Here is a 144,179-nt window from a genome sequence, read left to right as displayed (position 1 = left end):
TTTGAAATTAAGGAATCATAGAATGTTAAAGCCAGAGGCTTGTCAGACACACTCAGTTCACAGTTGTGTTGACCTATTGTGCACATTCTTTAGTAATGTGAAGGTTGGAATTAATTATAAAAACAAGCCAAATGTGATCTCTGTATTTTCTCAGTGGAGACCCTGGAGGAGTAGACACTCACTCCAAAATTGATAGAAACCAATCCAAATTAATGCTCTTTTAGAGTTCACATTTCAGTAGGGGAACGTGCAACAGAGACATAAAAATTTTCTAGACAATACAACAGTCATTTGGCATATATCAAATATGCCAAATATCACTTCAAATCTCACGTTCAAATATCACTTGGGACACCTTTATGATCTATATGTGCCTTGACTCATATGCCAGCTCTGCTCATGATTCAAGCTTCCTGCTAATGCACACCTTTGGAGAGTGCAGGTAATGGCTCCAGTGCCTGCCTACATTTGGGGTACCTTATTAAATTCCTCATTTCTGGATTCAGCCTGGCTCAACCTCAGCTGTTGTGATACTTGGGGAGAGAGAGAATTGATAGGAAAGCTCTGTGTCTCTTTAGATTTCATGTAAATAATATAAATTTAAAAAATTATTCTGAATGAAAATTTTCGATTAGATGACAGAAAGATGGAACATCAGACAGCAAGCTGAAGGTACACTGTGACTAGTGGCCAAATTGCTTTGGGGAAGTTTGTGTACCTATCATTAGGGCCTTTGATTTGATAAATAACTTCGGTAGTTAAAACAATTCATCAAATAGTATCTGAATTTTACAGTGAATGTAGCAATGGTAAATTGAATGATGTTACTTGTGATTGATTACATCCATGCATCCCTGTTCAGTTACCATCTGAAAGGTAAAACAAAGTGAAGTTACATTATGTGACACGCCTTTTATTTCTAAGTAAGTGTGAGGAATCCTATTAGAATACATTGCTCTCCATGTTTGTCAGAGCCTTACTAAGGAAGCTATCATTGCTGGGTCAGAACATTATTTTTACCTGAGAGCTAGTAAGAAATTCAGGATTCTTTATGTAAGCACAGACCTCCTGGATCATAATGCATGTTTTAACAAGATTTCTTATGAGTTCTTTGTGTATTAAAGTCCCTTGAAGCTTTGCCATTGAATCCTCTCTGACTTGAAATTTTTAGATCCACTTGTTATTTTATTTTTACACATAAATTGATAGTAAATACCTTAAATTTATCTCATTAAAAACAATTTGTGATTATTATCTCAAATGGTCTTCCCTCCTGTCTTTCCATTTTTCCTTCCTTCCTTTTCTTCTCCTTCCTCCCTCCCCTCCTCCCTCTATCCCATCAAAAAGGGATGTATTTATCTTTATTGGAAAGGCAGATTTACAGAGAGAAGGAGAAACTGAGACACAGAGAGACAGAGAGATATCTTTCATTTTGTGATTCACTCCCCAAATGGCCACAACTGCCAGAGCTAAGCCCATCTGAAGCCAGAAACTAGGAACCTTGACCATGTCTCTAACATGGGTGCAGAACCAAGGACTTGAGCCATCCACTGCCACCCTCCCTGGCAATACGCAGGGAGCTAGATTGGAAATGGAGCAGTTGGCACATGAACAGGTATGGGCTTCCAGTGCTAGCAGGTAGAGGATTAGCCAGTTGAACCACTTTATCAGCTCCATCAAATGACTTTCTATATTTTGATTTCAGTGTATGATACTATTCACTACTTATTGTAAAACTCTAAATACTGGAGGCATGCTTTTATTGTACCCTCTGTGCCCAGCAGAAACAGAGTTGAACCTATTCAGAAATGCCATACTTGTCCAGAACTTCAGCCTTGCCTCTGTTCTTTTGGATCAAGGAAGTCTTGCAGGAACAAAGTCTGTCTTTTCAATGTTTTTACTGTTTTGTTGTCTCACCCTTCCAACCTATCAGGTTCTCTTTGAAAATATTTCCATTTATTCCCAATTGTGATTCAATGGACTAAACTGCTAATGATATTTTGGGGAAGAAAAAGAGCAATCAATATCTGTTTTTTCTAGCATGATAGACATATACTCTCCACAACCTCCGAACCATTTCCATATACATGCATACACCTTTTCAGCAATTTAAAGTTCAGATTATAGCAGGAAAATAATTGCCTAATCAATCATCCTGGAAATGGAAAATTTTCCCTTTAATCTGAAGTAATCATTCTGTTTTGTTAATAATACAACCATCATATCAATGGGAATAAGCTATGTTTACATACGAATTAAGAAACTTGCATTAAACAAAATTTTATTTTCTCTCTGAAAGAGAAATGCAAACTCCAAACAATTACTTTTATGTGTATACCTTTTGGGGAGAAAGATTATTTAAAATGATTCTGGTGTAAAAAACTTTTTAAAAAGTTATTCATTTAATGAATTTCAATACTATCACGAGGGGGTTATTCCTAAGGATCATGCATTTAGAACTTTTTGAAAAAATTTTGTACTACATGCGGGCCCGGCGCGGTGGTACAAGTGGTTAAAGGTCCTCACCTTGCACGCCCGGGATCCCATATGGGCGCCGGTTCTAATCCCGGCAGCCCCGCTTCCCTTCCAGCTCCCTGCCTGTGGCCTGGGAAAGCAGTGGAGGATGGCCCAAAGCTTTGGGAACCTGCACCCGCGTGGGAGACCCGGAAGAGGCTCCTGGCTTTGGATCGGCATAGCATCGGGCCGTTGCACTCACTTGGGGAGTGAATCATCGGACGGAAGATCTTCCTCTTTGTCTCTCCTCTCTGTATATCCGCCTTTCCAATGGAAAAAAAAATAATAAAAAAATAAATCTTTAAAAAAAAAATAAAAAAAATTTTTGTACTACATGCTGCATTTTTATCTTTAGCCTTAATTTGAATGTATCTTTTCAAACGCTGTAATTGACACAATACATTGTTTAGTGGAATATCATGTTGGACCTTGTAAAGGTTTCTAGTTCGGATTCACTAATGAATTTCAGGTAACTTTCCTTTTTTGTGTGAAATATGTACTGGGAGGATTATTTTTATTACATTTTAGATGAGGGAAAAAAAACAGAAATGGTTTCCTTTATTTTGGGTGTCAAAATTTTTGTTTCTTCAGTCTGACCTTTGTACCTTTACCTCTCCATTATGTTCGCAGATTTTAATGTTATGAAAATATTGCTTTATTTTTCTTGCTATATGATACTTGATTTAAAATAGTTCTTTCTATGCTTGAGATTGGCACCTATTTATTTGTCTAATGGAAAACTGCACCTTTCATTTTGGCATTCACATATTAATGTTTAATGTAGTGAACATGAAAAATATATCAAAGGCATCGCTTGTGATAAAATCTGAATCTGAGCTTCATCTGCCCCATATGGACACTAATGACTGCCTGGTGGTTTTTCGAGGCCAGAGTGCTTGCTCCACAAGATTTTTAGCCCCAAGCTGAAAACCTTGGCTAAATGAGTTTTGCACATCCCTCAGGATTTATTGTATTAGGCAGGCTGACAACAAGTAAGAAACAGATTGGTTCAGACCAAAAGAGGCACACTGCCGTTAAAGGAAGCCAAAACACTCCCACACTTCACATCTCCATTTCCATTTGGAAATGCCAGGGTGTTTTCTGCTGTAAGCCTAAGTGAAATTCCAAGATAGGTTGTACATTATTTTCTAACTGAGAAAATGTTTTTACATTCTTTTCCTACAGTAATATTCTTTGTCTAACAATTTGTGATCTGCATGGTTTTTACTTCTGTTACCCCTTTTGCCCTCATAATAGCATCTGTAGTTACCATCTTATTGTTCTCATTTTTATAGTTAATGGAATGGAGGCTCTGAGGCTCTGAGAGCGTAAGTGATTGGCCAGGGTCACACAGGTGGTAAATGAAGTTGGAACTCAAACCCAGGTCTTTTGACTCCAAGTATAGCCAAGGGCTCTATAGGCCATGGACCATTTCTCCAAAGTGTGGGAAGTCAAAACCTTACAAATTGTAAAAGGTTTGCAGAATTTCCATAGAAAACGGATAGAAACACAAGAACATTTGTAATGAGCATGCTGACAACAGAACCAATTGTGAATTATTTCCCTGGTTTCTCTCGAGGATTCTCATTTTTCATTCTATTCACAAAATGTGGTGTTCATTAGATTTGACACTACTTTGGGAAAATTTCTTTTTAATATTAAATATTTCACTGGTGAATAATTAGACGCTTTATGCCTAGCTCTGTTGTTAGCCTGCTGTGTGACCTTGATCAGATTACTTAACCTTTTTTATGTCTGCAAATTTAGGGTAAAATCTTTCTCTGAGTTGGCAATAGCAATGCATAATTAATTATGAAATCATGAAGGCTTTGCCAATAAAAACAAGGAGGATGCAGGGCACATGATTTCCCAAGATAATCACTGAGGCTCACTGCTCTGGGCCTGTGCCTGACAATCCAGAACAGATACCTGCTGTTACTCAAGAGAGCACAGCACTCAGTGCTAGGGCTGTTTTGTCCAAAGCTGGCCCTGTAGATGTACCCCTGCCTTAGCACATGAAAGCATACCAGACATTCCTTTATGCTTGGGCTATTGATCAGCCTTCTCTGTATGTTCCCAATATATATGGGTACATTAAAAAATTATCTCTTCAGTAAAAAAATAGTAGTTTTTGCATCTTCCTTTTCTCTTTTCCTTTTCTATCCTTCCTTCCTTCTTTCCTTCCTTTCTTCCTTCCTTCCTTCCTTTCTTCCTTCCTTTTTTCCTTCCTTCCTCACTCCCTCCCTCTCTCCTTCCTTATTTCTGTCAATCTGTCATTCATTCAGTCAGTGGTATATCAGTTATTGAAATGCCTGAATAATGTGTCCTATCGTGAAAGTTATTTCAGTGAGATGACATGTTTGATTCTGTTTTTGGATTGTAAGAAATCAGGAAAAGGTTAAAGATAAGAACAGGGCTGAGATAGCATAAGTATCTCTCTGTGTCTCTTTGTCTCCCTCTCTTTCTTTTAAAACATATATATATATTTTTGTTTGTTTGTTTGTTTTAGTTTGAAAGACTGAGTGTTAGGGAGAGACACACAGGTATTCCATTTGCTGTTTTACTACTCAAATGGTCACAATGGGCAGGACTGGTCTAGGCCATAACCAGGAGTCTGGAAATCCATCCATATGAGTCTACCATATGGTGGCAGGAGTCTAGGGACTATCTTCTGATGCTTTTCCAGCGATGTGAGCATGGAGCTGGGGCAGTCAGGATAGAGCCAATGATTGAATATGTGATTATGTGATGCCAGCTTAACTTACAAAGCAGCTTAACCTACTTCAGCACAGTGCTGGCCCCAGGTTGTGTGTATGTGTGTGTGTGAGTGTGTGTATGTGTGTGAGAGAGAGAGACAGAGAGAGAGAGAGAGAGAGAGAAAGAGGCAGATACAGAGAGAAAGATCTTCTATCTGCTGGGTTCATGCCCCAAGTGGCCACGATGGCCAGAGCTGAGCTGATCTGAGGTCAGGAACCGTGAGTTTTTTCTGGGTCTCCCACTTGGGTGCACGTTCCCAAGACTTTGGGCCATCTTTCATTGCTTTGCCAGGCCACAAGTAGGGAGCTGGAAGGGAAGTAGAGCAGCCAGGACATGAATCAGGATCCTGGTGGTTGTAGGGTTAGAATTTAATCATTGGGCTATCATGTTGGGCCCAATACTATTTTTTTAAAAAACTCAGAAATGTGGAGATAGAGTGGTAAGCAGCCTTTTCTGGCTTTATAAGGATCGGTGAGAGTATGGAGAACCTAATATCCAAAACCCCCATACTAATCTATACCTATGTGCTTCTTTCTTACTTTTACTGCTTTAAGCCACTAGATAATTTTATGACATATGTATTTGTGAGGATAAAGTACATTTGGTTATGTAATATTTTAAAATATCTTGGAAAGTGGAATTAAATGTGTTTTTTTGGTGAAAGTTTTGAAATCCACACATGTAAATGTTCTTCAAACAGTGAAAAATGAGTTATGAGAAAACTGGGCACAGATTTCAAACAATGTTTGCATCAACATTAATGTAATGTTTAATGATGTGTTATCCAGAAACTTTTTTATGAATCTTGTTATATGTAGGAATATAACTGAATTGCTAGGTCCTAAGATCACAGCATGTGGAGATTTGGTAGATAACTTCTAACAGTGTTCATAGACTGCACACTGATTTACACTGCATCAGCAGCATGTTGTAATGTTGGGTGTTTCATATTGCCGTCAACCCTTGTCATCTTTTTTTGATCATTCAAGTTAGTGTGTGGTAGTATCACATTGCTATTTTAATATTCTGTTATTGGGATAAATCATCAAGTGCTATCTATTTTCCTCTTTAATGAAACACTTCTTTTGAGAGATATTTATTATCTTTTGAAGATATGTTATACTCTCAGTTACTTGTGTAATTTTAGTGTGATTATTGGAATTATTCATTTTCAGACAGATCAATGTAACTTACTTTAACAGTGATTTTTATGTCTGTTTAAGAAAATATTAGCTACTCACAGGTCATGTAGATATATGCTTTTAGAAAACTTATAAACATTAACATTTGTATGTACAATCCAGTTGGAAATAACTATAATATTGTAGGTTGGAAGTCAAGACAATGTTTTGTTTTGGATGTATATTATATATGTAAATATAAACTTAATTCCAACACTATCTATGTAAAAGACTGTGTTTCTGTACTCAATTGCACCACCAACTTTTAAACAAAATGAGTAACTGTATCTGCAAGATTATGTGTCTGGACTTTTTGTTTTGTGATTTAGTGTATCATTTTGCTCAACCATACACTAGCTTAACACTGTAACTTAATACATATCGTTAATATGTAGTTTTGTCCTTCTTTCTCAACAAAATGAGCTATTCCTAAGAGTAATAATTTCTAAGAGTAGCATTTATTTGGGTGTAAGAGTTACAGAATGCATGTGTGATTTGAAATCATGGACTCAGAATATAACACCAAAGCAATAAATGTTGGTGGAAAATAAAAGAAGGGGCTGAAGTAGTGGCATAGCCAGCTAATCCTTGGCCTTCAGTGCTGACATCCCATGTGAGCACCAGTTTGTGTCACAACTGCTCCACTTCCATCCCAGTTCCCAACTTATGACCTGGAAAAACAGTGGAAAATGGGCAAAAGCCTTGAGACCCTGTGTTCGCAGGGATTCCTGGCTCCTTGCACCTGACTTTTGACTCCTGCTTTCAGATTGGCTCTGCTTGGATCTGTCATTGCTGTCATTTGCAGAGACAGTCAGCAGATGGGAGGTCTCTCTCTGTCTCTCCATCTTTCCAATAAAAATATACTTAATAAATTTTAAATTTTATTTTATTAAAATGAATAATTTGCATTAAGTTTTTAAACAATTTTGATAATATTAATTTCATTGTGGTGTTCTAGGAGCTAGAATCATTTTTATTTCAGTGAGATTTAGACTGAGCAAAATCTCTGAAATCCAGTAGAAACTGCATTTAGCTTCCTCAAAACATTTTTTACCTCTTATCCAGTTTCCTTTTTGGGTTGATATTAAAATCTAAATCTGTATTTGAGGAAAATAGTCATACCACTTAAATCAAAATAGGTAGCACATTGAATTCACTGTATTAATCCCAATAAGATTTCCAAAACAGCAGATTCCTCAGAGAAAATGTTATTTATTTTAGGAGGCTGTCAATTTTGTTTCTAAAATAACAAGATTCTTCAAAATAATTACCCTTTAGTTTTGAATATTGCAGAAGTCCTATGCTTTGGATATGTATTTGATGTTTCTACTCAATTAAAATCTCTTAGTTTATGATTTTTTCCCAAGCTTATGCTCAATAACTGTTTCTTGTATTTCCTTAATTTGAATTTCTCTTTGATCATCCCATTTCATTGTCCTTAATCTAGTAAATGCACATGAGAAATGTTAAATATGTTTTAGCAATTAAGATATTGATGTAGGCATATTGCAGTTAATATGAGTGAAAATGCTGCTTAAGCAAAATGTGTTTTATATCAATATTGCTAGGTTTGTTATCATTGTCATTGTTATGAATATGAAGCCTATTTGGTAATTCAGAAATACAAAAATAATACTGTGTTTTTTTAAAATCAATGCTAACATATTTCAGATCTCCAATTTACTCAGCTTACAGAAAATTCTCTTTTATAGAGCTGTTCACCCAGAAGTATGCAAAAATTTTCAGATCTTCTTCCTGCATCTGAGCATTGAGCTGTATCCTCTGGTCAATAGTAGCAGTCAAAAGACCTAACCTAACCTACTGTAACCTAACCCCTAACTAAACCAAACCAGACCAAAACAATTTGTCCTAGCTTTACTTTATTTTCTCCATGACATTCCTACGGGTGGATGCTGTGAGCAAAATAGGAGCGCATGAGCAGCAGTTCTAGCTTTTAAAACGTAAAAACAACAACAGCAGAACTTGGCTGGGCGCAGTGCTTAATTGGCTAATCCTCTCTCTGTAAGCATTGGGATACCATACTTACCGTATGGGTACTAGTTTGTGTCTTAGATTCTTTATTTCCTATCTAATTCCTGCTCGTGGCCTGGGAAAGCAGTGGAGGATGGCACAAAGCCTTGGGAACTTGTGCCTGTGTGGGAGACTTGAAAGAATCTCCTGGCTTCTGGATTTGGAGCATCTCAGCTCTGGCCACTGCGGCCACTTAGGGAGTGAACCATTTGGGGAGTGAACCAGCAGATGGAAGATTTTTGTCTCTCCTTGTATGTGAAAATCTGCCTTTCTGATAAAAATAAATATCTTAAAGAAAAGAAACATCATCACCACCAAGTTCCTGGTGTTTGAAACAGTTAAAATTCAGAGTTATTTCAACAGAATTGTCTCTCATCGATGTAAGCAAATAGGTAAATTAATTTGTAATAATTATAGAATTTTCAGATGAGGCAGGAAAGCAAGTTTGGAGGCTTTTCAAGCAAATAAATATCTAACCACCTCTTGGGATGATTGTAACTCAAAAGTGTGATAATATCAGGCTTTTTTTTTTTTTTTTTTGGATATTCTTTTTCATGGGCCCAGTAAGGGTTGGTAACATCAACACACCAAACTGATTTAACAGAGAGATTTTAGTTTACTTATTTTGCATCTGTCTGTATCAGTAAGCTTTGAGTAAAATTGAAGTTCTCTTCTTGCTGATTTTAAGTACATTCTCTGAAGAGGATTTGATCCAAACCGTCACGGGCACTTGCCTGTTTGAGAGAGAAATTGAGAAATCTCTTAGAAACATTGTCATAAAAGGTTTACTTAGCAATTTGCCTCAAGTCAAGCAGTTTGAAACCTTTAGTGTTGCCTCTAGTGATAGATACAGAATGATTGTTTTATGCAGATGCTGTTTATCACTTGCATGAACCATTCCAAATAACTCCATTTCATGGTTCAATTCATAGGATCATCTGAGGAACATTTTGCAGCTAGCATGATCTTGGTTGGTCAATCAGTGTGAAGTCTGCTCCAAAACAAATGTGCTTTGTTGTCACACTAAGGCCTTTTAAAGGTTGAGGCCACTGATTTGTAGGCAGCTTAAAAATGTCCTTAGGAATTTTTGTGCCAAAATGTTCTTCTCTGGAAAATGGAGACTTTAGCGATGTTCAGTTTAAATGACACTGAATACTGAATGATTCAGGTGTTTATCATTAACCACAAATGTGATTGTTTTGTTTGCTTGCTTTTCTCCCTATTCCTGGCATTAAAAAGTTTTTTTTTTTTTTTTTTGAATATGGCGCTGAAATATCAGCATTGGGTATATGTTACATAAAAATCTGGGCTTAGGTTTTCTTTTGGAAAATTGGAAGCTTTAGCAATAGCACTAAGGCCATATTGCCACTAGGTAACTGAGGAGATGAACAGGAGCTACAGAAAGCTGTGCTGCTTTGACCACGTGGGGTCCAGGTCACCTCTGTGTTGATGAGGACCTCTCCACGTATCCCTCCTGCCTGCTTTCTTTTCTGACCCGCCTTGCCTTGAGATAGTTGAGTTTATAACCTCTAGTTTTTATATACAATCATTGTTTTCTTCAAGTGGGAATTTTTGGAATTTCCTTAATGAGTCTGTCATTTTGATAAAACCTGAAATGTCAAAATATATGTATTGGTATTTTTCACCAGGCTTTATAGAAGTCCAATCAGTTTTTTTGCAATGAAAATTTTTTTTAACAAAAAACCAGACTTCATGTATTTCATATATGCAATTCTAAGAACATAATGATACTCCCTTTGCTGCTCCTTCCTTTCCTTTTTCTTAAACGTTTGTGATAATGTATATTTATCTGTGTTTTAACTCCCTTTGCCTTTTTAAAAAGATTTACCTATTTTATTTGAAAGGCAGATTTGCAGAGAAAAGGAGAGATAAAGAGGGGGAACTTCCACTAACTTGATCAAGTCCCAGTTTGCCACAAAGACCAGAGCTGAGCCTGTCTGAAAGACATGAGCCAGGAGCATCCTCTGGGTCTCCAATGTGGGTGCAGGGGTCCAAGGACTTGAGTCATCCTCCACTGCCCTCTCAGTCCATAAGTAGGGTGCTGGATGGGAAGTGGGGCAGCTGGAACTTAAACCAGCACCCACATGTGATGGTGACATCACAGGCAGAGGATTAACTTGCTAACCATGGCTATGGTCCCTCTATCTCAGTTTTTAAAGTTCTCTAATTAAGTAGGTTTCTCTGTGTACTTTGAAATAATCTTTTGATGTTAGATAAAATGCACATGTGGTAATACGAAATACAAATGTACAAATTCTAAATAATGAAACAAACAAACAAATAAAAAAGCCTGGAATTACCTTGTCCTGAAAACATGTACTTATTCCAAATCTATAGGTCATAGATTTTGGATTTGCTGTAGATATTGGTAAAGAATTTTTCAATCTGAAATTCAGCCAACAGTAGTTTTGCTTATACTAATTTGAAGATTTCCAATAATTCAACGCTTTTACACAAGGAAACATTACCATAACAAGTTGACAGAGACTAGATAACTGAAGGGAAGAACATGACACTCTTGGGAGGGGTCTGTCTGCAGCTGACTAGTCAAGCATAAATAAAGAGCTTACAAATAGAGAAGTGAGGTATATGGCAATGAATACATGTTTCATAGGACACTGGGCAGGAAAAAATACTGTAAGGAATTAAAATTTGGTGAAGAATGCCACCATCTCTGCTCTGACAGCAGTGTGATTATCTTCCTCAGGTCATCCATCACCATGCTCTCACTGTGGCCACAGGCTGTACCTCTCCAGAAGACTTTGGAGGGTGAAAAGCCATTTCTTTAGAATTCTTAATAGATATAGAAATCAGAGTTAATGCACTCCTTATATGAGATATATATCGGGCGCTTAAAGAAAAATACTTTGGTTGATCTATAATGGGAAAAAATCACTCGTGATTTTCACTTTCCATATCTCTTGCACATATTAGAAGCATTTTAAGAATTTATTTTTCCAAAAGATGAACGATTAAAATCCGTGGTAAATGATGATTTGGAATCTTGCCAAACTTCTGAAACAAATTAAGCCCCAGTATACCTTTATGGTAGCTTCTATTATTGTATTTATGGGTTGAAAATTGAGATATGTGTAAAGCAGGAGTGAACTAGTACCATGCTCATGATGTATTACTGAAGAAAGCATTTCAGGAAATTGCTTCCAAGAAAAGAGAAGGACAATGGAAAATATGATGCACTGTAATTTTTCCATAAATTAATATGAAAGCTGTATTGCTTATCTTTTCTTTGTTTCTTTTTCATATAACTTTTCTCTGTTAAGTGCTTTGTTCTTTTTAAGTGAAAGTCCAAAACAGTTTTATAAACATAAGGATGAATAGGGTAGTAATAGGTGCCATAAATGGTATTTCTTTGGTGATGATTCATATCTAAAGGCAACTCATTACACTTGAGTTTTTTTTTTCACCACATGATCAGATTTGCTCTGAGAGCAGAAAAGAATGATTAAGCATTCCATCTCAGCATGGTGAAGAGCAGTTGGGAATGTAATTAGACAAGTGCCCTTGGGGTAAACTGGACGTTTCTGTGAGCTGAGGTAGGGGCGTGGAGGCTTGCACACTGTCTGGCTGTGGTTTCATGTAGGACTGGGAAATTAATATGTGGATCCATTTCTGTTCCTCTTCTGTATCACCTCTTGGGCTCATGTGGGTAGAAGACATTTAAGTACAGAGCAATAGAATTGTGAGGTGTACCTTGTAATACGTGCGACCAGGAAAGGGACGATTGCAAAAACAAACCAGGAAATCATTGTTTCTCCTATGGACAAAAGAGTGAAGAAGGTCCATGATATTCCCTCTGTGATTTTACATTAATTAATAATAATCGTCATTAAAATTTTTATCTCAAATTTTATTTATGAAATAATTTGTGTGACAAACTATTAAAATTAGTCTTCTAAAATGCCTTCCAATAAATGCCCTTTTTAAATATATGTAGCTTGCCACAAAAGGCAATAGACACACAGGAGCCATAGATCACTGAGAGAATGCTTTTCTACTGTAACCTAAACTGTAATCTACTGTAATCTAAACTAATCTGAGTGAAGTTAATTAAAACACAAACATCTAAGAAAGAAAGATGTGAATTTCGAAAAGGTAGAATAGATAATAAATTATTTTGATCCAGCTAAATTCCATTATCGTAGAAAATTAGTGAAGAATTAATTTCTGATAAAAACTTTTTTCCTGTCTTCAATTCTGTAAAGTTATTACTTGTGGAAACAAGTGAACTGTAACACATGTAGATGATTGTTTCTCTAACTGAAGACCCTACACTATTTCTGATAAGAATGTGCCCCAAGTTTAGTTTTTTATGAACATTGAAGGGGAATAAAAAGAGAGAACTAAAGTGAGAATGCAAACTAATAGGCTTCTGGAGATGTTGGACACATTTTTCTATTTTCTGAAAATCCTTTTTAGTTATGGAGACGGAGAAACTATCAGGTAAAACTTCTAGGTTTATTTTTTTATAAAATCTTATTCTAGCTACCAGGTTGTAAAACTTTCATGCACAAAGCATTGTTACTGACAAATCTAAGCTTCAGATGACATAGTTTTTTTTGTTTTTTTTTTTTATAAAAAATTTATTTTTCTTGCAAGTCAGATATACAGAGAGGAGGAGAGACAGAGAGGAAGATCTTCCATCCAATGATTCACTCCTCAAGTGACCACAACGGCTGGTGCTGCACCGATCCAAAACCAGGAGCCAGGAACTTCTTCCAGATCTCCAACGTGGATGTAGGGTCCCAAGGTTTTGGGCCGTCCTCAACTGCTTTCCCAGGTCACAAGCAGGGAGCTTGATGGGAAGCGGGGCTGCTGGGATTAGAACCGGTGGCTCTATGGGATCCTGGTGCATTCCAGGCAAGGATGTTAGGTGCTAGGCCACCACGCTGGGCCCAGATGACATAGTTTTGACTTTTCTTTCTAGTATGCATCTGCTGGGAAAGAGAAAAATGAATATGCTCATAAAATTATCACCTAGCCAAACATAGTCACATCTCATTCTTATGAAAAATATAATTAATGGAAGAAATGAAATATGTCAAAGACAGCAAGGTGATCAATTAATTAAAACTCTTCCCCTTGTGAAATTCACCAAGATTATAGGCTTATGTTAATTGAGTTTCCATTAGTGCATGAGGTATACAATTACAGTGTGACAATGTCATTGAAAGACTGAAATATACATTCATTTATATAGACATGGGCATTTTTCACAAGTAATATTGGAAAAGTACATTTCCTGTTTAAGTTTGTATAGAACTGTTCTCTTACATTCAAGGTATTAAACCATATGACTGCCTTTATCAACAGTTACATTTTTATTCATACAATAAATACTGCATTCAATAATTTCAGAGATTCTGTTTTTTTCTGATTAATGTCATGAAGTGAAAAGAACCTGAGGCAAGCTTAATTCCTTCATTAATGACTTTTTACTCTGGACTGTTACATGGTTCTGTGCAGGAACCATAAATCTTTGTGTGAAACTAGAAATTACTGCTTTTTATTACTTTAAAGTCATGGAAGCATGTGATTATTATATGAAGGCTTGTAGGCTCAGTGGAAAGGATTCCACCAGTGATGAACAAATTATTTGAAATATTCAGAATACAATTAATTAGTAAATAACCAGTGCATTTCATATTTACTAGTAAATATCTAGTACATTTGATATTCTCTTCAAAATGTGACTACTCTGTTTCCAATAACCCACCTTCTCAGAGTGATACTGGAATGATTAAAATAATGTTTTCCAACATGGTGCCCAATATTTCTGGCTCAATATGTAATCTGGCACTGAAAAAATAGAAAGCATGATAAGTGCTTCGGAGCATCAACAATGGTAAAACGAATGAAAAGATCCTTTTAAGCAAATGTGAAGAAATCTATTAGGTTCTTTTCATCAAGTGGTCAAAAAGAAAGTTACATCTGGCTTATTCTGCATGTTAAGAGAAGGCGTTGTCACTGTGCTTTTGTCTCTCTCTTTTTTTAAGATTCACTTCATTTTTATTTGGAAGGCAGATTTACAAAGAGGAGAATTAGACAGATCTTTCTTCCACTGGTTCATTCTCTAAGTGGCGACAGTGGCCAGAGCTGAGCTGATCTGAAGGTAGAAGCCAGGGACATCTTCCGAGTCTCCTGCAAGTGTGTAAAATCCCAAGGTCTCAAACCATTCTCCACTGCTTTCCCAGGCCATAAGCAGGGAGCTGGATGAGACCCGAAGCAGCCAGGGTGCAAACTGATGCCATTGCGGGTTACCAATCCCATATGGGGTGCAGGAGCTAGTTGGAGGAAGATTAGCCTGTTGAGTGTCAGCCTTGCCTTGGTCTCTTTTCTTGAAGTGATATTAAACAATACACATGAGATTCAATGCCACTGCTTTCGTGAATACATTGTCTGAGACATTTTGCTTGTTCTGGTATTTGTTTATAGAATGCCAGTCTCAGAAATTTTTAACTAAATTAAAAAAATATTAATAATAAGTAGTACTTGACCTTGGAAATGGCATGTCAACACTTTGAGTTTCATTTACCACATTTATAAAATGCTGTGTGTGTAAAAGGTAAGGTAAAAAGTAAGCAGAAATTATTTAGATTTGTTAAAGGAAGCAGAGAAAAAAATAATTTAATATGATACTTAAAGAGTTTTTAAAATTTATTTAAAACCGGAGTACAGTTTTTATTTAGGGCAAGATGTTCATCCATGACTCAAGTGTCTAGATTAGATATTTCTTCCCGCCACTGAAAATATCATGAAAAGGGTGTATGATTCAGAGAAGTTGGGCTGGAATAGCCAGGCTGTTGGAGTCTGGCATCTTGGAATGTAAATGGAAGGTTACCAAGAGAAGAGCAGACAGGCTGTGGATATCAATGGCATCCAGGTGTTGGCAAGATGCTCCATAAAATAACTAGAATAGCTTTTTAAACTGTGAATTAGCTCATCTTCTAAAGTGTAGGTGGATGTCATATGGTCAGTCTCACAATGCTTGCTCAGTAGGTAGTAGAGATGTGATGGAGTAATATTGGAGGTGCTAGGACCAAAAATAATGTAGAGCTCCTGACTTGAAATGGATCAATTCCAGGAAAAGTATAAAGTTGAAAAATAAAGTGGGAACAAAATAAAATTTTTACCGAGAAGTTATCTCAGTTATCCCAGTTACTGACACATGTGTGATAAATAATTTTTCCATTTATTATTACTATTCTTATTTTATGATAAAGTTCCATAGGCTCTGGGAATTTCCCTTACCCCTCCCCTATCCTTCTTCTAATTTCCCCTACATTATTTTAATAGTGTAGTTCTTCATAAATATTCACAATTCCATCATTGTTGGTATGGGCAATGTCAGAGAGTCCAGCATCCTGTTGTCAAGATATATTTAACAGTTTCTTTGGGAGTCCATCTTTGTCTGGAAGTATTTGCATACTGTATTATATTCTCTGGGCATGATATTCTCCATTACATAGTTACTGTACATCCCCTTAAGTGAAAAGCCACAAAACAAAATCAACAATAAGAAGGAAAATGAAAATTTACAATGCCATGAAGTTAAATAATATGCTTCTGAATAACTAATATGTCACTGAAGGAATGGGAAAGAAAATCAAGAACCTTCTTGAAGAAAATGACGCTACTTTATGACCTATGAGTCATTGAAGGATTTATTATGAGAAAATGACTTGTTTTGAAGAAGTGAAAATAAAAACATAAATAGCAAAATCCATGAGGTACAGTTTCTGCTTATCTTTGTTGGTGAGATGTGTCTCGTGTAGGCAATGGACAGATGGATTTTTTTCTTTGATCCAGTCTACTACTCTTTGACATTTTTGATGGTTTAAGCCATTTACATTCAGAGTAAATATAAATAGGTAGTAATTTTGTCCTGTCATTTAGCAATGGGTTGTTCATTGTTTGATTTTGTCTTCTGTTGTTATTTTATTGGGATGCGCTTTACATTTGCTTTTGGTTTTGGTAGGTGCTATTCCTTTTCTGTCAAGAGAACATCCTAAGTATCATTTGTAGGGCAGAGTCTGAAGGGACGTATTCTTTGAGCTTTTCTTTACTGTGGAAGAATTTTATTTCCTTTTCAAAGACAAAGGAAAGTTTTGTTGGGTACAATATTCTGGGCCTACAATATTTTTTTTGTTTGTTTAGAATCTGGAAAATGTCACTCCATTCTTTTCTGGCTTATAGAGTTTCCTGTGAGAGGTCAGCAGTGAGTCTGATTTCCACTCCTCTATATGTCAGATATGTCAGTTGATTTTTTTCATGTGCATATTTTTAAAAGAAATGTAAAGTTATGGATTTGGATGAGTGATGCAAATTTGACCTGGATAGATTTGAGGCAAGTGAGTAGGCCATATTTAGGGTTCTGAGGCTACCAATTATTTTGCTTATAAAAACCATCATAAATACATATACATTTGAAAAATATAAATATTGCTTGTAGAATGAGAAAAATAAAGCTGTGAGTATTTTGGTGGTTACTTGTGTTGCTGCAAAAGTAACTATATGGCTAATCACAGTTTAGTTGTAGTTTCAATCTGATATAAATTAACTCCATGATACATATATGAAAAATAAATTAAAGCAATTTATAATATTGCTTTCAATGTTAACATAATCTGCAACCATGTGAAATAATTCTATTGATAGGATCATTGCAGAAAATATAGCACATATACTTGACAATATCTGAAGAAAATGCATAATCACAATGTTTAGTCATGAAGTAAATAAGATGATTTAAAAATTGTTTTGTTTAATCACCTTATTCAATAATTTATATGGCTTCTTTCATAGAATGGTGCAGATTTTATCGTGTCATTTTTGTTGATGGTACTCATCAATTATGGGAAAATACAGTAAAATTTTTAGAGATCGTTTTCCTGCAAATCTGTGTGTAAAACAAAATGATACTTGTTACATTATGTAAGAACAATATTCACTTAAAAATAAAAAATTATTTTTATATTGGAAACCAAGACTCTGAATGTAGTAATTCTTAGGAATAAAATAATGGTTTCTGGGTGCAGCTATAGGTCCTTGATCCATTTAGAGCTGATTTTTGTATAATGTGAAAGGTGAGATTTTTGCTTCTTACCTCTGCAGGCTGCTTGCCAGTGGACCCAATAGCATTTGTTGAGGAGACCAGTTTTTCCCCCTGGATTATTTTCAGTTCGTTTATTGAGGATTAGTTGGCTGAACATGTGTGGGCTCCCTTCAGGTGTTTCTATTCTCTTCCATCACTCTTCTCTGTTTCTGTACCAGTCCCAGACTGTTTTGATGATCACCGCCCTGTAGTATTTCTTGAGATCTGGAATTGTGATTCCTCCAGCTTGTTTTTATTCTTCAGGGTACCTTTGAGTATGCATGGTCTCCTGTGTTTTCAGATGAACTTTTGGATCATCATTTCTATTTCTGAGAAGAAATATGTTGGGATTTTGATTGGGATCATATTTATTTGTACATTCATTAGTTTCAGTGATTTGGACATTTTGATGATATTGATCCTGCCAATTCAGGAACATGCTATGTTTCTCCATCTTTTAGTGTCTTCTTCTATTTTTTAAAATATTTATAATTTTCCTCATGGAGATCTCCCACATTTTTGGTTAGGTTAAATCCAAGGTGTTTAAGAATCTTCTCTGTTTTAAAGGGGACTGTACTTACAATTGTTTTTTTCAACCATGGAGTTATTTGTGTATACTAGTGCCATCAATTTATGTTCATTAATTTTGTATCCTAACTACATGCCAAATTCTCTTATGAGTTCCAATAGTCTATTGATTGAGCCTTTTATTCCCTTCTATGTACTGAACCATGTAATTTCTAAACAGGGATAATTTTAATTCCTCATTTTTGTTTTAAATTCTTTTACTTGGTTCTTCTTGCCTATTATCTCCAGTGAGGACTTCCAATACAATATTGAATAGCTTATTTTTCCTTTTTTCAGTGTCTGTCTTAGCATAAGTGTCACTATTTTTTCTGAACATTTAATTTCAGTGTACCTTCATCTTCATATGTTTATATGTTTTTAGGTTGTAAGGGTATATCAGTCCATGACAAGCATAATTTAGGTAAAATTTCTCCTAACATCATTGTACTTAGAATACATGTTTTTTTTTTTTAACATTTAATTCATTGATGTTTCACCATTATATGTCCCCAAATCATGAATGTAACTACAAAATATTTATATTCCTTATTGAAACACTAGTATCAACCTTCAGAGCAATTAGTATAATTAATAGTCTTGTTTTATTGTGAATACATTTTAAATTTTAATGCTTTTATTCTTAATGCAATGTGTTTATTAAAGTTGAATTGAAGCAGAAATCACTAAGGATATGTTCATGAGAAAAATTTTATCTTAGTTATCAATATTCATATAATTATTTTTAACTCATCTGAATTAAAACATTTGTTTTATGACTCAGATATTAGTAAATTGGATTCAGAAGGTAAATAATCTATACATTCATTGATAGGAGAAAAAAATAACTTAGTTCAGAACATCAGTGAATTAAATTTAATGAGAATGGTTGTGGCAATAATGATGGAATATCATGGTTTCTAAGATGCCTGATGCTTGCTATTTTTCATTCCCTTTAATTTATACAAGAAGGCTTAAAGAGCTGTGGGCAAGCTGCTTCAAAGAAATGAACATCTCTCCTCAAACCAAATTATTGCAATATTATTTGAGAATGAAAGAGTCCTTTTAAAGTATAATTGAAAAGAGCCAAGCTCTTATTTAACAGTATATATGCAACTGTGTAAAAGATGCTTTTTCTTTTTTATTGTTCATGTCAAGTGAACTCAATTCATTTTTTATTCAGTGCATATTCCTGTATGGATGAATTACCCACATGGAGATTTGTTAAAAATAATGTATTAAAATGATTATATATTAACAAAACTGGTTGAATTTGGACTAACATTTCATTTTCTGTTTGTTTTGGCTAAAGACATACATCATTTTATGTATGTCTTTAGCCAAAACACATAAACATAAAATGCATACAGAAAAGAAAGTTTGTGCTTCTATAAACTAGTTAGAAATCTGATGCCTGAGACCATTAGTATGTGTAGGGAAGCACATTTAGAGCACAATTAGTCTGTCTTTTTGATTGTTTTTATAATCAATATTGAGTTTTGTGGTTTTGTTGATCTGGCCACAAGCCACATTGAGTGTTAACTTGAAAAACACAATACTTTATCTCAGTATTTCCCTAGTGGATTCCCTTTCATGAAAGAGATGCTCATTGAATCAATGTTTGTAAGAGAGTTGAAACAAAATCTTATTACTGATATCATCTCTGTATAGAAAGCAGGACCAAAAACCACTTTGTAGTCTAGTGCTATTTGAACTAACTATTCTCTTTGACTTATTCATTAAAGTTAATATTTTTGTTAGTAGTTTTTGAGATAAAAATTTAATATTATAGTCAAATTTTAATAGCTCCACTAACTAAACAAATGAAAAATTAGAAAACATGGTCCAACAAGAAAATAGACAAAGGATAGATACCATAATCAAATAATTGTTCAATTTCTCCTATATAAAATAAATTTTTAAATAGCTGCAAAAATCATTCCAACTACAATAGCATATAGTTGATATCAGTTAATAATAACCAATTGTCAAATTAATGGAAATTAAATCTTTCTGATGACTTTTAAGAACCATAATAAGGCACAAAACATAATGATTCCTGAGTTACACATTCAGTGGGTCTCAATAAATATCAAGCCAACAATGGAAATAATGTGCTAAGAAAAATTCAGTCTATTTAATATAAAATTTTCTGGGCATTAGAGCATGTGAGAAAGGAGATGCTTCAACAAGTCTAGGAAATCTTTGAATCTGCAAACATTGGAGTATATTTTTCTTTTACATTAGTTTGCAATGAATGAATAATTCCTGTTCATTTATAGGTGCTCTTTGAGTTTTTAGTTTGACCAACATGATAGCTAGAATTTAAGTATCCCCTCTATGTTTGTGTTGATATTTATGTAACATGCTTTGAGTATCACTGAATCAAGCCATTGTTAGAACTCAGAAGTCAGATTCCAAGTTCTGTACTCTTAATAAAAAAAATGCTGTGCTTTATTATTTCCTAGACAATAAGTCTTCTAATTTTACAAAAAGTTATTCTAGAGCAACTTGTAACCAAAGGACTATAAATATTTACTGGAATAGCAGATGCAATTAATTACAGAAAAGTACTTTTCATTAGATGTATTATATCTTAAAATGTATAAAGGGAATTCAGAGATGGAATGTGGTCACTGAAGCTGGAAATGCAATAGCCATATTTTAGATCCACTTAAAAGTGTACTAGTTTTTGTCTTGTTTTAATTTGATCACTTAAGATGTCACATGGGATTTAAGATGTAACAACATAGGTAAAGCACTAGACTCAAGATTCTGTCAAAATAGGTAACGTGAACTGGTCAGCTTTTGACTTGTGGGATTAGGTAAAACCATGTCTGGTTTGTTGTTTTAGATGGCCAGAGAAAAATCTAAAACATAATTGCATAATTCACATTATTTAACAACCTGTCACCTCCTGAAGGTATCCATTCATTATTTGTTTCAAAGCCACAAGGACATTTTCTTTGTAAATGAAATGTAATAATATCTCTCTAGTAAGTGTAGTAGCAATGTTATGGGCTGAATTGTGATCTCTACACATCAAAATCATCTGCTGGATTCCTACCCCCAGTAGCTGAGAATGTGACTGTGCTTGATTATAGAGTCTTTAAAGTGATAATTTGAGGATGTGGGCATTTCTGTGGTAGTTATGGGAACCCTAGAGACTCATACAAGCAGAGCAGAATGATATGTTATATCTAACTGACCATAGGTGACCTCTTCTGGTTCACCTGAGAAGTGAGAAAACCCTACATAATAAATATTACATCAAATGAAAGGTGCTTTGATTTAGTTATCTATTTCAGTAAGTATTGTATTTTGGTTTTAAGCTCTTCTGGAAATCTCTATATAATAGTGTAAAATAACTTGTAGAATACAGCACATCCCCTTACACTTTCCTTCGTGGACTTTGAGTTGTCCATGATCAATTATGGACAGAATTTTTAAACTGAAAATTTTAGAAACAAAAAATCTTAAGTTTTAAACCATGTGCATGATTCCTTGTCTTTCTGAAATGATTAAGATATGAATTATTCCTTTTTCCAGCATGTCTGTGTTTCATATGCTGCATGCCATAAGTCAATTAGTAGTCATATTATCAAAATGTCCTCTGTTATAGTGTTTATTTGCACTTAACCCTTATTTTGCCCAATAACACCTCAACAATGCAAGAGTAGCCAGTCTAGAAATTCAAATATGCAAGAGCCTAATATTACTTCCTTAGTGAAAAAAGTGGGCTTTTACCTTAACAAGGAAAATTTTTAAAAGGTCATGTACTGCTATTTCTAAGATCTTCAGTAAGAACAAATACTTTATTAGTAAAATTGTGAGAAGTGAAAAAGAAATTCGTGCTAATTTGGCTCACACTCAAACATCAAGTGTCAAAGTGTGTGTGTGTGTGTGTGTGTGTTTAGAAAAAATTTAAGTAGAGTTTGGGATTAATCATAGTTTTAGGTTTCCACTGGAGTTCTTGGAATGTATGGTATGTAAATAATGAATGACTACTCATCCTGGTAGTGAAGCAAGTTGGTGTAGCACTTCTTAATGCAATTTGCAGGAGCTGCAGCGTGATCCAAGCACATCACCCTTTCAGAGACAGCTGAATGAAAGACGAGGATGAGGCATTTTGGAAGAATGAGTTATTTCTCATTCTCTCTCTCTCTCTCTCTCTCTCTGTGTGTTTGGGTTTTAAAAACATTTGCTACTTTAGAGAGCACTTCAACATCATGGCAAGACATGAAATAAAGTAGAGCTTGCATGTTAATAACTAAGGGCGAAACTAGTGTCTTGTGAAAAGATGTTAATGATTTTTAAAGATTTATTTATTTTTATTTGAATGGCAGGTTTTTACAGAGAGAACGAGAAGAGGTAAATTTTACAGAGAGAGAAGGAAAGACCCAAAAAGAGATCTTCAATTGCTAGTTCACTGTTCAAATGGCTGCAATAGGCAGACTGAACCAGTCTTAACCCAAGAGCCAATACCTTCTTTGGGTTTTCAACTTGGGTGCAGAGACCCAAGAATTTGAGATTTCATCCATTGTTATCCCAGGTCTTAACAGGGACCTGAATTGGAAGTGGAGGAGCTGGGACATGAACCAGTGTCCCTATGGGGTGCCATGTCGCAAGTGGAGGATTATGCCACTGTTCCAGCCCCAGTGAACTTTGGTGATCTCTCATGAAGTAGAAAGCCAATAAAAGGGAAGCATGGATTTCTACATCGTGGTTAGCTTGGCTTGAGGCTAAGGGAAATGCTGCTCAGGAGCAAGAGTTTTTATGGCAGAAAGTCACAGCGTAAGTCTGACACACAGGAACAAAGCTGCTGAAAAGTACCACGTTAAAACTGCTCAGTCTAAGTTACACAGTGTTTTCAAAACAGGAGTGAACAGAATCCCACTCTGAGCAAAGAAAATCTTATTAGTGTAGGCATATAGAGGCAGGATTACAAAATATTTAAATAAAATGGTAATTAACTGTGTGAAATGGTTTGCTGTGACCATCTCAAGGTGGTTTATGAGTAATAATATCAATAACTGATTTTTTTATGTATTTTTTTTACAACATGTGTCACAAAGATCATAATTATTTATAGAATTGGCTGTGTCCTCACTACTCAATAATACCTTTGAGATCATGAACCTCACTTAATTTCTTTTTGTTTTCTGACAATCTGCTGTGTTCTTGAAGGAAAAAAAAAAACAAACAAAAGGAAAATAAACACAGGGCTATCTGAAACTTATGTAGCCTTTGGATTCTGAAATTATGTAACTATCATGTGTTTTCATAATAAATCAGAAAGTGTTTTGTGTACTCAAATATCCAGTTTTTACCTCAATAGATTGTTTTATTTTTTGAGATCGAATTATTTATTTGAAATGCAACTGCAATGGGGAAGAAAGAGAGGGAGTAAGATTTTCATATGCTGCTTCGCTTCCTAAATGTCTACAATAGCCAAATCCAGGAGCCATCAGCGTCTTTCACATGAGTGGTAGAAACAGCAGAACTTGGACCATCATCTGCTGACCCCCCCAACCCCCATACATTAAAAGGAAGCATAAGCAGAACTCTACCACATCACATTGGAATTTGTGTCTCCCAAGTGACAGATTACCATATATATATGTGTGTGTCTATATATTTTTTAACAACTCCTTGCAAATAAACTGGAGAAGTTCTGGAAGAAGGCTCAAAGTTTTTGGGCCCCTGCATCTGAGTGTGTGTTTGTGACCCAGGGGAAGCTTCCGGCTCCCAGCTTCACCCTGACAATTAATGCCATCTAGGGAGTGAACCAATAGACTTGTGACTGTGTTTGCAACTTTTTCAAATAAGTTTTAAGATTTTATTTAAATGAAAGAGTTACACAGAGAGAGGGAGAGACAGATCTTCCATCTGCTGGTTCACTCCCCAAATGTCCACATCAGTTAGAGCTAGGTCAATCTGAAGCTGGGAGTCAGGAACCTCTTCTGGGCCTCCCACATGGTTGCAGGGGTCCAAGTACTTGGGCCACCCTTCACTACCTTCCCAGACACCTTAGCCAGAAGCTTTATCAGAAGTGGGGCAGCCAGGAACACAACCAATGCCCACATAATGCCAGTGCCACAGGCAGCAGCATTACCCCCTATGCCTCAATGCCTGCCCAAAACTTAACATTCTTAGCTGTAACTCTCACACACCTAGCATAAAATTTAAAACTAGTAAGCTAACAAGCAGCACAGCCTGGCAAGCAGTCTCCAGTACCTTGCTGGAGAATGACTGGACGCCAGGCTATGGACTCAGTGCTTTCCAAACTGGCTTCTCCCCCACCCCCCTTTTAGGACGACTCTGAGGTAAACACTGTTGTCCAGTGAGCCTGGGGTTCAGTAACTACCAACATAATCCTCAAGTTGTAGCTCCATAGCAGACCACCTCACTGCCCCCACTGCAGTGCCCACAAGCTCAAGCAGGGACAAGCAAAACTGAACCTCAAGGTTGCCGTCTCGGTTTCTTGTTTGGAGGCAAAACATTTGGAGTTCAAGTTGTGAAGCACTGGGAAGGCAGGACCTGAGGGGTCCCTCAGCTCCAAGGAAGCCTCCAAAAGGGACTAGGGAGCTCCCTGGGTTGTCTTCAGAAAGAGAAGCCAGGGCAGTGTCAGCACAGGAGAGACTATTTCTGCATGCTGAGCCCGCATCCTGAGTTCTGGCTGCTGCACTTCCCACTCAGCTTCCCGTCCCAAATACATGTTTGTTTAAATACATTATTCCACTCTTTTGACTTAATTAGAGGTTTCATTTGAAAAGCAAAAGATTATAATTTTTGATGAAGTTTAATTTGCCAGTTTTTGCTTTTTGTGATTACATTCTTTGCTTCAAATTTCAATTTATTTTTGTCTAACCCAAGATGGCAGTTTTTAAATCTGTATTTTCTTTTGCAAGTATTTGCAAGTATAATAGGAAGTCAGTCTCTCAAGGAAGTCATTAAAGTCACATAAATCTTTGTCATGGGCTGTAATGTAGTGAGACTGGTGTGCTTTAGAGAAAGAACTAGTGGGAATGGACAACATAGAGAAAAGCCGTGGCTAAAAGAATGGCTTTTACGAGCCAAGGAGGAAGGTCTTAGGATAAAGCAAGCGAATTGGCATGCTCAGTTCAGGCTTTAGCCTCTGTGACTGCGAGGAATGTACTGCTATTTCTTCAGGTTTCTAGTGTGTGGTTTTAAGTTTGGGCAGTCTAATCTGGTCAAAATAGGTGATGTCAATTCCTCACATTAGTTCCATTCTTTCACATTAGTTTTAATCTAGTTCTTTTGCTTTCCTGCTGCCTTCACCATCCCCACACCATTAGGGCTGGATGACACATTTCTACAGGAAATTCCATTGAGTTTGATTGTGACTGTATTGATTGTATAAATCAATTAACATGGAATTGATGTCTTAATATGTTGAGAATTGTAATCCATAAATATAGAGCATTTAAGCTTATTTAGATTATTTTTTTTTGCTTCATAAAAAAAATTCAATATGTGGATTTTGTTTTGAGAGGCAAGGAGTCAGAATGATGTGGGGTGGAGAGAGAGAGAGACAGACAGAGACAGAGACAGAGAAAGAAGAAAGAGATAAAGCTCTAATCTGCTAGATTATACCCAGAAATTTAGGATTGAACCAGGCTGAAAACAAGAGATAGGAACTGTGTCCAATTCTTCTTCCTCCTCCTCTTCTCCCCATTCCCTCACCCTCCACGCCCCTCTCCACTCCTCCTCTCCTCCCCCTCTTTCTCCTCCTCCCCTTCCCCTCCTCTTCTTCCTCTCCTTCTCCTTCTTCTTCATTATTATGCTTTCCTGGGAACAGAAGATATCCAAAGAATTTTATCTGATGTTTGAAAATCTGATCTTTGATTTTGGGAAAATCTTGCATCCTCATCTCTTTAAACATAGATGATGCATGCTTCTAAATTGAACCTGAGTAATTTTGAACAGTGCAAGAACTTAAATTATGAAAAATTTATTAGTAAAACTAATCTTGTTTCTAGTAATGCTTTTTTAGATTTATTTATTTTTATTGGAAAGGTTGATATACAGAGAGGAGGAGAGACAGAGAGGAAGATCTTCCATTTGTTAATTCACTCCCAAGCGGCCACAATGGCTGGAACTGAGCCAATCTGAAGCCAGGAGCCAGGTGCTTTTCTAGGTCTCCCACATGGGCACAGGGTTCCAAGGCTTTGGGCTGTCCTCGACTGCTTTCCCAGGCCACAAGCAGGAACTGGATGGGAAGGAGGGCTGCTGGGATTAGAACCAGCACCCATATGGGATTCCAGTGAGTGCAAGGCGAGGACTTTAACCACTGCACTATCACACCAGGCCCTCTGGTAATGTTTAATAGCTAGATCCAATCATTGACCTGTGTGAAATCACACTGGGATAAATTGTTTTTCAATATCCCCTTTTTGCTTTTCACACTCTGCATTTTAAATTTTTTAAAAACTAATTCTTGAGAATAAGTTTGCTAACCCATAAGTATGGGTCTTTACAAGAAGTTTTAGTCTCAATGTATCATAGTCATTTAGTACATTACCAACTGATATTGTTTAGCAATTTAGTGCTGTTGATTTATTTACTTTGATATCTTAAAATAACAAAAAGCCCTGTGTCTTTTATAGTGTAAGGGAATATGATGCAGGGGATGCAAGTTTTTCAGACTCACATTTTTATGTGTGCCAGTTAACAGGCTATTATTCCTAGGTTCTAGAAGGAATGCAGTTTGAAGGCCTCTGTGTTTTTGATCCCATTTCCATTATTAATTTGTTTCAATAAGAAATTATAAATTTGACTTTTTAAGTATTAATACCTGAACATTAAATAGGTCAATGTAGAAATACTGGCTTTGTTACTTAAAGATTATCAGACTCTAAACATCCAATACATTATAGCTGTTATTGTAAAAGTAGCAAAGTTCAAACTTGCAATGGTCTGTAGCTTCTGAATTGCTTTAGATTCTTAAGACACAGTCTTTGAAAGTAAACAATATGCTTTGACTTGAGTATGGCAAACATGTCCACTTACATATTAGAAAGTTGAAAAGAATTACTGGAATTTCTGTTTAACTATAGATAGTAATTGGTCAACATAGACCAATGGCACACTATTATGTTTTCTGTTCATTCAGTTAACTTCTTCCCTTAGAAATTGAATTCTTCATACAAAAAAGGTTTTATATATGTGTATATATATATATATATATTCCATTTACTATCCTATTCAAATGCATTTGTTGTATACTCATACTTGATTATTGTACTGTAAGATATTGAGACTAATATTGGGAATTAACTTTCTTATGGTGTGTAGTTGTTTGACATCATATCCAGGTAGTTCTTCCATGTAACATAGGTCTTAACCCACAAATAAGATTGGGATGACTAGACAAGTTCTTGCAGCTGAAAAGACACAGAATCTTCAATGTTTGTGGTTTTGGCATTAAAGAATTTATTTTCCTTTTAGTTTAGGTATGAATAAGGTTTACATTTTAAAAGTAGTATGTTTTGCATTTTATTTGTTACATTAAAGTAGTTAATTAACATATTTTAAATATTTTTAACCAAATATGGTACTATGCTTTTCTCAGAATGGATTATCCTTTTCACAATAAAGGTTTTGTTTTCATCATTTCTGTATACTACGTCATTTCTTTTACATAGTATTTTCATTGTGGATATTGGAGGTCATAAGTAATCCCCTTGAAGTCATTTTGCTGTGAAATATAACCACTCTCCAGTAGGGATACAATTTATACTTCAGCTGGGCCCATGAACACTTTCAACTGTAATTTGTTGTGGAAATAGCTTTTGTACTAAAATTTTCAAATTTATACGTGGTTAATCGTAGAGAACATGTGAGAGGTAGCTCTTAAAAAAGATGTTTGGAGGAGGTATTTGGCTGTAAGATTAGCTGCCACTTAAGATGCATGCATCAGGTATCAGAGTGTCTAAAATCAAATGCAGCCTCCTATTGCAGTCCAGGTTCCTGGTAATAAGCACCAGTGGAAGAGGCAGGTGATGACTCCAATACTTGGGTCCCTATCATGTACACAGGAGATTAATCTGGAATTCCAAGATTCTGGCTTTGGCTTGACCCACTCTTATTGAGAAATTTAGAAGTGTGAAACTTTAAATGAAATCTCTTTTTTTTTCTATCTTTCAAATATTTAAATAAATAGTTCATGGAAAATAGAATTAAAAGAGCAGTTTTTATTGTGTTTAATTTCCTTTTAAGAATCTTATTAATTCATTATTTCTTGGAGTCACAGCCAAATGGATGCAGATTGTTATAATACAACTTCACTAATCCTCATGCTAATGTCATATTAATATAAAGAGATCAGATTCAATGTAGTTTGTAGATATATTAAGAATTTAATATGCTTTTTATGCTTGTCCCCTTCTATCCCATCCTCTTTCCCTCTCTCTTTCTCTTCTCTCCTTCTCTTAACTCTTGAAATAACATGTTTAATTTACATTATAGCCAAAGTCTTGAAACTTGACTAAATCAAAGTTCAAAACAAAAAAGTAAAAAACAGTTCAACAGAAATATAGGCAAGGGTTTTAAGCAATAATTAAGTGGAAAGATGTTCAGTTCACTAGATATAGAACATTTTAAAATAACAATAGTTTATTAAAGTTATAGTAGTTTATCATTCCCTGTAATGTTTCCTTTATTATTATTATTATTATTGTATTTTTTGACAATCTTTACATAATTAATTAGTGTAAAAAGGTTCAAGGGCTACAGGAGGTGGATAAGACTATTATTTCCACATTGATTGTTTCCTTCATGTATCTGAGGTAAAGGGGGATATTGAGGGAGAAGTCCCACCCAGTCTCCCACCCACCCCAAGTCCCCGATGTGGAGTATGCTCTGAGATTCTTGTTCAAGTGGTTGTGATAATTTCCCAGTCATGAATCACTGCCAATCTCGCCACTCCAAGCACGATGAGGTTGTCGAAGAATCCTCTGGTTGACATAGTCCTTCATAGAGTCTCCATTTGCCCAGTATTTCGCTGCCAGCATATACCTGAGGTGGTTGATTGACTTGTTCTGTCTTCTGTCTTCTCTTGTTTGAGTTCTGAGTCCAGCATTTCAATTGGGGAAATCCCCAAAGAAACCCTGTCTGAGGTGTTCCCAGTCCAGATTCTTTTATGCAATAGCAAGTGCAGGGCCCGGCACATTCCATCACCCTGATCAGCTGTTGGTTGCAATTGCCAGGTTGGTTCTGTTTTCAGCCCCACTGGAACCAGTGGGTGTTGCAGTCCAGCTTGGTTCTACCCAGCACATACTCAGCCCTTGCACAAACCAGTGGGAGCTGCAGCCTAGTCTTAGAGACCCACAATAACCCCCATCAGGCCTGCCCCCTACCCTGTTTTGCCAGTATGTATAGCAGACTAATCCAGTCTGTCCCACACCCCATTTGGCTCTCCTACATGTCAATGGGTACTAAGGTTTAGTTCCAGCTAACCAGCTCCACTATGCAGTCCACACAGATGCTGTTGGGTGTCTCTCTGTCTAGCCACCCCAGCCCCTGTCCTGGTTTTCGTGTCCTTCCATGGGAGTGGTAACCCAAGAGGGAGGAGCCCACTATTTCCCTCCCAGGCTACTCCCACTCCCAGATTATGCACTCTCCAGGTGGTTCTGTGGTTTGATTTGACTGAATTAGCCCCCCAGTGCCAGCTTCTGCCAGCTGATGCTGTGGCTAAGCCCAAACAACCCTCACCCACTCTAATTTTGTTTGCACCAGTAGGAATAATCAGCCCAGCCTGACTTTTCCCTAATCTAGTCCACATGAGGCCCACAGGTGTTGTAGCCCTACCTGGTCTGGTCTGCCCCTTCTCAGTGCACGCTGTCCAATGGGAGTAGCTGTCCAGCAAGGGAACACCCCATATTCCCCCTGCCGGCTCTGCCCTCTCCCTTCCTGGTTCTCATGTGTGCTGGTTGGGTGTTGCAGTCACATCTGGTACAGGTAACCTCACCTTGGCATTGCATATTGTGCACTGGTTTTTGTTGCGACTGAACCTGGCTGTTCTGGTTCTGGTGTTTGGATTTGCCAGTGGATAATGTGAACAGATTCAGCCTGGTCTGCCTCTGACCCATGCCAAATATATGCCAGTGGGAAACTATCCATGGCCGGTTCTGGGCTGTTTCCTATCATGCTTCTTGCACTTACCTGCAGGGTTTGTGCCCTGCCAGAGGAGTTGCCCAGGCTCCTCCATTAGAACCTCTACCAATGCCAGATTTTGCGCATACCAGTGGCTCCATGAGCCACCCCTACTCATTCCACCTCCTGTCCTAGCAGGAACAGTGGCTTTTCCTGATTGGCCTTCAACCCAAATTGGTCCTTGCTGTTGGATGTTTCAGCCCAGCCACAGATCTTCCATACCCACTTAGAACTCACACATGGCTCAGTAGGGGTTGTATCCTAGCCTAGTCTGTCCCACATCTACCTTGGTCCTCCAGAGCACAAGATGGGTTTGGTGTCTGGCCTGGCATGGTGCGTCCAGTCCCAGTCCAACACTTGTGTCAAGAATCATATCCTGATTAGAACGTAGGCCCCCTTCCAGCCCACGAGCCCCTTGGCGGGAACCTCAATCCAGTTAGGTGTCCCCTTAACCCCCCCAACCAGGCTTCTTCCTAGCCAGTGATTGCTCTGACTCAGCTTGGCTCAATCACTAACCTAATCTGACCTCTGCCTTAGACACTGTGGCTTAGCATTTCTGGCTCACGCAGACCAGTAGGTGCAAGAGCCTAGCTCGGCTTGGCCTGTGCTCCATCCTGGTTTCCAGTTTTGCTTGTGGACTAAGGTTTGCTCAAACAAAGTTGACAAAGATTTTTAGAGCAATACTGACACATTGAAGCTTTTTCCTTCACTTATCAAAATCTGTGAAACTGCTTTCCCATTTTTTTCCTAATAAACATACCACTGGCAAAATGACATTATCAATGTTTAATATATGCAGTGTGATACCATGCGCAAATTCTTTCATATGTGACTCTAAATAACTGATCAAATCCATCTCAATAGATGTTAACCAATAGAACAAAGCAAGACAAAGCTTACTACCACTTTTTTATATAAGTCATTTTATTCATTTTATCCTCATCCATATATCAGAAACATCACCTCCACTTACAACTTCAACCTCCAGCTCTTCCAATGGCAATTAAAGCAGCCCCAGAGAAAAGTTACTTCAGTAAATTATAACTCTTTCAATTAATTAATATCCTCTTTTTTTTCAATGATTGACCTTGGAGATAGGGAAAGATAAGATCAGCTCAAACCAATGAAATAAAAGTGGAAGTATGAATGAATCTTCTGGGAATTTTTCTTTCAAATTTATTTATTTATTATTTGAAAGGCAGAGTTGTAGAGAGAAAGGGATACACACACACACACACACACGCGTGTGTGCTCACACACAAACACACACACAAAGGGGGGGCAGAGATTTTCCATTTATTGGTTCACTTCCCAAATGGCTGCAATGGCCAGAACCGAGTACATCTGAAGCCAGCAGTTTCCTCTCGATCTCCAATGTAGGTACAGGGGCCCCAAGACTTGAATCATTCTCCAGTGCTTTCCAATTGCATAAACAGGTAGCTGTGTTGGAAGTGGAGCAACTGGAACTAGAACCAGTGGTTATATTGATGCAAGTGCCACAGGCAGAGGATTAGCTTGCTGAGCCACCCTGCTGCCCTAGTAAGTCCTTTTCTTGTTGTTGTATATGAGGGAGGCTTATCCTGAATGCCTTGACAGCTCTCATTCCTCCTCATTATGTAGGTGGATCAAACAGTTGGAGCTCAATATTCACCAGATAAGCAGTTTAATAAATAAAAACCAAAAACCCTACTTGCAGTATAGTCAACAAATGTAAACAAAAATGAATGAAAATGATCATTTCACTCATATACAGTACATTTTAATTACATTTACATTCTCAGATGTTTATATAAATTTTACTGAAACACTGTTACCACATTTATTTGTGTATTTATGTATTGTCTACTGGATCATTTAACTGCAATAGTAGAGTTTATAGCTGTGAATTGCAGAATTAAGAAGTTATGAACAAAATAATAGTTACGTGTTCAAAGCTTAACATATGTACTGTCTCGACCATTACAGCAAAAGTGTATGAATTTGTACATTAAACTAATACTGTGTTAGAATTTTCTACTATTGGTATATCGCTGTATTTGGAGTAATACAATTCTAACTCTGAAAATCTATGTTTGTTGGAGTAACAACCATATTTTTTACTATCTTATACCTAGTGTATGCATTAAGCCTTGACAAATTCCTTTCAGAAATAAATTTTGGAAAGGAGATAAGTATTTAGATATCCATGTGTATGTTTTAGTTAACCATTAAGCTCCAGCAAATGTTTCATATTGAGAAGAAGTCATCATCTTAATTGCAGCTAGGAAGATGTAAAATAACTTGATTTGCTTTCCTTTGAAAATGAAATGTTTAATGGAAATATTTTAATGGAACTGCTTTAAAGGCCAAGCTTTCTTTACTGAACTATTGTTATAGCTATTTCAAAATGACATTTATGCAGACTATGTAAAATGTTCAGAGTCATTAAATAGCATTCTGTTGCTCCCCATTTATCCTTCCGCAGTCATGTAACAAAGGAACTGATCCTGATCAAACCCCCTGTTTTAAACAGATTTGCCCTTTTCAGACTACCCTGAAGCTTGAAAAAGTTACATCACAGCAAATATCCTTTATACCAGTTTCCGTACCTCTAAGCTAAGGAGTTGTAAAGTGGAATGAGCTAGTGATGTTTCCTAGGGGTACTCTTTCCTATGAAGGTAACTGGGGCTTATTTCCTAATGTATGTGACACAGACATACACATTCGATATTAACATTGTTGAATGTGTTCACCAGGGAATAGGATTTAGTCTCCTCCTTCATAATTATTGAAGAATAGAGTCAAAACAACAGGATTGGCTGCCTCCTTCCTCACACAACTCTCCCCTATGAATCTCGTTTCCATCCTTTATGATTAAACTGCATCGAAAGGTTTCTTCTACAATTCAAGATTGTTTTTTAATATTTGCTTTAATATGATAGAAAGATATGGTCATTCATCATCAGAAATGTTGTTAAAAACAACAGTTCTTATCAACCATTGATGATGAATGGGAAAATCTTTTCTGTGTGTGGGAGAAAATATTACTCAAATCTTTTTGAGTTTTAGCACGGATCTTTCTTAATAAAACTCATCTCATGGGTTCACAGAAGATGCTTTTAGTCAAAGGAGGTAAAGTGATGATGGAAGATGTTTCAAATATCTTTCTGTGTGTTTGTCCTTATGAATTGACACAGCTGGAATCATGTTTATTTTTAGCAGGCAAAAATGAGACTGATATTATTTCTTTTGAGAGAATAACCCATCATCTTGTTATATAATATCTGATACTTATTAACTCTCCATTGAATGTGTAAATAGTACCAAATATTACAAAGAGTTACAATGGATATGAAACCAACAAAGAGCATTTGTTTAACTGCAATAATAGAAATAACACCATGTCCACTAAGGTGACTGCATTCATGCAGTATTTTGTAGTTACTGAGATCCTACCATGTAGTGGACTTTAGTAGGCTTATTGTGCACAGAACAATACCTGCTGTTGTTATGGACCTGATGTCATAGAGAAGTGTCCTCCATTTGCCAAGTGAGAATCTAGTCAATAAGTTGAACCATATTTTCAGGTAACTGAATGTGCTTTTCGGGTTGGTAAAATCCATGCTTTATTGTTTTTATCAAATATGTTATTCATTTTTCTGTGAAACAAAACTGATGAGAAATAGATTTGAGCCAGATATTACAGTCGGATCATTTTTATTCTCTGCAAGGTCATCCTAAAATAGGATCTAGAAAATGGTTCCAAGCCTTAGAATTGTTACTGTTCCATGCATTGATCCTATGTCAGATTTTATTTTAACAAATCAGGTGGTTAATTTTGTATCATTCATTCATTCCATTGTTGTTCCACATTGCTATTATTACAGTTATCAATGTGTAGCTGGCCATGGGCATTGCAAAAATTAGGTTAGTGTGCAAAAAAATAGAAAGTAGGAGTGTTCTTCAAACCATTGAGCTACAAGTGTTCCATGGTCACAAATATGGGCCTTGGAGACAGTGCAGGCTGGTTCAACGCTCTGTCCACGTCTCATGGGTATAGAACGAAAATGTTGAAACTGTTTTCTGTGAGCAAAGCAAAGTTGCTAGAACATACAAAATATGAAATACTTAATGGTGCACCTGCTGGAAAATGTAGGTAAATTTGTCTTCAAGTCACACAATCACTAGGGTCATCGTGCAGCCTTCACCTTAACTGTTCCTTACGTTCTGTTACATCTCTATAACTCCCAGTGACATTGGTCAGATGTGAATGTTGCCTTAAAATCATAGCTCTTGCTTGCTGTGAAATGACATCAGCACCCAGGGATAGGATGGGGGGGCAGTCATTTGATGATGCTTTGGAGACCCTGATGTGGGGAAGAGTGCTCCAAGGGTATTACTTGAGTGATTTTGATAGCTTTTAGTTGGTTTCATTGCTCCAGCATTAAAAAAATCTTTCCAAGGATGACAAAATCTGCTTTAGTGCATCCACATGCCCAGGAAGATGCTATAAGGATTGGCCAGACGAATTTTCCAGCATGTTCTGTTTTCCTTTCTTTGACTGGGCAATCAACATCCTCTGCTGGCCTAGATGAGCTAGACATCATGTCCCTTGTGTGCATCTGAACATGCTCTACTACACAGGCATTAGAAGCTGAGGAGACCCAGTTCCAATGCATGTACTTTAAAGTCAAACCATATATCCTGTGATTTTCTTTGTGGCCAGGGTTTTAGTGTAATGGTCCAGTTGTGGAGTCCCCAAAAGACAAACCTGGGGAGATTGCATACTTGACTCTTAGTGTGTCAGCTAGTGCAAGGTCAGGTTCAGTCTATCAGTTCTACCAGTCAATGAACATACAGGAGGATGCAGCTTGGTCAGTTCCTCCTTTGCCCCATATATCAGACAAATGAATAGATGCTGTGGCCCAGCACAGTAAGCCCATCACAGACCCTGTTCTCACACATAGCATCAGGTGCTACAGCCTAGTTGGGGGTAGACCCCAATAATCCTCACAAGGCCTGTCCTGATTCCCATTTTGTCCCTGTAACAGCCTCTACTGCAGCCTAGACTGGTCCAGTCCACATCCTATCTGGCTTTCATGCATACCTGTGGGTGCTTCACCCTAGTCCAGCCTCCCCTCCCCCATTTCTGGCACTCATGTATGCCAACAGGTGCTGCAGCCTTATCCAGCCTGGTCCACCAACAGCCCTAGTTCTTGTGCTCACCAGTGATGGTGTACATCCTAATAGTACTCTTGCCAGGCATGTTCCCAGTCCCAGATTATGCGCTTGCCAGGTGGTACTGTAGTCTAGTCTTACATGACTTACACCCAGTCCTAGCACTTCTCAGCTGATGCTGTCTAGCTCTACTGGGCCATAATTTTGACACTTGTGCACCCCAGCAAGTATGGTACCCTAGCCCAACTTGGTCTACCCCTAGACTGGCCTACCCACAGTCCCAGCTCTCATGCTTACCAGTAGAAGTATCAGCCAAGCAAAGAAGTCCCCAGATTTTCATACAATGCCCACTTCCAACTCTGGATCCTTCATGTGCCAAGAGGTGTTACAGCCCAGGCTGAGATGTCCTGCCCTGAACAGGTACTGTAGTTTGGCTTAGTTGACCCACCCCCAGTCCCAGCTCTTGCTGGTGGTGGGCATAGGAGCCTAGTACAGGATGACCCAACCTGAGTCCTCTTGTGAACTGTTAGGTGTAGTGGACTGACCCTGCTTGGCCCATCCTCATGCCCACGTCACACATGTGCCAGTGAGTGCTGTAGCCCAGTCTGATGTAGACTGCTATTGACCCTGGGTCTAATGTTCATAAGTAGAGGCTGTGCCTAGCAGACGAATGTTCTCCAAGTTCCCATATCAGGTCTATTGCAGTCCTGGATCCCATGTGTTCTGTCAGATACAGCTACCCAGATTCTGAGATCGACAGGGCCAGCCCCCGGTCCTGGTACTCACCTGAAAGTACTGTGGCTTAACCGTATTTGACCACATCCATTTTGGCTCTTACTCACTATTGGGTTCTACAGCCAAGCCCAATCTGGCTCACCCTAAAACCTGGCTCACGCATGACCTTGTGATCCCTTGGCCTAGCCTGGCATGACCCACACCCATTCTGGTTCTCATTAGTACAGCAGGTGCTGGATCCTGATGTGGCACACAGTCTGAGGGTTTTGTGCAGGTGATTTCTATAGTTCTGAAATGTTGTCTGTCTTACCAATTCAAGGATGAGGAAACCCTTCCAGTGTCCATTGGCTGACATAGTTGACCTTAGCCTCCATTTGCCCAGATATTTGCTGTTATCATTTGGCTGGGGTGCTTGTCAAGTTTGTCCTTCCTCTGCTGTGGTACTGGATGTGGGCCACTACAGGCCCGAGTGGTCTGCATATCCTCCATGTGAGCAGGAAATGCAGTTCACTGCTCTGTTTTTTCCCATTGAGGAGGAAGTTCTTGCAGTTCTTGCAGGTGGGTCTAAAGACTCAGATCAGGTGACCTGGGTCCCATGGAGCCCCAACCCCTGTGTCTCACAGACCCTGCGCCAACCTCAAGATGGATCCAAAGACATGGACCAGGTGACCCAGGCTCCACCAGGCTCCCTGCACCAAAGGCTCACAGACCCAGTAACCACCATTCGTGCAGGCAACCCAAGACCTATTGGACCCTCTCTGACCAGGGTTCACAGACCTAGAACCACAAGGACCTGAACCAGGCAGCCCATGACCTGCCAGACTCCCTGCTCATGGATCCAGCACTCACTACCTCCAGGCTGGCAAAACTTGCCTCTCCTCAGCATCTACCAGTGGGTGCTTCAGACTGACTCGGTGCAGCCTGCCCCCAATCCTGGCCTCATGTAAACTGGCTGATGTTGCAACCCTACCAGGCCCCTCCAACACCCTATCCTGGCTCTCAGATCTTCCAGTGGATGTTCTGAATTGGCCCAACCTGGTCTGTCCTTAGACCTGACCAACATGTTTGCCAGTGGGTGCTGTAGCCTGGCCTGGTTTGGGCTGCTTCTTGACTTGGTTCTAGTGCTCACCTGCAGAGACTGCATTCTGACAAAGGAGTTTTTCAAACTCCTCCATCAGGCCTGCATGCAGTGGCAGATATTGTGCACATTGGTAGGTCCTTGGCCCAGGTTGACATTGTCAATCTCTTGTCCTGACAGGAACGGTGTCTTGCCCAATCTGCCCATACCATTCCAGTTCTTTTTATTAGGTGTTACAGCATAGCTTCACCTGGTTCACACCCAGACATAGCTTTCACGTGCTTCAACAGGAGCTGAGATCTAGCCTAGCCCATTCTATACCACACTGGCTTTCATGAGTGGCAGTGGTGATGGAGTCTAGCCCAATCTGGTGCTCCCCAGACCCAGTCCACACCCATTATGAAGGAGATCACAGCCATGTCCAGCCCATCCTGCTACCCCTGTTCTGGCCCTTGCACTCACCAGTGGGAACCCCAACTCAACTGGGGCATTGCTTAAGCTCCCCAACCAGACCTGTTCCCTGCTGCAGTTAGTGCACATGCCAATGGAGATAACTCTTGCACAGGGGTGAGCCCAAAACTCCATACACAGATTCTGCCCAAGACCTGATTCATGTGCTGGTTAGTGTCATGGGCCAGCCTAATATTACCCATCCTCTGTTCTAACTCTTATTGGTGGTTACTGTGATCTAGCATTGCCAGACAGACCTCCAACCCTAGCTTTAGTGTGTGCCACTGTGTGGTATTCAGTGATGGTCTATGCCATCCTCCAAGTCCCCTGTATGTCCACACTCCCAAGACCCCAGAGCATGCCACCACACAGCCCGAGGGTTTTGCTGGGTGCCCCTAGGGTTAGCCAACCTGGCTGTGTGCATGCCAGTCCTAAGACCCAGGCAGGGTACCTGAATCCTGCCAGGCCAAGTTCTGCAATCTTTGTAATGGAAAGCATGAAAAAGTAGTATTAGTTCTGAATTGTCGTGATTGGCACTTGGTTTTCAAATTTATAGAATATTTATGAGAGATCTCAATTTACTCAAATGGAATGTATGAGTATTTGGCTTACGCTATAAATGATAAATGAATGTTCTTCTGGACCAATGAAGGATATAAAACTATGTGAAGTATTACTAATCATAATGCAACATTTTGCCATAGTTTAATATTTAAAATTCAAAAGTATACTATAGTTAAATTATGCAGATATGAATGTTGGTTTATAAATCAATCTAATTAATTTGAGGGTTTGGAAAGATAGCACCTTGGGAATTTTAGATGCCTAGTCCTTCCTGTTAGGCCTGTCTCCTCCATCGTAGGATGCTGAGCAGCACCTCTGACCTCTGCTAAGCAGATGCCAATAGTAGAACCTTAGGGTATAACAATAAAATTTTCCCTGATACTCATAAATGCCCAGACATGGGAGAGTTTACATTCAGTTGAAAACCACTGAGTTATCTAGTCACTTTTTAATCTGTGTGCCGCATAGCATGTTGATATGCATTCGAAATTAACTTAACAAGTATGAAGAAGGCATTTTGAATGAGAGTAATATTTAAGCAAATATTTGTTTTTGTAGAAAATAACTGACACTTGATGCATGTTAAGAGTTTTAAGAGAGAGAGTACAGCAAACTCTAACCTACCTTAAAAATAGCAGGAACATGATGAAATCACCTCTGTTGTTGAGGTCTCACTTGTGTTATTGTAAACATTATGAGGATTGTTACCAATATATCATTATGCTATAGACATAATATAGATGTAACTGTATAACTCATAACAATGAAGAACATATTTTGCTTTTGTATTAGTCAGAAGAAACAGATGATTTTATAGGGTTTAAGACATTTTTCTGTTAACTTAGAAACATTGGCAGTATGGAAAGATTTCAGAGGAGAAGCACAAAACTAGAGAAATACTCTAACAATGTCTTTAAGATATCAGGAAAACAAGGTGGATCAGGAGATACACATTTACATAAAAGAGGTTAAAATGTGGAATATACTTGTTTATGTCAATAATTTGAAAATGTTTAGGTGGAAGAACATGATTATCTACACTGTATATTTTTTTCTCCAGAAGGTGGACAGTTTGATAGATGATGTTTTTATGACGGAAGAACAATTTGTTTCACTTAGTCTGGCAGATGCATCATTTAGGTCTTAGTTTCAGTTTTTAATTGATCTCTTACTCATGTTATTTTCATTTTTTCCTAGTTTTATCTGTTAAAATTATTCTGCCTTAGGCCTGGTGTGGTAGCCTGTTGGCTAAAGTTCTTGCCTTGCATGCTTGGATGCCATATGGGTGCAGATTCAAGCCCTGGATGTTCTGCTTCATATCCTGATCCCTGCTTGTGGCCTGGGAAAGCAGTTGATGATGACTCAAAGCTTTGGGACCCTGCACCCTTGTGGGAGACCCGGGTTCCTGGCTTCAGATCAGCTCAGCTCCTGTCGTTGCGGTCACTTAGGGAGGGCATCAGTGGATGGAAGATCTTCTCTGTCTCTCCTCCTTTTTGTAATCTGACTTTTCAATAAAAATAAATAAATCTAATGAACAACACCAACCTATCAGTTCAGGAAACTAATTCTAATTTTCATTCAGAAAGCATATTTTATTTCTTTTAAGAAATACTGTCAAATAGTTTTCCTGAACTGATAGGTTCATGTTGTTCATTTTTGGAATAAATACATGACAAAATGATAATAAAAAAACCTCAATGAATGTGCTGAAGAATAGAGAGAGGAGGTAAAGTGGTGAAGAGAAATACAATTCACAAGAAATGAATGAGGTGGAAAAAGAGAAATAAAAATAATACGCAATAGAGAAAAGAGTGTAAGTCACAAGCAGGGCATAGTAATAAGAAATGGAATACAATGACTCATCAGGAATCTGCAAACGATACCGGATGAACAAGTCTGCATGAGTTGCAAAATTTTTTTGCACTAAAACTTTTATTCCCGTCCATTTCCATGAACCTTTTAAAGTACATTTGGAGTTTCAAAGGAGAGGATACAGAATATAGAGCAAAAATCATGTTTAGAGATATGACTAATGATTTCTACTACATTTCTGAAAGATGGAGGTTTTTTTCAGAAGATCCAAAACTACTAGCGTGGAAGCATAAAAAAATCATGTGTCTAGATAATAGAAAATTCTGAAAACAAAAGGCAAAAATGTATAAGAAATAATATGGAAAATAAATAAAATTGAAAATTTGCCTCTTTCAGTAATCAATACATAATCATAGACCATAATAGAAAAAAATGATACCTTGAAAACATGAAAGAACATTTCTTATAAAAAATATTTATTTATTTTATTGGGAAGTCATGTTTACAGAGGGAAAGAGATAGAAAAAAGTCTTCTGTTGGCTTGTTTATGCCCCAAGTTGTACAGGGTCCAAAGGCTTTGGGCTGTCCTCAATTGCTTTCCCAGGTCACAGGCAGGGAACTGGAAGGGAAGTGGAGCAGCGACGATATGAACTGGTGCCTATAAGGGATTCTGGCGTATGCAAGGCAAGGACTTTAGCCATAAGGCTACCATATCAGGCCTAAGAACATTTAAAGTGTGATTCTAATTTGAGTGGAAATGTGCCTTACAAATTAAAATGTTATAAAAATATTGAAAGGATGATATCAATTATTACTGTAAGCAAGAAAAAAAATTACAGATGATTAGAGATGAAGGAAATAGTAATGATTAGAAAAAAGTAGTAATATGTTTGTAAGTCTAAATATTTACTGTACAAAAGAAAAATTTACTTGGGTTTCAAAATTATAATTAAAGTAACTTGGGCCCAGCACCGTGGCCTAGCAGCTAAAGTCCTTTCTTTGAACGTGCCAGGATCCCATGTGGGCACCAGTTTTAATCCCGGTGGCTCCACTTCCCATCCAACTCCCTGCTTATGGCCTGGGAAAGCAGTTGAAGATGGCCCAAAGCCTTGGGACCCTGCACCCATGTGGAAGACCAGAAAGAGCTCCTGGCTCCTGGCTTCGGATTGGTGCAGCTCTGGCCATTGTGGTCACTTAGGGAGTGAATCATCAGACAGAGTATCTTCCTCTCTGTCTTTCCTCCTCTCTGTATATCTGACTTCACAATAAAAATGCGATAGATCTTTAAAAAAAACCCCAAATTTATAATTAAAGTAACTAGCGAATACATCACATAAATCAGGAGTAGGATAATGATAGTAAATGTCTTCTAAGCAACAGGAATTATGTATTGAATATATAGGATGACTAGAGTTTCCACTTCATATTATGGATTTGATTTTGCCATAAGTAATAATTTATTTTTTATGTGTACTATTTGAATTATAAGGATAAATTACACATTTATCCTTGCTGAATATTGATAGAAGTTTGTAAATCAGACATACTGCAAATCAAAGTTTGTAAATCAAAAATAAAATAAAAGTTTATAAATTAGAAATATTGCATGACAGCATATTTTAGCCTGCCTTATGCTAACTGTTGTGGTTATCTGGTGGAATAAACCAACAGATATTCTCTTTCAATAAAGTATATACTATTAAAATCAATAAATCAGTGATGCTATCCAAATGTTTAATAATGGTGGTAAGGATATGAACAAAGTGTTGGTAGGAATGTAAATTAGTACATGATGGGGAAAACAGATTTTTCAAAAAACAAAGTCTTATCCGCTTTCCTGTAGTCCTTGACCCTTTGTGCCCTAATCATCTATGTAAAGATTATCAAAAATAAAAAAAATAGATCTGCAATATGATACAGCTATCGCACCCATGGATATATATTTGAAAGGTTATATGAAAGAACCAACTATAATGTTCACTGAAGCCTAATTCACAGTAGCTGCGATACAGAATTAACCTAATGTTAATCTGTGGATGATTAGATAAATAAAGATTCTATAGCTGATGGAATATTACTTAGCTTTAAAATAAATGAAATCTTGACATGTAGAATACAGTAGATAAAACACGGAACTGGAAGCCATTATGCTAAATAAAATAAACCAGTAATAGACAAGTATATGCACATATGCAGTACATTAATATTGACATTAGAATATTAATATTGTGAAAAGTTTTTCACTAAATTTTAACACCGGCATATTAATATATCCTCTTTTCTCATCAAATAATATTTGCCATTAATACCCTGTTATATAATATTAATATGCTTTTCTCTGCTTTCAATAAAATAGGTATGTATATGTATTTGATATTTACTTATAAAATGAATGTAACAAAATCTCAAATTATACTCATTGAACTTTATTTTTATGCTATTTGAAATGTATTAAAATGAAAATAAAATGCAAAAATAACTGGGAAATCTCTATTTACTGACAAATTATGTAAGGTAGTTCTAAGTAGCCTAAAAGTCAAATGATAAAGTTAAAATTTAACTTGAAAGAATTTTGAAAATACATAATTTTAGAAAAATTGCTGTATTATCATTTGAAACAGAGGGAGAGAGATCTTCTGTGCCCTGGTTCACGTTCATCCATCGGTGATTACAGATGGGCAACGGGCTGGAAACCTGGATCTGTACAGGCATCTGACATGAGAGGCAGGGAGCTGGTTCAGAAGAGGACTGAACCAGACGTTTTAATATGGGATGCTGGCAGAGCAAGCAATTAGTTGTTGTTTCAAATGTCTACACTTAATTTATTTCACAGCAAAAAATCAATAAATCAATAATATGAAAAGAAATTCATATGACAATCTAAGAGCTACAACACCAAACACTAAAGCTACATGCTTTTGCTTTGTGTATATATAATCAGAAAGTAGGTAAATATAATGTATGACATTTGAAACAATATTGAATGAAATCTTTGGAGTTTATAAAATTCCATTTATTTTCTTGGAGTGTGCTGACACAAGTGAATCATTTTGTGGTAATTTTGTGTTGCAGTTAAAACAGTCACTCATGAATGTTATACTTCAGCAAAATAGCTTATTTTTAAATGCAATTTCATAAACTGCCTTCTTTGTTTGATTTTTGATAGTTTTCATATCAGTTAATCATCTTGTTATTGGATCAACTTTATCAGATTCATGAAAATGATAAAAACACTTGATTGAGAAAGTATGCCTTTGGGTGAGATATTATATCTTTTCTGATCGACTAAGTTTTTCGCAAGCAAAACGTAACATTGCGATGAGCAGAACTAAGTTGAATGAGCAACATAGCGAATAGCAGTTTTAGGAAAAACATTTGTATCAAAGATGTTTTTCAAGTTTCAAAGAAATTCTGTGGCATTTTGATAACCGGAGGCCAAGATACATTTGACTGAGCATTTGTGATTTCGGAGGAAGGAGTTCATTAACTACTTCTTAGGAGCAATTCCAGTTTCTTGGACATAGCAATGATCAGCACATTAGCCCATTCAAAGCTGTGCAATTGCCATGTTTTGAAACTCATATATTTTACTAATAGTAATACGTGAAGGTGCTTTCCTCTAGAATGGTGATTTGTGGTTTTAAGTTGGACTAAATGGGTTGACAGCTAAAAAGAGGAATGAGACAGGGAAGGTGAGTGCTTCTTTTTACAAGTAGCATTGGTTAAGTTAGTCCTTTCCCATGAAAATTAATTTGTCATATCTATCTCTCTAGATGTGAATCCTATTTTAACAGACAGCAGCTGTGCTACCTCAAAATTTAAAACTTCTTTTTTTTTCTTTTTTTTTTTTTAACCAAAGGACAAGTGGGAAAATGTATTCAGCAGCTTGGATGTAGTTCATAAGTGCAAATACAAAATGATAATCAAGACATCCTTCCAAAGCAATTTCAGTGACACTGCAACAACAGACTCACCCTGCCCAGCACAGGGAAGTGCTGTCTAGAGCAAAAGCAGCGGACGGGTGTTTATCAGTCTGAGCTTTCAGATAATCTTCCCACTGCACAGAAATCTCCTTAAGGAGTACAGTGTTCATTTCAACTTCATGATTGAGGCAAAGACACACCTGTCTGCAGAGAATCATGCTTTCAAGATGTCAGTTTACTTGATTTAATGTGAAATGATTCCTGGAGAAAAGGCGGGCATTTACAAAGAGGGAAGAGAGCGCTTTGAACTATTGAACCACAGGCTCCTTCAAACCATCAAGCACTGCTGACAGTTATTTCGTGTTTGGCAGAGTACTACAGCCACAGCTTATGGTATTTTGAAAGAATAAGCCAGAACTAGAGTATTTGAGGTAGAAACTTCAACCTCTATCTGCACAGTGCATCTTATAATTTACTTCATTTGTCACAAAAGTAGTTCTAGAAACTGGTGCCAGAAACAGCTTTCACGCTGTGAGCAGATCCGGCTAGGGAGCTAAGGCTCGTCGTCCAAGGTTTACACTCACTTCTGAAAGATCTGTAATGCTGTAAGCACAGATCCAGCGTCATTGTCATCTGAAGACACGCATGGTAAATGAAGAAAGATCTCTAATAAGACGATGCTGAGGTGTGAACTGCAGACCAGTATTTCTACCAGTACATCATTTTTCATTGTACTTTAGGGAACTAACCCCGACCTCAATTTTTATCTTATTTCCTCCCAACTAGACGATTCTGAGAAATGAATTTCCATATCTGAAGTCTGGTTTGATTAAGATCATATTTTGACAAAACTGCCATGCATGTGTGTGTGTAATAAATAACAACTGTTATTGCTGGTGCTTTTTAAGACTGCATTCAATCAGAAAAAGTCACAAACATTATCTTGTACGTAGGAAGGATCACCCAAACATCTGTCTTAGAACTCAAGAATGATGGATTCACTGTTAAGGATTTTGTAAAATTCGTGAGAAGTAAAGGGCAAAAAACTTATTCACTTCTAGAGTTTTCTTTTCTTTGCTGTAGTAGAAAAGCAGCTAAAAATTTCAATACAAAGGAGCTGAGAGACAGCCACATGCCTGAGCGCTTTTGCCAGCTGGTTTGGTCTGGCTTCTGGCTCTCCTGACTATTAGTGTGTTCCTTGGCAAATAATATAAACCACACTGAACCTACTTAATGTTATTACTTAAAATGAAATGATGCTATTTCTTTCAGAATTCTCATGGGGGTTTTGTAAATATAGATTTTGTTACATATGTTGGCTTATATATCATGGTTTGTTTGTAAAGCTGGAGTGGAAACTTTGATTCTGGACAATCCTTTCTCTCTTCTTGCTGGAGTGATTTGTGGAAGATTCTTTTTTTCAGTTCTGTCCTTAGAGAATACAATACAAAGATCTCCAACCCACAACCCCAGTTCCAGGATAGAAAAATAATAGCTTTGTGATGAGAATTTCCAGATGAGAAACAAGAAAACCAAATCTCTAAGCATTTTATTTTGTTGGTTAAATTCACTTTATTGGTCACCATTTCATCTCCATGTACTACTCTGTTCCTTGTTTGATTTTTCATAGCATAGATTAAATTTTTTGAATACTAACTTTGGTTAGTGTTTTGAACTATAAACTTAAATATTGGAAAATATCAATGAAACCATTCTTTTTTCGAAAATTTACATTATCATTGTAGGTTTGGTTGACTTTGTTTTCATATAATGGAAAATGGCAAACATGATCTTGAATATAAGCTTTGTAGAATGAAAATATGACAATCCTTTCATAAAATGCACAATTATTTGTAAAGTAAAAATTGGTTATATAGAGTTAGAAGGCATATTATCTTGTACTCCTAGCTTTGTTAAGCCTCAAATACTATTGCTCATACCTTTCCTTCTACATTCCCCAGGATTCTAGGTTAAGTTCGTTGAGTGCACTTCTTCCCTTTCGGTTCTGAATCCCTAAAACCTGTTTCAATACTTTTCGGATTATAGCTTCCTCGAGCTCACCAGCAAACTACAAGTTACAAAATCTGTAGGTTTCTTCTTAGTCCTACTACCTTTTGATTTTCCCTTAAGTCATGATTCTTGGTTATTAGTATCAGCCACATTACCACGAGGAGGAGTCACAGGTCAAAAGGACATTTTGCTTGTGTGATTTCAGGGAAATTTGAAAATTAAAATGAAGTAGCAAAATTTGGGCAATAATAGGACCCACTGGAATTTAAAGAGTTCTTCTTTCATTTTTTTTTCAATCTCTCTGAATATCCTAGTATGGCCAACATTTCGAATTGTGGGAGACAATAATATAGTTTCAAATTCTAAACTCATATTATTACATCTTTGTCTACTATAAATGCAATTCTTCCTAATCCCCACCTTCCATCTATAGGGAAAAGATTCTAATTGATTGAACTTTCATTACATGTTTGTGTTCAGGGGATGAAGTACCATGATTGGCCCAGCTTGGAATTCACGGCACACTAGTGTCTACAGGAGTGGGCACGGTACTAGACACTGGTGTTTGCTCTAGGACTTGGATTCCAGTCACCCTAGTGACAGACTTGAACTATTTTCCTATCTCCCAGGTTTGAACTTTAGCTCATACCGTCATTTGTTGGCATTTGTGATTTGAACAATGAATGACATTCTGTCTCTGTCTCTGTTCTTGTAAAAGAATTCAATCTCAGAGTGTACTAGAAAAGGTTTCAAATACTTTCAATTCACCAGCCTTATTTTTTTCCCAATTTTTAAAATTTTGATCTTGGTTTTACTGTAAATGCCGTCCTTCTTTATATCTCTTCCTGTGAAAATCATGGCCTGATACAAATATTACCTTCTATGATACTCTCAATCTTTTTTCTTTTATCAATGGCTGCATTTTATTATTAATGTCATTCTTGGAAGAGAATTAAAAACTATATGCTTATAACATACTCTTCTTTAGAATTTAGAAGTGTTTGAATATTAAGGTATCGCTAAATAATGTTACATTTTTCTTAATTGTCTTTATTGCAAGAGGGAGCAAAGGAAGAAGTGATCTGTAGAGAAAGTGATGTCCCTAAAACATCTGTTCATTTTTTAGAGAGAATATTAGATTTAACACCTCAATTTTGACATTTGTTGGAGAGAATCCTAGCATACCGTTTAAAAATTTTGGACAGCTAACTAATGGGGCAGTAATTTGAGGAAACTAGAGGATTTCCCTGTTAAGATATTGGTTAGGATGTAGTTGGAAATCATCCTGAGGGAACTATACTTGAAGAGTTAATTAGGGTAAATACTTTGGCAGTGATTGGGATCCACCACATGGGAAAAGATTCAACCATTTCTGGCAAAAAGTGATATTCTCCCAAGTCCCTATTTAGCTTTGGGCTATTAATCAAATGCTTTAGTATGGTTGCACTTACTGAACTATAGTTGGCAAGATTGTGTAATCTCAAAAATACAGAGATACATCTTTAGAGCTGTTTGAATAACTGGCCCAGTTACTGATAAAAAGGATGAAGGTTTATCTTATGAAAACTACTCTTGTGACAACAACTTCATGTCTGCTTTAGTCATTGCTCTCCAAGTACAACAGGAAGCCATCCGCTAATCTATATCTGAGTTTTACTTATGTGTGGTGAATTTGTTTATAAATGATTTCATTGTAAAACATTTTTGGGTATAATTGCATCAAAATTGTTAAAGAGATTGTCTTATTGTGTTTCTTTTAACAAGGACTGGTCATCCTGAGGTAGAAAGGTTTGCTTTTGTTGTCCAAATGCTTAGCCTTGGAACAAAAAACATTAAAGTATAGACAGAGAAGTAGCCAATGTAGCTAATGCAGTCTTATCATTATAGAATAGAGTGACAGTGATTCCAGCTGCTTTGGCTTAGCATTCAGTGTATAATCGTCATTCAAAATAGCAATGTGTTTTTTTTTTTTTTTAATTTAGCCACTAGATTGGATGGTCAAACTTTGAAAATTCCAGTGTTGGAGACTGTAAATGATTTATTGACACATCGAGGGAAACATCTTTAGCATAAAGTAGAGTGTTATAAATATTATACACTCAGGAGGTTGACGTCAGAAAGGGATGAAACATTAGACAACTATTAGACAAATAAGATATGCCACCTTATTTCACCATAATTTTGTTCCTCTATGTGAGTATTTTATTAGATTCAGGAACATAAAGGATAGAAGCAAAGAACATGTATATTTTACCTAACCGTGGCTAAAATGAAATTAAGCAAATGCAAAATGACAATAATGGCTCCACCGTTAAACATTTACAAATTTGTTTTATAAACATTCTGTTATGTATTAAAAAACAAACATAGCTGGGAATGCAATATTGACTGCCCTCAAAGAGTGTACATTGTGTTTGGAAGACTGATTGGAAAACAAAGAATTGCCTAAAATGTATCAGTTACAAAGGCAGCACAGAGTAGAGGATCAGGAAGGGCTCCATTAAATTCTTGAAGGAGAAGTTGTAATTTCCGGGTCATTTAAAAATGATTATTTTTAATGCTACAGTTTTGTTGGTATAGGTATTTCTCCCTTAGCCTCCCCTGTATCTTCTTCTGCCATTTCCCCTCATATTATCACAATAATACAGTCCTTAGCAGTTACAGATTTAACTTTCTGCTATTTAAGTATATAATGGCACTGTAGGTATAGACAAAAATAGAAAATCTAGTATCAAATCAAGGTATATTTAAATGCTTCATTGGGAATCCTACTGTTATTTGGGAGTAGAGATGTGTACTAAAATGTATCTTTACGCCCTGGTATACTAGCCTCTGTTATACAGTTCATTTTTGAGAATATATGTATATACTTATGTCTGTTTACTATTCTTAAATTCTTTTTATTATTATCATTTTATAATATTGTTCCACAGGCCCTCAGATTTCCCTTATCCCCTCCCAAAACCCTCCTCCATTACTGAGTTCCCCTATATGATTACTACAATATCGTTCTTCATACACAATCATATGTTCATCATTGCGGGCATGGACAATGGCAGAGAGTTCAGCATTCTATTGTCAAGATATAGTAAAGAGTTTCATTGGGAGCCCATCTTTGTCTGGAAGTAGAAATGCATACTGCATTGTATCCTCACATCTGGATATGATAATCTCCATTACACAGTTATTGTACATCCCCTTAAACAAAGCCACAAAACAAAAATCAGCAACAGGAAGAGGAAAGAAATTAACAATACCATGAAGTTAAATACCATGCTACTAATGTGTCACTGAAGAAATGTAAAATAAAATCAAGGACCTTCTTGAAGAAAATGATGCTACTGTATAATCTATGAGTCAGTGAAGAATCTGAACAGAAGAAAATGTTTTGAAGAGATGAAACTAACAACAACAAAAATTTAAAATCAGTGAGATATAGTTTCTGCTGATCTTTTTTGGTGAAATGTGTCTTTAGTAGGCAACAAATAGATGGTTTTGTTTTTTTAAGTCCAGTCCACTAATCTATAATGTTTGATTGATGAATTAAAGCCATTTACATTCAGGATTAATACAAATAGGTAGTAATTTGGTTTTGTCATTTTAGCAATGGGATTTTCATTGATTTAGTCTTCTGTTGTTATCTTACTGGGATGTTCTTTGCATTGCCTTCAGTTTTGGTGGGCGTTATTGCTTTTCTCTGTCATGAGAACATTTGCTTTGCATAAAGGCTGTCTATATCTGAGAAAACATATGATATTTTTTGAGGATGTACACAGACAACAAGATTGAATTTCTGGCCAAGAGATAATATATATAAGGAATGGGCATTTGAAACAGCAATGTATTTCTGAACTGTAGTTACTTTGATGTGGCCTAAGCATGTAGAACTGAGCAAATTGTTTTAGATCCTGGACACCTGATTCAAAATGAGTTCTTTGAATTTAAAGAAAATAAAGAGACTTTTAAATATAAGAGCTTTTCAGATGTGCATATCATGAAAAATTAATTTTTTACATTAATAAAAATATGTATTATTCCAATTTTCTACAAAAGTTTTGAGATTTGCTGTCTGTTGTTATAAACTCTCTATGATCTCTCTCTCTTTGTACCTGTGCTCTTGAATGATCCGTTCTTGCCCTTATGTCTTCAAATACAAGCTCTGCTGAGTATTTGTAAAACATGTTTCTTGTGTAACATATAGGTTATATTTAGTTAATTTTGAAAAAAAATTATATATTTGCTTATTTGTGTGGGGGGTGTGGAGAGAGAGGGAATGGGAATTTCTTCTATTTGTTCACTCCTGAAATTTCCATAATAGCTGACTCTGAACCAAACCAAAACCAAGAATTATAACTCACTCAAACTCTCTCTTATCAGTGACTAGTACTCAATTACTTGAACCACCACCTGCTGTCTCCCAGAGCACACCCTTGCAGGAAATTTGATTTGAAAGTGGATTTGGGGACTCAGAGTTAGGCACTTTGATATGGAATGAAGTTACATCTTAAAAACTGTTATAAATTTTCATCCTTATGTTTTAAAATTTCATATACCCCTTTATTTCTGGCAGATAACACATTCAAAATGTAACATTTAATTGTACACTGAAGAACTTATGCCTCATTCAGTATTGAACACCTCAATCAGTTGTTAAAGCCAAGTTTTTAAGGACTGTTCTTAATCTTGCTTCATTCATTAATTGGTTTTCATAGTCTGGTAATCTGCTTTTCTAATTAGACATTATGGTTATGAACCAAAAGCCACAGTACCCACTTAGATCTTAAAACATTTTTTGTTCACTTACAATAGAAGAAAACATCCCTCTTTGTATCAAAAGTCCTCACGTATCTTTGATATTACTCTTACCTCACTCATCTTTTTAACCATCACTGGATTATGATATAAGTGTGGACTTTCTCCTTTTCTGCTGTGCAAAGCTACGCATAATTTTCTCTCAAAGATCATCTCAATTCAGGTGTCATTTCTTGAAAGAATTCTTACCTGACCACTCCTCCTAAAATAAAAATGTTAGCAATTAATTATTATTCACCTTTCTATATTAATTTACTACTATTTTATTTAGTTTACCTGAGCTTGCCCTTATGTGAATATAAACTGTCTATGAGAGGAACCATTTAATTTTTGTTTATTTTTGAATTATTTCCAACATGGGAATGAACCTAGAACAGAATATGCTGCTAAGTTCCTCTCTAAGAGTAAGTTAGAAAATAAAAAATTGAAAATAATAATTTCAGCTAGAAATCATGAGCACGTTTTATTAAAATTCACTCTCCATTTCCCAGATACAAAAAAATACATGGCTATGTAAATCAGTTTAAAATCTGTAAGCCTAAACAAATATATAAATTCAGCTTTTCAGCTAGCCACATTTCAACTGCTTACAGTTGACTCATGTTTAGTGAAAACTATATTAGACACTTCCGAGAGATAACATTTTATTTTGACAGAGTTCCATGGGATAGCAACCAATTCTAGAAAATCAGTGTACAAGTTGCAATATTAAGTTGTCAGTCAGTCCCAGCTCCAGGAATTTCTTTTCCTTTCTTTTCATCTTTTCATGGTCAATTCAAATAGGGCCAAATCTCAGTTCCAGAGAGGGCTTAGCAGGAAGTTACCTGAAGTTGGGTCTTTGGGCTATTAACATTTGAAGGTCTCATCTATATCTACATGTAATTATTCTGGTGATTATAATTAACCTTGTACTGTGCTAGTAAGAAGTTTTTCACAGAATTCATGTAAGATGTGGTCTTTGATCACCCGGAGTTTTTCAAGGCACTGCATTTAGAAATACATTGCATTTTGTAGGAGCTTTAATGAGTAAATTCATCATGATTGATGACTGGATAAATGTGAGTGACAGAGCCCAAGATTTCAAAGCATTTACTTGTCTTGTTTAATTTACAAGTTAGAAAAAAACAAATTGTATTATTTAATTTGCAAGACTTAGAACCTCTCCAGTTTAAACTGCTAACAAATGTAGCCATGTTTCATTAAATACTTACCTAGGGATTTGTCAGAATTTTGACAAGTCTAACTTCTTGCTCATACTCATCTTGCCAGAACGCAGCATCCATTGTTAAGTAAAACTAGAGCTCTTAAGGATGTTCCCTGAGACAATGTTTTAAAGGAGTGTTTTACTGGGTCTGAATGCAAAGGTAACCATGGAGCTGTTTGATTTCAATTCAAGGGACAAGAGAGGACACTAGTCTGAGAAAACATGATTATGATTGTAAGAATTCTTTTCCATATGCAGTGAACATGCTGAAGAGAGTGCAAGATGAACAGAGGGAAAGAAAATCTTCATGTATAGAAAACTTTACAGAATGGAGAATCTGCATGCGGTGCCTACCTGGAGAAAAGTGGCTCACTTGAAATTCAAGAGAATAAAATAGCACCAGAAAAAGCTTCTTCAAGCTGTATTTATCTTTGCTGGCTTGCAATATCATCAGGCATTTTGGGCAAATAGGGTTTGCATCAGTTCAGTTGACAGGAGTTCATGAATTTTAATATCATAACTCCATATTCATGTTAGTATTGATGCATCTTTACACCTTTTTCCTCTCTTCCTTTTAAAATAAAAAAAAACTGGATTTCTGCCAAAAAAAAAGATACAGAATTGTCATTCTGTAACATATTAGAAACAGTGCAGGTTAAATGAAAAATTTCATGAGTTTGTAGTGTTTTCTAAACTAAAAGTTTAATCTTAATGAGTAATAGGAAATACACATTTTGTCATTCTGCTTCAGGTTTGTGAATTTGTCTAAACGTGGCTTCCTTCACAAAAAAATTCTGCAAGTATCTGCGTTGGGAACAGACATTCTAATGTGAGATTGTCATATCATTACAAGATGGCACTGAAATTTGTATGCTCGTAGAAAAACTCTGAATACATTTTTAATATGTTCACATATAAAAAGATGAATACAGAACTTCAGAGCTACTATACGTTATCTATGGTCCAAAGGAACCAAGTTTGATGTCTTGGAATGAAGCATTCTTTTGAGTAACTACATTTCTTCCAATTTGCATATTTGGAGTTGGTAGTTGGTCACCTGCATGTTCAGTTTCCCAAAGAAGAAATATGCAAATTATGATCTTAGGTGTGGAGAAATATAGCTGGAAAGGGAAAGGTTATTTTGAAAATGATTCAATCGCATATTTGCCTTTCCAGTCTGCAGCATATGACCGTCGGGAAGACAAGGTTTGTTTCTTGAATAGATAAAGCAAGGAGAAAATTTTATTCTTCATGCCAAAAATTGTTGCTTAGAGACACCACAGTAATTAAGACGTGGACACAGGTGTATCATTGCTCTGCTTGCATGAAGCTGCACTGTTGACATGTCAGAATCAAACCTGTCCATAAGAGCTTTCATCAGCACTCCTTGAAGTCAATGTTGCTTCTTTGGAATGTGCTGTACACAGACTTAATAATGAGAATACAGAAATTGTTATGATTTGCTGAAAATCTGATTTAGAATCAGAAGTATTTATGATTTAAAAGGCAGGATTATTGATCTTATATTTGGTCTTAAAAAAATGGGAACATAAATATTGAATTCCTTCCAAAAATCCTATTGCATATAGATGTCCTTAATTTTATTAAATGTAGTATTTTCAGGAAACTCTGCATTCTGAGTTTCACCTAGCACTCTTTTGAAGATGGTCACTTCTAAATATTCATTTCAATTCAATAATTAAGGCTGAAAAGCAAAAAAGAAGTTTACTGGTAAAATGTCCAGTTTGGAAAATGAAACGCTGAAGTAACTTTTATTTAGTTAATTATTTAAGAAATAGTAATGATTTTCCTTGACACCATAGTCTCATGTTTATATAGCATAGCCATATGACTTAAATCCTTATTGGATCATAATGATCTTATATAAACCTGGCTACCAGGTGATAAGAACAGAGATTATCTATGTCAGTTTTACTTACAGTTGAACTGCCTACATTTTTTACTGCAGTGTTATGTAATGAAGTATGAACGTAATAAACATTTTGACTAAATAACCAGATTTGCATAGGAGAGTTTGTTTTCACATTAAAACACTATGTTAATAATAGTTGCGAAATTATAAGTCAGGCATTTTGTAGTCTTTTGTCTTCTACTGAATACTCTTTTCTGAATGTGGCATTTTAATAATTATTTTCACAGGCAAGGTGTTAGTGACATGAGCACAATCAACTCTAGCAATATCAGTGTTAGTGTCTCCCAAAATCAGTGGCATTAATGTTTTACCTGAAATTATGAAGTCATCGTAGTTTGTTTTTAGTTAAGACTGTGGAAAACAAAAGTCCATAATTTAAAGTATAATAATCAGTTTCTAAGATCTTGGGCAATAAAGTGCAACCAGTTTGTTTCCAACTTTTCCATTTGCTAGTAACTCTCCACTCATTTTGCAGAAAGGACTTGTAGGTCCAAGAAGATATAGTGATAATAAAAAAAAATCGAAATATTGCATTCCCTCTCAGTACAGCCATTTCAATGTAATATTCACATGGTAATAACATTATTTATGTATTTGTAAATACAAGGTTTAAAGAAAATCTCTTGAAGATACACCTTAAAAATATTAAAGCTGTCAAATAAAAATCACATTAGTGTAAATGAAATGATACTGAATGTCCAATGTGTCACTGAAGAAATGAAAAAGAAAGTTTCCCGAGGAAAGCAATGGTTATTGTATGACCTATATATCTCTAAAGAAATTAAGAAGAAAATAAAACTTTTTAAAAGAAATGAAGTAAAAAACAAAAAATCAGATCCCATGAGATGTAGCAAAAACAGTATTTAAAAAAACAATTATAGTATCTCGCCTGCAGTATATCCTGTGTTTTGTAGTAAAATTGTCAAGTATAGTCTTGACTCCAACTTTCTGCTCACGTGGGTCATGACACTGTTGGCATAGTCAAGGGTGGAAAGTTTAACATTCTGTTGTCCAGGTATATTTAGAAGTTTCACTGGAGGTCTACTTTTATTCAGTTTTTAAAAACTTCTTTTTATTATTATCATTTTATGATACAGTTCCATAGGCTCCTGGGATTTCCCTTATCTCCTCCCTAACTCCCTCCCCCATCACTGAGTTCCCCCATATCATTAATATAGTGTAGTTCTTCATACACAGTGATATGTTCATTATTGTGGGCATGGACAATGGCAGAAAGTCCAGCATCCTATTGTCAAGGTACATATAACAGTTTCATTGAGAGTCCTTCTTTGATTTGGAAGTAGAAGTGCATACTGCATTGTATCACATCTGGATATGATAGTCTCCATTATACGGTTACTATACATCCCCTTAAATGAAAAAGCCACAACACAAAATCAACAACAGCAAGAAAAATAGAAATTTACAATGGCATGAAGTTTAATTACATACTGGTAGATATGATACTTTCCATTACACAATTACTATACATCCTGTTAGATGAAAAGCCACAAACATAGTCACAACAGGAAGAAAAAAAAAAGAAATTAACAACACCATGAAGTTAAATACCATGCTACTAATGTGTCACTGAAGAAATGTAAAATAAAATCAAGGACCTTCTTGAAGAAAATGATGCTACTGTATAATCTATGAGTCAGTGAAGAATCTGAACAGAAGAAAATGTTTTGAAGAGATGAAACTAACAACAACAAAAATTCAAAATCAGTGAGATATAGTTTCTGCTGATCTTTTTTGGTGAAATGTGTCTTTAGTAGGCAACAAATAGATGGTTTTTGTTTTTAATTCAGTCTAATATCTGATGTTTGATTGATGAATTAAAGCCATTTGCATTCAGGGTTAATACAAATAGGTAGTAATTTGGTTCTGTCATTTTAACAATGGGATTTTCATTGATTTAGTCTTCTGTTGTTATCTTACTGGGAGGTTCTTTGCATTTGCCTTTGGTTTTGGTGGGCACTATTGCTTTTCTCTGTCAAGAGAAAATCTTTAAGTATAATTTGTAGGGCAGGTTTGGAAGAGGCAAATTCCTTTAAATCATCTTTACTGTGGAAGGATTTTATTTCATTTTCAAAGACAAAAGAAAGCTATGATGGGCTGACAATTTGTTTTTCCTATTAGAATCTGGAACATGTTGCTCCATTCTCTTCTTGCCTGTAGAGTTTCCTGTGCATTTTATTGGCATTCCTTTGTAGGTCAGTTGACTTTTTTTTCATGTGCACATTTAAGGATCTTTTCCTTGCGTTCAATTGAAGAGAGCTTGATTATCATGATTTGTAGTCAAGACCGCTTTTGGTCAACCCTTTTGGGAGCTCTGTGCCACTCCTGGATGTTGTTTCCTAATTCTTTCTCTAGATTAGGGAAATGTTCCCTTATTATTTCATTAACTACATTCTTAAACCCAGCTTCTCTTTCTGTACATCCTGGGACTTCCATAAATCTTATGTTTGGCTTCTTAATAGTGTCTTTCTATTCTTGAATACTTTTTTTGACCCGAACCAGCTCTGCTCCCAACTTTTTGTTAGTTCCCCTGGTGACAGGAAATATTTTCCAATTCTGAGATTCTTTCTTCTGCTTGCTTCATTCTATTTTGGAGACTCTCCACTGTACTTTTAGTTTGCTCTACTGTATTCTTCATTTCTGACATATCAGCTTTTATTTGATTAATTTCCAGTGTGACAAATTCCTTTAAATTTCTTGAATGCCTGCCTTATGTGCTTCTCGTTGCTGCTAAGAAGCTTTATAAGAAGTATTTTGAATTCTGTATTTCCCATTTTCTTGATATCTTCCTCTGTTAACTTTGGAGTTGGAAAGGGTTTTGGCTCCTTTGCAGGGGAGTCTTCAGTAATATTCTTTGTGCATCTGTCTCTTCTTTTGCTCTTCGTCATTATACTTCTGGTTATCAGATTCTTCTCTTTGGGGCAGGTTTCTAAGCTCTGTCACCCACAGGTCTACAGTTTGATTTTACTTATTGTAGTTGGTATATGGCTCTTTGTTCGCAGTCACATGTGCCACTCTCTCCAGCAAGTCCCTGGTCTGGATTCTTATGTTAGATTTCCACAAAGAACTTCATAGCCCCAGCTCCTGGCTCACCACTCTCCACCTCCTGTGATACCGTGCTGAGGCTGCACCATTCTCTGTATGACCTTTCTCTCACTTCTGATTGGAGCAGGTCCCAGGATTAGGGAGACACCAGGTGTCCAATGTAGCTAGGCTGTTATTGATGCTGATGTTTTTGGAACTTGTTGTCTGTTAGGTCTGAGGGCCAAACGGACCTATTTTGACCTGTACAATGCCATCGTCAGTATTATTTTCCTGTGGGACCAGTGCAATGCACTGAGCAGGGTGAGTTCTTGTGCATGTGCAGCTCACTGTTGTCCCCTGCAGTCTTAAATTCTTTGCCATACTGTATGAAAAGCCGCCTGATGTATCACTAGTAGAGTTCTTGATATGCTGGCCATGAGGTCTGATGGCTACCCAGACCTGACTTGAGTGGAACCTGTAGGATACCACGTTGTGGCACTTCACTGAGTCAGAGATGAGTTCACTCTCAGCTCAGCATATGCTCAGTCCTTTCCCTTGCCGTTTTCTCCTTAATAAAATGGCACATAATTTGGCTCTTGGCAGGCAGACTGGGCTGTGAAATCCACCCTGTTTCCAAATCATCTGTCTGGGATCTGTCTGGGATCTGCTGCTCTGTCTCTGCTCCTGGTCAAATGAAGCAGACCAGCAGGAGGGGCAGTTCTTTGGGCTCACCTCCTGAGCTCACCTCCTGAGCTCCCAGTGAAAGTTCCTTCCCACCTAGTTGTTGGTGGAGTTCTGGCTGCTGGAGGAGTTCAGATTGCTGTCTGATGAATGCAGCTGGGGTATCAGTCACCGCAACACCACATCGTCATTTTTGCTGCTTTTGTGTTTGTCAGTCTTCAGGTACCCCTCTGCTTTTGTTCTGTCTTCTTCTGTTTCCAGGAATGTGCCCTCATTTCTTCACACTGGCTAAAATTTCTGTCTGCTTAAATGTGTCCTTCCCTATTCTGCCATCTTGGTTCTCTCCGATCTGCTTTTATTCAATTATAAAGAAGCATCCTTTTAGTTCTCTTTGATTCTTGATACTCTTGGGCTCCATTACATCCTTTGTTGGTGAGGTTATGACTGACTGTTTATTTACCTTAATTTTTGTTTTATGTTGTCAACGGAGGTTGTCTTATACCAGATCTAATGTGATTTTTTTTGAGATTGGTTTATCTCAATTAGCATAATGGCCTTCAGTTTGGACCATTCGGTTGCAAACCTAAACTTTCATTCTTGTTAGTAGCTGAGTAGTATTCCATATAGTAGATATAACACAATTTCTTTATCTAGTCCTCCTTTGATGAGCATCTAGGTTGTTTCCATGTTTTTTGTGATTGTTGCTTGTATGGCTCATTGTAGCACATTTGAGTGCAGATGGCTTTGTCATGTGAATGTATCAGTTCTTTTGGATATATGCATATGTATGTGGGTGTGTGTGTATTATTACTGTTCCTAATGTTGATTTTGGTTTATGGCTTTTCATTTAATAGGAGCCATCATAACCAGTTGTGGAGATGCAATGCAGTATCCATCTCTATGTCCAAACCTAAGAAAAACTCCCAATGAAACAGTTAAAGGATGTCTTGACAATAGGATGCTGGACTTTCTGTCATTGTTCATTCCTACAATATAAGAGTACATTTAAATAACAGGATGATGAACATATGATTTTTTTATTAGGGACTATACCTCTGTGCTAATATGGGGAAATCAGTGGTGATAATATGGGGGAGTCAGTGAGGGGAGAAAACTTCTATGGGGGTAGATGGAAGGGGGTTGGGGAAACACCAGAGCCTATGGTACCACATTATAACATAATAAAAATAAAAATAAAATAAAATAAGAGCTTTATAACAAATATGCCTTACCACCCAAAGCTAGGGAGACATCACATATAACGTACATTTTCATAAATAAACACATTAGCAAATATAAAAAATGACATTAGTGCAAACCAGAGGAATGTCTTGTACCTTCAATTGGAAGGATTATTGTGGACAGATGCAGTGACTACCCACGGTTGCATAATTGCAAGTTTTCATAACACAAAAAAAATACTGTTTTGGGAAACAGGAGATCAAAACAAAGGTAAACATATAGGTATGCTGCTTCTTCATATGATTAGCCATCAAGACACAGACGCTCTTTTCATTTCAGCAGAGCCCAGGCATGCTAATTCAGGGGGATTTTACAGCGAAAATTGGGCTGTGAAACCACTGAAGCCAGATATAATCCACTATATCACAAATGGTTTAAATAGTCACAAGTAAAATCTTGAACTTTAAAAGGTGGTCATGTATACTTTGCATACCTCATACATATCTTGGCCACTCTCAAATAAGGAGAAAGCTATCTAACTGCAACTTAACTTAATCAGGGGCTGGTGCTGTGGTGTGGCATGAAAAACTGCCACTGTGATGCCGGCATCTCACTTGGATGCTGGTTTGAGAAGTGTATACTTCACTTCTGGAAACGTGTTCTGGAATGCAGCACAAAATGGTCATGTGCTTGGGCTCCTGCACCCACATGGGAATCCAAAAGAAGCTTCAGACGGTTGGTTTTGGCTTGGTTTAATGTGGATGTGGCTGGCCAATTAGGGTGTGGACCAGCAAATGTAGGACTTTTCTTTCTGTCGTTTCATTCTATATGTAATTCCAGCTTTCCAATAAAGAAGTTAATCTTTAAAAAAAATCCTAATCAAGCAGCCTGGATGAGTTTAGAATGGAATTACTATCAATAGCTAGTTAATAAGAAATCTAAGTTTCCTCAGTGAAAAAATAAGATATAAGCTTCATTTTAAGAAAATTAATTAGTATATGAAAATTATACTGATTTTAAAGTTATTGTGATATTTTTATATTTGTAAACTTTGTGTAATGTCCATCATGGAAATTATATCTATCTTTTCAAACATTTAATGCTTGTTTATAAGTGAAGCTTCAAAATCTATCTTCCAAAGTTTTCTAGATATAGAATGCATTGACATGACCTGTAGTCAACACAATGTGCAGTAGAACTCTGTTCTTGCTGCTTTCTAAATACTTTGTAGTATCAGCTAGTCAACTATACCTCATTCTTCCCCTCTTTTTTCTCTTTCCTAAATCTGACAAATGACAATTGTACTTTAAACTTTTATGACATAATTGTTTTTAGACTACATCTGAGCAGAAGCATGCAGTTTTAGATAAGTTTTGATATTTGAAAATTAATTTAGAATTAAGGTAATGAAGTATTATTTAATGTTTCAGGCAGTAAATCCAGGGAGCTTAACTTTGTTCCAAGTGGTCTGAGAAATATGCCACAGTTTAGGTGTAAGTGATTCACATTGGTGTAACTATAATAATTGTTTTAAGGAAATGGGAGAGTTTACTGATATGATGGAATCTGAGATGGGTATCAACAGCCTAATATGCGTGTCCACTGCAATCCCAGGGATTCCATTATAGAATCTTGAATCTGTGCAGTAGACACACATACCGTGGTGACATTTCTTGAAAGGTTTTATCAAGAGTTGGAATTTGAAAGGTGGCAGTTAGAGCATTTAATGAGCTAGTCTGTATTACTTGATCAGTTTTTTTAAGTTAAGATCATCTTGCCTGTCTTCTCTCATTCTCTTTTTCTCCATTCTGTTACCTTTATACCCCTTCCTCATTGGTTCACCTTAGGTTAGTCACCATATTCTGATCTTTTAATGTCTTTTTCAATTCCTTACCTTAGAATGGTCTTATTATTCCTTTTTTTAAAAAAGATTTATTTATTTTTTCTATTACAAAGTCAGATATACAGAGAGGAGGAGAGGCAGAGAGGAAGATCTTCCGAGCGATGATTCACTCCCCAAGTGACCGCAATGGCCGGTGCTGTGCCAATCTGAAGCCTGGTACCAGGAACTTCTTCTGGGTCTCCAACGCGGGTACAGGGTCCCAAAGCCTTGGGCCGTCCTCGACTGCTTTTCCAGGCCACAGGCAGGGAGCTGGATAGGAAGTGGAGCTGCCGGGATTAGAACTGGCACCCATTAGGGATCCCGGCGCGTTCAAGGAGAGGATTTTAGCCACTAGACCACACCCCCGGGCCCGGTTTTATGATTCTTAAAAAAATTATCCAAAATTACAACAGCCATCTGGTTCTTTATCCTTTTAATATCTTCCTTTGTGAACCAAACCACATAGGAATGGAACTGTTATTAAAAATGGTTGCTAGCCATGTATTAGCATATTAATATCCTTGTACACAAATGTATATTTCAATGTGATAATGCCCTTACATGCATGATTTTGAACATAGTGTTTAATTTTAAAGGAGAAATTTTTTTTGTTTAGGTTTAGTCTGATACTAAGCTGTAATATTTACTGCCATGCGAGTTTACACAGAGTTACTCTACCCACTTTTTGCATCAATATTTGGTAAAATCTGACAGTCTTGCAAGACAGATAGTTCAAGACAAGTAGTATCTAGTATAAGGGAAAATATAGCAGTATAGAGTGGGAAAGGGAAAAATCTATTCTGAAGATTTTCATATGTATATGAATATGTGTATTTTTTTAAAAGTTATTTTATTGCTACAAATTTTCATTTACATTTTATATGGTAGAATACAATATTTTGGTAGATACACACAGTGTAAAGTTATTAAGATAAGGGAGCAGGTGCTTTCCATCTTATCTTTTTGTTGAGTTTGTTGCCTTCTTACTGAAGTGCTTCTCTTCCAGTTTTTTTTTTTCTAAGCACAGATTATAATACATTATTGTGAACCAGGGTTGCCTCAGCCCATTGTGGAATACTGGAAGGTGTTACTTCTGTGTAACTGTATTTTGGTGTCATTATCTAAGCTCCTTCTATCCATATCTCTTCATCCATTCCATGTCTGAGAAGTCACTGTCCTGAGTTTAGATGGAGTGTTTTTCCTGTTGTCCAGGTATAAGGGGGAATGCATGTCTTTCTGTCTCATTTTACTTTAACATAGTAATCTCCAGTACCATCTATTTAGTTGATAATGTCAGGATGTAGTTGTTTTTATGCCTGAATAATATTCTTGTGTGTGTATATATAAATCCATTATCCATTCATATGTTGATGAATATATAGGATAGTTTCATAACTCAGCTGTTGTGAGAGTGTTGGAATAATTATGGCCATTTATGTCTACTGTATGCAGATTTCGATTGCTTTGGTTACATACATGGAATTGGGATGGCTGGGTTAACCAGAATGTCTATTTGTATGTATATGCAGAACTCCCATACTATTCCACAGTATTGCCCTTAATGGGTATATTTTGTCAGTAGCGCGTAAGGGCTCACTTTTCTCTACATCTCACCATCATTTACTTTTGTGTTTCGGGGATGATGCTGCTTTTGCAATGCAGGTTAAAATTAAAATAAATTGATACAGTAAAATACGTAAGTTAAAATAGTTATGTATAAAGGCATGAAATTGGAAACAGTAAAAATAATACTTCAACTTGATTCAAAATGCTTTGTGTCTATATAGTCTTTGAAATTAACTCCTCTTTTAAAAAATTTTTCATGATGTCATAGGACTATATGCATTTTACTGACATAACAACTTAGTATATTAATGGTTAGGATAGCAAAGAAATAACACGTTTAATACAAAAAAAAACACAGTGAAAAAAATACTTTGCATATTCTTACATAAACCTTGTTACCTTTTGACAAAGTAACTTCACAGCAACTGATGCCAAGTATTTTTAGCCATGTATGGCACAGGCTGGACTAAGCGTCTTTAACCAAATTAATTTTAATGTTACTTAATTCACACAGTTGTTTCTTTTTTATATATAATTTACCTCTAAGTCATTTGTACATCCTTTTCCAATGATGAAATGACCCCTAGTACTTAAAGTTATTTAAGGTATAATGATTTCAGCATGGTTTTAGTTTTCCTTATGTTTTTTCATTATTTATTTCTTTGGAAGTTAGGGTCAATAGCACATCTAGTTGTCTATAACCTTATTGCTGTGGCTGGCATTTGGGTGTAATGGTTAAGGCCACTACCTGCAATGCTGGCATCCTGTATGAGTACCATTTTGAGTCTTGATTGCTAACATTTCCTTCAGCTCCATGCTAATGCACCTGGGGAAGGAGCCCAAGGCCTCTACAGCTGTCCCCTGCCACTGTGGTGGGAGACCCAGAGTTCCCAGCTGCTTGCCTTAGATGCTGTGGCCCTTTGGGAAGGCATCCAACCAATGGAAGACTCCTCTCCTTTACTTCTTTCTCCTCCTTTCCTTTACATTTCGTCTTTTTCCTCTTTCTCTTCTCAAATAAAATGAAGTTTTTTAAGCATCTATGGAAGCCTGTGATAGTTAGATGGAAAGCTGGAAAACAAGGCTCCGTTGGACTGTGTTGAGGGAAACTGTTTTATTATGATAACAATATTAGCCTCTCTTTCTGAAAGCTAAGTACAGTATTCTGTACATCTTCCTGAAGCACCAATTACATGGCTAAGAAAATGGCATTTCTACTAATGACAAAGCTAACAATCAGAATCGATGTGAAATCTTTAAAGTTCAAATAATGAAAATGAACACATTTAAACACATACTACAAAGGACCTAGAGGAGGTGGACAGATAAAGTCCATTACACAAAATCTTGGCTGCATTAGGCAGAATTCTGCAGCTTTTTTTTTTTTTTTCTTAAGTTGACAATGAACCTACAAGGTTAAACTGCTAAGGACTGTTTTGACTGAAAATCTTATTGTAATGATGTTGGCTTGCATAGGCAAATCTGTACCTCATGTGACTTGGATCAAGATGAAAAAAAAAAGCTAGAGATTAGAAAATATGACAAGGGAATTAAATACTCTCCTATTGATAGATGAAGACTCGCAGTGATATTCTTTCCTATGCATTACTGATAGACAATTATAACAATTAAACTTGGCAATCTCTACTTGCTACATTTGCCATTATTATCTACATGCAGATTGTGTCCTTTGTGGAGAATAATGACATTGGTGTATGTCTTCTCTGGCATTCCAATTTATAGCAGTTGCTTATTGTGAAAGGTGTTTCAAGGGTATACTGAAAATAGGACTCCCCATCAGATGCGGTAACTAATGTGAACTTTAGAGTTTCAGTTTGGTTTCAACTGTTCTTCTAAAGCTCTTGCTCAACAGGGCAGTGTTTTAATGTCACAGAATCCTCCAGAGGCAAGAAACAATGCATTACAAATCTGCATGAAAAGGTAACAGATGAGAGCTGAATGTAATTTTTTTTTTATAGAAGGTAGGACAAATTATAGCAAGGTTCAACTGTAGTAAGTTTCCAAACCAATCTGTAGTAATAAAAAAAAAATCAACTGAGGTGTGCATCTTGGCAAAGATTTGGCTATAGGCCATATTTTTCAAAGCCCGGAGAAAGTTATATAATTCACACCTTCATACACAGTGGTTTAATTGATGAGCTCCTTTGTTTTTCTGTTTTCATTCTCTGTACTTGTACTATTATTCTTACTATATGCCTGTGATAATAAATTGGCAATGTTTGTAGATTTTCCTATATTATCCAAATTTCATTACTTGACATATAACCGAAATCACATTTATTTATAGAATGTAGCCCTTCATCATTCTCTTTAAATTCGTATTGTTCTTTCGGCACAGCACTAAGAATGATTTTTAGAAATTACACACCAAACATTCCTGCTCTCACACACCCAGGCACATTCTTTCAAATTGTTTCTAAAGTTTGCATAACTCTTTCAATTTCCTTTTAAGTCACATACCCCTCTGAACTAATTCCCAACTCAGAAGACTAGGAGACTTCTGGACCAGACAAGGCAAAGTCAGAAAGTATCAATGTACACTGCTTTCCAGAGACCTAGAAAAACTGCCCTCATCAGGTATGTATGCTACTTGTAACCTTAATTGTCAAAAAACACACAACTAAGAAGCAGTAAATGCAATGACATCTGAATTCTCCAAATGATTTTATATATAATACAAGTAATTTTCTTAAAAAGAAAAGATCCAATTATTACACACTAGTAAGTCCTGAGACCTAGAGACGAACCAAGACATGTCCAGCAAAAACAAAACAAACAAACAAAAAACATTAAAACTGTGTGGTTCCAAGCAAATAAATAAACAAAGAAGCAAAACCACTCTGTGCTGCTGCCTGGGATGGCAGTGCATGTCACAAGTTGGATGATCTTCCTCACTCTTTTTAGATACAGTTGCTTCCATTCTCAAAATCTGAAAAAAAAAATAGAAGAAAATATATTAAATTATTATTAGGTTCCTTGTCTCAGTCTTCATTCTCTAAAGCTGGAGCAAGCAAAGAATGAGGCATAGAGGCCGAAGATACAAACTTAACAGTGATAGTACACTCAGAAGAAGAACTTTTGAGAGCATGCAGGGATAATGGATCTATTGGCATCTTAAAGAAATATAGTGCATTCAGATCAACTACATGTGCATATTGAAATGAAAATTATATGTCATTTGTTACGTAGATAAATATAAATCACTTACAAAAACTAGAAAATAGCATGCATTAAAGTTGTCATTTACAAAATTGGTGACAATTTTCACTTAAGACTGAACAATGTAGTTTCTAAGCTGCCCTAGTCTTCCAAACTCTTCCTCGGGATTCAGGTAGCATTCTTCACTGTGCCCCTTCAGAAGCCAGTGTGGAGATTTTGTGTCCACTGCTTCTGTTTTTGTTTTTGTTTTTTCAGTGTCTGGAGTAAGAAGTATTATTGGACTGGAAAAAAATATTATAACTCTCAAAAAAGGATGGAAAATGCCATCTTCCAACTGATTTGAACTCTGTATGCAGCATTTTCCCAGTTGCACAGAGCACTCTTCCCTTGTTGCATTTATTTCCTTACAAAACAAATGCAGCATTCAGACTGAAGTCCAGTTCAATTCCATTCTACATGTGTATTTTGGCAGATGTGTATATAAAATTATTAATTGAATATGGAAAAGCAGATACATAGATTCTTACTCTTGAAAGAATATATTGACTTGGAGAACTGCAATGAATTCAGTACAAGGTGATTAATACAATAATATATGTTTCCAGGATGATTTGTGGGCACAGAGTAGAAACAACTCATTCGAACTGTAGCAGTGGATTAGAGATCATGAAGGGAATCTGAACATGAAGCATTTTGATTGTTTTAATGAGTGGTAAGAAATGATGTGGGGGTGACACTGTTGAAAAAAAAATGAGATCTCAAGTGATTATTTATTTGTACAGATGACAGTGAATCATTGTAAATTGTAATTAAAGAAGCTACATTTATTATTGTGATACATTTCACTTACATTATGTGGAATATGGAGCATCATTAGGAGGTTAGCACATGAAACAGTTGAATAGTGCCCTATAGCCATTTTAAGGTGTATAGAAACCAGTTGTGTATAAACTAAAATTGAAATGCCAATGAAGTAGTCATAGGATGTGGTTAAGAAATTGCATTTTCTAACATATTGGTCACTCAATACCATGTCAAATAGCTAATGAGAATTTAAATATAGTTTTACTGATTTAATCAGTCAGTTTAGTGATATTACAAGGTACAAAATTAGTACACAGGAAGTCTACAATTTTTTGTAGAAAATAAACTACAAACCAAATTTAAATTTAACAAGTTCCATTAATTAGAGCTCAAAAAATCTTTTGAATATTTAGAAATTTTTAACATAATATGTACAGTGCCTATATAAAACACTGTCATGTAAATTTAAAGACGATCCAAAGTTTATATACCATGCTAATGATTTGGAAGCTTCAATTCTAGTAAGATTTCAGTTCTGATTGAAAGTTGATCCAGAACATTTGTTAAAATGTTCAGTAGCCTTTTAATAAAAATTTCAGTGGATACCTGAATACTTAAAAGACGATTTTAAAAGCAAATCTAGAATAATCGGGATATCTTTGTGAAAAAAAAATTAGGTTGGAGCATTCACTATCTTACTTCAAACCTATATTTACTTTCAATAATAAAAATGATGCTAACCCATACAGTAAAATGAAAGAATCTGTAAATCTATACAAATATATAGCCAATTTATTTATTTTTAAGATTTACTTATTTTTGTTGGAAAGTCAGCTATATAGAGAGAAGGAGAAACAAAGAGGAAAATCTTTGATCTAATGATTCACTCCCAAGCTGCCACAATGGCCAGAGTTGTGCCAATCCAAAGCCCGGAGCCAGGAGCCTCTTCAGTTCCCCACACGGGAGTAGGGTCCTAAGGCTTTGGGCCGTCCTCACTGCTTTACCAGGCCACAAACATGGAGTTGTATGGAAAGCAGAGCCATCAGGATTAGAGCCAATGTCCATATGGGAATCTGGCACTTGTAAGCAAGTAATTTAGCCTCTAGGCTATCACTCTGGGCCTGGTCAATTTATTTATTTATTTTTATTGACAGGCAGATATACAGAGAGGAGGACAGGCAGAGAGGAAGATCTTCCATCCGGTGGTTCGCTCTCCAAGCAAATGCAATGGCTGGAGCTGAGCCAATCTGAAGCCAGGAGCCAGGAGCTCTTCTAGGTTGCCTATATGGGTGCAGGTTCCCAAGGCTTTGGGCTGTCCTTGACTGCTTTCCCAGGCCACAAGCAGGGAGCTGGATGGGAAATGGGGCCACCAGGATTAGAACCAGCACCCATATGGGATCTCAGGATGTGCAACGCAAGGACTTTAACCACTACAATACTATCGCACCGGGCCCCTGGCGAATTTATTTTTGAATAAACAACGTAATTCAGTGAGGAAAATAAAATCTGATCAACATGTACTTCTGCAATAATTATCTTATGAAACAAGTAAATGCATATTAAGTTACAACATATTATAAAGTATACTTTTACTATTTATTTACTTTCTAGTAAAAGTATGAATGAGAACATCTTTGTGATCACTGAGCTCGCAACAACTTCTTTAATTGGATATAAAGAATAAAGTATAAATAAGAAAGACAATACTTTACAAAGCATTAAATTAACCTTTTCTCTAAAAGAAATATTCCTATTGCTGTGTCAAAGAAAAAGAAATAATCAGTGACATGAATGTTTGTTTTATGGAGCTAGATGAGGGAACTAGGAGGAATTCAAGGTGTTCAGCCTCAGTTCTGTTGTTGAATTATGAATTAGGTATGCAGAAAAATGATTTTTCACATTGCTCAATGAATTTAATGTCATAAAGTAACATTTAAAAAATGCAAAATGATTAAGTGTCAAACTTCATCCCAATTGCTTTTTGGAATATGTATTCAACTCTTTCTTGAGGCTTCACTTAATGAATGCTTCAACAATGTACAACGTAACTGAATATTATTAAATGTTTAAATTTATAACATTATAGTGGCAATGGTAGATAGCCTTTATAAAACTTCTAAAATTAGTGAAGTGCGTGAAAGTCTGAAAGGATAATTTTAATTCAAGCTGTTTAATAATGACATATATGGTAAAATAAGCACATTTTTATCTCAAAATACAAAAATCTTCACGTTTCCATTTTACTGGGAAATTGTATCCATCTTTTAATGAGAATGATTTTTTTCATTTCCCAAAATTATTTTCTTTCAAAAATACGTAATGACTTTCTGCCTATATCACATTTAAACTTTCATGCTGAACCTTCATATTAGAACATCAAGTTAAGACATTACAAGTGATAATAAAATTATGTAATAAAATTAACACAATTAATTTGCCCTAATTTCCAATTCTGGAGTCATAAAGTTTTTTTTTTTTTAGAAAAGTATTAGCAAAAAACAAACATGTTTGGACACTCATTAAATGGTGCTGTAAACAGACACTGGATCAGTGTGTGAAGACAGAATAGCCTTGTGTGTAAAAGGCCAAGGATCCAGATTTTAAACCAGAGTTGGTGCAATCCATGAATAATTAAACCAGCAATCATTAAAGGAAGTGCTAAATGATAGTACTTTGAAACAGCTCTCTGTCCCATTCATGCCATAGGCATCCATATTCTAGGACCTTCTAATGACTGTTTTTATGCTGCTTAAGAAGCTAACCTCACACAAACTAAATACAGTTTCCTTATGAAAGCAATGTTATCACTGTATGAGAAAAACCAAAGTTTCATGTGACATATTCTCTAACAGACAATAGTAAACAATGTTACAGGATAGGAACTTACCAAAATAGATTCACAAGCATATATTTTGGGCACTGTAGTAATTTATAAAAGATTTAGGTAAGGTTTCTTTAACAGCCAACTTAAAGACAGCCTGGATTAGCTTAAGCAAAAGGCTGAGGCTATGGAGAGATGTTGATGTGTCAAATAGTCTGAAGGAAAAGTTGATCTTTAATATACTAGAAAGCATATGATGCATTAGAGCCTTGGAATTAATAAGAGCATGGCTTGGAAACTGATAAGCTTTATCCATTTCTCGCAATTGCTTTTCATCTTTGTTTTCTTCAGTGTATTTGCTCTCTCTCTCTCTTTTTTTTTAAGATTTATTGATTTGAAAGGCAGAGTTACAGGTGTGAGGGTGAGAGAATGAATGAAGAATGAATAAATGAATATGGAGAAAGGGGGAGATTGATATATTTGTTGATTCACTTCCTAAAGGCAGAAATGAACATCACTGTTCCAAGCAGTAGCCAGGACATGGAATCCACAACTCCATCAGCATCTCAGCCATTGGTGGCAGGGGCCCAAACACTTAAGCTATCCTACACTGCTTTCCCAAGTAGATTAGTAGGGAGCTGGATCAGAAGTGCAGCAGAGGGACTTGAGGTGATACAGAATGCTGTATTCCGTGCAACACTGGCTCTTATTCTTCTCTCTTGCTAAAAACACTGAGTTTCTTTTAATGTTAAAAAGAAAAGGACTACTTCATGTGATGCAACTTTATATCACAGCCTCAACTGGTAGATTGTATTTGTCTCTTGATTATATGTGCAAAAACTTGTGAGGGGAGAGTACAGACTAGTTATTACTGTTTAGGTCTGATGCCCTCTTTTGGGATCTGAGGAACACAACCAGGTGACAGGCATTGCATTGTCTCATGGCTGCCCATGCAATATCTCTGAAGCTGCATTGCAAAACAAAGGAGGGATGCTACAGGTGACCAAGCACTGACTTGGTAAGACTGCAAGAGTGAAATGGTAATGGAAAATCTTCATAGTAACATGTATTTACAAAATTGGAGTGATAACCTTTAAAACCAAGCTTTACAGATTGTATTCATTACAGAGAAAGAGAGTGCCATTTTGAGTCTCAGGTCCCTTGCTTCTGATCCAAAACCTGGGAGAGCAGAGGAAAATGGCCTAAGTACCTGGGTCCCTGCTATCCCCAGGGATGGAGTTTCAAGGTGCTGATTTTGTCCTTGCCCACTCTAGCATTGTTAGCTATTGAGGGAGTAAAAAGAGGGTTGAAATATGATTTCTCTCTCAGCCTTTCAAATAAAGTACATCTTTTAAAAAGACAGTATAAATAATTAAACTATTAATTATTTTTCTAAAGAAACTATGAATTTTGGGATGTTTAGGTTGTCTGTCTTCTAGACTAGTTTATGGAAATGGTAGAATTTGCTTCCAGTGAAGAAGATCAACATTCAGTACGTGATTCTGTAGGTAGCAAAAGTTGAAAAGGAAAATGGAGAGATGAGGACACTTCATCAAATGTTACGGAGTGCTGGCCAAAGACAATGTAACAGTCCTCAAAGAGCAACACATCTCCATAAAGAACACATGCATGTTTCAATGATTTATATAGCTTTGTATTGTTCTTTCTTTCTTTCATACTCTTTTGTTATTTTCGCATTAGACCAATCATTACAATGTGAAACTATCTAGTTATGCAGATCACCAAAAGTTAAAGCAAATTCTGTGACACAATTCTGGTTCTATGATCTGAAGCATCCTGGCATCTCTATTTTTAAGTCTTCCTAAAGTATTTCTAATGCATGTATCCAATCAGAAACCAATGTTATCAATCCTGAAATTCTGCCACTGTTCTTTAACCTCATGTCATCATCAGCTGTCTCACAATGAAGAACCACAAAGTTATATTTTTAGCACAGACTTGGCATTTAGACAAGTACATTTAGCTGCCAATTAGACAGTTCTACTGGCAAGTTCCACAACAACCTCACATGCAACATGTCCAAAATTCAGTTTCTCATTTTAATCCAACTCTCTCAAGTTTGTGCCACTGCAGTTTAGCGCAGTGTTCACAGCAGATATCTGGCAAGCTCCTTTATTGCTTCCTCGTCCTTTTCTACTCATCACCCTAGTTCAGCTATTCATCATATTGTAATAGTACCGCTACTTAATAGACCTGCCCACAGAATGGCAGAATGATGCTATAGTGGCTGTTAAAGTAAAAATAGACTCGGACAACTCCCTTCTTTAAAATGCTTCAGTGACTCTTCATGTCTTCAGTACAAATTTACAGTATTCTAAGATGGTAATCATAGTTTATTGTTACTGTGTTTGCTCTCAGCCAAATATATTTTTCTGTGGTGATCATGCCCTATGGTATATCATGGCTGACTTACCTGCCATCTTTCTGACTGCCAGAGAAAATGGAGGATTATATACTAATAAGGTAGAATATCGTGAGAAAGACCTTCAATTTTATGGGTTGGAGAAAGAAAATGAGAACGCTCTTATCCACAGGCCTCGCTCCCTAACTGGCCTCAATGCCCATGTCTGGGCCAAGCAGCTATCAGGAGCCAGGAACCAAATCTGCTCTCAGGTGAATGGCAGGGACAGAAGGTGTACATTAACAGAAACTAATCAAAACCAGAAGTGGAAATCGAATCCAGGCACTAGGTAGGGGATGTGAATACCCCAATTCTTTTGAATTCCAACATTAAAGGACAAAAATAAACGATAAAGAAACCTTCAATATTTATCCTACATTTTCCCCTAGAAAGTTGATATTTTCAAGTCTCAATTTTCGAATATAGATCCATTGTGAGTTGTTTTGTTACAGGATATAGGTAGGGGTCTTGCTTCTTACTTCTACATGCAGATTTAATTTTCTTAACATCTTTTGTTGAAGAGACTTTCCTTTATCCAGGGTGTAATTTTAGTTTGTTTGTCAAAAGCTAATTAGTTGTAGATGTATGGACCAATATCTGGGACCTCTAATCTGTTCCATTGGTTAGCATTTCTATTGTTGTGCCAGCCCAGACTATTTTAACTGCACTGTAGTGTTTCTCAGAATATGAAATTGTGATACCATAAACTTTATTGGTTTAGCTATTTGGGTCTCTTGTAATGGTACCTACATTTTAGTTCTATTTTATTCTAGATCTGAGAATCTCTTTAGTGTGTTGATTGAGATCACATTGAATCTGTAAATTTTTGTATATAGTACAGAAATTCTTCCGTTCTGTGAGTATGGAAGGTTTTTTCCATGTTTTTGTCTACTTCTATTTCTTTCACTAATTTCATTGTAGAGCTCTTTCATGTGCTCAGTTAAATTTATTCCAAGATACTTAAATTTTTTGTAGTGATTGTGTATGTCACTGATGTTGTAAGTTTCTTCAGCCATGACATTGTTTCTATGTGTTGGTTTCTGTGTATTGGCTTTATGTCCAGTAGCTCTACCAAACTCTCTTGTGAGTTGTAATAATTTCTTGATGGAGACTCTTAAATTTGTTAAATTTGTATCCCCTCTTTTCCTTTTCTTTATTTTTCTCTTTTATCTGATAGCTTTGAATAAACTTCTAGAACTATGTTGAATAGTAAGAGTTAAAGTGGGCATTCTTTCTGGTTCTGGATGTTAGTGAAAATGCTTCCATGTTTTCCCCATTCACAATGATGCTTGTTTGTGTTGAATATATTGTCTTGACTGTGCGTTTCTTCTACACTCAATTTGCTTAAGGTTTTATTTTATAATGAAATGATATTACAAATATCTTTTTGGCATCTACTGAGGTAGTTATATGGATTTTATTCTTTAAAAAATTTAACATAATGACAACAAACTTCATGTATTTAACAGGTGAAAAAGATAATCATAGTTTCCTTCTTCCACCTTTCCTTCACTCAATCCTCATCCTTTTTGTCTTTGTTCTATTGTTTTGACAAAGACACAATCTAAATTCTGTCCATTATTATAAACTTAGTGCACCATTAAGCATACAAGTAAAAAGTAGAAAGACCATAATTCTGCAGGAAAAAATGCTTAAAAACAATAATCAAAGCAAAATGTCTGTTTTGTTCTTATATTTCTGCATTCTATATTAAAGGTTATGTATTAGAGAAATGTGTGCTATTTTATTTATTTTTTTTTTAAATCTTTGAGAGATGGGTTTACAGACAGAAGTTGAGACAAAGAGAAAGATCTTCCATCCACTGGTTCACTCCCCAAATGACCCCAGTGACTGCAGCTGAATCAATCTGAAGCCAGGAGCCAGGAGCTTCTGGGTCTCCCATGTGGGTACAGTGTCCTAAGGCTTTAGGCCAGTCTCTGTTTCCCAGGATACAGGCAGGGAACTGGATTGGAAGTGGAGCAGCCAGTATAAGAACCAGTACCCATATATAATGTCACTTGCAGAGAGAGGATTAACCAGTTGAATCATCATTCTCTCCCCACTCTTTACTTATTTTATAATATTGATTTAGTTATTCTCATGGTGGAGTTATGAATAGAGTGTGGGACAGAAGGAGAGATCATCCATCTATTGTTTCACTACTGTAATGAAATTGCCAGTACACATATGTGAAGCTGGCATTGCAGGTGACAATTTAACCAGTTACATCATACCCCTGTGCACGTGTTTATCTTCATGGGGCTTGCTTATTCTAGTAAGCATAATGGTTTCCAGTTGCTTGGTTTTGCTGTGAAACACAGCAGTTATTCTTTTTATGACTGATTAGTATTCCATAGTGTATATATGCTACATTTTCTTGATCCAGTTGTCTGTGGATGGATGTGTCTGTTGATTGCATACAATAGCTATTATGGATTGAGTTGAATGAGCATGGGGATACTTTTTTATATGCTAATTTTATTCAGTTTGGGCAAATTTGCAAGAATGGGTGGCTAGATCATATGGTAGTAATGTTTCTAGAAATATTCTTAGTGTTATCCACAAGCATCATACTAGTTTAGATTCTCATCAACCATATGTTAAGACACCATAACAAATGACAACTGCCATAACAAATGTCAGTATTCATTATTTTTTCTTTTTGGTTAATATATCACATTGATTTATTTGTGTGTGTTGACCCACGTTGATAAGTCACATTCTGCTCAGGTGAATGATGATTTTTATGTATTGTTTAATTCAATTATTTTGTATTTTGTTTAGGATTCTCGAATCTGTGTTCATTAGGCATATTGGTCTTTAGTTTTTTCTTGCCGTGTCTTTTTCTGATTTTGGAATTAAGAAGATGTGACCCAATAGCAGGAGTTAGTAATGATTCCCTTCCTTTTCATTGCTTAAAATAGTTTAAGAAGAATCAGGATAGTACTTTAAAACTTTGGTAGAATTCAGCAGTGATTGCATTTGATCTTGGGCATTTCTCTGTGGGAGGGCCTTTATTTTTGTTGTTCATCTTGGTTATTGTCATATTTAATTTTTCTGTGTATTAATAATTCAGTTTTGGAAAATTATGTATACCCTGAAGGCTATGCATTTCTTCTAAACTTTCTAATTTGTTGGCATACAGCTGTTGATAATGATTTCCATTTATTATTTTTATTTCCTCAGCATGCATTATAATATTCCTTTTTCACCTTTAATTTTATTAAGTTCAATCTCTCCTCAACTATTTTTTATTTGGTTGGATTAGTGAGCTTTAATTTTGGGTTTGGTTTAGTCTTATTTTTCAAGACCTTTGTGGTTCATTGTTAGATCATTTATTTTATATCTTTTCATTTTCTTCATATAGGCATTATTTTGTATAAACTGTCTTCAAATTCCCTTTGTTGTATTTGATCAATTTTCATATGTTTCAGTGTCGTCTTGATTTTTATCTATGATTGATTCCAATTTAGTCAGAAAAGATACATACTGCAATTTCATTTTGTTTATTTATTGAACTTTGTTAATGATCTTGCATATGTCTTTCCCAAAGTTCCATGTACTCATGTAAATATGTATTCTATAGTTCTGGAATGAAATATTCTATAGATATCCATTACACATATTTGGAGAAAAAATATATATTAGCTCTTCTTGTTTTTATTTACATTTTATCTAGTTGATGTGTCCATTGAAGAAAATGGGGGATTAAATCCTTTTGTTAGTTTTGTGGGGAGTTTACCTTTTCCTACAATTGTTTAAAATAGCTAGACATCCTAGTATTGGATAAATATACATTATGAGTCACATCTTTTTTTGATTGATTATTTCCATAATGTTCTTTTTGCAGACTGTTTGAATAATACTCTGAAAGCACAGACAATAAATGCAAAAATTGACAAATTAGATTATATCAAACTGAGAGGTTTCTGCACAGTGAAGAAAATATTCAACAAATCAAAGAAGCAGCCAATAGAATGAGAAAAAAAGGATAAAGGTTTAATACCCAGAATGTATAAGTAGTTCAAGTAGCACAAGGACATCAAAACAAACAGTCCACTTAAGATACAGTCGAAAGGTACAAAATAAGCATTTCTCAAAGGATGAAATACAAGTGAAACAGATAATGAAAATATGCTAAAAATTGATAGTCATCATGGAAATACAAATAAAAAACATAATGGGACTTTAACTTACCCATGCCAGAATGACTCTTATCCAAAAAGTTATAAAATAACAAATTCCAGCAAGAATATGGAGAAAAGGGTACCCTTATACACTATTGAGGAAAATATAAACTAGTACAATCATCATGGAAGAAATACAAATATTTCTGAAAATTCTCCACATATGTCTCAGCATATGACCTAGCCAATGCAGTTCTAGGATCATACCTAAAGAAAATTAAATCAGCATATAGAAAAAAATTATTCATATTTCTATATTTATGTAAGCTATAATCACAATACCTAAGATATAGAATCAATCCACATTTCTATCAGTTGTTGACTGGATAAGAAATTGTGGTGTATATGTAAGATGGAATAGCACTTAGGTGTGAAAATGCATGAAATTTTGTCTTTTGCAACAAATGGATACAATTGGAACCCATTATACTTAGTGAAATAATCCATCCTAGGAAACCAAATATCATGTTGTCTTATGATTGTGGTAATATGCAGCATATAAAAGTGTATATGAATAAGTATACATGACATTTTGAAATCCCATTATTGTTGTCAGCCTTTATGCTACTGAGGAATGGTGGTTTTTAATCATTATACTTGTTGAATTCTTCATTTAATTTAGTGATAACATCAGGATTATTAAATAAATTGAAAATATATCATTGCAAAAGTTAAAATTAATTTAAGCAAGAAGGAGGAGGGAAGGTGAGAGTGTGCATGGGAGAATAGGGCAGGCTGTATCATTGTGTTTTTAAAAGTGTATATATGAAATCAGGACATTTTGTCCATACATAAATAAAAATTAGATAATAAAAAATGAATCAGTAACAGATGCCATTTTATTCCCTAGTTTAGAACAAGTACAATATTTAAAGTATATTTTTAAAAACAATAAATCATAGTGTGGGTTTTGTGTAGTGGTTAAGATGTTGCTTCGAGTACCCTTAGGATGCCTGGGATTGAGCCTCTGCTAAGCTTTATTTTTCTCTTTCTTTTTTATATTTTATTATTACTGCTATTACTATCATTTTATGATGCAGCTCCACAGGCCCCTGGCCCTTATCCCTTCCCAATTCCCCTCCCCCCAATGAGCTCCCCTGTATCATTACTGACGTATAATTCTTCATACACAGTCATACGTCCATTATTGTGGGTATGGATATCCTATTGTCATACAGTAAACAGTTTCATTGGGAGTCTATTGTTCATCTAGAAGTAGGGAGGCATACTAAATTGTATCCTCACATCTGGATATGTTAGTCTCCATTTCACAGTTACTGTACATCCCCTTAAATGAAAAGCCACAATACAAAATCAACCATAGGAAGAAAAATAGAAACTCATAGTGCCATAAAGTAAAATAACATGCTGCTAGATATGAGAGTCTCCATTACACAGCTATTATACATCCCTTAAAAGCCACAAAAAATCAACAAGAAGAAAAAAGGAAATTAACAACACCATGAAGTAAATAACATGTTATTCAATGACTAATGTATCACTGAAGAAATGAAAAAGAAAGTCAAGAAACTTCTTGAATAGTATTTTTGGTCTGATCCAGCTCTTCTCCCAGCTTTTTGTTGGTTTCCCCTGGTGACAGGAAATATTTTCCAATTCTGAGATTCTTTCTTCTGCTTGCTTCATTCTATTTTGGAGGCTCTGTACTTTTAGTTTGCTCTACTGTATTCTTCATTTCTAATGTATCAGCTTTCACTTGATTAATTTCCAGTGTGACAAATTCCTTTAAATTCCTTGAATGCCTGCCTTATGTGCTTCTCGTTGCTTCTAAGAAGCTTTATAACAAGTGTTTTGAATTCTGTATTTCCCATTTTCTTGATGTCTTCCTCTGTTAACTTTGGAGTTGGAAAAGGGTTTTGGCTCCTTTGCAGGGGAGTCTTCAGTAATATTCATTGTACCTCTGTCTCTTCTTTTGCTCTTGGTTATTGTACTTCTGGTTATCAGATTCTTCTCTTTGGGGCAGGTTTCTAAGTTCTGTCACCACAGGTCTACAGTTTGATTTTACTTATTGTAGTTGGTATATGGCTCTTTGTTTGCAGTCACATGTGCCACTCTCTCCAGCAAGTCCCTGGTCTGGATTCTTATGTTAGATTTCCACAAAGAACTTGATAGCCCCAGCTCCTGGCTCACCACTCTCCACCTCCTGTGATACCGTGCTGAGGCTGCACCATTGTCTGTACAACTTTTCTACCACTTCTGATTGGAGCAGGTCCCAGGATTAGGGAGACACCAGATGTCCAATATAGCTAGGTTGTTGGTGGCACTGCTCTTTTTGGAACCTGTTGTCTGTTAGGTCTGAGGGCCACGCGGACCTATTTTGACCCGTATGATGCCATAGTTGATATTTTTTTCTCACGAGTTTAGCACATATGCAGCTCACAATTGTTCATGCAGTCCTAATGCTTCTACCACACTATTGGAAATGACGCCTGATATGCCATTACTAGAGTTCTTGATATGCTGGCCATGAGGTCTGAGGGCTACCTGGACCTGTCTTGTGTGGAACCTGTAGGATACCACGTTGTGGCACTTCACTGAGTCAGAAATGAGATCTCTCCTAGCTCAGTACATGCACAGTCCTGCCCCATAGCCCTTGCCTCCTGAAACAAAATGGTGCCTAATTCGGCTCTTAGCAGGCAGACTGGGCTGTGAATTCCACCCTGTTTCCACATCATCTGTCTGGGATCTGCTGCTCTGTCTCTGCTCCTGGTCAAATCAAACAGACCAGCAGGAGAGGCAGTTCTTTGTCTGGGCTCACCTCTTGAGCTCCCAGTGAAAGTTCCTTCCCACCTAGTTGTTGGGGAAGTTCCAATTGCTGGTGGAGATCAGATTGCTGTCTGATGAATGCAGCTGGGGTATCAGTCACTGCAACACCACACAGTCATTTTTGCTGCTTTTGTGTGTTTTTCAGTCTTCAGGTAGCCCTCTGCCTTTGTTCTGTCTTCTTCTGTTTCCAGGAATGTGCCCTCTCTGCTTCATACTGGTTAATATTTCTCTGTTTGAATGTGTCCTTATGCTATTCCGCCATCTTGATTCTCGCTCTGCTAGGCTTGTGAGTCTAATTTTTCCATTAGTGCATATCATTGCAGTAGTAGTTGGGTCCACTCCACCCACTTAGCAAACCTGGGTGGAGTTTCTGTCACCTGTATCAGTCTGAATGCTGGGCTTTGCAGGCATTTCAAGGCCACATTATTAAATCTGAAAGCTTTATACTTCTTTCCCTCACAATTTCTATGTCTCCATATTTGAATTGAAAATAAACAAGAATTATGCATAATTTCCTTTTTCACATTTGTGAAATTTTACACGTAGTACAAAAAACATGGACAACAAAGAAGCTACTCATATTTCCTTACCAAATCTTAACCACTCTGGATTTCTGTGTAGTTATTCCTAACATATTTTCTCTGTATTATGACACGTATTTATGCAGTCTTAATGCATCTGCAGAATATCCTGTAAAAATTGTCATACACATGTGTTTGGTGTGTGTGCGTGTGTGTGTGTGTGTATGTGTGTGAAGGAAGGTGGTCATAAAAATGAAGATCTTAATAAAAATTTGTGGACCTGGCATGATGGCTCAAGAGCTAAATTCTCACCTTGCAAGTAAGGCACTGTTATGTGGACCCTATATGGGTACCAATTTGTGTCCTGGCTGCTCCATTTCCCATTTAGCTCCCTACTTTGCCCTGCAGAAGCAGTAGAGGATGGTCCAAATCCTTGTGACCCTGCACCCGTGTGGGAGACATAGAAGAAGCTCCTGGCTCCTAGCTTCAGAGAGATTTTATTGTTCTGTTATATAAGAGAACATATATCATCTAATGCATAGGTAACATTTTAATAAGGACCACATTTCTTTCCTTCCCCTTGTATTCCTAACATATTATCTAAATAATCTAAAAATATTAGTTAAAACAATTTGTTAATAGCTAAGCCACAAATATACGTACAATCCTGCTCCTCCACACAATTTGAATCATCTTGTCACTATATTTCACCTGTACATTTGTTTTCCTGTAAGAATCCTGGAATAGCAACATGCATGGAGCTCTCAACTTGTAAGATGACAATGCCTTCATCAGGACAGAGGGATATTTCTCAGGTTACTTTACAAATTATATTTTGATAAATAGAAGGAAGACACACTATAATAATGATAGAAAGTTATAGTTCAGTGAGTATTTAAACCTGTACCAATAGGTTATAATTGTTTCAAATTTTATCTACTGCACATACAGTATGCTTTCAAATGATTGTTGGAGGAGTAGCTTTATTTGTGTCAATACCACCACAAACATGTAAGCTATACACTGTGCCATGATGTTTTAATGATTATAATACCAGTAGGTGATTAGAATTTTTCATGTTGATTATACCCATACAGAATGACTGTCATATATGTCTTTTCTGGGTGATTGAAACACTATTGTGAAGTACATGACTATACTTAATGAATAAATATCGGAGAAGTTTTGTATAAATAGATGTGAATATGATTTTGTTGTATTTTTCAAGAAGAAAAGTACATAACTTATTTAGAAGATTTACTCAATGAAGTGTTCCATAAGATTTATACAATGTTCAAATTTATGAGCTACTGAAAGACTTAAAAAAAATCTTTTGGGAAAGAGGCTTTGAAGTGATAGCATCCAGATGGTGAAAACCAAAAAGGAGGCAGGAAAACAGTCAGAAGGAAAATACAGTTCTTTAATTAAATGGAAAAGGAAGGAAATAAACAGAGGAAAACACATATTTGGGTGCAGTAAGTTTCCTAAAAATTGATAAGAAATATGTAGGGATTCTACCTATCTTGATAATGTGAAAATAATTTTAATCAGGTGAATATTCAGTGAATAAAATGGTTGAGATCAAATATGGTAATAGATGCAAAAAACTCTATAAAATATAAAGTACTAAGAAATATAGTGTGTGTTTATTAGATTATGTCTCATCTTCAAGTAACAAATATTTTATGAAATATCTGTTGGTTCGTTTTTGTGACATAATTCATCATTCATTATATTAAGAAGCATAATCATTTAGTTCAGTTGATGTTTTGAGGGCATTTGTCAATAATTCATCATGTAGTTTGCCAAACACATCAGGATGTTAGTTTTCATGAAAGGATACCTTTATTCTTTGAGCTAAAAAAAAGTGTAACTTTTATCATTCATTAATGGAAAAAAGTAGCACTATGAAGCTGAGTTGTTGAAATAGCTGTTAGGAAATACATTCTACTATACATAATAAATTGTATAATATTATTTAATCTCCCTACTGTAAACATTTTTGGTGCAGACTCTACGGTTGAAAAATGACTTCATTTTGAAGCACTTAGGATTCAATGCCATTAACAGCAGGATGTCTGGATAATTATATTTTAGAATGAAATGTATAAGAAATAGCTATTTCTGTTCTCATGACAATTACAGATGTGATTAATGATTTAATTGGACAATATAGAGTATGCATACAGAGCAGAAAAATTAACTGTATCTGTCATGAGTGACAGTATGAGACATAGATGAAATCAATAATACCAATAATTACAAAGGGTGGTTGTGCTAATAGTTCTTTTGTTTTTCAAAATAGCAGACTGAGGCAGGGTGAAGTGTATGGGTAGAGATGAGTTTACTGATATTGTTTTATCTACTTTCAGTGATGATTGATAAGTAAATGTCAATTGTATGCAATATATATACATAATATTTATACATCTGAATATACATATTGCATATATATGTTTACAATATATATATTTCTGAGCCTAAAAGATATCTGAGATACAAAATATGAGGAGGAAATTATGATATTGTGATATGAAGATCTTCCAGAAGGAAAGTTCAGTTCTGATATTTTTCACAAATTTCAAGAATCATGCCTAGAAAAATTTGCCTGTGAAATGAGGGACTCTTTTGAGGTAAGGTGCACACCCTCAGGCTTCAACACTAGGAGTCAGAAAGCTTTGAACAGGAATTGAAATCCAGTAGATGCATTTGGGGCTTTTGTTTTGTTTTGTTTTCTGTTATTTATGATTTTAACATATTTTAATCATTTCCCCCTATCCCATCTTCTTCATGCACACACACATTTACAATACACCATTAACCAGGTTTTTTTTTGTTGTTGAGAACATATTTATTTTAAAAATTATATTTTAATGAACTTGTTATTTTCAAAACTGTACTCTGTTAGAAATGTATGTAACCATTTCTTTAAAAAAAAGATTTATTTATTTTTATTGGAAAGGCAGAGTTACAGAGAGAGAAAAAGATCTGTCCACTGATTCACTCCCTGAGTGGCTGCAATAGCTGGAGCTAAGCTGATCCAAAGGCAGGAGCCAGGAGTTTCTTCTGGGTCTCCCATGTGCGTGCAGGGTCCCAAGGCTTTGGACCATCCTCAGTTGCTTTCCCAGGCTACAAACAGGGAGCTGGATGGGAAGTGGAGCAACTGGGACATGGACTGGCACCCATATGGGATTCTGGCGCTTGCACAGTGAGAATTTAGCCACTTTGCCTTTTTACCAAGCCTGAGATGTAAGTATTATTTTTTCTTACTAATGTCAATATTTCTTCTCTGATGGCCTTTATTCATGATTCTGTGGCTTGTGTATCTCTTCCTTAATAGATGCCCCAGGCATGTGCTGGATGATACCAGGGTAAACTGGTCAGTGCCTCAGAGTGGGACAAATGCCCAGGGTAACATCCTGTAGGCTGGACTCAAAGTCAAAGGGAATACCGTTGTGCCCTCTGATTCAGTCTTCTGGTTGTGCACACATCTAATCCCATCACTACAGCCTATTCTACTTGTTTCATCCACTTATCAAAGTAGATGTCATCAATATCTGTTAACACTACCTTTTTTTTGAAGACCTACATACCTTTTTTTTTTTTTATTGGGAAGTCAGATTTACAGAGAGAAGGAGAGACAAAGATTGTCCATCCACTGCTTCACTCCCCAAGTGGTCACCATGGCCAGAGCTGAGCCAAACCAAAGTCAGCAGCTTAGAGTTTCTTTCTGGGTCTCCCTTGAAGGTGGCAGGGAGCCAATTGCTTCAACTATCCTCTGTTGCCACTCAGTGCATCCATTAACACAAATCTGGATTAGAATGCCTATCCAGGCATTCCATTTTGGTATGCAGATTTTTCAAATGTCGGCTTTACCTACTGACACAATAGCCTCTCATAATAGCAATCCTCATGAATTTAGGATAATAAAGGCAAGAAGAAAAATGAATTCACATGTCTTAACAATTATTATGAAGTTATGTATTAGTAAGATGAAATAATAGTAACCACTGTTTCAACTGACTATAAAATATAGATGTGTCATTGGTAAAACATGTTCTCATGTGCATGCCATATGTGTATTTTTATATTAGCTTGTGTAGACTATAATATATTTGCCATGGATAAGCTAACTAGAATAAGTTATGTAGATATTTAAATAAAGCTTTTGTATTCAGCAGCATTGGTAATTCTTAGGAGAAATCATCCTTTTACTAAGATGTTTTACATTTTACATAATATAAAGTATATGGAAAATCCAAGCTTCAGCTTTCATTGTTGCATTTCTGTATTGAGGTCTCTCATCTCTGAAAATACATGTGTCCAAGTTACTCTCACACTAAGTTCATGAAATAATGAATGATATTTAAGGAGTTGCTTTAGTAATTTTTATTTAGGAAATGCAATTACCAGTATAGGAATGAGGAAGCTAAATAGTTATCAAAATACTGTATCCTGTGTTGCTAGTCATGTCATCTGACACAAACGGATATCCTGTAAATTTATTTACAGCTGTTTAGTGCATTTGTCTCCACAACAGGCATCAGGAATGGTGTTGTTTGGTTTTTAGCCAAGACATCCTCTTCCCTGCAGCGTCTTGATGCACCCTGTCAACGTGTTCCTTGATGGATTCCTGTTTCTGTACTTTCATTGCTGCTCACGTCTGCCTCTTTCTCACCCATTGATTTGTTTTTTCCTTAAACATGACAAACGTAACAGAGATGCCAGCTACAGAATTCCTTCCCTTTGTTATCTAGGTAAACCAAAGTTTTATAATCTTAATTATAGATTTAGTTGAAGTTAACAGCTTTCGCCAAGTTTTATGTACATTCCTAGAGAAGAACTACGCTTTGCAGATCCTCTGCCATTACATCTCTGCTTCTTCCCAGATGTACTCTTCTCCTTCATGCATTTTTTTCAGATGTGATAAACTGTCCTTCGTAAAATGTGTATGCATGCTGCTACTTCCCTACTTATGGTTAAAACTGATGATAAATTATGAATAAAACTTCTGTGCTGTACCAAATCTTTAAGGGTCTAAGAGAGACTTCATACTGCTTTTTTTCCCTTTTGTTACCTGGCACAAGTAAAGTTCAGTGTTATTTCTATTATAAACTTTTGTGTCCCAAATTGCTGTTAATTCCATTATCAGTAGATAGGCTCATCTGTCAGGCCTGACCTCACTTATTCTGTGTGCTCTTCATTTGTCTCTTTTCATTGCTTATTCCTCACCCCTTTTCATCTAAACTGTGCTCTGTACTCTAGATTCTTTCTGGGTCAACCGGAGTATATTAGCCACATCTCATTTCTTCACAGTTGAACCCTCCGGCTTTGGAAAAGAAAGAGCCTTTTCATTCTCAGAATCTATCAAAACAAAGTAACTGCTTTTTAATAAGAATAATTTAAGAAAAAACACCTTTAATGGCAAATATTTTATGACATGAAACGTGGGCTTTTATAACCACTCCGTACCTGCATGCTGATCTTCTCAGTTTACATTCTTTGAGAGATTTTTAGTAAACATCTCCCTTTCTCAATACATCAGCTATAATTTAAATCCTGTCATCACAATCTTGGAAAACAATGTTCTCATTCCACATTTGGAAATTTAACTATTAGGGTGTCTGGATGAGAGCATTTAGTCCAACCAGCATAAATTAAACAATTTGAACTATACTATGGAGAATTTGAAAGAGTGAGAAACTGTCATCTAAAGCAATCAAAGCCACTTTGAATTGTCATTGACTAATTTGGAAAAGTTTTCAAACAAATATGCACAGAGTGATCTTTAGATAATTGATGCATAGCTTAATGACTTTTAAAGGATTACAATGTTTTATTTGTGCCAACACTTTTACTTTCATTTGATTACATAATTTTCATCATTGTCTAGTGTTATTCAAGCTTTAAAATGATAATATCACTGAGTAGAACCATTTATTTAAACATGAGAAAGATCTAGGCATTTCAAGAAGTTCCAAAGAGGTTTTTATTGCAACATAACCTGACAGATCAATATCCCAGCTCTCACATTTGATTACTGCTTTCCTAACTGTATCTTAAGTAAGATATGTGAAATGCTTAACTCAGAATTCTTATTGCAACCTCTATGGCTAAGTATAGGATTCCACCACCTAAAATTAGTGTGTATGTTCCATATCATTTATCCTACTTCAGAATATCAGAGGAATTCAACTTCATGGGCAAGAAGCAATGACAAGATAAACTATTTAAAATAATATTGAATATTTAAAATATATTTTTAATATTTAAAAATAATCTAAGCCATTTGCTTCAAATTCATTAATTATTTTTAGGGTAGAGGTTGTTGCATTTTCTGGCTTGAGTTAGTAGTCATGGTTACAAATCCTGGATTTTTAAGTGGCCTGCAGTCATTATGAGTCAGTATAGTAGGAATACTGTGTTTTGTTCCTGTCCCTGGGATAGGATAATTCTGATATTAAATTTTTCAAGTTGTGGCAAAAGTCTGTGATGAAGATACATGTGTGTAAAGTGATTTAATAAGGTGTTCAGGATATAATAAGTCCCATACATGTAAAATTATTCATTTTAAATTTTTGAAATAGTGCTTGTTTGTATCCTTGGATTGTCCCATTGAAATTGCACATGTAAAAGGCATGACCACATTTTAAAAACTCACTGGAAGCAAGACCATTATTATACAATAAAATAACTTAATTAGTAGTTAAAAATGCCAAAAGAATATTTGCCAATAACTTAGATTTCTCATTTATCTATATTTCCCACCATGATTTTTTTTTTTAAAAAGGAAATATCCAAAACTAGGTAATCTTTGGGCAGCAGTTCTGTAAATCTTATTAGCAAAAGTACTGGAAAGAGAAAATATAATGATATTTTTGTGGTAGTTGGATATGCATCTATAGCTAAGGATATGTATATATAAATGCACTTATATATAGGGCTGCCATATATTTTATTTTTCAAGTTTTGATCATTTTGATCATTATTTTTAAAGTGATTACTTGATCACTTTCAAAGAGTGAATATATGTTTCATTATGCCTTTATATATTAGTGTCTTTAACATTGTAAATCATTCATTTTTCATTATTCTTTACAATAATATGCTGGGTACATGGGGTAGTATTAGCATTTGTAATCACCAGGTACAAAGAATTATCTGAACTTGAGAGGATAATATACAATTATAATAGCATGAGGTGATGCAGACACATTTAAAGTATCTTCAAAGGCATTTTGCTTGGGGAGTTTAGCTTTCTTAAACCTCGACATATCTAAGTAATATTTTGGTGCAGAACCTAGAATTTACAACTACTATCTCATAACTGCTTCCAAGTACACACATTCCCCATGGAATGTTATTAATACTATCTCAGTCTGTGCAGAACAAAGATTGGTTTAGAAGCCTACTTCTCAGAAGTGGCTCTGGTTGTGTAACCTGCTTTGCTTCCCGCAGTCCATTGCAGTGACTGAATAACTGATAGCCTGGACTATTTATCTAAAGCTTTATGGAATGAAGATCATGGTGATAGCACTTTAATTGTGCCACAGCCATTGGGGTGACTGTTTTTGGTTTAATTTCTTGTGAAATGAAGCCTAGAGAATGGTTTCTCATTTTAGTTAATGATTCAGCAAATATGACATCTACATATATTCACTAAATTACTGGACTAGAGGTTTTTGGAAGAATGTAATTTTTCATTCCTTCTGAAATATTATTTATATGTGTATGTCCTTTACTGAAATATGTATAATATATTAATATTTGTACTTTCTATCTACTTACTAAATTATAGAACTACTTGAAAGAAAGGTCTGGTAAGTCATATAAAATTTATCCTTTCCCTTGGCATGATGTTTTATTCATAGTAAGTAGTGAATATCAGATTCTGTTGACATGGTTTTATGGTTTTCACTCTGAAGCTATTTCATGCTGTAACTGAATTAACAGTGGCGAAACCAGAAATACAGCAATGAGGGTTGGGATTCCTTTGATCCCAGTTTAGTTAGGGTTATGAGGTAGAGAAACAGCGTGGAAACCATTTGACACCTTTCCAACACTGATGTTGTACTGTATTTGTAAAGTTCACATCTTAATGTAACAGATTTATTTTGGAACTAAAAATGCATTCTTCTGTGTATTATCTCATTCTGTCATACTTTTTCTCTGAGTTTCAAAGATCTCTAAATATTCTATAATTCTTCAAAAATCACTACTCTCATGGAAGTAAATCTTTCAGAAGATATTTTACTAATATGGTTTTTCTCTTGATATACATAGCCACTTACTCTGTTTTATTTATTTGAAAGGCAGAGTGATAGTGAGTGAGAGATAGAGCTTCCATCCAATGGTTCACTTCTCAAATGTCTGGAATAACCAAGCTTCCCAAATGAGTGTCAGAGACCCAGATAGTTGGGCCTTCTGCTTCTTTCCCATGCTCCTTAATACAAAGCAGAATTAGAACCAGAGCAAACTGGACTGAAAATAGCACTCCAGGATGGAAGGCGTGCATCACAGGCACTGGTTGAACACACAACACTGGCTCTCTAGAATCAGAACCAGGGTTTTGTTTATTGTTTGGAAGGCAGAGTTACAGAGAGGGAAAGGAAGAGAGAATGAGAGAGAGATAAAGACACAAAGATTTTTTCCATTCACTGATTGACTTCCCAAAATGACTGCAATGGCCAGAGCTTGGACCATTCCACATTCAAGAGCCTGGCCTTCTTCCAGGTCTTTCACATATGTGCAGGAAAACAAGAACTTGGGCCTTTTCCTGCTGCTTTCCCATGAAGGGAGCTGGATAGGAAGTGGAGCAGCAGGGACTCAAACCAGCATCATATGTGACATCAGTGATATGGGTGGTAGCTTTACACCACAGTGCAAGACCCCAGAGCCACTCTTAAGAAATGTTGCCCTGATGATTAATTTACACGTTGCTAATTATATGATTAAGCAAGAAAGATCATATGAAAACAAACTATTCAAACAAATGAAGTAATTAATGCAATTTTCCTAGGCAACAGATTAATTGCAGATGTTGTTTTCTGTAACTGAATAGAGACTCAAATGAAAGTTTTCTCAACAAAATACTGAATGAGTGATTAGAAGCCAAAAAGCTATTTTTAAAGCTGTTGAACTCTGTAGGATATCAAACTTCTTCTGAGCCCAGCCTTAGCTCAAAGGATACCTTTTTGGCCCAACCTCCTGATAATTAGTGGAACCTAAGTCTTTATGGCACTCCTCAGCATGCTTAATCACAGATGTTTCATATTTATAGCACTTGTTTTCATTCAGGCTCTGCCCCTTTGATTTTCTTAGTATGTGCTACTCTCTAGGAAATTTGTATTGCATTTATAGGAACATTGCCAAATGATGATGAGTGATACAAATATTTAATAAATCCAATTTACTATTGCTTATACATACAGATAGGCCATATGTTGGAGCTTGAAAAGAGTTTTTCTTGTACTATGATGCTATGGTGTCATAGAAGTTTAAAAATTGCTGTTGGATTGTAAAAAGAATGTTAAGTAGAAAAACTTATCAAGGGGACTAATAGTGAAAGGATAATTAATGATATCATAAGTCATATGTATGAATGAAAATAAAAATCTTACATAATAAGGATAAATGATACATGTAAAGACATATGTCTAAATTGTCATGTGCTTGTGTTATACAACCAAATAGCATACATAAGGAGAGCTGAATATGCACAGTCTAGGCAAAGTCAGAGAGCTCCTAAGGTGTGCATTACCCCTCCTCTAGTTGATTTCACTGAACATGCTTCCCCTTAACTATTTATTTCTCAGGGTCCCAGCATTCTCAAAATATCTCCCTATTCACTCCAATGGGTATCCCAGATCATTCCCATAAGTGATTAACTTCCCACTGTCTTTATTTCTTTCAAAATTTGCCTATGCAAATGAGGAAATCCACGATAATGTATTTAATGAGACATGCTGTTTTGTATAGTTGTCAGCTCAGTCAATATGTATACATAACTGTAGGATCATCTTAATCATCTTAAACCAAATAGGAAACTCTATGTTAGCGTTCTAGGATAGGGGGAAGTGTGCAGCTGAGGGTCAATGATGGTGCCATCAGTGCATTAAGATAGGTTTGCTTTCTTTTTTGGGGGGGCACTAAATAGTATTGAGTAAATATAATTTGTTCTGGTGTGGATAAAGCAAGGATAGAGATCAATATGCAGAGGCTATGTTGCAGGAGGCATATTAAGAGTCAGGAGGACCAAAGCTTCTTCCCCAGTATCTCAAGGTTAAGCGTGATTCCCTCACATGCATTGCAGTATGGGAACATGAAGGGATGGAAATGGGAAACAGACATCTCTTATTCTACATTGATTTAATTACATCAATGAGAACATGGTTTTAAAAAATTGAACTTGACTCTTCAATAGAATTCTTCCTTAAATTCTATTTTGACTCAGTTTTGAGGCTCTGACTCTAGGTTGCCGTATTTTCCCTTTGTATGAAAGATAAAATCCATACCCTGATTCTTTGATGAGTTCTCTTACTCAGAATGCACATTTCCCTGGAGACCTGGGACAGATTCAATGTACTGAATCTGGGGAATTGTATAAATTAGCTAGTATAGAGGGAGTCCCAAGATACCTAGCTAACCTTAAACCACTTGCTATTTATAAATTGCCTTTAGACCTCAAACTGTTATCTTGTCTGGGTGCATATCTGTGTGGCCTTATCAGACTTCTTTGCTTTGGAATTTTAAAATGTAAAGTGTGTTGCCTCTTGTCTGTGTGCTATTGTGTTGAATCCTGACATCAAAAAACTTAAATTTTATGAAGCATTCTTGTATTTTTAACAAAGTTAAGGATGCATTGGCCCCTTCTCCCCTTTCTTTAGTTATATGGTAAATTTTCTAAATGACATTACTCTAATAAATTAGAAATAACCTAGACATTTACTGTTTATCAGTATGTTATAAATCAATATTTTATCTGTAGACATCTTATTACACCTGCTTGTCATAAAATTCCTGTTGGGCAAGAGGTGTTAGGATATAGCAGCCAATATGGAGAAAATTCTGTTGGACAGTGCAAAAGTCTGAGTGGGTTCTTTAACAATAGTTTACATTCTGTATAGGGATAATGAATATAACTATCTCCTGTAATCAAATGCTGAACATATCTTAACAGCCATTCTTTCTGGACTTTCCCATATATTTTCTCTTTGGAGTCTTTGTAGGAAGAGGTGAAGAGGGGATGGTGTCAGAAAAATGAAAGAAATCAAAGTCTAATGCCTGAGAAATGTTAACAGAAATACATTCTATCTTATCCAAAATTGTACAAAGATATAGAGAAGCCTGTATTTTGTAAGTTATGATTGGAACTAGAAAATTTTATCTATTAGAAAAACAAATTGAAGGCTTAGGTAAGATTATTAAAAACAAAGCTCAAATTCCACATTATTTGGAAGTTTTGAAACATTCTCAATTTTACAAAAAAAAGCAACATTAAAAATAAAGTATTTTGTGTGCCTGAAATATATTTGTTTTAAAACCATCAAATTTGTAATGTCATTTACTTGTATTTTACTCATGGAGTGTGTTCTATAGTGTATGAAGTTTCTATTTAAACTTGCATAGTTACTTTGGCTTAATGGAAAGAACCAAGTAGAATGGACTGAATAGTGACTGACAAAGCCAAAATATCTCTGGGTTTGCATCAGTTGCATAATGAGGTATAACAATCCATTTCCAAACTTCAGTAACTATTGATTCCCTATCAAGTCTGTGGGTAGCTTGTGCTTTTGTTGGCTTCTCTGGACTTGACTGAGACGGAAACTTAACACAGGTGTGCAGGATAGCAAGACTCATAATGCAGCTGTTGAGAGATTCTTACAGTTTTATTCACTTAAAAGTCACTTAAAGCAGCTCCAGCAAATGCACAACAATCCTTTCATCACAATCTCTTGGACGAAATCATTCCAAACAGTGAAGAGTCATGGAAAATGCATTTTGCTATCACAATTAGGAGCACATTGCTCTAAGATATTCCAAGTTAATGGGATACCTGAGGCTCCTTTTGAAAGCTATATGTTAACATATGTTCAGTTTTATAATTTGAAAAATAAGTATTTGGATCAAATGATTAGTAACAACTTTCCAACTAAGATTTAATAATTAAAATAAATTTATAGTTAAAATGATTATGTTTGTATCATTGCTTTTAGTAAGTACTGCTTGATTTAAAGCATTGAACTTTTTATGTTGAATTTTTGCAAACTTTCAGTTGTAACTGATGAGGTTTTCTGAATTATAGTAGGTATCAAAACTTACATTTGATACTCTGTAACCTCTAAGTGCCAATTAAGTCAGTGAAATATCCAGATTTAGTCCTTGGAGATAATTGTTTTCCCTCCATGCTCTTCAAGTTGGTTATAATGTTCATAGTTTCACTTCTCACAATTTCTTATCATGTGACTGAAAAATATATGTCCTGGGGACTGAGAAATCTCTATCTTCAATTTGCTTTTGCAGTTGCTATGAGCTATTTCCATTTCAATAAATTTTTATTTTAAACTTCAAATAAACAGTACCAAATTCCAATTTGCTATCACCTTGTCAAAACTTAATTTTCCTATTAAGTGTCTACTTGTTATCAGTGTTAATATCATTTAACTACTCAGTCTCAAAATTCAACAGGCATAAGTTTTATTCATCTCAACTGTCTATATGTAAAGATTTTCTAAAGCTCCTATCTAGTCTTTCCTTTCAATAATTTCTACAACTGCATTCTTATGTCCATACTGATACATCTACCATACAGTACCAACAACTTCTATTTGAACTTGTGCAATGACTTCTTAACAAGATTTCTAGTCTTCAGCCTTTCTTCTCCAATGTGCCCTGCTACACTGCTTTCAATTAAGGAAAAAAAAACCTTTAGTAATTGCCACACTTAGACTTAACATTTATTATCTTCCATGACTTGGCCCTATTGATCCATTTTTTCGCTATGTAAATCTTTTTCTCTTACGAGATAGGTCTAATCTCAATCTCACCCTCAAGGTTTATGAATATAGATTCAATATTATTTTCATACCATTCCCTCTATCCCGAACATCCTATTAATTTTTTTTATAGTTTCTTCCCTGGCAACTGATTAATGATTATTGGTTGGAAATCCATGATTTTTATTTCTACCTAAAATAATCAAATCTTGCCATTAATTTTAGACATGGAAATCAAAGCAATCAACTTGTGGACTACAGGAAGTAGTATCTTCAATTTCAAATTGCCCTCTGAATTGTTGACTATTTGAAATACCAGCAAATTGCCAAAAAATGAACAGAGAGTGTGGAATTGCTTCTGAAGTAGGACTGCCATCTCACACTGGCCTGATCCTTTTAAACCTTGGTTTATATTTATTAACTGGAAATAAATGTTGCCAGATATTTTGGCTCCCTGAAAGATAGAGTTAATCTTCCATCAATTTTTAAAAAATTCCTTTTCTTGAACTTTACACATAACATTCAATAATATTGAATAAATAATAAAAAATAATAATTTCTTTCAAATTAGCAATCATAAACTAGCTTTGCTCTTTCTTTAACAGGACTTATTTTTTTATTGTGTCCTAAAATATGTAGTTTTAATTTATACAGAGTGATAATAGAAATATTTAGAAAGATAAAAGAAAGATTTAGTACCTTGTCATGACTATAGCATATTTTTGTAAAGATTTATTTATTTTTATTGCAAAGTCAAATATACAGAGAAGAAGAGAGACAAAGAGAAAGATCTTCCATCCATTGATGCAGTTGTCCCAAGTGACTGCAATGGCCAGAGCTGAGCCGATCTGAAGCCAGGAACAAGGAGCTTCATCCTAGTCTCCCACACGGCTGCAGGGTCCCGGTGCTTTGGGCAATCCTCTACTGCTTTCCCAAGCCACAAGCAGGGAGCTGGATGGGAAGTGGGGCCTCAGGATTAGAACCAGCATCCACATGGGAATCTGGCGCATGCAAAGCAAGGGTTTTAGCCACTAGACCATAGCGCTGGGCTGTGACAGATTTTAGAGAGCACATTTCTCCTCTGTACATATCATCAAGTCATATGTACTTTTCAGCATATAATTAAAAACTAATAGATTTCCAATATATAAAAATGACAATGGAAACCAAACATGACTAAAACTGCTCTTAGTCAGGTCTTATCCCAAATAAATACACTTTGGCCTTTTTCTCATAGTGGGAGATGGAAAATGAGTCTGAGTTCTTTCCTGTAATTCTTAGACTATGCTGTTTTCAGCTATTTTAAATTTACCAATCTAAAATGAGTCAGTACTGGATTACAAGTATGAAAGTCACAGTATAGTTAAAGGTGATGAATAGGATTCCAATGATCAGTCAAGTGCTTTCCTAAAATTCATGTTAACTGAGTGAAAGCTAATTTTGCTGGTGCTGTTTTGCTTAATTGCAGTGTGAGTGTGCAAACTTCACATGTTGTATAATAAAGCCTAGTGATCCAGAAATGCAGTGACAGTGTATGAATGCAGAGGGCGCAGTAGAAGCATAAAAACTCTATCATGCAAAAACACCGAAGAAACTTGAGACGAGAAATATGATTTAAACAGATGCTTAAAATAGCAGCCTTTATAGAATTATTATAGCAATTCTTTAAAATTGTATTTTCAGAAAATATATGGGAAATTCATCTGATTATGCTTGTCAGAACAAATCCCAGGATGGTAATAATTTCCGAAAAATATGAAATGAAATTTTCCAATAGGAGTATAATCAAATGTTTAAATAGAAAGTGGAACTCAAAAATCTTAGACTATAAACAGGTTAAGTAAAACTCACAAAGTTTTGTTTCCCCCCTAACTAGCCAACTTCAGTTTATTTGGAGGTTGAGTGATGGACAAAGCACTCAGACTGTCTTTGATGGAAGTGCATCGAGGCAAACAGCTCAGATTTAAATTTAGGATGCATTTGGAAATAGCTTATAAGTATGTAGTTTCAAGTATGTATGTATGTATGCTCTCCTTAATTTCACATTCACTAATCCTAGAGAATCTCTTCTTTAATTCCTTGAAGAAAATGACAACAGTAGCATTCGGTAGAAAGGCATTATATTTGTCAAAAATAAGTGATCAAACTAGTGAGAACTATTGATTACTCCTAGTTTTCTAAAGCCTTGTTTACACTGAAGCATGTTTTTAAGTTAATCTGTAAGCTTTGAAGAATGCTATAACAAAAAATATGGATTTGTTGAACTTTTTAAAAAAGGTTTATTTATTTTTATCTCAAAGTCAAACATACAGAGAGGAGGAGAGACAGAAAGGAAGATCTTCTGTTTGTTGATTCACTCCCTAAACGGCCACAACGGCTGGAGCTTAGCACATCCAAAGCCAGGAACCCAGAGTCTCTACCGAGTCATGGGTGCATGGTCCCAAGGCTTTGGGATGTCCTCCACTGCTTTCCCAGGCCACAAGCAGGTGGTTTGGTTGTTAGAATCAGTGTCCATATGGGATCCTGATGCATGCAAAGGTAGGAATTTAGCCACTAGGCTATCATGCCAGACCCAATTTGTTGTATTTTTTAAAAGTGCATTCAGTACACCATTCCTTCCATTCAGTGACATGCTGTTTACCAATTGCTATATAAGCTTTAAGTTAACATCTGTATGTGTGTTGATACATATATATGCATGAGTTGGGGTTACAGGCATTTATTTTTTCATATATTCTTATATAAGTAGCTTTTGTGTGAAAGGATCTTAAAAGCTGGTGGAAATGAGTATTATGAAAAAACTATTGATAAATTAAAAAATCATTGGGAAAGAAATGAAGATAGATTTGATTAAAAGTTTCCTAAGAATTTCTGAAATTGTCATTGTGTTTTTATCACTTCCCTTGTTGATCATACCAGGATACAACTAAATTAGCAAATCAACATATTGGCCTTGATAAATGCAGAGACAGGCATTCCTAAGAAATCACCAAGGACACAAAAATAGAACAATGTTTTTTGTTAGTGGATTGGAAGAAATAATATTGTTAATATATCTATAATACCTAAAAGAGCCTATAGCAAATGCAATCCTTATCAAAATTTCAATGGCCATTATTTACAGAATTTGAAAAAAAGCAATCTTAAATTTTTATGAAATCACAAGACTCAGAATAGCCTAAGCAAAGCAAAAAAGGAAAAAATCAAACTGGAGGCACCCCAATACCTTTAAAGCACACTATCAGCTGATCATAATTGTAAAGCCATAAAATGTGATACACTGATATATTGAACAAAATGCAAAGCCCAAAAAATTAATTGACACACATGTAACCAACAGATTTACAAAAGTGGTCGAACTGTACAGTGGAATACGGTAATCATCAACAAAGGGTGCTGACAAATTTCAATGTACATATGTAGAAAAATGAAATTAGATCAGTATCTCACCATATGCAAAAATTAACTCAAGATGGATCAAAGATCTAAATTTAAGCCCTGGTCTATGAGATTGCAGGAAAAATGCATGGGGGAAAATTCCAAGTCATTGGTATAGAGGATGACTTCTTAGATATAACCCCCAAAAGCCTGGGCAACAAAACCAAGGCTAGACAAATGCAACTAAATGAAACTTAGAAGTTTTTGCACAGTAAAGGAATCTGTTGACAGAGTGAAGGGATAAAGAGTGGAATGAGAAAAATACTTGCAAAGCAACTGTCCAATAAATGGTCTTTTATACTTAATCTCTATTCATATGATATCTGCATACCATATGACCCAGCAATAGCACTCCTAGGAATATATCCAAAACACCTGTTTTACGACAAACCAACATGCATCCCTATGTTCATTGCAGCACAATCAGTAATTGCAAAAACATGGAAGCAACCGAAATGCCCATCAGCAGAAGATTGGATAAGAAAGCTTTGGTTCATCTACTCCATGGAATACTACTCAGCTATTAAAAAAAACAAAATGCAGTTCTTTGTGGCTAAATGGGCACAACTGGAAACTATAATGCTAAGGGAAATGAGTGAATCCCAAAAGATTAGATACCACATGTTTGCCTTGATTTAACCTGTAATTTTTTGTTTGGTTGTTTGTTATTTTTTGAACCTGTCATTGATACTGTCTCAACCCAGATGTTTCGAAGAATGGAACTTGCATTATTTTTAACATATTGTTTACCCAATACTATGTCAATTAATTCCATAATGTTGTATAATGATACTGAGGCCTTGTTGGGGCTTTTAACTGACTGGATCTTTACTCTGTTAGACCTATCTTCAGACCATAGAAGGTCTCCCCAGGAGGCCACTGAACTTATCTGGACAATAAGACGCTGAACTTTATGCTAGGCATGTGTTTGCAAGGAATGAATCTCAACTGAACTTGAACTATGGTTATGCAACAAGGTGGAGGAATCCACCATGGGGGGAGGGGTATGGGAGGGGTGGGGGGAATCCCCAGCGCCTATAAAACTGTACTACATAATACAATGTAAGCAACAATAAAAAAAAAAAAAAGAAAAAAAAATAGGCCACAAAGCAGAGAACTTTGACAAAAAAAAAAAAAAACATCTTTGAGACTAGTTCATTTTTCTCATAATAATGTGTGGCCTCATAATGTTCTCTTATTTTTACATATTAATGAAGCAGGTTATTTTGGAATAGGAAAAAAACACATCTTCCAGAAAACACAAATTATCCATACTTGTCATATTTAAAGTTGGATAAATATATAGATATCACTGAAGATGTTATTGTGAAGCATTAGTTGTGAGACTTGGGGGTAAATTTTCAATGACAAAGTGATGTGAGTTTGCAGAGGAAAAGATTCTGATTGTGACTAGCATAAAGTGAGTTCATTCGAGAAGTTGAAGAGTAGGTTTAGTGATCAAGGCAAATGTGGAACAGCAAACTCTTTGAACATAAAGCTGGAGAAATATAAAAAGGGAAGAAGCAGGATATATTACAAAGTTTACTTGAAGTTACTTCAACATTGTAGACACACTATAAAATTCCTAGAAAATGTCCCATCCTGTATCTATATTATACAGTATTTCTTTTTTTTTTTTTTCTGTAAATAGAGCAGCAAACCACTTATGATACCTATACTGATGACTGTGTGTGGGTCTACATAGTTGTTATTAGGGATTCAAACTTAATTATAAGCAGGCTGTATATGGTGGTTGTCTTGTGTCTGATGCTGGTAGTTTAGGTCAAATATTAGCCTGTTCATTGCTTCATGAAAACAATTGGAGCCATAGACGAACAATAATGTATGTTAGTTTTGAAATGCCTTCTGTATCATGGCTGACTTCAAATTTGTAATCTGCCATATGCATTTCTCCAGGTACTGCCTGTAATCAGAAGCTACATGGAGAGAATTTGGAGTCAAACTAGCCTCATTATGCCATTAGAATGCTATTAAATTCTTTCATTTTAAAGAAGTTCATCGTACAAGAGAAAATGCTCAAAAATTCCAATAAGCAACTGTTAAAACAGAAAATAAAAACCCTAAATTATAAGCAATAAAAACATAATCTTCAAATCAAATGGCATAATATCAAACTAAATATAATAACCTAAAGGATTTTAAAAACATTGCCTATTTATAACTGTACATTAATATTTCAACTCGTTAGTGCAACCAGGAAGGGCAGAACACTCACAAAAACCCTGTGGTTAACATTTTATTTTATTTCTTTATTGTTTTGGAGGAAAACATTATGCCCCATTTAACAATATTAAAGATTCTGAATTTGTGTTTTATTGCCAGTGAATTTTCCACTTTCCAGTATTTTCTTGTTACTGACTGGCACCTCTTTCTTAGTTTGAATCATGCCCTTTCACATTTGTTGAAGGACAGGTCTGTTTGTGATAAATTCTTTAGCTTTGGTGTTTGGGGTTGTCTGCATCTTTCCTTCATATTTAAGGCTGGTTTTACTAGCTATATTATTCTGTGCTGGTGATTTCTTTCCTCATTAGCACTTTTAAAGTCTCATCCTGCTTCTTCTTGGCATGCAGGATATCTTCTGAGAAGACTCTATTTTAATATTGGTTACAAAATGTTTTGGAATAGATGAATTCAGTGTGACTGGGGACCTTTGTTCTCCTTGTATCTGGACAGATGTATCATTTTAAAAACACTATATTTATAACTAAGGCATGTTAGTATTATCTTGTTACCATTGCAGTGTGTGGTTTTTTTTTCTTTGAATAATTTTTTTAGCTTGTTTGTATAGCACAGCTCCAGAGAAAATTTAATCCACTGGTTCACTCCCCAAATGGCTGGGCCAGGTCAATGCCAGGAGCCAGGAACTCCATCTGGTCTTTCACAATGATGGTAGGGTCATCATCCACTGCCTACCCAAGCACATTTGCTGAATCAGAAGAATAATGGCTAGGACTTCAGCCAGCACCCTGGGTTTTCCAGCCTCATTGTGCCAGCAACTCTATAGAATATATCTTCTCAGCATGCTAATAATCCTTGAAAGACTGTAGGAAAATTCTTTGAATGAAAAAGTTCTGGAGAGTAGGATTTTGATCTATTTGATCTAGCAGTTGTGACACAGTGTCTAAGAGGAGTGCCAATCTCTGACTTGTGATCCCGACTTCTGCTGATGCAACAGTGATGACTAAAGCGAGTTGCGTTCCTGCCATCCATGTTGAAGTCTTATGTTGAGTTCCAGCTTAAGTCTTGGCCAGTGAGGTATTGACTAGCAGATGAGAATATACTGTCTTCAAAACAAAAACAAAAACAAAAACAAACTGTCAAAGTCTTGGGGGGAAATTTTGGTGTAATTATGTGACCCCAGAAAATAGCTTTTGTTGATTACCTTATGTTTGATTCAGTACATTTTTGCTTGATGTTTATTTAAAAAGCAAACAAAATGAAACAGAACAAGCTATTTGCTTATTTGAAAGGCAGAGTTACAAAGAGAAGGAAATAGAGGGCTTCTGTCCACTTGTATACTATGTAAATGACTGCACAGCCAGGGCTGGCCTAGGCCAAAGCCAGGAACCAGGAATTTCTTCCAGATCTCCCAACTAGAAAGTAGGTGCTCAAGAACTGTAGCCATCTCCCACTACCTTCCAAGGCACCTGGTTCAGCAGTGGAGCAGCTGGACTTGAACAGCACTCAGGCGATGCCAGTGTTGTGGGATGTGGCTTAACCCACTGTGCTGCAGCACTGCTCCCTAATAGTTCTTTCTGTGGATGTGAAAAGATTTCTGTCAGATCTCTTTTATTTACAAGTCCCTCTAGAAAATCTGTAACCCAGATATTCTTCTCTATTCATACTGCTGTAAAGCTTTATTTACTCATCTAGACTATTTTTTAAAAAAATATTTTCTCTCCTCCATATGTGTTTTTCCTAATAGCTTGACTTCAAGTTCATGGACTTTTCTCCCTAATTCATTCTGGTACTAGCAACTTCTATCTTGTTTTTAAATTCACTGAGGATGCTTTTCAGTTGAAGGAGTTTTGTTTGATTTTGCATAATTATGTCCATCTGCTTATCACTGCTATATTTAGAATATCTCTTCAAGGTGACTGAGTTTCCCTATTGCAGCTATTTTCAGAATTTCATGTGAGTGTTAGAAAATTTCAGCTCCTAGTGGGAGGATTCCAGAACTTTACCTTCCTCTTCAGATGAGGTTGTCTTTTGATGTAAATATTTGACATGTGATGGTATGTGATGCCATTTATGTATTGAAGGATCTGTGATAATAATTTGGCTTCCTTTGTGGCTGTCATTAAAAAAAGGTTTATTTTTCTTATTAATTTCTTCACTGACTCATAGGTCACACAATAGCATTATTAGCATTATTTACTTCAGGAAGGTCTTGGAATTTTTTTTTTTTTAATTTCTTCAGCAACACATTGGTCATTTAGTAACATATTTTAACTTCATGGCAAAAAAAATTCTATTTTTCTGTCTTGTTGATTCTGCTTTATGGCTTTTAATTTAAGCATCTGTATAGTAACTGTTTAATGGAAACTATCATATCCGGATGTGAGGATACAATGTAATATGCGTTTCTACTTCCAGACAAAGATGGACTTCCAATGAAACTGTTTACTATATCTTGACAATAGGATTCTGGACTCTCTGCCTTTGTCCATACACAAAATGTCAGGATACACTTAAATACACTTAAATAGCAGAATGATGGGCTATGACTGACTGTGAAGGACCATATTATTGTAATGATATTGGGGTGAATCAGTACAGAGGTGGGTATTTGGAGGGGAGAAGGAAAATTACAGAGCCTGTGGTACTGTGTCATGGAATAATAAGATAAACTGGTTTAAAACATTCTAAGCAGTCTGTTTCTTCTGAGCCTGTGGGCACTTCAGCTGTTTCAACGCTAGTGAGTGCCTCTGTCAAGGTTTTTCATAGGTCAGTTGATGCTTTCTTCATTGCTTCCAAAATCATATTGAATTACCTGGGCTCTCCCAGTCATTGGATCTCACAAATTCTCACCTGAGACCACATGTGGTACACATGAGACTTGTTCTGTTACTGGAAGATAGAGGCTGCCACTTGACACTGTTCAAGTTCAGATGCTCTGGTAGCTCTGAGTGATATGAGAGGTCTTGGGATTATTCAGAGTGCTAGATTTTATGGTGGCAGGTTGGGATTTGAGCTCTGAGGCCTGGCATTAAATTCTGACCTTTATCACGTCTTTGTAGTGCTGCCATCTTGCTGTACTTTGTGAGCAATTGAGAGACCAATAGTAGATGCTTTTTGGCTTTGGCAAATTCAAGAACTCAGTTTACAAGTTCAGGGATGAGGATGGGGTCATGGGCTCTAACGCTGCTTTTATTGCAGAGGCTTCACCTTATAATTTAATTCCCCACCAATGTCACCGACCCACAGTGACACTACTTACGAGGCACACTCTTGAGGGTCTGGGAAAAGCTGGAACTACAACTGGACCCCTTATTGCCAAAAGTGGCTGCTTTTATACTCTTTCTCTGCTGCTTTTTTCCCCTATAGGTGTTAGCTTTTCTCTGCTGCTTTTCTCCCTGTTCTTCTCCCCATAGGCCTTATTGCTTTTGTACCCCTCTCTGCTGCTTTTCTCCCCATTCTTGTCCCCATAGGTCTTATTGCTTTTGTACCCCTCTCTGCTTTTTCTCGCCGTATGCCTTAGCTTTTCTCCCTGAATATCTTAGCTTTTGTACCCCGCTCTGCTGCCCCTTTCTTCTTGTTCCATCCACCTTATTGCTTTTAGCGGCTGCTTTTATACCGCTCTCCACCAATTACTTCTCCCCGTGGGTCCACTTGGTGCTACCTGATAGGCCAGTAGCAATGACATAATCACAGAGAGGACATCAGCCTATCCCTGTGACTTCCTGTTTACCTGCTGGGAATACCAACCCCGCCTCCTGGCCCTGGACCATCCACCAACCTGCAGCAGCCTTTGCTATTCCTGGGAGTGGCTCCAGCACCCCGATTCCCAAAACCAATCTGCCCCCAGCCCAACAAAAGGTAGGTTCTTTTCCATGCTGAGTGCAACTTGGAGCTGTGGTAGTGCTGACTTGGGAAACTCTTTTCTTTCTCTCTTTTTTTCAATGAGTCGTTTCTTATTGTATGAATGTAGTCTCTCAGCCTGCTTCTGTAATTTCTGAGTATGACTTGCTGCAAAAACAGTTGTTCAAGTAGGTGTCTAGTGTGGAATGATTACCAGAACATCTTGATTCCTCACTTTCATGCATGGGGCTTGCTACTCTGTAATTATTGTTTTTAAATTTTGGTCTTAGAAGTCAAATGTAATGGGACAAAGGAGAAGGAGTATGTATGCTTTTGGGCCTGGTTGTCATTATGACAAAATTCATTATCTAACATCCCTAGGTAGGGCCAGGGCCTCAGTGTGGGGATGGTCAGTGGCACAGTGCATGTACTTGGTCCTTGTAAGGGTCGATGCTAACCCTTCAAGTATTCCCATGCTAGAGAGTATGTGAAATAAAGGGATATTGAATATTTTGACAGTATGAATACTTTATATTAATTTATATGAAGGTATGTAGGTTAATAAACAAAATTCAGTCATTTGGAAAGCATCATGACAGGTTGAGAGAAACTATGGAGAAAACTAAAAAATTCTTAATTTTTAATCTTTTTTTAATGTACTTCACAAATATTGTGGGTGTTCAAAGTGCTCACATTATGTGATGACTTTTATGTTGTTCAAATTTCAAACTACTATTTAATTTTATGACACAATTTGGGTGTTTTCCAATGTGATCATGAACATCATACATTCTCAATCTTCGTATAATGACTTCAAATATAAATTTATCATATCCAATTGCAGCTTATCTTATCTGATTTATTTGGTGGCATAATTTAAGTGTTATGCCTATACTTGATATTATTTTCTTATTATATTTCCAAGTATATTCTCATTTTTGGGTTTCTTTTTTCAAAAAATTATTTATTTTTATTAGAAAGGCAGATATACAGAGAGAAAGAGATACAGAGAGAAAGATGTTCCATCTGCTGGTTCATTCCCTATGTGTCTGCAATGGTCAGAGCTGAGCCAGTCTGAAACCAGGAGCTTGGACCTTCTTTCTGATCTTCCATGTGGGTGCAGGGTTTCAAGACCTTGAATCATCCTCTACTTCTTTCCCAGGCCACACACAGGGGGCTGGATGGGAAGTTGAGCAGCCGGGATATGAACTGCCAGTTATATGGGATGTTGGCATGTGAAAAGTGAGGACTTTTAGCCACCAGGCTATCAGGCTGGATCCTCTTATATGTTTCTTAACACTGAAAAAATAATAATGAACGTGCATACTTTGTAGAAAAGAGCTACTTATGTAGTGTCCTTTGTGGCTTCATATAAAGATGTACCAAGAGTTAGAGGAAGCATTGTATGGTTGTGTAGACTACTGTCAGTGGGAATGTTGTTCTGCTTCGTATTAGTCTCTTTGAACAGAGTGGCCAAACTACTTCATTTACTTAAATATGCTCTTACTCTGCATTTGAAAAGCACTGGTACCCCAAATTTTAAAGTCAGAGTTGTCTCAGACTGTTGTCCTTTAGACTTTGAAAGTTTAAATTAAAAAAAAAAAACTGAGACACTTTAAAAAAGAAAGACTATTAAACCATTACTTTCATCACTTAAAATGGGATTGGATGAGCATGAAGGAACATGACTTATGGAGCAATCTTCCATTCAGTAGGAGTTGGGAGAAGATGGCTAAGATGACCTGCTGCTCTGGTCATCTTAGATCTAACTTTGCTGCAATGAGAGTTTAATTTGGATTTACTACCAGAGCATCCACAAGGAAAATGAAATGTTGGTACCTATGTTATGATTAAGACCTTTCATTATCTGCACGGGAAGGAAAAGGACCGTGTATGTTATAGAAAAATAATTTTTTGAATACTCTTTGTTCCAAGGCTTGACTGATTTAATATTTGAGAGGTCAAGATACAAAGCACTGCTCAAAACATGGGGAGTAAAAGGACAGGCTTCCTGTCATTTCAGAGTTTACAACCTAGCGAAACAGGATTTACAATATGAAGTGTTCTTTGCACAGATTTTTAAGAAATTCAGTTCTATAAGAAGATGAAGGCCATGAAATATAAAAATGAATTATTGAAATATCCTGCCTGATTATCTCCTACTCCCCCACCTTCCCAGTACTGCGAAAGAATGAGAAACCTCTTAGGCTCTCCTCCCAGTAGCTCCTCGACAGTGGTGGCTTAGGAATGCCATTGCCTCTGCCCATTTTGAGCTTACTGCTTCTGCAGTGCAGAAAAAGCATCAAATGATGATTTGAAAAGAGATAGGGTATGTGGCTAGTGATCAGAGTGGTAAAGATGAAATAGTGTTTGCATTTATTTTAAAAGAAAGTTAAATGTTACATATATTACTGTTATATTGGTTTTATGGTTGTCACTCAAACTGATGTAGCTTGGAGATTTAGCAGTTGATCTTTTGTGGAAAAAATTCCATATATATATTCCATATATATAATTCCATATACATACATATATGTTTACTTTATTTCAAAAGTTTTCCTTTATGTTTTTAGATTTAAAACTAGTTAATTCTACGGCTGCAATGAATGAAGCTGAAATTGCAGTCTGGTACTGAATGCACATCACCCACATGGGTGACAGAAGCTGCGCTGTTTGAGCCATCTGCTTCCCAGGGTGTATGTTAACAGGAAGCTGAAACCGATCCTAGGCACAGCGATGTGATCTAAAGAAGTCACAACCACATTGCTACGTCAAATACATGCCCCAACTGTCTTTATAATTTAGTCATCCATGTAACATTAATATTTTATTTTTATTTTTTTTTACATGCTGTTAATGCTTTATTCATATACCTTATAAAGTACATTTACTTTTATGGCAGTATTATGTTTGTAGAAAAATTTTCATATGCAGAGTTCTTAGACATCTCATTATCAGTTTTCTCTATTATTAACATTTAATATTAGAATGCTATATCTTTTGATACATTATTAATTAAAAGTCCATACTTTATTCATAATTCCTTAGCTTTTTTTCTGATGTACTTTTTTTTTAAATTTATTTTTTAACAATCTTGACATAATTAGGGTAAAAAATTCTACATCGTTTACTGCCTACAAACAGAAATTACCCTTTTTGTAACAAATTACCCCAAATTTAGTAGAGTAAAGCAGCAACTATTTACTAAATTCGTGTACTCTATATCTAGGAAATTCGACAGAGCATGTTGGGGGGTGGTTTTTCTCTGCTGCAGGTTGTTCAGGGGCTTGGGTAAGATTTTAAAAGCTAAGGGCGATGGGAAAGTCTGAGGAGTGCTTTTTACCAGAGGTATCTGTACCCAGGTGTCTGGAGTGGGAGTCAGAATGAATGGAAGCTTGGACTTAGCTGCAGCTACTGTCCTGAGGCTTTATGGTTTCTGTCTATACACCCTTGGCTTTGCACAGCTTGGCAACTGTGATGTGAACCATCGAGATAATGGGTGCTCAATTGATTGAGACAAAAGCTCATGACATTTCTTTGATTAGTTTGAGATATCAGGCAGTGTTTCTGCCGCTGAATGCTATTGGCTATAACTGAATCACTAAGGAAAAGCAAAACTGAAAGAAAAGAAAGACAGATTCATTCCCTTAATGTTGGAATAAAAAGATTAAAAGATACCATTCATTACAGCCATTGTTAGTGAATACAATAATATAGGATAAAGTTGAAGAAATTAAGGTAGTTGGGACAAAGGCACAGTGCTTTTCAGGCTTCCATGAAGTTTTTAAAGGGTATGGTCATATCAAACTTGGCATTTACTTTTGATGCTTCTTCCTCTCTCTTTCTTGCTCTCTGTCTCTGCTGGTTGTGATGGTTAATTGTGTATGGCAGATTGGCTGATCCATAGTTCCAGAGATGTAGTCACATTATTTTGGTTGCTTCATTGAGACTATCTAATGTTAACTTTTTAATTGGTCGACTTTGAATAAAACATATTTTCCTCCATAAAGTGAGTGAGTCTTATCCAATTAGCTGAGTGCCTGAACAGAACAGAAAACTGATCTTTCCCAGGCAAGTGTAAGTCCTGCAGCAGGCTGACCTGTAGATTTGAACTGTAACATAAGCTTTTCCTGCATCTGTGTTCGGCCAGTCCATCATAGATTTTGGATTTGCCAGCCTCTGTTATTATCTGAACCACTTTCTTAGAAGTGGTTCTGTGAAAACATACTTAATATTATATATTAATATTATATCTCTCTCTCTGTTAAACACACACACACACACACACACACATACACACACGGTTTCTTTTTTTCTGGAGATCCCTAACTGATTCACTAGTGTTCTGTATGGTGAGGATATTATAACTCCAGCCAAGAATACATTGTGTAGGTTTTTACATGTTATTTTAGCTCAAGACTCTAAATTTTTCCAGGATATTATTATTCTTGCTACTGCTTCCAAAATTGGATTGTATTCAATGCAAACACACAAAATAATCTTTATGCTTCAAGAATCCAGGAGTAGATTTTATACCTCTAGCTCATACGAACAATGTTTACTGTCTGTTTGTCTTTGTAGCAGGCCATTTACTAAAAGTAACATTTAATATCCACTCCTGAAGAGTCAATCAAATGTTCTTCAGCAGCTCCCACATAGTTTCTGCCATTAAGTATTTGGGGAATGATTAATTCTCAGTTGATTGATCATGACACAGTCCTGTATGACAGAGTAAAGGATTTTCATTTTTTGAGTTTATTCAGTATATAAACCCTGATATTACTTTGCAATTTTATAACAAAATGTCTTTTCTTCTTTCTTCAAGCTGTCCAGCTTTTAAAATTTTTTATGTTGTCTGTTATTAGCAATTTTTAATGTCACACAAATGTACATTATATTCAAATTTGTCTTTCTATTCTTTAATGTTTGATCTAAGGCACACAGCGATTGCATTTTAGATTGTAAATATGTAGATAGGCTTTCACTGTAGTGGAGCAGAAGAATCTGGACCTACAATGGAAACTTCCAATCTGAGTAAATTCAAAGCTCAGTTGATCCATGCCTGATCCAAGTTCCTATGAGTGCTTATAGGTAAGTGGTTACAGTTGGCCTAAAGATGTGGGATACCCGAAGTTTCAAGCTCCTAACTTCAGTCTGATCCAATTCTATCTGTTGAGTTCATTTGGGGAGTGAGCCAGCGGATGGAAAACTCTATCCCTCTCGCTTTCTCTGTAATTCTTTCTTTTTTTTTCTTGAAACATATTTGTCAAATTATTTTATTATGTTTATACATTACCTAAAAAACAATTCAGGTACTCACATGAGACCTTAATAATAATATGATACTTCTTGCAAATGTGGAAAATAATATATTATATGAGCATCTCAAAATTTAATTTACCATAGTGACAATTCTATAGTACACTGTTGTTTTGTCGTGAGATTCTAAGAGTTAAAAATTCCACAACCTATACTTTTTATTATGTATGAAGGCTACTGAGAAATGGTTACATTAATGATATTGTTAAATTTTTGTGTCTGGTTTAGTCTGGGCTCTGGCACTCCATACTTAACCTACCACTTTCTTCCATTAGTAAGTCAAAGAACTGTAGAGTTCTAACTCTACCTTTCAAATAAATAAATCTTTATTTTAAAATGTGAAATATGGAATTAAAGCATAAGCTTTTTTTCAATTATTTTGAAATCATGCACTCCAATGGTCAGCACAAAATTCAAACAAAATTGTTATGTGAAAACTGCATGATTTTCCAAATATTTGTATATTTTATGCCAAAATAATCTTAGAAATTAAATCTGCCTGTTTACATTTTTTTCCGAAATGTTTCAATACATCGCTTTAAAAGTATGAGAGTAGGAAATCTGAAGTAGTTTTTTCCCATTCCACTCTCAGATCTTACTTTCTCTGCTAACTTCAGTGAGTTCTCAGAATCTTTAGAGTGGAACGCTCCAGGGAGCCATAAGCAAATGGTGAGACTTGGTATGGGAGATTATATTCACTATCTTTGCTCTTGTGGTTTCTTTCCCTAAAACTGAGTGGACCGTCTATTACATTTCTGGACTATGGAGCAGATACATTTATTAATTATTCTAGTTATGTTGATAGTGAAACACTTGTTATTCTAAAGAAAAATAATAATTTAATTAACATTTGAGAACATGTTTCACATTTTTAAATAACAACTGATACAAATCTTAAAGGCTCCCTGCAAAACTCCAGTGATACCCGTTGTATAACCTAAACTTGTGGCTAAGTACTTCCTAGTTAATTGCATCATGTTGTCACAGAATTTAGCTGTAACACTTAATTGTTTGCAAGTTCATAATGGAAAACTATGTGTCAACATAAATTTGGACCACAAAAACATTATCCAAATATGTAAATGTTTCATGAAAATCATAGGAAATTTGTTACCAAGCACTCCTGTTTCCAAGGGGTAATATGTTTAGTAGCATCCTAACTGTTGAGCACCTAAGCTTCTGTATTTTAGTGCATGTTTCACAAATCCTTTCCATTCATCACTATGCACTTAATCTTTGATTATGCAGAAAGGATTATAGAATGTTCTGTATGTGAAAACAAACTGTAAGCCCTAAGAACAAAAATAAACAAAAAAGCAAAACTGTTGAGGAGGACCCAAGTTTCTCTGTATGGTTTTACAAGCTGTTATGGATAGTCTTTAACAACTAAGTTTTAGAATAGAAGCACATGAAGCTACCTTCATCTTTTTTTTTCCTGCAATTTGTTTAATTTTTTTATGAACAATGCAAACAGTTGCATATTTTTTCACATATAGCCTTCTATTTGCCAACTGCTCAAGCTGGCAGGAATTGCCAGCTTTCAGGGTGTGAACAGAATTGATTTATACACACTGCTGGATCTGTTCCAGTGTATTTTTTCAGCCAGGACAATACACAGTGTTGCCAACTAACTGCACTGTAGGCTGTCATCTTTTGTTTACTAGGTTTATCTGATGTTTGCTAGGTTGTGAACACCATGTATTCGTCAAAGCACAGGTTAATTGAAGGTAATTTGCTAATCAAGTAAAAGCAGAATGAAGGAAATTACTGTGACTTTGTGACGCATGGAGGTTGAGGAATTGGTCATAAAGATTTAGGATAAATCTAACTGAGCATCATAGGCCCTGCTAAGGATGGAAACCAATCGGCACAATCAAAATCAGACTTACCTTGACAGATTCAGAATTTAGGGAAATAAGAATAGGTAAAACACGAGTATGTGTCTGGTTGTAGATATAAACTGGTATCTTTTGACTCTACCCAAATTTTGTTCATGAATTCTTAGGTTCAAGAAGAAAAAGATTGAACACTGTGGGAAGAGTTTATTTGCTACAGAATAATAAGGTGATCAAGTAGTCAATTTATTTGGAAAATATAGGATACAAAGCAATAGATTTTCTAGCTTAATTTTCCAAGTAAAGTGAATTAAATATTTAACTGAATTATTATAACTCAATTCATGGTACTGAATACTATGAAATCATTTTTATGTGTCAAACATTTTGTATCTGATATTCAAAAATAAGATCATATCTTCAATCAGTCTAGTTTCATGTTGCAAGTTTGTACAGGCATATGAAATTACAAGGTAACTTTCTGCTAATAATGCTCTAATAAATTGTTTTCACGCAAAAACCAATATTTTTCATAAATTTCTATATTTGGAATTTCCCATTGAAAATTTTCTGTTTTTATCAACTACTAATATATCAGTTTTGCTGTGTGGACATTGAAATATTTCTCAGTAACTCGTAAAGTAACAATAATTGCAATTGCTGAAGAAAGAATGGTTTATGAGCATTATCTCTGAGTACGTATTGTCATGGACTTTTAATAACAGCTTTAACTATTGCTCAATCTCATTTATAAGGCATAATTTATGTTTCACCTATTAATGTATATCCTAGTTAGAATTTTACTCCCCATGAAATATTGTAAGTTTATATAAACACATTAGCACATTTATGGACTGAGGTAGAGATTCTGCCTTGACCTTGAGAAGAGAGTTCCTGTGCTTCTCCTGTACACATGACAGTCATAGGACTGGTGTCAGGGGATCAAAACCTTGGCTGACAGCAAGTAAAACCAAGACAGTGCTTTCCACGGGTCAAAATCGAGATTGAACAGACTACCTGGACTGAAAGATGGAACTAGAAGTGACTAGTTGGTAGATGATGATGGTGAAGCACGGAATTGGAGAAGCATTAGTTGGAACATGGCACTTGGTTTCTGTAGCTAACGACTCGGGTCATCTGCTCACAATGGAATTGTGGTCCTTATTCTCCCAACGACCTTTGCTCTAACGAATTCAACATTCCACCCTTTTCTTCATCATTGCATTCCCCAGCTGTGAATGCTGTTCTTCACAATTCTTTGTCATTCTCTTGTTCCATATTAACAACTCTTAATGTTTGAACATTTCTGGGAAAAAGAAATCTGATTTTGTTGGTGATACCAGTTGTGCTAGCGTTGGATATATTCTTCTCGGTACTCTGTTGATGCTCTATTATTTATGAGTCGCATTGTATTTGTAATGTTTGGTTTATATGTCTGTCTTCTCTTAGAAGCCCAATATTTTGTTTTGTACACACTCAAGTCATTGGTGACTGGCAAGCTATAGGGATTACAGAATCTAAAGTGGAATTATGCTACATTTTAATGATTTTTTTCCTCCTTGGAAAAAAATTATAGATGTATTACAGCATTTTGAAACTGATAAAAAAGTCTTATCTTGAATATTATATTCCTGATTATAATTTAAAATAAAACAGAAAGCACTAAAAATCCTTTATCTAATAATATAACAACAAAGGAAACAAAATGTAATTATAATGATCTTACACTTTTAATATCATTCATTCATTCTTTTAGAGGTTAGCCCTATGATCCATATTTGTAAATTTTTATTTTTAATTTTAGTTAAATGGCCAAGGAGTAAGAGAGAAAGAAAACAGGAGAGAATCTATTACCTTTTGATTATTGTTCAAATGCCCCCTGCACCAACCACCTCTTCATTACTCTTCCCCCTCCAAAAACAGAAAAACACAGTTTTGGAAGGCTTAAGTCAGGAACTCAACTTCTTCCAGGTCTCCCATGCAAGCTGCAGTGACATAAGTATGGTACACATGTACAGGAAGGTGGAATCAAAAGTGGAGCCAGAACTTGAACCAGGCACTTGATGCAAAATGTGGTCATCCCACATAACACCGTAATGCCTGTGTGAGGTGTTTGTCCCTGTTTTATTCTACTCATTTTTAGCTTATTTAAGAGAAAGGAGACCGAGGTTTGGAGAAGGCTTACATCTGCTTATTTACTTTTGTATTGTCTACAAGTTAGGATTGGGACAGGCTGAGGCATGGAGCCAGGAACAGAATACAGTTCTCTCAGGTGGCTGTCAGGGACATGACCACTTGAACCAACATTTGATGCCCAATCAAGTGTGTACCCAGTTTCCCAGAGGTATCTAGAATTGGTAGAAGAGCTTATATTTGAACCAAGGCATTCTAATGTGTGATCCAGGCATCCCAATACGTGACTTAACTCTGAGGCCAAATGCCTAACATATGCATGTTTTATGTAGCTGTGTATGTCGTCCAAAGTTTGTTATTTTCATTTAATGGTGTTTCAGAAACATTCATCCAGATATTGGCAGCATATAAACATCACCAAATATAGTGATTTTAAAATGTTATATGTATTCTTCATTCTTCTACGCTTGAGTAAATTGAGACAGAAAAAATACTTCTCAGGGAAAGCCAAATCTGACAAGTTTTTCTTCTTTTCTGTTTTATTTTGCCAATACCAGAAACAGAGGTAAATAGTTTTGGGTGAGCTGAAACATTATTTTAAATTGTCTATCCAGAAATCCAGGCAAAAATTTTTGAAAGTATTTACATCATGGCAAAATATAAATAAAATATTTTTGACCAGAGTGATATGCATGACTATGGAATATACCACTTGAATATCTCAGGTATGTTTGCTAAAATTGAAAGCTTTGTATATAAAGATGTGAAAGCATTTGCTCTTACTGAACTTCCTTATCTGACCTTGATCCTTCAAAGATGCACTTGTTACTGAATGTCAGTCACTAATGAGGCCTAAAGTGATTGAGGCTGATTGAACTGGCAAGATGCTGCCTAATTAGAATGATAAATGTAACTGGCTGATCAAGAATGGAGGAGTGAATGGCATAGGGGGCATTAAACAAGGTCATTCTGTCAAGGAGGGCCACTAATTTGAGAGTCTGTCCCTCCCTCAAGTAATGACCGTCCTTCATGCCAAGTAAGCCCAACAATATAGGATATACTCAGATTATTATGTGTAGAACTTTCTAACCCTGCTCTCTTAGGCAAAGTTTGGTGAGACTGTAGTTATTCCGTGAGTATGTCATTCAGTATCAACCTTAAAACCAAAAGCTTTGAGTCATGAGATTCTCTGAAAAGTAAGGATTTATGAAACAATTAATTCTCCAAGCAAATATAGATCATCTCATAATTTTTCCCCATGAGTCCTTTCTTCTTTTTTTTAAAGATTTATTTATTTATTTATTTTTTACTGGAAAGACAGATGCACAGAGAGGAGAGACAGAGAGGAAGATCTGTCTCCTCTGATTCACTCCCCAGGTAGCCACAAAGGCAAGAGTTGAGCTGATCTGAAGTCAGGAGCCAGGAAATTCTTCCAGGTCTCCCATGCGGGTGCAGAGTCCCAAGGCTTTGTCCATCCTCTCCTGCTTTCCCAGACCACAAGCAGGGAGCTGGATGGGAAGTTGAGCTGCCAGGATTAAATCTCATGTCCATATGGGATCCTGGTGCATGTAAAGTGAGGACTTCGGCCATTAGGTTACTGGGCCAATCCCCTCTTTATTGATTCTGAACAAATATATTTACTTAAAAGACAGGAAGGCACACATAAAGGGGGAAAAAAAAACCTCAAAATTCTCCTGTCAGTTCACTCACTAAATACCATGACAGCTAGGACTGGGCCAAAGCTGAAGCCTGGAACTCAGAACTCAATATGGGCCACATTAAGACAGTAGCCCAATTACTTTGAGCCATTAGCACTGTTTATCAAAGTGTGCATTTTGCAAAGTTGGAGTCAAGAACCAGAGGTAGTTAAGGAACCCAGTAATGCTCATATGAGATGGTCTTGTTCAGCCTGTGTCTTTACTGCTACATCAGACTCCTGGCTTGAGCATTTATTTTTATTTTATGGAAAACATCAACTTTGTTCTTTAGGTTGATGTGAGTTTAAACTTGTACACTTAAAGATAATAGATATTTTAATTTAACTTCACTCAGGTTTTTACTAATACATTATTTATTTGCCATCATGTTAGAATAAAAATTCTGAAGGAAATTTCAGCCATTTGTACTAGTCTGAATTTAAGCCCTTTAAAATAGAATGTTCTCTAAAATATGTAGTAAATTCTCATCGCAGTAATTCCTACATTTCCTGGAACAGAGCCCTTGATGACATGTGCTTTTCTAGGATGACTGATACTTGCATTATTTTCAATTTGTGTCCAGAGATGTGGCTTCTGCAGCTCAGAAAGCATAGTTGATGCTTACTCATTCCCAGGAACCTGGGACTTAGTTTGAATTTTCAAAGCATCTGGCATTGACTCAACTACTTCAGTGACCACCTGCTTTTTCACAAGATTTGCATTTACAGTATGCTAGATATGAGGTGGAGCCAAGCTTCCATCTCCAGAACTTAAATAAAAGAAGTACGTATTCCAAGGTGCATTTTGTTTGTTGCACAAAATGCTTACCCAAAAGTAGTCCTAAACCTGACTACACTATCATTCCTGATATTTACTAGTTTTGAACAAGTTTCCTAGCACTCATAATATGAGCATGCGGTTTGCTTTGTTGAGTAGTGAGAAGGCTAGAGATGATAAAGAGGTAAAAAGCATAGCACAGTGGCTAATGCAAAGACTCAGTAAGTAGTAAATAATGAAGTAAGAAATGAATAAATCCTTTTTCCTTCAATCCAGTTACGCAGTCACTCTTCTGCTACTCCTAGATTCTAGCCAGAGATTGTTAGAATTGGCAGAATTATTTTCAATTTCTTTGTTTTTGGCAACTTTCCCTTCTCCCTCAGTCTGCATTTCCTCCAAGTCAACAGTCATCCTGCCCCCTGCCCCCTTACTTTGTCGAACCTGCTCTTCTATACTGCCAATTCATCCCCTGCTGACACTAGGCATGACTAAAACTGTCAGTCATCTCTTTCAGCTCACTTACATCCATTTTATGAATATACTAGACAGTTTCTGTTTATGAAACAGAAGATACTGAATTAAATCTCTGTGACTCAGCATCACACTCATGAACAACAATTATTATGTTGGCCTATAAAGTTAAAGGAACCAGGTATGGTGTATGGCTTGAATGTTCTTATACTAAATGGATTTGCTGTAAAATACATTACAAAGAAAAATATAGCCTCTCAAATAAAGATGGATATGCCTTCTTTGATAGTAAAACTTATCCTACATCTTTTACCTGTAATGCAGTTATTTCATTATTTGTTTCTTGTAACTGGAAAGTAGAATGGACACTGTATGTACTATTGAGAGTCAATGCATTTTTGTTTAGAGTATTATAGAATTCCTAGTAATATGATTTATAAACTATCAAACTATATAATTATGTCTAATATTTGATGGCTTTTGGTTCAACACGTATACTTTATATTTGACTTTATTATTAAGGTTTGAGATTTGATTTGGAATTTAGGTCAAATATTATATATATAAAATGGAATCATGTGTCTGGTGCAGTGGTCTAATGGCTAAAGTTCTCACCTTGAATGCAGTTCTAATCCCAGCTCCCCCACTTCTCATCCAATTCCCTGCTTGTGGCCTGAGAAAGCAGTCAAGGACGGCCCAAAGCCTTGGGACCCTGCACCCTTGTGGGAGACCTGGAAGAGCTCCTGGCTTATGGCTTCGGATTGGCACAGCTCTGGGCATTGCGGTCATTTAGGGAGTGAATCATTTGATGGAAGATCTTTCTGTCTCTTCTCTCTGTATGTATCTGACTTTGCAACAAAAATAAATAAGTGTTAAAAAATGGAATCATAATAGTTTCCTAAGGTAAGTGAAACAGATGTTCACAAACTACAGAAATTTAGAAACTTGAAGTCTGCAATCAAGATGCTAGGAGGGCCGTGCTGTCTCTGAGGGAACTCGGGGCACCCTTCCTGGCCTCCTCATGGCTCTCAGTGATTCCCACGGATCCCCATTACACATTGCCTATGGCTGCATCATTAAATTGTTGCGTACACTATCACCTTGTGTTTCCCTCACAAAACTTCCTAAGACTCTTTTGTTTAATGAGGACAACCAGTAGGGTTGTGAATAGCTTAAATCCAGTAAGACATCTTGTAAGTTAATCTAGTTACATCTACATGGACCCTGTTTCCAAATAAGTGTGGTTCTGTGATTCTGGATAGACATGATTTTAGGGGAACATTTCTCAAGCTGGCACAATACCAAAAGGACCTAGTCTTAGTCAGTTTCAATTGCCCTCATGTCCTTGTAGCCCAGTCTTTTAGAAATATTCATTTATCTGTACCAATTTCAAGTGTTTAGGAAGATGATCAGTACAAAAACAATTACACTGATTAACTTGGTTCACCTTTTATTTGTTAACATTTTTATCCTGGGTATTTTGTTTCCAAAAGGAACATTACAAGGCAAATGGCAGAAGGTTATATATGCATTTCAGTCCTCACTGGTTGAGATAATGGTTGAAATCATCAGGTGGTAGCTATAAAGTAAGAAGTGACACATTGGTTTTAGTGAACAGCTTCTGATAAGCAGGTGATGGAATGTATGGTGAAAAAAGTAAGAATGGTCCATAGTTCCCACTAGACCTATTTATTTGTACTCCACATGCTCAAGACTGTAATTTACTCTGTCAGCCTACTCTGAATTTCCCTTCACAATGAGAATTGTGCTCTACTAAACTGCTTAAACTGGAAAGTCAGTGACATTTCAATAAGTGTTATTCACCTACTGCTTTTACTAGACTGCCGCAGCTTGCTAAGTCTAGCGCACACGAATATGCACTTGATATATTACCTGCTTTGCATTCATCTTGACACTTTCTGAATTCAGCCTCATATCTCTTCTCTTTTGTTCTGCAGTAATAGTAGTAAAATTGGTCTCCCCACTTCTACATCCTAGTCATGTTCTTTAAAAGAAAAAAAATTCATTCAAATTTATGCTCTTATCAAAATCCCACACTTACTTCCCACAGACTAGAAAGTACACTGGAAATACATGGTATGCTATGGGAGAAGAATTGATCTGCTTGTTTCACATTTTCCAACATCCAACATCACCTCCTTGCACACCTCACTTGGGGCTTGGGCTTTGCACAGTGAACAGCTCTTGTCCTTCCCATATTTGCCAGACACAATTCAATATCTCGTGATGTATTTCCATGGAAAAATCAAACATTGTCTTTACTCAAATAGCATCTTACAGTATAGATTGTTGATGCATTGAGCCTTGCATCATTCTGCAATGTCATATGTGCGCTTATATTCCAACAAAAATAGTAATTGCAATAATGCGACAAGGTGGGATCAGAAGCCATACACTGTAGATCAATTCAGGCTGCTTCACTTTCTAGCTCCGTGTTAACTAGGAGGATAGTAAACTGTGGGATAGGGTGAATATTCTGGCATGGTGTAATTTGGGATAATGTTGTAAAAGACACAACTGAGGCTGATTTTCTGATGGAATCAGGGCAGATAAAATAAATATCAAACATGTAGCATCCATGTTAATCAAGTATCTTTTTAAAGATTTGTTATTATTTCAAAGACAGATTTACGGAAAGAAGGATAGACAGGGGAGGAGAGATCTTCCATTCGCTGTTTCATTTTTACATTGGCCACCAAGGCCAGAGCTGAGCCAATCCGTAGCAAAGCTAGAATACAGGAGCTTCTTCTGGGTTTCCTAGGTAGGTGCAGGGGTCTTAGGACTTGAGCCCTCTGTGCTGCTTTCTCTGGTTATAACCAAAGGGGCTGGATTGAAGTAGAACAGCCAGGACGTGAATGAGTGCCCATATAGGATGCTAGCACTTGCAGGCAGAGGTTTAGCCTTATACATCACTGGAGTGAACCCCTAGCAAGTATTTCTACATGGACCTAGGATATGACAGTGAACACAACAACCTGGTATTTATCTTCATGGGATTTAGGTTTTTAACATAATTTGTCTGTTACTGTCATTTTTGTTTTAAATATTCTCCACTGATTAACATAATTAACACTGGTAAATATTATTCAGTAAGCTTTTAAATTGATAGAACACACAATCCCTAATTCATTTTACAAAGAATTGTGGAAAATCACAAAGTAATTTAGATTATCAAGGTAGTTATTTTTCCTAACTGGTGGTTTATGGAGAGAATGTTCCTTAAGTAGTTTTCTCTAAAGTTCTCATTTGCTGTCAAACTTAAAATGCTGGTGAAGCAGTCCAAGGGAATCAATCAATACATACCACTAACAGCAGACATCAAAATCCTCAGCATCTGTAGCATCTATTATATGTTCCAGTTTTTAAACTAATATGACTTTGGCAGGGGAAGATGCAATGTGAACAGAATTTTCACCTAGTCTTCTAAATTACTGAGGATGGCCAGATACACGGTGATTTAAGAGTTCTGAAAACAAAGCATAATAAGATTTTTCATTTGGCTAGATAATGAAAAAGAAAAGATTACATTACTTGCCAAAAATCATATGTCAAATGTAGCTCATAATATGGTGAAGGGAGATGTGCATATCTTGCTAGTGGAGCTAACAGAATGCTTGTAGATAAAATAACCATAGTTGTGTGAGCCATTAGTAACATCGGGAAACTGATCCTTTTTAAATGGGATTTCAGCAAATTATTGGTTAGTATTTTTGTTGCCTAATATGTTATGAATTAAATGATTTATTTACTTAGATTTGGCCAGTTTTGAGGTTTATACCATTCACAAAGTCACAGTTCTCAATCTGCATAGGCGTCATATGAATTTTCTTTGATCATTACTTTGTTAGTCTTCAGGTAGATATTTCTCAGAAAAGAAGCAATGAGCACAGGGTCAGCCTCGTGATACGTTGGGTTAACTGCTGCTTGTGATATTCGGATCCAATTTTGGAGTGCAAGTGTGAGCTGAATTTCTCTACTTGTGATCCAGCTTATTACTTTATTTACCCTAGAAGGCAATGAAAGTTGACACAAGTACTTGGATCCCTGCCACCTGCATGGGAACCCTGATTGAGATCCCGGCTGCTGACTTTGGCAAGATGCAGATCAAGATGTTGCAGGTATTTGAAGAGTGAATCCAACTCTCTTTGTGTTTTTTTCTCTCCGTCTGCTGTTCTATCAAACAGAAATAGATTGTTACATCCATGACATAAAGAATTCTTATCACAGAAGTCAAAATTCTAAAAGGACGTATCTGGTCAAAATGAATCAGGAAAATCATTTTTATCTGGTAAAGTGAGAAAGAGTCTTTTATAATATTTAGCTGGGTACTTAATGACTTTATTAATAAGAAAAAATGGCAACAAGAAATGATTCTGTTCCTTGGTAACATTGTTGAAAATGTCAGAAAATTTATTCCCTGTCCATACAAAGAAAATACGAACTGAGAATTTGGCAATAATTAAGGCTCAGATTTATGGATAAGATGAACTAACAAATACAGTTTCTGCCTCATGTATGTGGCTACTTTTCTCAAGACTGTTTTTTCTGCATGGCATATTACTTCATGTGTTTTTCACAAATCAGGCAACCTGGGACCAGTATAATCATAAATGCTGGAGAGTGGGTATGCTCAATATCACATATTTGTCATGTCTGTGAGCCGCTATATGATCGTTTTGTGCTGCGTACAAAACCTTAGTTTTTGTGACTACATTAGCTGGATATCAGAAGCAGCAAACTCATTTCTCTGTTACACAAATGAGGAGTCTGGACCGTGCATTTTTAGTTGTTACTGATTTGGAGGTTAGGAAATTGGGAAAGCAGAAACAGAACAGAAAATTTAAAGGGGGAGAATTGACAAAATCTAGTTCCAATAGCAACAATAGCATAAAGTAATTTTTCTCACAGAATTATATGGAAAGTACACCTGAGGATCCAGATGGATTATAAAAACCTTGCCAGCCACTGTAGGGTGCTGCTAAAGGCAAACTCATTGAAGTTTCGGTTCAAAAATGATAAGGTTTAATAAATCTCTCTGGGTAGATTTATCTCATAATTGCAGATCATATTTAGAAGGCTGGACTAATTAGAGCTGATTTGTATATGCTTTAGGCTTAATTGAAAGTCAGTTTTCCTACATTACGAAAAATGATTCTTTGTTCATGTGGAAAGAGGCTAGTTTTGCATAAGCTAAATTGTAAAAAAAAAAAAACTGCGTTTATGTTCTTGGCATTTAAATTACATGCTGTTCTGTTGTTAGGAAATATAGTCACTTTTCTAAAAAAAGCAAGGATGATGATTTCTTTCATTTGAGATACTAATGTACAGTATGAGAAAAATATTAAAGAATATCCAGAAAATACACAACAAAAGCACAATTTTATTTTAATAAAGAAAAACAATAAGATACTTGTATGTGCATTACCTTTTGTTTAACAAGGCCATTGTTAGTGTCTGATAATTGTTTTTAAAAAGTAACTAAAACTGAAATACTGCAATTCCTTGCAAAATTAAAATTCCTTTGAAATATTTCAATTAACATAGAAAAAAATTTGACTTGCATTATATTTTTGTGCACTTACTAGCCAATTATTATTTAAATTTTACATTAATGCTCATCCATCATGGGTTTTTGCATTTGAATTTGCGTGATGTTTTCCTTGGTCTTTATTAGTATATTGCTATATACGTGCTGTTTATTGTTAATGAGGTTGCGTTTTAGTGTCAGTTCAATTGTGCATGATATACATATACTTAAATCCTATAATTATACACTTTAATATGACTTAACAAATTTCTTCTTAATTTAGGTATCTTTTTTTGTTTTTGTTTTTGAAATTGTAATGAGGGAATCCAAAGACATGATTAGATTTTTTATTTTGGAAGTTTTTTGGTTCATTCTTTTCTTTCATTTGTGTCCTAATTTTCCTGTATGTTACTATATTGATAAATGAACAAAGCAGGTATTCAGTGACATGATAAATATGGAGACTATCAGCTCATTTCTCTTATATTAAAGTGATTGTATCACACTCCCTTTCTTTAATTCTCTATCATCCTATAACCATCACTATATTTTTCTTCATAAAATGTTAAAATGTGTAATAAAAATAGTCAACAAAGTTTTAATCAAAATCCAGAGAATACCTTTGGATATCAGAAAATTATTTTCTTTGTTGTTAGCTATTATTTTTATTGAAAAGGCAAATTTACACAAAGAAAAAGAAAGCCAGTTGAGCCAAATTCCAGTTCCTTGAAAATTATTTTCAAAGTTTAAATGGAAAGGTACAAAACAAAGAATAGTCATAATTGAAGTTTGAGAATAAAGTATCTAACTATTCATTTAACATCAGGTTTAATATAAAGTTATGCAAACAGGATAGGTTGCTATTGGAGGATGAATAGATTGGTGCTCTTGGGATATTTCAGTGGGACATTATGAAAAGAACATAAACATGATAGTAATCATTGACAAACTGGACTTTTTAAAACTTAAAATGTCTTCAGGATGGAAAAATGAAGAAAATGACATATTTAGGACACCATGTCCCACAATGGCTTCAACTCTTGGCCTGGGTTCTGTTCTTATCTCTGGCTCTTAATTCTTCAGTGAAAATTATTCATTTAAAATTATTTTATCAAGTATATCAGACAGTAAATTATTTACCTAGATCCTATTCTGTAATTCATTTTTTGATCACTCAAAGAATAAGGGAATATCTCTACTCTAAAAGGTGTTTTGATCAACGATGAAAATTTTGAGTACTTAAATGACAGCATGGGAGAAGTCAGACATATTTTCAGAAGTTAATTGTAACCAGACTCAATAATAAATGTGAAAATCTGTTATTATGGTAGATGGATAATCTGGTGAAGAGCAATTGTGTTCCATTAAAGTGTCTCAGCATGTAGACAGCCATTGAAGTAAATGAAAACTGAAGAAAGACTAACAAAATCTGAAAGATAGTCATGATGGGGCTAAACTCTAGGTGAGGCTGGGAAGGTAGAAGATAAATCACATAAGGATATGTAGTATTCTCAATCAATGCTGGCGTTTGCCTGAGAGCCGTGTATGGTAGTTCCTTGGAGGGCTTCACATAGAGGGATGGGCAGGAGTTTGGCACATGAAGGTGAAAATAGAATGGAGCATAAAGTCTAAATTTATAGACATAATTAAGCATTTATATTTATGTTCATGAAACACATAGGAAAAAAATGCATATGTATGCATAATTTACAGATACTGAAGGTAACAGTGTTTTGAAATATACCTGCCAAATAGTAATACATACGACCACAGTAAGAGAGCATGTGGAGGTCTAAACATCAGGAATAATACAAGTTGGCATATCTTTGAAAGTTAAGTGTGTTTCTGAAGGTTGTGTTCAACTCTTTAATTTGTTGAACAAGATTCAAGTGTTTGGAGTAATAAAAAAAAGGAGCAGGTAATAGTGACTGACATTTCGTTTTCATGTCTCAGAATGCAATGTATTAGCAAGGGAACAAGATAACAATTGGAAGATAGGAGGCAAAGATATTTTACTGATATTCTTTACTGCCAGACTGCCTTAACCTGACGGCTCTGACTGTATCTTCTTTCATGCAAAAATGACACCTCAGCAAGAATTAACCAGTGAAGTGCAATCTTGCTTGAAATGGGGAGAACTGGTGAACAACATGTAGTTTTCCTGTTTGAAATTATTTTTGAGATAAAATATACTCATCAAATAGTAACAAAGCATAGCTTACATTTTTAATCTAATGGGATAAAATATAGTTTTTTATGAACTCATTTTAATTGTATTTGTTGAAATGTAATTTTATTTTACGTGATGGGAAGCATAACTTTGTTGTGGTTTTAATCACCTGTTGGGGAGATTGTCTGGGATCCACATGATGTTCTTTAAAGGAGGAATTCTGTAAGAAAAAAACACTGAACAGAGTAAGAGAGTAATAGTGGGAAAATCAATGTTCCCATGAAATGAATAGCTGATTCTGGAAGGATTTCCTGGAGATAAATGACAATGACTCAAATGCAGTCATATCAGAATTGATTTGCTGTGCCTGACCTCATTGTATAATAATCCACCATAAACTGAATGGAAATTACTTTAAAGAGGAGGTGGTCCTCTGTAAAGTAAACTGTCAGTCCTGATGAATACGCAGCATACCCTGTTGCCCTGCTCTGCTTCCTCTGTCTGTTAAGTCAGAACATTGCATATTTGTTTAATAGTGACCCTGAAACAGTCCCTGAATGACCTCTGTTACCCCACTGGCAAGAAAGTGGCTGTGATTTTTAAATGTTTATCTCAATTTTTGTACAGTCTCTTGCAATTTACTCCTTAACCCAGAGGTGATAGGATTTGACATAAAAGCTACTGTTAAAAGACTGGAAAGAAAAGCAAGCACTTCTCCCATCCTTCAGTGAACAATGAATAGCAGCTCAGAAAAAAAAAAATCCTCTTTTTAAGTGTTTTTCTTTACAGCTTACACATTATAGCTTACTAAGTTATTGATCCTATTACATTGTACATTTAAAAGATCCAAATGCAACTTGTAATGGTGGAGTTAATTGTGGTTTTTGCCAATAGTTTTCCCTTTGTCACTTAAAACATTATAAACCATCTTAATCATATGCAAATATTATTGTTTCATTCTCTCCTAAACATTTGAAATTCTTAGATGACTACTAAAACAGAATTATCAAAAGAAAGCAAAGACTTATATTAAAATAAAATAAATAAGCTACAGAAAAGAGACAATTACTGCCATGCAGAAGTGTGTCTTCATAGGAAGAACAGGGCAAGTTTTTAGAAACTGCATTTTCATTAACTAGAAAGCTTAGATGTGTGCAACAATTTGTGAGACAAGCCTCATATATTTCTTTCTGTTTTACACTGGTGCGTATTTATTCTAAGTCTGCCTAAAAACAATTAAAGTGATAGTACACTCAAAGATTTATAGTGTCATGGGTTGAGCTGGCAGAGCACAAAAAAGGCTTTCCTGAATTACTATGATTTTTGTCACACTAAATTCATTTTTTTCCCTTGTACCTGTACTGATTGGCTAACCTCCTTGAACAAGAATGGCTTGTCACCCGTTATGTATAATTCATGCAATGAAAGCTTTGCGACTGCCCAATTTTGAGTCTTCTATCCTATGTGCGCAATGAGGTCTCTAAGCTGTCAAGATATTCTGCATAGTGGTTCACTTTACAATCATAAACTAAAGCACTAATGAAGTTGTCTGAATGGTTCTACAGAGAGCAATTCAATCAGGAACTGCTTCTAATTGGGAATAGATAACAGGTGGCATTAAACATCAAGAGAGTTAACAATAACTCGACTACCATCATGAACAATAATAATTAAAAAAAAAAGACTACCCTCTCATCAAACAGATCCTCACATGGCTAAAAGGGAAATGTGCATGTAGAGATTTTAGTCAGTTATTTTCATTCCTGCAGAATAAAAATAGTATTTTTTAAAGTGTAGGTATTGTTACTGAACACTCTTTCTAAACCAAGAATTAAATTAAATAATTATAGAATGAGAGCTGAATTACCAAAATCAATATTTCTACAGCATCAGCATTTATAGGTTATGTTCCTTCAGTCATGGTCATGCCACATAGTAGATTAGTGAAATCAGTCAGCAGTAATAGGGAAAATCTTTGAATTCTTTTTTCTTCAATGTGTAATTTCATTATTTGTCGTTGTATCTTTAAAAATGGGCTACTTGTAAAAGGGAGAAAATTGGGAACATGAAGTGGTATATATTTCCCATGTGCCAAGATGGTCTGTTTACTAATTTAAAGTTTTCCATTATGGGGATTTCCTTTTACATTTAGGAAGTTCTGCATTCCCTAAAACATAACACTTTCATGTATGATTATGTATCTTTCATATGTAAGAAAAAGTGAAATCTGTTTGGCTTCAGTATTGAAATTACATCATTAAAATTTAATGGTATTCAAGGTTAAACGTTTTGTGAAAGATACAATTCATCCTGTTTTGGGGAATTAAAACATCAAAATTTTAAAACAGTAACAACCCCCAAAACTTGTGTCTACCAAAAAGGTGCTTTAGGTGCAGATTAAGTTGCATTTATTTTTCATCAATAAATGCATACAATGAATAAGCTATTAGAACATATTAAGAATACCACATAATACAATGTAAGCAACAATAAAAAAAAAGAAAAAAAAAAGAATATTCCAGGTCAGTATAATTAAAATCATGACTGATAAAGGAGAGAAGGATGTAATAAATCAAGATGTAAGATGGCCATATATGATATAACTTATTAAAATGCTTATGGGCAAGATAAATCATATCACTTGGTGTCAAATCTCTGACTATTTAATCTCTAAACATCTTTCCTTCACTGACTGTACTTCCAAGAACTGACTCTTCCTTTGGTTCCAAGGTAATTAATGTAGTTGTGTGCTAAACACTGTGGGCAGTCACTCCTGGGTTTTTGCCTGCTATATAGTGGACGTGGCTTAGAGCTCACCTGTCCATGACCTGAGTCACAGCTTCCAGCCCTACATATGGAGCATGATCTCTGGCATGACTAGAAGGTCAAGGGCAATAGACATGCCTTCTAGCCAATTACAGTGTCTCTGGTGGGTGCGGGCACTGCTGAAGGATGCTCTCCTCTTCCTTTTACTTTAAAACCCTGGAATTTGTGTTGAATAAACAGACATTCCGCACCAGCTTGTCTCCAGTGGTTCCTCATCTGAAGAACACCGTCACCTCACCCTCGGTGACCTCAGGACCTGCTGGCAGGTTTAAACCCTGAGATAAAATCAAAAAGTATCATTATCCAGTAATGAAGGAACATTTTATAGTGAGTAAATAAGATGTTTTTTGAATCAACACAGTTGTCTTTTTCCAGAATTAAGACATATGCTCATTGCTTCTAGGAGAGCTCGAACCGAATTAGCAGCATGAGCTTAGATTATGCAAGGCTTACTGCTAGATCTGGGCATTGGGTTACTTTTCATTTTATCTCACAAAAGGAATAGATTTGTTTCTGTGCTTTTGCTTCTTTTATGAAAAAAGTAAGGAAAGATGTGCTGAGTCTGCAACAGAAGGAGAGGGCTAAGGTTTGCAAAACTGGGTAAAATTTCCTAATTGATTGTGTAATTGTGAGTTGTAAGGGTCAAAGAAGCTAAGCATTGTCTAGGTGCTATCCTTTTTAAAGTAATTCTGCTAAAACATTGGGTCCTGAAAGTTAGGAGCATTTTGGTGTACTTAACAAGAAGATTAAGGTAATAAGAATGATTTTTCTACTAAATAAAGCAATCAGAGGCATCTTTGTTAACAACCATTTGTGGGGTAAAGAGAGAGGGAGAGAAAGAGAGAAACAGACAGGGAGAGAGAGCGTGTGAAACACTGCAAAAAGGGAACGAATTTAGAGAAAGAAGCCCAGAGCAGCACTTTTTATTATTTAATAATCCATGTATATTACCTGTTAATTATAAGGGTTATACTTGTTGGATATTATGGTTAGTGGTACATTAAGCCTGTGATTATAGCATTGACTAAAATCATGTTTTTGTAAAAATTAAAGGAGCATGATTGATGGAGGAAGATGGGAGGGGGACAGTCTGGTACTATTATTATAATTGTGTCTGATTAGTATGTGAAATCAGTTCTCTTTACATTACTAAAAATTAAAAAAAAAATAAAAAGCCTGGTGAAACCTTACCAGCAATATGTATCTCAGTTTGAGGAGTGGAGTGATTCTGTATTGGGATTCAGGACATTTGAAGAAATGAGGAGAGCTTATTAAAATTGGGCAGCTGCATGTGACAACTATCTATCTGCTAGAAGGGAATGAGGAGAAAATATTTTCAGAGACAGAAGTCCTTGATAATAACTTTCATTGTCCACAATTACTTAAACCAGGGAGGCAATCAAGGCTGACTTTAAAAACCTCAGGTTTATTTTTGCTATATTCTAAACTTGATAACAAAACTTAAAATAATAACTATTTCAAGCATTTCCTGTTTGTCCAGAAGAAAGACAAACTGAAAAACAAAGAGTTGAATAATTTGCATCAAAAATCTACTCAGATAATCATATACTCTTTTTTTTCAAAGGTTCATTTATTTTTATTGGAAAGGTAGATATATAGAGAGGAGAAGAGTCAGAGAGGAAGATCTTCCATCCCTTGGTTCACTCCCATGGCCACAATGGTTGGAGCTGAGCCAATACGAAGCCAGGAGCCAGGAGCTCTTCCGGGTCTCTGACATGGGCACAGGGTCCCAAGGCTTTGGTCTGTCCTCAATTGCTTTCCCAGGCCACAAGCAGGGAGCAGGATGGGAAGCAGGGCCACTGGAATCAGAATCAGTGCCCATATGGGATCCTGGGCATGCAAGGCGAGGACTTTAACCACTATGCTATCATGCCTGGCCCAGACACTCATATACTCTTATACATATTATAAACCTTGGATTAAAATCAGGGTAATTTTTAAAAATCTGCCAATATAAAGTAATTAGACTTTTAAGATGCAAATTAAAAGTGAAAAGACTTTTGCATGACACATTTTGAATTAGAATGAAATAACCTAATATCCATGAGGTTAAGGTATCTTTTGTTTATTTATAATTTTGAATAAGTTCACATTTTGTCCAAAGCACTGATGTGAGAGTTTGTGTATGCAGAATATATGAGAACAATTCCTGTTGATTACATATTTAGGAACCACACCTTAAACGTATGGTTTTAAAAATAGAGTACAGAGCCCAACATGAAGGCTCAATTGACTAATCTTCACCTCAAAGTGCAAGGACCTCATATGGGTGCCAGTTCATTTGCTGCTGTGCTTCAGATTCCAGTGTTTTATAAATGTGCATCTTAGAAGATGGGAATGTCTGTCGTGGTCGTTTCTCTAACACCTACATGAGAGAGCCAAATTGAGATCCTGGCTCTTGGCTTTGTACTGGCCCACTCCTGGCTGGTGCAGGCATTTGGGGAGAAAATGAGCAGAGCTCACTATCTCTCTCCATTTGAAATAAATAAAATAAAAATGAATACATGTTCTTAAAGTAAATAATCAAAGCATTTCATAAGAGCAGAGGGAAAGATGTGAAACAAAATCATACAATTGTCAATGCATCGTATTTTTTTAGATTCAACTAAGGTATAAGTATGTACCAGGCATTGTACATCTTTCCAGTTACGCTTAGTGATCTTCTTCCAATTTATTCATTTTCTTTCATTTTGGATAGGAATATATTTAACCTTATTGAATAATATTAATTTAATAACAGTTTGGCATACTTGCACCAGAAACTGGGCAACATTGTGAATAAGATACATCCTATTCTTTAAGTAGTTTGAGGGTTTGTGGGCGTAAAAGTCACACAAATGGATTTTACATCAGTGTCTGTTAAAAAAAAATGATGGAAAGGTACATACATGGATGCCAAGCAACATTTGGAATTAATCACAGAAAATCTGAGTTTTGAAGAGTGCATAAAAACCTAATAATGGTTTAAAAAGCATTAATTGTAACACTATTTCATAATGATATTGGTACATATTTGTTCATTTAAAAATGACTCTACTCATGAGACTGCATGTGTAAGAAAGAAAAAAGTTAAGCTGTTTTTCTGAAAAAAAAAATCTATGTGGCAAACTGACACGGTGAGATAATAAGTATAAAAATCCTTTGAATTCAAAGAAATACATATAACAATTAAATGTAATTTAATTTTTACTGCTTTCCATTGTCTGTAATTGAGAAATAAATTCACATTTGGTGCATCAAATTCAAAACTAATGCAACATACAAAATAAAGCACCCCAAATAATATTTCTCATAGAATTTTGGGAACTGATTTCTTATTTTCAAAATTTTCACTCGAGCATTCTTTGTATTGAGAGATTAGGAGCAGCAGTATGTGGATGTGTTTACCTTGTGTCAATTTGTTATAAACACCTTGATAGATGTTCAATCATTGAATTTTGACAACTACCTTACAAATACTCATATCTTTCTCACTTTAAAGAAGAGAAAACTGAACCATTGGAGAGTTAGGATCATTGTCGAATATAGTTTCAAGAATAAAGTTCAAACACAGTGTATGTCCCGCTGCTCTGCACTAAAACTACACACAGGGCATCTTGGAGAGGAGCGACTAGAGGATCACCCAGAAGCAGCCATGATCAGATGGAAGAGTTGGATAGAATCCTGGCAAACAGAGTGCTTGCACTCAGAGAACTTTTATTAGTTAGTTTCTCATAAAAGCAGCAACACTGGATTTTGATTATTGGAAAAACGGCTAAAAGGAGCAGAATTGATTGGGATAAGCAAGCAGTGTCAAGAAGAACGAGTCTCTGCACACAACTGCAGTTCCTTTGAGCAGAAACTATGAAAAGATTTTTCTAATTTAAAAAATAATAGCCCTTGGAATAAAAAGACAAACTGTCTACAATATCAGGGAAAGGAATGGTATGTATACCTAGAACAGCTGCCAATGTGCCCGTCTCAGTAGGATGGAACATTCTCAGCTGCTGTTAAGTGATGCTTATGGGGCACTTGCATCCCCTATTGGAGAATTAGGAATATGTTTGGGATCTGATTCTGCCTGATGCGCGTGCTGGGAGGCAGCAGAGGCTGGCTTACGTGGTGGTTGTGTTCCAGCCATTTTACCTCAGAGATCTGGATTAAGTTTTCATTTCATGGTTTTGGTCTTTCCCAGTTCTGAGACATTTAAGGACTAAATTCCTCCTGTCTTTCTCTCTGTATGTTTCAAACAGATAATAACTGATAATAACATATATGCAATCACTGACATTTAAAAAGAAAGACAAAAATGAATATAATAGAGAGAAAAATGGAATAAAGATTGGCTGTGATAAAACTTACAAATTAAAGGAGCAGACAAAATATTTTGAAAGATTCTCTTTATATATGTTAAATATATGAAATTTGTCCCCTTTACATAAATCAAAAATTTAAAAAGAAAAACTTGTAGTGTGCACATACACAGGAAACTGGGTCATGAGTGGATTCTGACTCAGGTAGTCTAATATCAAGTATGGCTATTTTAAATAACATAATAACCTCTATGATAATATGTACCTTTTTAGTTTTTTATTGAAGATTTTGGCAAACATTCTAAAATACATATAGAGAAATTTTCACAGAGAACTGATAATATTTAAGTTTTTCACACAGCCAAAATGATGATAGGCTCCCATCACCTGATTTAAAAGATTCAAAATCATATTTTAATTCAAAAATTGTTATTGTGGCCAACTTACAAAAGAAGAATTTTGAGCTGGCATTGGCATGGTGGTGCAGCATCCCTTTGTAGTGTACCAGTTGGAGTCCTGCCTGCTCCACTTCCAATCCAGCCTCCTGTTAATATGCCTATGAAAGCAATGGAAGACTACTAAGTACTTTTGGTTTCTGCTGCCCGAATGGGAACTGGATGGAATATTAAGAGCCTGGATTTGGTCTGTATAATCTCTGGCCATTGCAGTCATTTGGAGAGTGAACCAATGAATGCAACACTTTTCTTTCTTTCTTTCTTTCTTTCTTTCTTTCTTTCTTTCTTTCTTTCTTTCTTTCTTTCTTTCTTTCTTTCTCTCTCTGTCTCTCTCTCTCTCTCTTTCTTCCTGCCTTCCCTGCCTTCCTGCCTTCATTTCTCTCTCTCTCTTTCTCTCTCTTCCTCTCTCTCCCCGCCTCTTTCTCCATCACTCCCTCTCCATAACTGTCACATGATTTTTTAAAAAATGAGAAAAGAAATAAAATAACAAAGATACATGCATGCATTTATTTAATGGTTTAATAAAAAGTATAGATTGTACATCAACATATGTTACGAAGGAGATAAAATTTCAAAAAGAAATATGATAATATGGTTGAGAAATACTCTAAAAATCTCTTGCTTTTCTGTCATCTTGAAGACCTTTATGTCACTCTTTATTTTAGAGTATTTTTATGGGGAAAGACTCAGCAGTATTTCCCTCTAAGATAAATTGTAGGTGCATTTACTGCCCAATATAAAAATAAATAAATAAAGAAAACAGGCACCATTAACTGAAATTCCTTTCCTGAAATTCACCTCATTGCATGAGTAGTCTTCATGTTGCCGTGTAGGAGTTTGCATTTGTGAATTAGGTCAGGGTGCTGACTGTTGTGATTAATAAAGTATCATTATTAATCCGTGTCTTCAACCAGTATTCATGTAATCATGTCATGCTAACATCTTAGCTTGCCTGTATAATACAATACTAGCTTTGGATAGTTCTTTGGAAAATATGCAATTAGTTGTTGATAAGTCACAATATATATGTTTTAATACCTGACCAGTAAAACGTGAACAAAAGGTATGAGTGTTAAGTGTAGAGGTTAATAGGTTTGCTAACGAAGGACACCTGTTAAGACATTGACATCCTATTTCAGAGTATCTGGATTTGGTTCTTGAACCCAAGTGGCTCTGCTTGTGTCAGAGAAGACTCTAAAGTGATTATTCAAGTAATTAGATTACTCCCCATCCACGTGGGGGTCCTGCATTGAGTTCCTTCCTCTTGGCTTTGAACAATTGCTTTATGGAAAATAGAATTTGAAGATTGAATTTAACAGATGAAACCGTTTGCACTATAACTATCAGAAAATGTTCATTGAAATAGAAATCTGCAAATAAAATGTACTTATTTTTGGAAAGTTATAAACATCTATTGTAGTAAGGTAGAAGAAGAAAAGATTATACACATGAGATGGTCTAGAATGGTTGTGAGCAGTTATTTTACAGATTCTTGATAACAATATTCAGAACTTCATGACATTGGTACTTAAGCCCTTTCTTTTTTAAAGTTTTGTGTATTTTTACTTTAAAGGTAGAGTTAGAGATAGAAATGGAGAGATGGAGAGAGAATCTCCCTTTTGAGAAATGTCTGTTCATTTCTTTTGCCCATTTTGTTTTTGTTTGTTTGCTTGTTTGGGTTTTTTGTTTGTTTGTTTCTGTTGCTGGGTTTCTGAAGCTCTTGGTACATCCTGGATGGCAGTCCCCTATCATTGCATGCAAAAATTTTCTCCCATCCTGTTGGTTGCTTCTTCAGTTTGTTAATTGTTTCCTTTGCTGTACAGAAGTTTTTTAGTTTGATTTAGTCCCATTTGTTTATTTTGGATTTGATTGCCTTTGCTTTAGGTGTCTTTTCTAAGAAGTCTTTCCCTGTTCCTATATCTTGGAGTGTGTTTTCTATGGTTTCCTTTAATAGTTTGATGGCTTCTGGGAGTAGATTTAGGTCCTTGAGCCAGTTAGAGCTGATTTTTGTATAATGCGACAGGTGTGGGTCTTGCTTCTGTATTCTGCAAGCTGCTATCCAGTTGTCCCAACAGCATTTGTTAAATAGACCAGATTTTTTGCCTGGATTGTTTTCAGTTTTCTTGTCAAAGATTAGGTGAGTATACATGTGTGGATTTCCTTCTGGTGTTTCTATTCTGTTCCACTGATCTTCTTCTCTGTTTCTGTACCAGTACCAGACTGTTTTGATAACCACTGCTCTGTAGTATGTCTTGAGGTCTGGAATTGTGATTCCTCCAGTTTTATTTTTATTTTTCAGGATAGCTTTAGCTATTCGTGGTCTTTTGTGATACTTTTGTATCATCTTTTCTATTTCTGAGAAGAATGCTGTTGGGACTTTGATTGGAATTGCGTTGAATCTGTATATTGCTTTTGGTAATATGGTCATTTTGGTAATGTTGATCCTGCCAATCCAAGAACATGGTAAGGTTCTCCATTTTTCAAGGTATTCTTCTGTTTCCTTTTAAAATGATTTGTAGTTTTCCTCATAGAGGTTTTTCACATATTTGGTTAACTTAATTCCTAGGTATTTATGATTCTTCTCCTCTATTTTAAAGAGGACTATACTTACAATTTCTTTCTAAGCCATGGAAATATTTGCATACACTAGTGCCATCAATTTGTGTTCATTAATTTTGTATCCTGCTACTCTGCCAAAGTCTCTTATGAGTTCCAATAGTCTCTTGACTGAGTCTTTTGGTTCTCCTATGTAGAGAATCATGTCATCTGCAAATAGCGATAATTTCAATTCCTCATTTCCAAATTGTATTCCTTTAATTTTTTTTTTTTTTGCCTAATAGCTCTGGCAAGGACTTCTAATACTATATTTAAGAGTAGCAGTGAGAGTGGACATCCCTGTCTAGTTCCAGATTTTAGTGGGAAGGCTTCTAATCTTTCCCCGTTTAGTATGATGCTGGCTTTGGGTTTATTGTAAATTGCTTTGGTTGTGTTGTAAAATGTTCTTTCTATGCCTATCTTGTTTAGGGTTTTTAACATGAAGTGGTGTTGGATTTTATCAAATGCCTTCTCTGCATCCATTGAGAGGATAATACGGTTTTTATTTGTCAATTTGTTGATGTGATGTATCACATTTATTGTTTTGTGCATGTTGAACCATCCCTGCATGCCTGGGATGAATTCCACCTGGTCCGAGTGAATGAACTGCCTGATGTGTTGTTGGATCCTGTTAGCTAGTATTTTATTGAGGATCTTTGCATCTATGTTCATCAAGGATATCAGTCTGTAGTTCTCTTTTTCTGTTGTTTCTCTCTCTGGCTTTGGTATTATGGTGATATTAGCTTCATACAATGAGCTTGGACAGATTGCCTTTTTTTCTATTGTTTGAAAAAGGTTGTGTAAGATTGGGGTAAGCTCCTCTTAGAACGTTTGGTAGAATTCAGCGGTGAAGCCATCTGGTCCAGGACTTTTCTTGGTTGGGAGGGCTTTAATTACTGATTCAATCACAGTGCATGTTATTGGGCTGTTTAGATTGTTAATTGCTTCTTGATTCAATTTTGGTGGATTCTATGTGTTCAAAAATCTATCCATCTCCTCTAGGTTTTCTGATTTGTTTGCATAGAGTTGCTTGTAATAGGTCCTGATGATTCTTTGTATTTCTGAGGTATCTGTTGTTATATCTCCTTTCTCATCTCTGATACTATTGATGTGTGTTTTCTCCCTCCATTTTTTGAATAGTCGAGCTAGTGGGGAGTCTATTTTGTTGATTTTTTCAAAGAACCAGCTCTTTGAATGATTGATCTTGTGTATAGTTCTCTTAGTCGCTATTTGGTTTATTTCCTCCCTTATTTTGATGATTTATTTTTTCCTACTAATCTTGGGATTCCTTTGTGGTTGTGTTTCTAGTTCTCTCAGCTGTAAGGTTAGCTGATTTACTTGGTGCTTTTCTAGTTTCTTGACATAAGCACTGATCGAGATGAACTTTCCTCTCAGCACCACCTTGATTGTGTCCCATAAGTTTTGATAAGTTGTGTTGATGCATTTGTTTGTTTCAAGCAACTTTAAAATTTCCCCTTTGATTTCCTCGTTAACCCATTGCTCATTTAGTAACATATTATTCAGTCTCCATATGTTTGTAATTCTTCCTTGGTGTTTTGACTTCCTGGTCTCAAGCTTCACTCCTTGGTGGTCTGAGAAGATGCATGGTATGATTTCCTCTTTTTAAAATTTGCTGAGGCTTGTTTTATGGCCTATAACATGATCAATTCTGGAGAAAGTTCCATGTACTGATGAAAAAAAGTGTATTCTCTGTCTGTAGGATGGAAGGTTTGATAACTAAGTCCATTTGCTCTAGAGTTTGGGTGAGTTCTATTGTTTCTTCGCTGAGTTTCTGGCCTTTTGATCTGTCCATTTGTGTTAATGGAGTATTAAGGTCTCCCACTATGATCATATTGGAGTCTATTTCTCCCTTTAAGTCTGTTAATGTTTGTTTCACGTAGCTAGATGCTTTGGCATTTGGAGCGTAAACATTTATTATGCTGATCTCTTCTTGCTGAAGGCATCCTTTGATCATTATGTGGTATCCTTCCTTCATCTCTTTTGATGCTCTTTACATCAAAGTCTTTGTCATCTGATATAAGAATGGCTACACCTACTCACCTTTCCTTACCATTTGCTTGGAATATCTTTTTACATCCTTTGACTTACAATTTTCTCTGATCTTTGTTGGTGAGATGTGTCTCCTGTAAGCAGCAGATAGTTGGGTTTGTTTTATTATCCAGTCTTCCAATCTATGGCATTTGACTGATTAGATTAAGCCATTTACATTCAGCGTTATTAGGGATAAGGGGTAGTTTAGTCCTGTCATTTTGGTGATGTGTTGTTCTATGCTTGAGTCTTCTGTTAGCCTTTTAGTGGAATGTTCTCCACGTTTGCCTCTGTTTCAGGTGGTTGCTATTTTTTTTTTTCTTTCGTGGGAACATCCTTGAGTATCATTTGTAGGGCAGGTTTAGATGAGACAAAATCTTGAAGTTTTTTTGTTTTATTATAGAAGAATTTTATTTCATTTTCAAACACAAAGGACATCTTTGCAGGGTAAGTTGTTCTGGGCTGAAAATTTTTCACTTTCAGAATCTGGAATATGTCACTCCAGTCTCTTCTGGCCTGTAGTATTTCCTCTGAAAGGTCAGCTGTGAGTTTGATTGGGATTCCCCTATATGACACTTGATTTTGTTCACGTGCACATTTAAGGATATTTTCTTTTTGTTCAACTGAAGAGAGCTTGATTTTCATGTGTCGTGGTGAAGTTCATTTTTGGTCAACTCTGTTGGGAGTTCTGTATCCCTCCTGTATAATATATATATTTCCAGTTCTTTGCTCAGATTAAGGAAGTTTTCCTTTATTGTTTCACTGAATACACCTCTAATCCCAACTTATTTTTCTGCACCTTCTGGAACTCCCATACCTCTTATGTTGGACATTTTAATCATATCTTTTAATTCTTGGGTACTTTGTTTTACCTTGACCTAGCTCTGCTTCCAGCTTTTTGCTTGGTTCTTCATGGTGACAGGAAATGTCTTCTAATTCTGATATTCTTTCTTCTGCCTCATTCATTCTGTTGTTGAGAATCTCCAGTGTATTTTTAATTTGCTCTACTGTGTTCTTAATTTTTGATATATCAGCCTTAATTTGATGTATTACTCCTATTTCTGCTTTGAACTCTTATTTGTACTTCTCATTGTTGACCAGCAGCTTTGCAATGAGTTTTCTGAGTTCTTTGTCCCCCATTTTCTCAATGTCTTCCTCAGTTAACTCTGAGAGTGGGCGAAGCTTTTGCTCCTTTGTTGGAGAGTCTTCAGTAACATTCATAGCACTTTTGTTTTGTCTTTAACCTTTTGTAGTTGCCGATCTGTTTGACGAAATCATCTCTAAGGTGTATTACCTACAGGTGTATTAGTTGATCTTTATGTTCAATTAGTGCCCTGGGTTTGGGGAAACACAACTGTCCTAAATAATTGCTTTATCAGCAGCACTGATTTTGTAGGCAGCACTGAGCTTGTCACCCTCTGCTGGCCGATAAGTCTGAGTACCTCCTGGGGTTATTTTGGATGGAGTTGGTGGCATGCCTTGTAGGGGCTGTTTTGTCAGTGGAGCCTGTGCAGTGCTCTAAGATGGTGGTATTTTTGTCCCCAGGTCAGTTCTTGGGTGACTCAGTTGTCATCCCTTCAGTGTAACAGTGTCTGGTCCCATGACACTGTTATCTGAGAGCTGCTGAATTAGCGCATGTGCAGTTTACCACTCCTCTTGCAGTTTATCAGCGTTTGGAGCACTTGCCTCAGTGTCCAAAATGGCACCTGTAGGGGCACCAGCAAAGATGAGGGGGCTGTCGGCCATCAGCTCCATGAACCACACAGACATTACAGGCTGCAATCCTGGTGCTGTGGGCTCAGCTCAGTGCAATTAGCTAGTAACACACCCACTCTGGATCTTCGCTTGGGGTCCACACTTGCTGCCCTGTTAACGGAGATGGCACCAGGTGGAGACTTGTGGCTACTGGCTTTCAATTCCAGGGAGCACAGCGATCCTGCAGGGAGTGAAGCTGGTGCTCCCCTCCCCACTTGGATCAGTTCTGTGTGAACCACCAGAAAGGAGCCTCTGTGCCGCTCTGTCAACTCCACGTTCTGCCTCTCCACACAAGATGGTTCCCTGTGTCCCCTACTCTCTCCGCATGTGGCTATCACTCAGCTTGATTGACCGCTCCCAGACTATATAAGCTTTCCTAGCTCCCCACGTGGACCCAGGCTCTCACCTGGTGGTCACAACATCCAGTTCGCTGGATCCTGGGTCACTGGAGCCTGGATTGCCAGAGCGTGGATCGCCAGGGTCTGAGTTGCGCTCACCAAATGCTGGTGGATTCTTCGGTCCACTACAACACTGCTGTCTCATTTCCGCAGCTTCCTTGTGTCTAGCGGCATTCCAGGTACCTCCTGCTTACTACCTGAGCCCTATTTTTTCTCTGTAATCTACTTATTGTACTTTTCCCTGCCTAAAGATTCTCTGTCTTATCAAGTCTGTACCCTATGCCACTATCTTGCCTCCTCAGAATTTTGAGATTTTTTTCCATATCTGAAAAGAATGTCCTTGGTATTATTGGAAATTTAAACTGCTTCAGGCAGTGCAGGCATTTTGATGATATTACTTTTCTGAATAAACATGAAAGATTTTTCCATTTTCTGGTGCTTTTTCTACCTCCATAATATTTTCTAATTTTCATTGTATCCATCTTTAATTTTCTTGATAAAAATTATCCAAGGTATTATTTTTTATTATTTTTTATTTTCATAGCAAATGAGACTGATCATAAAAGCATTTTCTTAGTTATGGATTATTTATGTATACAAAGGCTATTGCTTTTGTGTGTTATTTTTCTTTAAAATTTTATTTCTTATGATACAGTTCCTTAGGCTAAGGTATTTCCCCTTTTACCTTCCCAACCCTACTGGCTCCAACTCTTTTGACTGTATTATATCAATAGCATATCCCTTCATAAACAGTCATAAGTCCATCACTCTGCTATTTAAGTGTATTCTGACATTGTGGGTAAGGACAATGGCAGAGTCCAGCATCCTATTGTCAAGATATATTTAATAGCTTCATTAGGATCCCATCTTTTATTCAGAAGTAGAAATGTATACTGCAATGTTCCTCATTTCACAATAAACTTTCTTCTATTGTACCATTCCTCCAGGTATATACATTTATATACATGTTTACCTTTGTAGCTATTGATCTTGTATTTTGCATGAAAGTTGCCTTTATCGGAGAGAGTATATGTTTATCAGAGAGAACAGATGTTTATCCTTTCAGGATTGGATTATTCGTTGATTTTATATGCTGAAACTTTGACAAACTCTCCTGAGTACCTATGGTTTGTTAGTAATGTCTTTTGATTCCCCTAAGAATGACAGAATATTATTTGCAAACAGGGATCATTTGATTTACTCCCTTTTATTTTGTTTTCTTCTCAAATGGTTCTGCTAAAAATTTCATGATCATGCAAATAGTAATGATGAGCGTGAGTATCCTTTTAGAAATGCTTTCAGCTTCTCTCTAGTCAGTATGATGATGGTTGCATTTTTTCACATATTTTTCTTGAGGTCTGATTATCCTATACCCAGTTTACTTAAGAGTGTTTTCATGAGGGAATGTTGTATTCTATCTAGTGATTCCTCTGCATCCACTAAGACAATGATATAGTTTTTCCTCAGTTAGACAACACAAAGTATCCCATTTGTTAATTTTGTGAAAGTCTTACAATACCAGATTTCAAGACATTATACAGTACAGTTAAAATATTAACAATCTGGGATGGCACTAAAAAAGGCATGGGGAGCCCTGGAACAGATCAGAAACTCCACAATCCATGCATCTACAACCAGCTCTTCCTTGAAAAACAAGCTAAAATAACTCCCAGCAGAAAATATTCACTTCAAAAAAATGGTTCTCAAACATGTGATGGATGAAGTATCTTAACATCAGATCCGAAGCCATCGAATTACTTCAGTTGGTTCCCAGCAGTAATGTCCAGGCACCCGGCATCACTGTTGTGTCCAACAAGGCCTAATACCATTTTTTGTAAATACTAAATTTGTTATTGTAATAGCCTGTTTTATTTTCCTTAGGATAAGGTGTAGTATATATAAAAACAGAGTATACATTATTATTTTTTTAAGATTTATTTATTTTTATAGGAAAGGTGGATATCCAGAGAGGAGGAGAGACAGAGAGGAAGATCTTCCATCCGATGGTTCACTCCCCAAGTGACCACAATGGCTGGAGCTGAGCCAATTTTAAGCCAGGAGACAGGAGCTCCTCTGGGTCTCCCATGCAGTTGCAGGGTCCCAAGGCTTTGAGCCATCCTTCACTGCTTTCCCAGGCTACAAGCAGAGAGCTGGATCAGAAGCGGGGATGCTGGGATTAGAACCGGCGCCCATATGGGATCCTGGCATGTGCATGGCAAGGATTTTAACCACTACGCTATTGCGCTGGGCCCTATACATTGATTTTTTTGCATCAACATAGCATCGCCTTTTTCTTCTTATAATTATTAAATGAGATTCTCAGGGTCAGAACAAATGCCATAATTGCTCAAACTTAGTTATCATTTAAATTCATGTTAATGTGATACTTACACATAGAGAAGTGTCAGTGTGGCTCATTGATACAATTCTAAAAATATGACCCTTCCTTTCCTTCCTCCTCTTTTCTTCTTTCTCTTTTATTTTTTTTTTTAATAAATCAACTTAATATTGTCAAAGGCTTAATGCACCATTCAATTTTATGCTTTAAACTTCGTTTTTTTAAAATTGAAAAGTCAGCAGTGAGGTGTCCTGTTAGCTGGGTGGTTCTCAGGTGCCTGCATCATCCAGGATTGGGCCAGGTCGAAGCCAGGAACCAGAAACTCTATATCAGTTTCCTAATTGGATGCCGGAGTCTATGTGAGCCATCAGCTGTGCCTCCTAATGTGTGTATTATCAGGAAGGTAGAACTGGAAACAAACCCAGACTTGAATCCAACTACTGTCATATGGAGAGTAAACATCTCAAGGGCAATCTTACCTGCTAGACCAAACACCTGCCCCAAGGCCCAAGTCTTAGATAAGTAGCATGGATTGTAATTAAATTGTTGTCTTCTGAAAATGTCAATGTTTAGAAGCAAGAGGACTCTAGGAGTTTGCAATGGAGCTACAGTTTTACATGACAGGGATATAGAAGTCCAGGAACACCATGAACAAGGGGCCAAAGTTCAGCTAGTCTGACTTGGCTTGTGTTGTTTGTGGGATTATGTATGTGCACTCATTCTGACAGTACAATGGTGCATACTGTGTACTCAAAATGTATACACAAAATAAGTCTGATTTGGTAGAATTATGAATGGTTTGTACAAAAAAGTGTGGATTTCTATTGTAACCAAAGCTAATGTTTGTTTTTTTTTTTAAGATTTATTTTTATTGCAAAGTCAGATATACAGAGAGGAGGAGTGACAGAAGAAAAGATCTTCCATCCGTTGATTCACTCCCCAAGTGACCACAACGGCTGGTGCTGTGCCAATCCGAAGCCAGGAGCCAGGAGCCAGGAGCTTTTCTGGGTCTCCCACGTGGGTGCAGGGTCCCAAGGCTTTGGGCCGTCCTCAACTGTTTTCCCAGGCCACAAGCAGGAAGTGAGATGGGAAGCAGGGCAGCTGGGATTAGAACTGGCACCCATATGGGATCCTGGTGCGTTCAAGGTGAGGTGTTTAGCTGCTAGGCTACTGCGCCGGGCCCTAATGTTTGGTTTATAAATATTGCTTAAAGAAGTATGTTTATAGTATGTAATTTGTTGTCTTAGAAGGAAAATGTTTGTGACGTCTCTTATAGTAATCAGTTTGTTTAAACAGTACTGCATGACCGCTATCATTTTGTGACCCATAAGAATGAACCCCTTGTAAGTCAATCTAAACAACAAAAAATCTACAGTAAGAGCTGCTTGCTCTTTGAGTGTGGCTTGTATCTACTTATACAAGGTGAACCGATACAGTGGATCAGCATCGGGTCCATACAGGAGGTGCTCTTGAGACTTGTAAAAGATGAAACTCTAACATTGCAGTCTTTTCTTATACAAATTGTATGACTGGCTCTGTATTGCAGAGATGTATTCTGCTCCAGATAATGGTTTTAAATTTTATAGAAATACAGTTTTGGGTGAATCTTCCTAAACTCTTCTTTATCATTTAGGTCTGTATAAATTTGGAAGTGTCTGGATGGAAGACACAACCGATCCACAGTGAAATTTCCCTCACTTTGGGTCCTATGCTTCTGTGAACATGAGCACACGTGTGTGTATTTACATGGAATAGAGTTCAACTGTGAGCATTAACATTAGAAAACCAAATCCCTTCTGAATATCTGCTTTAGGCTGCCTCATCTTTTATGTAGATTATGTTTTTGCTAGTGTCGCCATTGCTAGACTGCATTAAATTTTAATACACTGAGAGAATTGAGTTATAAAAATTACTTTATTATCTCCCTGCCCACGTAGAAAAATGTTAAGAAAACTGAACATTCTAAGAAGAAAAATAGGGAATCACTAGTGGTAAAGATTGTTGCAAAGGAAAAATTGCTATTTTTAAATCTAAATAAAAGATTCTTTAATACTTGGTGTTAAAATTTAAGTCAGTCCTCTGAAATTATATTCACAAGATTTATGTACAAGGACAACTATTTCTGTTTAAAGTGAGTTTTGAAGATAGTCAGTCTCTTCAGATTATATTCTTCAGACAGCATGCATTATTTTAGTAGGAATCTCTTGATTAAAGAAACTACTACAATCACAAAATCATATTTTATGAAATGTAATTTTACTGTTAACTATATGTGCTTATATATTATGATGATACTACATATGCTTCCTAAATTTCATTTAGGATAAACTGAGCATTCATCTAAAAATGCTCATAAAGACTAAATTTTCATAAAAAGTTTATAAATGTAATTTGGGCTTTTTATTATCTGTGAGTAAAATGAGTATAGGCTATCCTTAGAAGCTTAATGAACTTGAATACTTTCTTTATCAATTTTCTTTCAGATCCTGGATATAGTGATAGCAATAATAATATATAGATAAGAGATAAAAATCTAATTCTGTTTTCCTTTTTGACCCATAAGCCAAGGACATTACTAAGTAAAGAATCTTGAGGAATTTTCAGATGTTAATAAAAATTAAATTTTAATATGTATCTCAAGGTGCATTTAGAGCTGGGAATTAGAATTGAATAAAGAAAAATACACTCAGGAGAGGAGTGAGAATTGGACTTGTTGAAAGAGGTTGTCGATAACTCCACTGCCTTCCCAGGTCTTATGCAGAGAGCTAGATCAGAAGTGGAACAGCCGAACATGAACTAGAACCCATTTGGATGCCAAAAACTGCAGGCAGAGGATTAGTGTGCAACACCACTGTGTCTGCGCCTCTTTCTACACATCTCAAAGTAGTGAGGGGACTGCAAAGGAACAAGAACAATTTTCTTTTATTCTAAACAGATACAAAGCATATAATTAATTAATTATCCATCTGCTTTCAATTTAGATGTATTTATGATATAGTTGCTAAAATTATATTGCAACATCATTCCATAAATAACACCTTGTTTAAATTGTGAACATAATTTTAATAAGGTGTATAGTCAAAATTTTTTTGAAATTATTCTTTACTGTTTCCTGCTAATGAAAGTTATTCTAGGCAAGGAGTGTGAAGCAGTTTTGAAATTATCACAGAAATTCCTAAGAATTTAGATATTAGGTTCTGAACTTTCTTATACACTTAATGTCCAATTCCAACTTTTATCACTTACATTAAGACCATGAATTTTTTCCACTACAGTTTGCTACTTGGATCTATAAACATTATATGTTAGTGTTTTATACAATTGCAAATTGTGGAAAATTCAGTTATTATTTCATTATAACTGTTAATATTCTACAAAGTTTGCAATAATACCATATTTGCTCTGTGGTAACAATTTGTCTATCAATGAATTTTTATTTTTTTAAATTTTAGTTTTGTTTTTAATATTACTTATATAGTTGAGAGTTATGCCCTTCTCTGTAGGACTTTGATTAGGGAGGGGAAGGTTGAGATATGGAGGAAGGTGGGTGGGACAAATGTTTCAGTTCTTCTTCTTTTTTTTCCTTCTTTTTTTCTCTCTCCTGTGTCTGTAGTGAAGAGTAAGAGGGTGTTCCCTTTTTGTCAAGCTACATCAGCACCCAGCGATAGCGGACAGTCATTTAATGACACTGTGAGAAAGAATGTAACAAGAGTGTTATTTGAATGATTTTGACACTTCTGAGATGTCGGTTTCATTCTAAGATCTAATGGTTGACCAATCTCAGGGCATCCACAGACTCAGATACTTGCTATGGAACTTGGCCACAAGAGCTGTCCAACCTGCTTTGCTTTCCATCCTTTGATGAGGCATTAGACATACTCTGCTGGCATAGATGAGCTGGTCATCATGTTCCTTGAGTACATCTGGACATGCTGAATACTGCACAGAGATCCAGTCCTGAAATATATATTCCAAGATCAGACCACATGCCTTGCAATTTCCCCTGTGCACTGGGTTTGAGTCTATTGATCTAGTTCAGGAATCCCCAAGAAACTTTGCCTGGGTTGATCTCAGATTCGATGCTAATGTGCACTAGTTAGTGCAGGGTCAAATTCCGTTTACCACCTGTACTGGCCAATAAACATAATGGCGGGTGCACATGCCTAGTCTGTTTTGCCCCCCGCCCCCAGGGCCCAACTCTCAGGTGAGCTGACACGTATTGTTATCTAGGTCAACCCAGCCTGCCACAGGCTCAGTATTCATGCACACCAATGGGTTCTACAGCCCGCCCCCAGCCCCATAGTTGCACTTGCTAGTATGTGCTTTGGCCTAGCCTAGCTTAGCCTAGCTTAGCCTGTATTTGCTTCTTGTGCATGTCAATGGATGCTATGGCCTAGCTCAACCCACATGTGTACCCCTGTCTCAGCCCACACGTGAGCCAGTGGGTGCTACTGAATTGCGTGGTCTGCCCACCCTGGGCCTGGCTAAGCAGGAGCTGAAATCTAGATGGGGAATGCCCAAAGTTCACTTGCCAGGCCTGCTCAAAGCTCTGGTTCTTGCAATTGCCAGGAGGTACTGTGATTCACTCTGACATGTCTCATACCCAGGCGTAACACTTGATAGTAGGTGCTGTAGCCTGGAGCAGCTGGCCTGCACCTGTTCTACCTCTTGTATGTGCTGATATGTGTGACAGCTTAGCTTGGCCTGGTCTGCCCCAGTACAGGCTCTCATGTGAACCAGTGAGTGCTACAGTTCTACCCTGATTTTGCACTCACATGTGCCAGCAGCTACTATGGCCTGACCCAAGCTGGCCTGCCTACAGAACTGACCAACACACATACCGAGAGGTGCTACAGCATTGCCTGTCCTATGCCATTCCCAGCCTCAGTGGCTCATGTTCCCCAGTGGGAGCTGCAACCTGAAGGAGAGCTCCCCAAGTTCCCCTAACAGGCCTCCTCCCAGACCAAGACTTCATGCTTGTCAGTGAATGCTTCATCCCAGTTTGGCAAGTTCCAACCCCCAGCCCAAGCCTTTGTATGTGCTGATAGGTGATGCAACCTAGCCCTCATGTTCTGGTGGGTGCCACAGCCCAGCCTAATGGAGGCCACCTCTATAGTTGGGGGCAGGTACTGCAGTCTATCACTTCCAGACTTGCCTCTTGCCACCATCCCAGTTTTTTCATGGACCTGTTGGCAGCAGGCAATGCTGCTTAACACAGCCCAGACCTTCTACGTGGAAGGATGCCTTGCCACAGACATGCCATCCTTTTTCTCCCTCTAAATCAGCATATCTCAGCTCCCTTGCCTACCTGCAGGTACAGTGGTCTGGTCTGTTGAAGCCCCTAGAAGTCACACCTCATCTGTCAAACATACCATTAGAGCACCCAACTTCAACATGTCCCTATATCCTATTTTCTCAGTAATTTAAGTGTTCTATGCATATCTTAAAAAAATAGAAGGGCAACTATGCTGATATACTGGTACAGTTAACACAGAGTTGACATTAATCAGGCCCAGAAAGCCCAACAAATATTGGCTTCTTTTCTCCTAGTCAGAGTAACTGACTGAAGATTTTCAACAAATTCCTAAAAATACAGAATGGAGGCATAGATACAAGATAAAAGAGGTTGTCTAGAAAAATGAGTTTCTGAAGTTCATTTTAGCTCCTAGATATTAGCCCCCCATCAGTTGTGTAGTGTATATTTTCTCCCATTCTGTGGGTTGCTTCTTCACTTTGTTGTTTGTTTATTTTCCTGTACAGAAGCCTTTTAGTTTGATGCAGTCCCATTTATTTATTTTGGCTTTGACTGCCTATGGTTTTGGTGACTTTTCTAAGAAGTCTTTGTCAATGCCTATATCTTGGAGAGTGCTTGCTATGTTATGCTCTAATACTTTGAGGGTTTCTGGTTGCAGATTTAG

Source organism: Ochotona curzoniae, unplaced genomic scaffold (assembly GCF_017591425.1).
Source record: "Ochotona curzoniae isolate NIBS_2020 unplaced genomic scaffold, NIBS_Ocur_1.0 contig_3368, whole genome shotgun sequence".
Taxonomy (NCBI): Eukaryota; Metazoa; Chordata; class Mammalia; order Lagomorpha; family Ochotonidae; genus Ochotona; species Ochotona curzoniae.
This window is presented reverse-complemented; position numbering follows the sequence as displayed.